This window comes from Paramormyrops kingsleyae, chromosome 4 (genome assembly GCF_048594095.1).
Source record: "Paramormyrops kingsleyae isolate MSU_618 chromosome 4, PKINGS_0.4, whole genome shotgun sequence".
Taxonomy (NCBI): domain Eukaryota; kingdom Metazoa; phylum Chordata; class Actinopteri; order Osteoglossiformes; family Mormyridae; genus Paramormyrops; species Paramormyrops kingsleyae.
Window position 1 is genome coordinate 43,854,798 of NC_132800.1, and position 136,371 is coordinate 43,991,168.

Sequence of the window (136,371 nt, forward strand, 5' to 3'; positions counted from 1 at the left end):
GGGCCATAGCAGATGTGCAGTCTGTCAGGTACAGACACTATACACTTCCTGCGGGCTGTGTGTTAGTACACTGTGATACAGTGTAACTCCGACTTTCTTCCTTAGCTAAAGGCCAGTGGGTCTCAGTGGGTCACACCTCCAGGACTGCTGAGCAGGTAAAGTGCCAAAGTTACACACAGTATTAGCTGCCATGGTGTTAATCCTTACACTAAATATTAGTAATTTATAAATATTCAGGCATCAGCTGTGTCTAACCATCGTTTATTGTGTTTCCTGTTTGAAAACCTCAAACCTGCAGCCAGTCTTGTTCTAACACAAGTGTGTCCAGCATGCAGAGCAGTAGCCCTTATCAGCAGGGCTGGTAGAGCACCCTGTGCACTAGCCCGTAGTGAAGTGAGCGATCTTTAGGCACATTTCATGTTTTGTACAACCCACAACTGTGATTTAAAAAATGTATAGCAATCAATTTTCTGACAAGTGTAACACCCCCTTTTTTAGTGTGGGAAAGTGTGAAAATTTGTGACAAATTGCCCAGCGGTATTGCAATTTGTGTATCGCTTAATGGTCAGACAGTCAATTGTCTGCGGAAGTGAGGGGGCACGATGTCCGGTACTGTGTGTGCTGCATTTACAGTCATTTTTCTGTATCTAACTGTAAAAAAAATACGGAAATATGTATACGTAATTGTATTAAATTGTGCGAAAAAGGCGACTAAATCACACCCAACTTCTAAAATTTTGTTGGGAAGACAGCTTGTTTATGTTGCTGTATATATGTGCTTGTGTGTGTGCGTGCATGTGTGTTTGTGTGTATGTATGTGTGCGTGCATATATGTGTCTGTACAGTATATGAGGGCATTTCAGACATGTTTTGGTTTGACTATGGAGCTCATTCGGTTTGAGATCATTTTTGCCCGTTTTAAAGCGCATGTAAAAGTCGAAGATCATTATGTGCTGGTTGGGGAGCCTGGAACTGTGTATCTGCGTCACGTAACTCTGGAGACAGGAACTGGTTCAGCCATTGCGGATGGGCTACATGCAGCTGTCAAGGAAATGCGTCTTGAGGACAAGATCTTGGCAGTGGGAGCCGACAGCACTGCAGTTAACACTGGCCCACGAGGTGGAGCAATCCATTTGCTGGAATGCCGACTCGACCATCCGGTGCAGTGGATTGTGTGCTGCATGCACTTGAATGAGCTTCCACTGCAACACTTGTGCAAGAAACTGATTGGTCCCACCGAAGGACCAACTCAGTGGAAAGGACCGATAGGCAAAGCCTTGACAACATGCGAGACATTGACAAAAGCCGACTTCAAGAGTATCTCTGATGGCGAGCCGCTTCCATTAATTGATCACAATGATCTCAGTCGAGACTAAGCTTATCTGTATAACATCATAACAGCAATCAGAACAGGTGTCATCAGTGATGATCTGCTTCGTGAGAAACCCAGAGCTATGTCAATGGCAAGATGGCTAACGACTGCAAGTAGAATTTGTCGGCTATACGTAGGAACAGTTCAACCTACCAGCGAGCTCCTTTTTTTGACACAGTTTATTGTACCTATGTGGTTCCAAATCAAGTGGCACCCAAAATGCACAGATGGACCGAATCACCTGTTGAAACAAATTCAGATGCAAAAACATCTCACACCAGACAACCGAAAAACAACATGGCCCGTCATTCAACGTAATTCCTATTGGGCTCACCAAGAAAATGTGCTTTTGGCTACGTTGGCAGATGAAGATAAGTCAAACAGAAAAATAGCTGTTGATATCATAATGACGATTCGCGCAGCTCCTATGTCATCTCGACGCCATATCAGGGAATTTCGACCACCACAAACTAAAGACAGTGCTGAAACGCTGCGGGACTTACTTCCTCCTTTGGATCAATGCACACTTGAACCGCCACTTACAAAAGTACTCTCTGATGAAGTGCTGAAGAAAATTGTCCAGCAGCCATATTGTGTGGACATACCATGCCATTCTCAGGGTTTAGAACATTGCATAAGAATGGTGACTGAAGCAGCGAGTGCTATTTATGGAATTGATGCGAGAGATGGCTACATAAGAGCAGTGGTCAAATCAAGGGATTTCATGCCGTCTTTTGACACAAAGACAGACTTTTCTGCACCTTTTGATTATTGAAATACAGCAAAACATACAGGAACAGACTTTCTCTGCTGTGACATTCTTTTGTTTGTCCAGGACATTCAGTTTTGCATGCTTGTCTGCAGGTTTTGTGCGTTTTAATAAAAGTTGTCAAAAATTTTTAGGTTCCCAAAGTTTGGACTCAAAAAAGGACCCCCTTTTTTGAGTCCAAACTTTGGGAACCTAAAAATTTTACAGTCGTCTGTCGTCTGTAAGTATTGCAAAGTAGAACTTAAATATCACCACAGAATGACTACAATGTAAGTGTATCTTAAAAGAAGACATTCAGGAAAATAATGTGAGGTTAGCCATAGATATGTGCCATTTAACCTCGCGGAGTAGCCTAGCCTGCCTGTCATCACGCTGACTTAAATTATTTTGCTTAATATACATTCTATGATTCCTGTTTATGTAATAATTGCTGCTAAAACTAAGGTCACCCCGTCACTTAGGGGTATCATCTTGCATAATACGGGGTTGCCAACTTTGGTCAGCTGGCTGGCGTGAGATTTTCAACATGAGTCTGCTGCAGATGCATTTACATGTATCCTATCCATGTGGGGCCCAAATGGGTTTGGCCATGGTCTCCATGGTGGACCCATGTGTGTTTGCCCAAGTGGGATCTGGGTAGAATCTAAATGGGTTAGAAATGAGGCCCATAGTTCCCTAACTCGTAGAATTTTTTGGTTTACATTCCTGAATTCGGCGTGTTTTAATGTACAAAACCTGAAATGTGCCTCATGATATGTGCGATTTTGTTTCCTGACACTACGGGCTACTGTGCATTCTGTGAATGACGTCACTCTTAACTGTTTCAGCACTGCTGAGGAAGAGCTCTGACTGATAGCAGAGGGGAAGCAGGACCAGCCGACACGATCAGGTACTGTCACTGGCAGGGCTTTCTGTGGCCTTCAGACCACTTCTTTAGGACCTGCACTGTTTTAGTTCACGTAAATCTCTTTCCACATCTTTTCTCTTCTTTTTCTGTTATCTTTCTATTATCTCAAATGTTGCCATTTGCTCAATACACAGCATTAATACTGACACAATGTATACTCAGTACCAACACACACACACAAACATACAACACAGATATATACATGTCCATCTCAGACACAGACACATACTGTAGGACAGATACAAACATACAGGTCATACACAATACACACACACACACACACACCTTTAGCGAACATCAAACAACTTAACAGTTAATATAAACGTGACCACACTTAAATTTGTCACATGGAATGTACGTGGAATTGGTTCCAGGAAAAAGACGATAAAAATTGCAAATCGGTTAAGAGATCTGCAGGCAGACATTGTCCTTCTTCAAGAGACTCATATGGCTAAAACATCTGAGCACATACATACCTTCCCACAGTACCCTCACATGTACTCAGCCTGCTACAACTCAAAACAGAGGCGTAACCCTATTGATTAATAAAAGTATAAACTTCACTCTTAACAATACTATAACAGATACAGAAGGTAGATTTATTATACTTAATTTATCTATTAAAAATATGGATTTCTGCATTGCTAGTGTTTATGGACCAAATGTTGATGACCCCTCCTCTTTTCATGCTTTCTTCACTTCACTTTCTGTTCACTCGGACTCCACACTTATAATGGGAGGAGACTTCAACTTGGTATTGAACCCAGAAATTGACAGGCTCAGCACGGCAGTGAGTCAAAGGAACTGGCAATCTGCAGATATTCTTAAACAATACATGAATGATTTTGGTCTTTGCGATGCTTGGCGTTCACATCACCCCACTTCCAGGGATCCTTACACATCCTTACTTAAAGAACAAGATTTTATTAATTATTTCAAAAATGAGTGGGCAACATATTTGGATAATAATGACTCACCAGAAGTTTCACCATGTATTCTCTGGGAAGCAGGAAAGGCAGTAATGAGAGGAAAAATAATATCTTACTGTACACATAAAAAAATAAAGAAAAAACATATGTTGCAGAATTAGAACAGAAGATTAAATCACTAGAAACAGCGTATGCTTCATCGCCGCAACCTGAGAAAACTAAAATTGGAATTTAATGAATTAAATGATAAAAAGACACAATTTCTGGCAAACAGATTGTGTTTGGAAAACTTTGAACAAGGCAATAAATCTGGGAAATTCCTTGCTACTCAGTTAAAACTCAATAAAAAAAAACAACAATCTGTTCTATTAAAGACTCGACCGGGAATGTAACTCATGATCCTGAACAAATTAATAAATCTTTTAAAGAATTTTATAAAGCTTTATACTCATTACAGAATAATCCATCTGATGATGACATCAACAATTTTCTTAGCAATATAAATCTGCCAAAACTAAATGATGAACAAATTAGGGTTCTAGACTCTACTCTATCAATATCTGAATTCAATGAAGCCATACAATTTCTACAAAATAATAAAGCTCCAGGTACAGATGGTTTCCCAGCAGAATTCTACAAAGTATTCTATCAGAATGGTTACTCAAATTCAGAACGATCACACGCTATCTTCAAACATGAACTCTGCCAACATTAGCCTGCTTCTAAAACCTGGTAAAGACCAAACACTAACATCCAGCTATCGCCCAATCTCATTGATAAATGTAGATCTTAAAATAATTTGCAAAGTTCTTGCCAAAAGATTAGAAAAAGTCACGACATTCCTTATACATCCCGACCAAACAGGTTTTATCAAGGGTAGACACGCAGCCAATAATACACGTAGATTAATAAATGTTATAGACTACTGCTCCATTAACAAATTAGAAACCACAGTTATCTCTCTAGATGCGGAGAAAGCATTTGACAGAGTCAATTGGAAATTTCTATTTGCAGTTCTACACAAATTTGGATTTGGGTCATCCTTCATAAGATGGATTAAAACACTATACTGCTCCCCAAATGCATGTGTTAGGACAAACAAATTCATTTCCCAAAGTCCATTATTCAGGCAAGGTTCAATCTTAATCAGTTTAACTTAGAAATACCTCCATGGGTGCTAGAATTTTAAAATCTTTCTAGCCCCAAATTATTGTCAAAAATGGATGACTCAATTTCCCTTCCAATCTCAAAATGGGAGAAAGATCTATCCATCGATTCAGATCAAAACTTTTGGAAAGAAATATGTTTAAACACCTTCAAAATGACTAAAAACCCGAACTTACAGCTTATACAATACAAAACTCTGCATAGAACTCATTATACAGGACAAAGGATGTTCCAAATGGGCCTTATCCAACCTTATCACCCACTGCTCAGGTGACTTTGTGGAGAACTACATGCATGCCATATAGTACTGCACCCCAGTTCAGAAGTTCTGGCAAAGCATATGTGAGGATCTATCAATTTGGTTTAATTGCTATATCCCAACCTCACCTACATTGTGCATTTTAGGTGATGCAAGTGTATTAGATATGGAAGAAAATAAAGTGTGCATGATCCTTACTGCCTTAGGCATTGCAAAGAAAACTATCTTCATGAACTGGAAATCAAAAAATAATTTATGTGTTACTCAATATAGAAATTTAATGCTAGACCACATAAGTCTGGAGAGAATGTCTGATTCCCTCCAAAAAAATCAATTGGGCAAATTGGATTCTCTCTGGTCCATTCTGGCCAATTCCATTACGTAGGGGGGGTGGTCGGCTGTGGTCTCGTCTCCTCGAGGTTCTGGCGGGTGGCGGGGTTGGGCCCTCGGGCTGTGGGTGGCTAGTGGCTTCTTGGAGCTGGGGGGGCTGTGGCTGCCATCCTGCGATGTCTGGGTGTCTGCCCTGGCTGGTGGTGGTGGGGGGGGGCTTGGGCGGGTGCTGCCTGGCGGTCATGGGGCGTGGGGTCTGGGGTGCCGGTGGTGGCGGGGGCTTGCCCTGGGATGGGTGGTTGGCCTCTTTGGTGCGGGCTTGGGTGGGGGGTCTGGGGCTCTGGTGCCCGGGGCCTGGCCGTTTCCTCGGTGGGTGCCTTCCTGCGCGGGGGTGGCCTGTGCTCCCTCTGGGGTAGTAATCTCCCCCCTGGTATCATGAATCCCAGCCCCTCTCCCCCCTCTCTCACATAACATGCCACGCACACATGTAGGATCTCGGGGTGAGAATGTGCCGTGCACGCTGCGGTGAGGGGGCCATCCACATGGCCTTACTCGCTGTGCTGAGCGGCCCTCTGCCTCCCCTTGTTTTAATTGCACTTTAGTCATCACATATCAGTATACACACAGGGCCTTGGGGGGTAGGGGCACTACTCACCTCTTCACTGCTGCCCGCCCCTCAATTTTACTTACACCATATACATTGAGGGTCTTGGCGGGGGGGGGGGGGGGTGATGGAGAGGAGAGCTGTTTGCAAGCAGTGCTCCTCCTCGCTTCCCCCATCAATTTTAAATCCATCTTAAGTCTTTCAACAGTCATACTCATCCCTTACACCACATACACTCACAATCACCAACACATGCATCCAACACTCCACCTCTCACACAGGTGCGTGGGGGAGGAGAGTGGGCGGGTCTTCCTACACCCCTGCTCCCTGCCCGCGATGGTGGGGGGGCACTAGGGTAGTCGTCCGGCTGGCGGCGCCCTGGGGTTGCGGCTGGCACTGGGGGGTGCCGTCCGTTCTCCTGCATGGCGGAGCGTGGTCCGGAGTGGATGGGATTATGTCTTTTTGTCTCTGTGTATGTGTCTGTGTCTGTTGTGTGAGTGGGTGTATGGTCTATGTGTATGGCTGAGAGGTGTGTCTGCGAGGTGTCTGTGTGGGCAGTGTGGGCCTGGGTCCGGGGCTAGCTTCCTGGGTGCGGCTGCCTCCTTGGCATGGTTGCTGGCCCTCCTCCCCGGGTGGTGGACTGGGGGGGGCTCGGGCCTCTCCGGTGCGGGTGGGGATCTCTGTGGCCCTGGCCTTGACCCGTGCGGGAGCAGTCGTCACCCTGGCAGGGTCGGCTGCCTGTTGCCTCTGGTTCTCTGGGGCTCGTGCTCTTTCGGCTGCGGGGGGCTGCGCCTGGGACCTCCCTCCTTCTCCTGCTGTGGTGGGGACCCTGCTGTCATGGGAACGTGGGGCCTTTGCTCTTCCGTGCTCTTGGGGGGCTGCGGACGCCTTGGGTCTCCTTGGCCTGTCTCCGCCGGCCTCTGGTTCTTGTGGGGTGTGGTTGCGCCCCCCCCTCGCTATCAAGTACATTCCATGAAGAAATTCACACACTTCCCCCACACAGATGAACACACACGCAAATACACCTCCACACTCCCTTCCACGCACACGCAACAGTGTCTGTCTGTATATCTGTTTTATTTTCTTTATTTCTTGTTGTGTCTTTGTATTTATCCTTTTTTGGTTGTATTTAAAATGCTGTATTTTTATTTTTTTTCTTGCCTTATGTGCTTTTTACGTTACTCCTGTCTTTCTTAGCCTCTCTGTCCCACTGTTGTCTCCCCCTTTGTTTTTTTTTTTTTTCTCTCTCTTTCCTTCCTTCTCTTTAATCTCTCTCCCTATCCCTTTTCTTCACTCATTTTCCTAATCTATCACTCCCTTCCGGGCAGCTCGGCAACTGGAATATTTTATATGTATTAAATAAAATACAGTAAATATACGAATAAAAAGATATTGACCAACATGAAGGGCCTATACAGAGTTTATAGAGCCCCTCATGGTAAAGCAAATATGTCTGACATAGCAGTGCATTCAGACCATTATTCTGCTTGCGAAAGCTGCCGGACAGGACACATTAAAAAAAAAAAAGAAAGGAAGGAAAGTGTCTCTGCTTAATCAAACTTGCTATTGTAGCAAAACAAACTCTGAATGTTTAATTATCTTTAGCTGATTTAGAAAGTAAAGCTTTTTCTTTACAGGGAAAACCTGATGAGTTCTCGGATGGAGATCAAATTACCCAAGAAGCGAGACCAAAAAAGAGGAGAAGATGCACAGGATGCTGTCTGGACAACAATTATGTGACGGGTTTGTTTATTCCTGAAATGCTGAGCACAGAACAGAAAACACTCACCATCTGTAAATTGCAGGATTTATTATTTTATTTTTGGAAATTTAACTTAATGACATTAACTAATCCAGGTTGGCAAGATTGATTACCCAGACTTGTAGATAAGCAAGTCTTTACAGGAATTAAATAAAAACCACATATTTGTCTCTACCATAGATTTGTTTTGGTTCCCGGACTGATCTGTTCAGCTCATTCAATGACCAGTGGTACAGTCTGTGAGTAAATGAGTCGTAGTTCAGTTGGTTCACAGCCAAGATCAGTGAACAAGTCATCACTGTTAATGAGAGATTCGCTTTTGCTACCCACTGGTGAGATGATGTTCATGCACCTGAAAGTATTGGTGTGGCTACTACAGTTTGGGTATAAAATATAATGCGATATACAATATGCAGTGGTGATAATTATATATCATTACATCACAAATACATTTAAATTATAGCTTAAAAGCCCTGTCACATACAGCCACCCAGCCAGTTCCTGCTCTGCCTCCCCTGAATATTAGACCCAGCTGCAACTCATTAAGGTCATCAGTTAGCAAAGTTTAAAAGCACGTGTTTCTCAGCAGAGCCTTGTGAAGTATTGAGTGTTCCACCATAAACCAGCATCCACTACCATTGCTAATTAAAATCCCTACTCCTTACCCCATCCCTGCTTTACATGTCCTGGCCTTCAATACCATATCTGCAGGGCCTTGTTATCAAGGGCAGATCTAAGGATGCCAAGAGGTGACCACGGCCAAACCCAGTAAGCAGGTGGCCACCCTACATCAAAAAAATACAAACAAAATATGAATCATTTAATTTTTTAAGCAGAACCATAGAAGATACAAATACAGCTGGTCGCTGATGGCCACCACAACAGAAATTTTCTGCAAGTGCCACTGCTTGCTGTGCAATAATATGTGCTGTTACAGTACTCTGTAAACCAATGATTTCTAACAACAAATGGCACCACAAAGAAGTGAGAGAAGAGTTTTTTTTCAAAGTAGAATGTTTACTATGTTACAGTGACAACTGTGAGGTCAACATTACGAAGGTATAGGAAGTGGTGTAAGCACTATTCCACTTCAGAACAAATTAAGCATTGAACGTGAAACACTGAAACATGACGTGGTCCTCATTAAACTGCTTTAGGCCCCCAGTGGTGGCAGAGGAGGCTGGAGAAGCATCGGAAAACCAGGAGGGCAAAGGAGAAAAGAAAAAAATGAAATTCTGGGCAAAAAAGTTTGCCTTTCTGAAAAAAATGAAAGGAAGAAAATATGAAAAACCAAAAAGTCAAGTGAGAGAGAGAGAGATGAGAACCAAGCTGTGGTGGAGGAAGAGATGTGTCACGCCCCGCTCCGTCCGCTCCCGATGTGTGCCACGCCCACCTCGTTACCTCGTGTGATTCCCTGATTGTTCTTACCTGTGATTCGTTACCCTTAGCCTGTCTCTTGTATTTAGTCCGTGTCTAAGTCAGTGTACCCCAGATCTGTCATTGTAGTGTCCGTCGATGTCCGTCTGTCGTGCAATAAACCCACGTTTACCTGACTACCTGGCTGCTCTCGCCTACTTCCCTGCTCGCCCGAGCCCGAACGTGACAAGATGGATGGACATATGAGACTGGTGGAGAAGGAGACAGAGCTAAATAAAGCATTTAATGGATGTGGAGAAGTACAGGTGTTGGGTTGAAATTGTATATATATTATCACTCATGTGTATTCTTAAGAATGTACAACTTGTTCCATGTAGTAACAGTGTAAGTGCTTAACAGTAATTTTCCACCACGTGCAACAGACGAGGCCACCTATGACACGTTCTGTTGTTCCTGTTCCCACTCCCACTTTCCCATTGCATCCTATCCCATTCCAAATGTTGTTCACACCCACAATGTAACCTGATCAGTATGTTTACCTTATAGTATAAATAAACCCTGTCGAGGGGCCACACCTTGGAAGCCATCACTGTAACTCACTGTAGAAGGTGTGGCTCCCCTTGTACAAGTAAATCAGCGCGTGTCTCATACTCTGTGGGCCAGCAGCCGGGGGGGGCTGATCACTCTCTCCGACATAAAACTTGGTCCTTCGAGCCGGATCACAAACCAGTGATCCGTGAGGATCGGGGAATCCTGAGGACATCACCGGGGCGCCGAGAGGAGCGACACCGAAGTCTGTCGACAGCCGCTCGTCTAAGACGGGTCGAGAAAGTCCTGGAACGTGAGAATTCGTGACCAGGCCGGTGGTTAGGACTGCGCTCGACGACTGGTGATGCCTGACGGACCCCGATCGTCGTGACTGACCCCAGAGGTGAGACGTTTGGTTATATTTCGCCGAAAGGAAATAGTTGAATTAGAATTTAATTGACCTGTTAATTGACAAAGGCTAGAGTTCAACCGGGTATGAATGTTTGTGTGAATGTGGAGGACTAAGTGATTTATAGAATCCTAGGCTGATTCTACCAGTCCTGTTGTTTCTTTGCCTGAGAAGAAAGACGTACTGGTGATTGGGAGATCAAGGACAGGTTCCATCCCTGAAAACTGACACCGCTGCACAGATAGTGTGCAGTAGAAGGCCGTGTTAGTGTCCTCTCCCTAATCTCGTGCCAGAGAATTTCTGCTCAGGACCCTTGTAGTAATAACAATCAACAAGTAAAAGGATGGGAAAGGGGCAAAGTAAACAGCCATCCTTAGAGGGAGATGAAAAGTTTATGGAAGGATATGTGGAAGGAGCAGGGACTATAAGTAATCAAAGGTGGAGAAGAAAGCATGGGTTTGGAGGAAGCCTCCATACGTCAGACATTCTCAAGTTACAAAGTGATTTAAAACTAGAAATGTTGCGCACTAAAAATAGCGGAAAGTTGGACAGACGGAAGAAGGAGTACAAGCTGTCAGAAAAATGGTTGGAACAAAGTAAATTAAGAGAAGCAACTAGACAGGAAAAGAAAGGTAAAAGGAAAGAAAAACTTGCAGCCGTAGCACTAGTCACTCCTGATGAGGAAAGTGCAGCAAAGACCCCACGTAGACAGAAAACACCTACCACTCCTCCGCTGTCGCAGCTGACATCGGAAGCAGCACCAAAAGACAAGCCGACAGCAGCGCCTAAAACGCTGACACCACATTCTGCTCCATTAGCGTCATTGGCACCAGAATCTCCTTTCCATCCAATGGTGACCCGAAGCAGGGATCCTTCACTGTATCCAGTGAAAGATTTAGAGTCATGCAAAACTAAATTCCACCCCAGTAGCGGACATGGGGCATCAACCCCAGAGTTCCAATGCCCCATGGTGGAAGTCACGAATCCTGATAGGGGGCAGGACGGAGCAGGTCCCGAAACAATGTTAGCGTACAGACCCTGGACAGCAGAGGATAGGTCAGCAGCTTTAAAAGGGATACCCCCTGTTGAGGAAGGTGTAGGAGAATTTTGGGAAGCGGTGTTAGAACTTCAAAGCAGCTTCCACCTAAACGGGAGAGAAATGTTCCAGTGCCTGAGGCAACTGTTTAATCACAAATGGGGCAGAGTTGCAGGAGATTTCACAGGGCAAGCGCACGACGGAACACCCCTCCTGCATGATTCATCCGCCCTGAGACACAGCCTAAGGCAGCTAGAAGAAAGAGTCAGAGAAAGATTTTCAAGGAGAGCAGATTACGGTAAAATCTCACTATGCAGACAGAAAGAAGGGGAAGAGCCAGAAGACTTCCTAGACAGATTGAGACCAGTTTTCAGAAGTAATTCAGGCATTCCCCCAGATAGTGATGAGGCCGGAGTATACCAACAACAATTAAAAAGGGCATTCCTTGCCGGCCTAAACCCTGAACTTAAACGGTATATAGATAAACATTGGGTCCATCAGAATACAGGCTCAGTGCAGCAAGCTATAGAGTACGCCCAGCACGCACAAAAAGCACAAAAACAGAAGGGAGAAGCGACCTTCGCAGCCTCTGGCGATACAATCGCAGTAGTCTATTCAGGCCCCCAGAGCAGGGGAAGTTACAGAGGCCGAGGAGGTAGAGGTCGAGGAAGAGGTGGTAGGCCAGAAAACTCGCCTCAGTATGATAACAAATGCTGGAATTGTGGAAAACCAGGTCATATAGCTAAGCAGTGTAGAACTAAACGCGTAAATAACCCAAACTCGACAGAAAATGATCAGTGACGCCAAGCTGAGAAACCGCAGGCACCACTTCTCCCACCCCCGCTAGGGCCCCCACTAGATAGGGAGGAGGAGGAGGTTGACCTTCAAGCGGTGTGCCAACTGATAGCGCTTAAACAGCCTGCAGAACTGCCTAGGCGGCGGTTTATTATAAATGGACAGACATATGATTGTTTATGTGACACGGGAGCCTGTAGAACAGTATTAACTACAACTCCTCCAAAAGCAACGTTCTCTACTTCAACAGTATATGTGAGAACGGCCGGAGGGCAATCTGAGACCCATCAATTAACTAATCCCATAACGGTAAAAGATGAAGAGACAGGGACAGAGTGTGAGGTCCAAGTTCTGGCGAGCCCATCATGCCCAGTAAACTTACTAGGAAGAGACCTTATGGTCCGGATGGGCATAAGCATTGTTGCCACGACCACAGGCATGAAAGCAATAATAGACAGGCAAGCTCTAGTGGTCCATGAATCGTCAGTTCCGCAGTATTACTGGTCTCTGGACCTAGGCCAAACACCACAAGCTCGGGAGTTGCTAAGGAAAACTAGAGTAAAGCAGGGAGTAGATAAGGTCCAATTTATGCCCGACGATGGCCTTCATGTGACCATGTGGTACAAACCCACACCTGGCCCTGACTACCGATATGATCGGCAGTTTCACGCTATGGGACCACCCCAGGTCACATTGCAGTATCTGTATGTTAATCCCACGACTGGCTACGCTGCAGCCTCAGTGTTATTGGATCCTAAACAACAAAATTTATTTAGGGAAAAGGTGCCCCATGTGTCATTATCAAAGCCACCCCAGGGTAGATGGCAAGATCTCAGGTATTTTGTGGAAGATGCCTCTCACAGATCTGCGTCTTATCAGCCAGACCCAAATTCAGATTGGAAACATGATAGAAGCACAGGGGTTTGGAGGTTCCCCCTCGGATGGAGAATTACAGTCACACCTGTGACACATTTAGATGAACCTGAATGACAAGATCTATTATCAGCCGAGGCAACGGAGGACCCAGAACTGAGCCACATCCCTGAGGGACTGTGGTCCAACTCCCCTACTGATGTAGGACTGATTAAATGGTTCCCTCCTTACAAAGTGACCCTGAGGTCAGATCACCGCCCAGTGGTACGTCAGTACCCATTAAAGCCTGAAGCTGAACAAGGCATAGCCCCAGTAGTGCAGGACATGCTGGCATCAGGGATACTGAGGGGGGCGCCAGAGTCCACGTGTAATACCCCTATTTTCCCAGTGCAAAAAGCGAATACGGGTAAATGGAGAATGGTACAGGATCTGAGACCAATCAATGACATCGTGCAACATGCAGCACCAGATGTTCCAAACCCCCATCTCCTACTCAATTCATTGACACCAGACAAAAAATATTTTTCGGTAATGGATCTGAGCAATGCGTTCTTCTCAGTACCCCTACATCCAGAGTCACAACATTTGTTTGGTTTTACCTATAGGGGACAAAAGTATACATATACCAGACTCCCACAAGGGTTCTCAGAAAGTCCACATGTGTACACCATGGCCCTCAGGTACTCAATGAGCACATGTCCCACGCCAGCCCATAGTCAAGTGTTACTATACGTGGACGACATACTGATAGCCTCAGACACAGAACAACACTGTAAAGAAGCTACACTAACAGTATTAAGGCATCTGTACGAAACCGGACATAAGGCATCAAAACAGAAATTATAATACTGCCGGACTGAAGTAGTGTATCTAGGACATAGACTTTCCCAGTATGGTCGTTCACTGCTAGAATCCAGAAAAAAGGCAATCCAGGAAGCACCCAAACCACACACGAAGCAACAAATGATGTCCTTTTTAGGACTCTGCAACTACTGCAGGGAATGGCTTCCAGATTATGCAGCCTTGGTCCAACCTTTACAATCCCTAATATACGGGAAAGACATGGCCCTAAGGGACAAATTTGAGTGGACCAGAGAAGGGGAAGCAGCATTCACAAACCTTAAACTAATGCTGCAAACTAACACCACATTGGCTCTGCCAGACTACAAACAGCCCTTCACCCTGTGTGTTGACGCGAGTCAAGGCTACATGAAAGCCGTATTGACACAGCCTTTTGGGTCTAAAGACAGACCATTGGCATTTTACTCCAAACGCTTAGATGCAGTTGCAGCAGGTTTCCCCCAATGCCTACAGGCCTGTGCAGCAGCAGCGGAAGCTATAAAACTGTCAGCAGAATTAGTGTTATGCCACCCACTCACTCTGAAAGTTCCACACTCAATTTCACTAATATTGTTACAGACACCACTCCCTTTCCTGACACATGCTAGACACCTCACTCTAGTTTCACTTTTACTTTCACAACCAAATATCACATTGCAGGGATGCGGCCCTTTAAATCCAAGTACTCTTCTTCCATCAGCTATGGATGGTGAACCACACTCATGCAAAGCCACAGTAGAGGAACAAACAAAACCAAGACATGATATCTCCCAAACGCCATTATCCAACTCAGTAACTGTATTTGTTGATGGTTCGGCGTCTAAAGACAGTACAGGGAGAAATAAGGTCGGCTATGCTATAGTTTTAACTGATAAAGTACTTGAAGCTAATGCACTTCCCCCGACATGTTCAGCCCAAGCAGCAGAATTGTATGCTGTCATCAGAGCATGTGAATTGCACAAAGACAGATCATTGACAATATACCCTGATAGCCAATATGTGTTCGGAGCGGTTCACCATCACTCCAAAGTATGGAAGAACAGGGGATTTAAAACATCGCAGGGCACCTCTCTAACACACACAAACCTGTTATTACGATTATTAGATGCTGTACAGCTACCATCTGCTATTGCAATATGTAAATGTAAAGCCCACCAAACTGACACCACCTTCACTACAGTAGGAAATAGTTTCGCAGATGCAACAGCAAAGGCAGCAGCTCAGAAACAACTGTAGGATCACACATGCACATATCACAGGGCCTAAATTCCAGGTGGCCTGAGACAAGGCCGAGCCTGGTACGAGAGGCACCAAAGGGGGGTTACACACACAAACACACACACACAGATAACCAGGGAGGCTAGCACTCCAACTTTTATTGCCCAAAGATTTAGGGACCTACAGACAAGCAGAGTGGACTTCACGGACAGGGGTCCCTCGACTTGGCACACAACCCCCTCCCCATGCACTCTGCCTTACATCTCACTCACCCAACAGACGAACACCCTAAAGGAAATTTCATTTAAGTTTGGCTTTTGTACAGTATACCCTGTATATTGATTTACTCACAACTACTAGTCTCAATATACAGATACGTTATGTTTGTATGTGTCCTTAGACAATCTTAGTGTTTTGTGTGCCACCCTTATAACCATGTTCACGGAGTATCACCTATTTCACCCCTTTGCACTTGAACACATATACATTTAAATAAATAGATAGGTATAGCTACCATTGTATATATGTTCTCATGGTATACCAGAAGAATCTGGAAAGTGAGTGTAACCAATGTGTCCTAACTTTTAGAGAGTCTGCTTTGTTAAAAACCCCCCCTTCTCTTCCAACATTCCTTTGTGGTCCTTATCTGATCTTGGTGGACCTCACCAAGTTTCTTTGTTTCTACCATGCTATGTTAAAAGAACTGAATTAAGGTGTACTTTATCCATTCTGGAGAAGATGAATTGGCATAAGCCACACCAAACAAAATATGTTGTTTCCAGATGTGCAACTTATATTGATATTACCACAAACTAACGGCCACGCCTATCTATGGATAAGATGTGCTGTTTGTAATATGAATATTTGATGTAATATCCGCACAAAGTGTAACATCTGTTGAGGTGCAACCCAAAACACCTGTATCCTATACTGATGTGAATCAGTCACATAGATACAATAATTAATTGTTTAATCAATTAATACAGAGGGTATGAGGTATGTACCTGTGAAGCTGGTATGGCATGTTTGGTGTCAAACTGATTGTTAATCACCCCTGATTCCAAATCTGGTCAGTGATTACCATAAAAATGGATGTATCAAAAGTTATAACAGCTTAATGAAAATCATCAGTAAAGGGGGAATCAGTCGGGCCATAAATCCCAAAAGGACTGATACAGACCCCCTTCCGAAAGCCCGCCAAATGGATGGCCAGCCATTGGGCCAGGATTCGAATTCCTGGTCATCCCTATTCATGAACTTTAGACGATAAAAACCTGGACCTCAGAACAAAGCAGCGCAGAGAATAACCGCCAGCCCGAAGGAGAACATCAGCCCGGGAGGAGAGAAGCCCACAGAAACCCTCCGGTGAAGGCCCAGCTGAACAGAGAACAGCACCCTAGACAAGGCTTCACCAGGAGAGAGAATCCAAAGGGGCTCCACTCCACTGCTTCAAACGCCGCGCCTTCCTGAGTGCCATCGGCTCAGCAGCTCTGCCATCAACTGCCAAGACCCCCCCCCCCCCCCCCCACTCTTCAACCAAGTAAACCAACTTCCTTTCATTCTAACAACTTAAGCTGTTCTGTTAACCTGCTATAAGACTTTAGGGTCGTGTTTCCACAAACTGTGCTTGCTTTGCAGAACAGTATTTCCCATTTCAGGTTACTCATTTAAATCCGGTCATTGCATTTTCATAATTACATTGTTTGTTTTATTCCGTTATTTCGTGTTTGTTGTTTGTGTTAGGTGTAATGTCTGTCTTATGTCAGTTGTAGTGTTAGCTAGGAATAAATGCATGTCTTTTACACAACTTTAGCCTCCGTCATTGTGTGTCTCATAATAAGTTCCTGCCTTTGTGCGATCTTGCTACACGCTCTGAACCTCAAACTCGACTGAAACATCGCGAGACTCTCTCTCATTGGCCGTGAGGGGAGCTTCACTACCAATCGTGTACATTATTACCTGGTGATGCAACTCGCTGGACGAGCCTTCTAACCCAGGTTACTAAGCGATACTGGTAATTAGTGAATCCCATTTAAGTCTCACATTAACAGACTCACAGGGATACCGCAATTGAGTTTGGAGGAGCCGACCATTCGGCATAACAATTGATTAATAATCAGTATTAAATAATAATTAATTAAACTTTAATTAATTCAAACATAATAATATTAAAATTAAATATTAAAATTTATTTGAGCTAATAATTCCTACACAACCTACATTGAAAATGACGGATCTCCTACTGATTGACGCAGATATACTAAGTAATTCTCAAAAACATGCGCCGCTCTCAGAAGTAAAGGCCTGGATCAATAGAGGAGCAATTCAGATTAATGATATCTACCACATCAATGATAAGCCCGTACTTCCAAAAAATTTATACAAAACAGCGGCATTGGTCAGCCACGGGAATTCCCATGTCTCAACAGGAGGGATGGTACATATAATACATCAACATTTCTATACTATAAATTTTTCTGATTATGCAAAAAACTTTTGTAGATCATGCCTTATCTGTTGTAAGCATAATTCACAGGGCAACCTGAGACCAAAGAGAGAGTTCCGGTAGCAGAACACCCATTTCAAATCATTCACATGGACTTTATAGAGCTGTCATGGTCACAGGGAAAAAAGTACTGTTTGGTAATAATTGATACGTTCTCAAAGTGGGTTGAAATATACCCAGTAAAACACTGTGATGCGATAACAGTGGCAAAATGTCTGGTAGGCAGTTATTTCCCTACATATGGTCGGCCGCTGCATTGCGACATATATTTCAACCCCTGTATTAGCTTAGTCATTTCATCTTGTCTGTATTAGCTTAGTCATTTCATCTTGTTTGTTTGACTCATCTGCCGGCCCCTGGAGGATGGGCTCCCCCTTTGGGTCTGGTTCCTCCCAAGGTTTCTTCCTCTTAGGGAGTTTTTCCTTGCCACCGTTGCCTTTGGCTTACTCAATGGGGGGTCCTTACGAGGCAGAAGTGTAAAGCGCATTGAGACAATGTAATGTTGTGATAATGCGCTATATAAATAAAATTGAATTGAATTGAATTGAATATTCCCCAAACCATCAGATCGGATAACGGTACCCATTTTGTAAATCAAACAATGGACCTGTGCTCTCAAGCGCTAGGGTTTAAACTAAAGAATCATTTCGCATACCATCCTCAGAGTGCAGGATTAGTGGAAAGAACCAACGGTACCATAAAAACTAGGCTAAGAAAAACAGTGGAAGAGACAGGGAGACCATGGCCGGAATGCTTATCTCTGGTAAAATTGTGGATGAGAATTATGCCAACCCCAGCAGGTCTTACGCTGTTCGAAATAGTGCATGGTAGGCCTTTTCCTCTAGCTACAGAGATGAGTGGCATAACAAAGGCGCACAGGGAAACAACACTTGCGGATTGGATGAGCAAACTGCTGCGCACTCATGAATTACAAAGACCCAGTAGTTTGCCAGTAAATTCTGCTTCTGTATTACAGGACACCCTCAAACCTGGAGTTTGGGTTCTCGTCAAGGTCCTCCTTCGGAAGGACTGGAGCTCTCCCAGGTGGGACGGCCCGTATCAAGTGCTCCTCACGACCCCGACAGCCGTGAAGATAGCGGAGCAGCCATCGTGGATACACAGAAGTCACTGTAAGCTCATTAAACCCCTACAGGAGCCAGTACAACCGACGGAGTAGCAGTGGAAGTCCACTACAAAGGCGCGGTAACCAATAGGGTGCCGACGTCTCAACCCGGTGAAGAAACCAACTGATCTGCACTCACTTTTAGAATGGCTCACTGTAAGCGGTTCCTTGTAACATGGCTTCTGGTCCTCCTGACTGTAGTCAGCGGGTTGCTTTTGTGGACGAGGTCCGCATCGGATAACACTCGCCGCGCCCCCAGGTGGCTCCCATTTGAGACCTCTTACAACTAACCACTCGCATGTTTGTGTTTTATTGAACAATACTTGTTGTACATACATTCCAGACAATGTCCATTCCCCTAACATGACTGACGCCATGAACTGTCTCAGAGATCTTCGGAAAGCCATGGCCGAGGACTTTCACCCTAGCACATCCTGGTTTGATTGGCTATTTCAAGGGGGATGGCTCGGACTATTCAAATTTGTTGTAATAATGGTTATCACATGTTTGATTTTTCTTTGTATTCTTTCCATTTGCATTATACCATGTTGTAAAGCTGTGATTAGCAGAATGGTTGTTAATTCTTTTGTTGTAGCATACACTGCCCTGAGCCAACAAGAGTTCCTCATTGATGAAGAACATGATGACACCGTTGTTTAGTGATGCCGCCCACAGAACATGTTTAGACAAGATGTGGATGGCGGATGTAAAATACACGGTTCATGATAAACAGGAGGGACTGTTGGGTTGAAATCGTATATATATTATCACTCACGTGTATTCTTAAGAATGTACAACTTGTTCCATGTAGTAACAGTGTAAGTGCTTAACAGTAATTTTCCACCACGTGCAGCAGACGAGGCCACCTATGACACGTTCTGTTGTTCCTGTTCCCACTCCCACTTTCCCATTGCATCCTATCCCATTCCAAATGTTGTTCACACCCACAATGTAACCTGATCAGTATGTTTACCTTATAGTATAAATAAACCCTGTCGAGGGGCCACACCTTGGAAGCCATCACTGTAACTCACTGTAGAAGGTGTGGCTCCCCTTGTACAAGTGAAACAGCGCGTGTCTCATACTCTGTGGGCCAGCAGCCGGGGGGGGGGGGGCTGATCACTCTCTCCGACAACAGGAGTAAGGAGAAAAAGGCAAAGGTGAAGGAGCTGGAGGCTGAGATCGAGGCAGTGCTGGACGACATAGATGAGATGGAAAAAACAATAAGAGAGACAGAGGCTCAGATCCAGGCAATTTTGGAGGACCTTTTAGGTGAAAAAGACGATGTGACCGTCTGATGTGTGACTTGAAGGCTGTAATGGCAGTGGTGGAAAAAGACCAGGAGGAGACCGAAGTCATGGTCGAGGTGATGGAGGATTAGATGAAAGCAGTGGTGGTGATGGCTAAATATGACCATAAGAATAGTTTTTTACTTATGAATAAACCAATATAAAAATGGAGAGAATGGTGTTTTATTTGAACATATTCAAAACTTGATGTCATTAATTTCTCATATGTCTAATAAGAACATAAGAACATAAGAACTATACAAACGAGAGGAGGCCATTCGGCCCATCGAGCTCGCTTGGGGAGAACTTAACTAATAGCTCAGAGTTGTTAAAATCTTATCTAGCTCTGATTTAAAGGAACCAAAGGATTCAGCTTGCACTACGTTATCAGGAAGACTATTCCATACTCTGACTACACGCTGTGTAAAGAAGTGCTTCCTTAAATCCAGCTTGAAATGTTCTCCCGCTAATTTCCACCTATGGCCACGAGTTCTTGTATTTGAACTAATGCTGAAGTAACTATTCGGTTGAACAGCATCCAAACCTGTTAGAATCTTATAGACCTGGATCATGTCCCCCCTCAGTCTCCTTTGCTTGAGGCTGAACAGATTTAGCTCAAATAACCTTTCCTCGTATGACATTCCTCTAAGACCAGGAATCATTCTTGTGGCCCTACGCTGCACCTTTTCTAAGGCCGCTATGTCCTTTTTAAGATATGGTGACCAAACCTGTACACAATATTCTAGGTGAGGTCTCACCAAGGAATTGTATAATCTTAGCATTACCTCCCTTGACTTAAACTCCACACACCTGGAGATATACCCCGAACATCCTATTGGCCTTTTTTATTGCTTCCCCGCACTGGCGAGAATGAGACATGGAAGCATCAACATACACACCAAGGTCTTTCTCATAATCAGCTACCTTTATTTCAGTAGGTCCCATAAAATACCTGTACTTTATATTTCTGCTCCCTACATGGAGTACCTTACATTTGTCTATGTTAAATTTCATCTGCCAGGTGTCAGCCCAGTCACTAATTAAATTAAGATCCCGCTGTAGCTGCTGAGCCGCTAGTTCAGTATCTGCTACACCACCCACCTTGGTGTCATCTGCAAATTTCACCAGTTTACTGTATATATTGGTGTCTATATCATTTATGTAAATTAGGAACAAAAGTGGTCCTAAAATTGAACCCTGCGGTACCCCACTATGAACGCAGGCCCAGTGTGACATTGAGCCTCTTATAACTACTCGCTGCTTCCTATCCGTTAACCAGTTATCAATCCAGGTCGCTACAGTTCCTAAAATACCTGTCGCTTTGAGTTTAAGTGAGAGCCTCTTGTGGGGAACAACATCAAAAGCCTTTTGGAAATCTAAGTAGATGACATCATAGGCCTTCTTATCATCAACTTCCTGAGTAGCTTCCTCAAAAAACTCCAACAGATTTGTTAAACAGGATCTACCTCTCCTAAATCCATGCTGGCTATCCCTCAAAATGTTATTTGAGTCCAGGTAATCTACCATTTTCTCTTTGATTATAGCCTCCATAACTTTACCAGTTATACAAGTTAGACTGATTGGCCTATAGTTTGACAAATTACTTCTATCCCCTTTTTTGAAAATGGGCGTTATGTTGGCATGCTTCCAATCAGAAGGTACCACACCTTCAGATAAGGATTTTTGAAACAGTAATGTTAAGGGTCGGCAAATAATATCCCTCATCTCTTTTAACACTATAGGTAAGATGCCATCAGGGCCCTGTGATTTATTTATTTTGAGCTTAGCTAGGCTTTGCAAAACATCAGCTTCAGTTATATATATATTAGTTATAGACGATGTTGGATTAGTAATAAGAACTGGTAAGTTACTAGTGTCCTCAACAGTGAATACCCGTGCAAAACTATCATTGAACTCATTTACTATGTCAATGTCGTTTTCAATTATAAGACCCTTACTATCCTGCAGATTAGTAATTTCAGCTTTTAGAGCTCTTTTAGAGTTAAAATACTGGAAGAAACTTTTAACGTCATCCTTAGCCTCCAATGCGATCTTCCTTTCGACATTCCTTTTAGCTCGTCTAATGTCATTTTTTAATTCAGCCTGTAGATTTAGATACTCTTGCTTTATTATGTCATCATCAGTTATTTTCCATTTCTGGAACAAAGCCCTTTTCCTCCTTACTTTATACTTTATTTCCCTATTAAACCACCTAGGTTGCAATTTCCTAGATTTATTCTTGCTGGAAACAGGTATGAAGTCCTCTTGCACTTGCAATAATGTGCTTTTAAAAAATTCCCATGCCTCTTCAACAGTTTTGTTATTTAACTCCATCCAGTTCACAGTTTCTAGTTTTAATCTCATACAATTGAAGTTAGCCTTCCTAACATTATATATTTTTGATTTGGACTTTGCTCTTCGGGCACTAAACTTAACCTCAAATTTAACCATGTTATGATCGCTACTGTCAAGTGGTTCTAAAACGTCTAATTTACCAATCCTGTCCGGTTATTAGACAAAACAAGATCAAGAATGGCATCTCCCCTGGTAGGGGTGTTAACAAACTTAGTAAAAAAAAACAATCCTGTACTAATTCCACCATCTCAAGTTCATTTTCAGAAGAGCCAGCAACAATGTCCCACTGCATCCCCGGTAGATTAAAATCACCCATAACTACCACATCATTTTTATTGCTCATAATCCTAATATCACTGTATAACAATCTGCTTTCCTCAGCAGCTACATTGGGTGCTCTGTAACAAACACTGACAATTAGGCTATTTGAGTTTGTAGCATCTAATTTTACCCATATAGCTTCCGTACTTTTACTTATATCAGTAAGCTCCCTTGCGTGCAAGTTTTCCTTTACATATACTGCAACACCACCTCCCTTCTTACCTATACGGTCTTTACGGAACAATGTGTAACCATCCATATTATATTCTTGTCCATCCTTATCACTCAACCACGTTTCAGTTATTGCTATAATATCATAAGAGTCTGATGAGATAAGAGCCTCTAAATCATGAATTTTATTCCTAATACTCCTGGCATTTAAATACAGACAACAAAGGGTAGGCCTATTAGAGTGCCTACTTATAATATGATTTTTTGGGGCTTTCCGTTTCCCCCCAGTTACATACTTAACTAACCTCCCTGCCCCCCCAGTCCCTAGTTTAAACATTCCTCAACTACTCTACAAATACGCCTTCCCAGTACACTGGTTCCCCTCCGGTTCAGATGCAACCCATCCGGCTTGAACAGGTCCCACCTGTTCCAGAAGGTCCTCCAGTGCCCCATAAACCTAAACCCCTCTTTCCTACACCATCCTTTTAGCCACGCATTTAATCTCCTTATCTCAGCTAATTTAGCCTGACTTGCGCGTGGCACGGGGAGTATTTCAGAAAATACCACCATGGACGTTCTGCTTCTAAGCTTATTGGCGACTTCTATAAATTTGTCCTGCAGAACAGCCCTCCTACCCTTGCCTATGTCGTTGGTGCCAACATGCACCACGACAACTGGATCCACCCCAGCTGGGGCCAAAAGCTTGTCCACACGATCTGGAAGGTCTCCTACCTGGGCACCAGGCAGGCAAGACACCGTACGGGACCCTCTATCACGCGTGCACACATAACTGTCTACTCCCCTAATAATCGAATCCCCCACTACCACAACCTCCCTCTTTCTGGGGGGAGGGGGCTCCTCAGTGCCCAAGGGCCCACCTGCTTCCCCAGTCCCTTCCGGCTCTAAAGCTGGAAGCACCTGAAACCTGTTAGACACAGACACCTCAGGTGATGCCGCCTCTGTAACATGTGTACGCCTTTTCCTGCGTCTACGACCTACGGTCACCCAGCTCTCTCGACCTCTCTGCTCTTCATTCTCCCTCCCCCCCGCTAGTGGCGTACACACCATCTCCCTAAACGGCGTATCAACTAGCTCATCTAACTCACTGTTGCATTGGATGAGAGCCAGTTGCTCCTCAAGGTCGCGAACCTTGACCATGAGTGAGTCCACTAGCTTACATCGCTCGCAGATGAAGTCCGACTGGACACTAACGTCCAGAAGGGCAAACATCTTGCAAACGCAACACTGAGCCGGCCCCATAATTAACTAACTCACTATGACCCCGTACTCCCAGCCCAGTAAATGTATATAGTGTATTTAACTACTGTATAAAGATTAACGGAGGTTACATGCACATTCTCTCTCAGTAAGACAAAGACAAATCCAAATTCTGAGGTAAGTGAAACCATCAGGTTTTTATAGCTCAGGAGCAGACAGGCTTCTTGGTTCTCATCTTAAGGGCTTGATTCACCTTCTGGGACTTTTGCGTAGTAAAATTCAAGTGGCACAAAATGTTAAAAGCCGACTAATAATTGTAAAAGAAGCAGGTTACAGAAGATCATTTTCAGAACAGGGAACAGGCCTTCAGATCCAAATTTCCAAAATACAGAGAAGAAAAAGAAAACAAGACTTTTCCAGCTAAGACTAATAACCAACAGCCATATACCTTCCATAAAGTAATCTTTGTCAGGGTCACCAGCAGTCTAGTCCAAGTAGCATACGCCACAAGTCAGGAATACTCCCCCTGGAGGCGATATTAGTGCATAGCAGGAAACATGCACACTAAAACACACACAAACACACGTTCCTATTAATATCTTTGTGGGGTCTATCTATGACTTTCTATGGGCGTAACCTTAATCCCAACTATAACAATATACCCAGCCCTAATTATAAGTAATCAAACCAAATGCAAGCATTTTCATTGCCTTTACAGGTTTTTAAAAAGTCACTTTCCCTTGGGGGGCAAAAATGTCCTGACAAGGTCAAATTACCAGCTATTTATCATTTTTTGGATATTGTTCCCTACAACCTAATATGTACATGATCACACAGACAATCACACACACACATACTTCCTCAAACACTATAAGAAAATTATGGATGGTACCAGTGGCGTGCACAGACATTTTGGGGGGCAAGTGCTCCAGGGGGAAAAAAGGGCACTTTTTGCATATGTGGAAAACCTTTTCTTTTTATAATAAAAAAAACGCACAGGTTAAATGCAATTTGACTTTTATTTCAAAACATTCTCTAAAAATAGACCAAAATGTATGAGAACGAATAAGACTGACTGTGGTCATTACAAGAACAGGGCAGAATGGTCGTTTTCACAGGCAATTGGGAACTGCCTATTTTTCCTTTAGCAAATTAATGTGTTAATGTTGCCAATATGTTACACCAAAAAAAATTAACATGTCTAACCAGTGCTTCTCAAAACTTTTAACATGCACCCCCAACACCGTACCCTTCAAACTACCAATAACAACGTCACTGTTCTGTCACAATCAGGTCACAACACAGTGCGTAAATGTCTGCGAGCATCGCTGAGTCAGTAACAACCAGTTAGGCTAAAGACTGCATCTTTAGACAGTTGGACGGTGTTCTAACTTTCTCACAGGAGACACCTACTAAAGACAGTCAAAGACATTAATTTCAATCTTACCAAAGTAGGACAGTAGTTGACGTTAGTTATGGAAAGGCTAATCCACAAAAACGGAGAAACGTCCATAATTCTATTATTCATAATCATGTCAAGGTTTTAGGTTTTTCTGCAGTTCCATCTCTAAAAAGTGTGATGTCTTCCCGTCACTGACTTCAGTTTGAAAACTTTGTATTTATTCACAGATTTCCGCGAGATCATCCTAAAATTTGTAACGAAAAATGGGCTCAAAAGAGCCCTCTGCCTAACGGCATGTAGCCTATAGCATAACGTGATATTTTCAATAGTGTATGCAAAAAGGTCGGAATTGATGGAGAGTGGGGTTGCCTAAATGGTTTAGGTTACATTTTAAATGTGTCGTTTTTTTGTTTATCCATATGGATGGATGGAGGGGGCAAGCTGGCAAAGTTTGTCATGTGCAGTTTCTGACAGGCTACTTCACAACAAAACAATTGCAGGTTGGTCTTAGAGGGCAAACTGAATAATTTCACTCGATTCATGGGTTACCTGACTGGTTGGGAAGGGAAAGAGCTGCCGTGTTGTCCGCCGTGGCTCCCAGTCGCTATAGTTAGCCTACTATGCCTACTCCAAGTAGTCCTATGTCATGCCGCTGCTACACGCCTCACAACAAATGAACTGCAAGCGTGTTCACGTGACACGGTGACAGTGAAAAAGCGACAGGGTTCAGGTGTCTTTGAAGAAGGGGCACAAATCAAGCCATTATTTTCACACCTTTTTAAATCGCGCAGCTTTAAAAAAAAAATAAAAATCACGTCTTTCAAAAGGGCACTTTTTTGGACTGAGGGCAAAAGGGCAAGTGCTTCAGCACCACCTCGTCTCTATCTGTGCACGCCAGTGGATGGTACTTAACCCTACTGAATGTTTTCTCTCGCCTCCCTTAATGAGTGGCTGTGGCCTGATCTGATAGCCATGTATGATTCCAGCACCAACGGATCCAGTGGAACTGGAGAGTCAACAGAATGTCAGTTCAGACGCCTCATATAAATGTCCCCAACCTGCTGTGTTCACTGCTGCTCCTGAGAGGTATGATGGTAACTACAGGATTCACCAATCTGTTCATCAACTCGCACCTCCCGCAGAAGACACCAGTGGCAAAGGGAATTGTCAGGCTGAAAAGGGGGGGCCTTCTGAGCTTGGGCAGTTTGCAGGACTCCTGTAGCAGCTGATGGGTAGCAGCAGGTTAAGTGGAAAGTAGCTTTGGCAGTTGCTGAAGCAAAAACTTGGGTGTGGGAGGAGTTTGATATTTTGGTGAACCATCAGGGGGGAGCAGGGCTCTATCCATGCTGATTGCAGCCGGGATGGAGAACTGTTGATCTCAAATAGGGATATACACTCACCTAAAGGATTATTAGGAACACCATACTAATACGGTGTTTGACCCCTTTTCGCCTTCAGATCTGCCTTAATTCTACGTGGCATTGATTCAACAAGGTGCTGAAAGCATTCTTTAGAAATGTTGGCCCATATTGATAGGATAGCATCTTGCAGTTGATGGAGATTTGTGGGATGCACATCCAGGGCACAAAGCTCCCGTTCCACCACATCCCAAAGATGCTCTATTGGGTTGAGATCTGGTGACTGTGGGGGCCATTTTAGTACAGTGAACTCATTGTCATGTTCAAGAAACCAATTTGAAATGATTCGAGCTTTGTGACATGGTGCATTATCCTGCTGGAAGTAGCCATCAGAGGATGGGTACATGGTGGTCATAAAGGGATGGACATGGTCAGAAACAATGCTCAGGTAGGCCGTGGCATTTAAACGATGCCCAATTGGCACTAAGGGGCCTAAAGTGTGCCAAGAAAACATCCCCCACACCATTACACCACCACCACCAGCCTGCACAGTGGTAACAAGGCATGATGGATCCATGTTTTCATTCTGTTTACGCCAAATTCTGACTCTACCATTTGAATGTCTCAACAGAAATCGAGACTCATCAGACCAGACAACATTTTTCCAGTCTTCAACTGTCCAATTTTGGTGAGCTCGTGCAAATTGTAGCCTCTTTTTCCTATTTGTAGTGGAGATGAGTGGTACCCGGCGGGGTCTTCTGCTGTTGTAGCCCATCCGCCTCAAGGTTGTGCATGTTGTGGCTTCACAAATGCTTTGCTGCATACCTCGGTTGTAACGAGTGGTTATTTCAGTCAAAGTTGCTCTTCTATCAGCTTGAATCAGTCGGCCCATTCTCCTCTGACCTCTAGCATCAACAAGGCATTTTTGCCCACAGGACTGCCGCAAACTGGATGTTTTTCCCTTTGCACACCATTCTTTGTAAACCCTAGAAATGGTTGTGCGTGAAAATCCCAGTAACTGAGCAGATTGTGAAATACTCAGACCAGCCCGTCTGGCACCAACAACCATGCCACGCTCAAAATTTCTTAAATCACCTTTCTTTCCCATTCTGACATTCAGTTTGGAGTTCAGGAGATTGTCTTGACCAGGACCACACCCCTAAATGCATTGAAGCAACTGCCATGTGATTGGTTGATTAGATAATTGCATTAATGAGAAATTGAACAGGTGTTCCTAATAATCTTTTAGGTGAGTGTAGTCAGGAAGTGGATGGCGTATTTTGAGGCCTTCTTGAATCCCATTTGCCTTCTTTGAAGGAGGAAAAGCTGGAAGACTTAGACTTACCCATCACGGGGGCTGAGGTCACTGTATGACGTCGACATCCAAGGGCTGTCTTTTGGTTTTTCTTTCATTGTAGGTGATGTGTGGTGGATGCACATGAAAGTACTTACATGAAAGTAATTAATTTTCCCTTGTTGAGGAGGCAGCTGCTGGGGCTGATGGACGGACAGAGTTGGGAGCTGTGGTTCCTGGATCATTTCCCTCTACGTTACTGATACACTGATGTAGCCGCACGGGCAATGACACACATGATCCCTTGTTAAATGTTAAAATAAACTCCTTTGCGGTGTCCTCCCTGGTTTTGCTGCGGTCTTGGAGCCAAGACTGTAACAAAGTGGGGGCTGATCTTGGATCCGGAAAATTGGGTTTATTTGCAATTTTATTTTATTACTGGAAACAATATGAACTAGCTTTAAGTCCACACTGTATTTACTATTACTATAGTAACTAATATATGAATGTGCAGCACTGGGCTTTGGAACCATAGTAATAGTGGTAGCTACATGATCTCAAAAACAATGCAGGGATTGTTCTCACCTGTTGCCTGTTACGTTTGCCTAGTCTTGTGTATTTAGTCCTAGTCTGAGTCAGTCTCCCTAGATTTGTCATTGATGTGCGCTGTCGTGTTTCCCCGGTCCTGTTTCCCTTCAATAAATCCCCGTTTTTGCCCCACTTTCTGGCTCCATTTCCCTGCTTCCCGGATCGCCTGCAAGCCGATCGTGACAGAATGACAAATCTCCCCCACACACTCAGCGCTACCGGGGAAGAACTCCCCATAGATGAAGAGGTCATCTGGTGGACCAACATGCTGGAGCTCCAGGAAGATCCAGTAGCCCGCCCGCTCGTGGAGAGATGTTGGGTGCTCATCAAAAAGAGGTATGACATCGGTGAGGAGCAGCTGCATAAGAAGGTGGGAGAACACCTATGGCGGCTGAGGGAGAGAGCGGCAGTCTGGATGTCCCCTCTGGGATACGCCTGTCCAGCTTGACCCGCCGGTCCAGCCTGTCCAGCCTGAACCGCCTGTCCTGCTTGCGGTCCCTGCAGCTGGCCACACGCCCGAGGTGCCTGCCGAGGCGCCCCCTGCTGGCCACGTGACGGCGGCGCCCGCTGAGGTGCCCCCTACTGGCCGCACACCCGAGGTGCCTGCTGCAGCGCCACCCAGGGTTCCTGAGCCACAACCCTGCCTGGAGAACGGGAGGAGGTTTCGCCTCCTGCAGGAGCTGTACTGGCGGGTGGTGGGAGAACCCGCCGTTAAAGACTCCCGAGAGGCAGCTCCGCTCCTGGAGCAGCTCCGGACGGAGTTCGCCACCGCCGCCCCTGATTCCCCGCTCCAGCAGCTAGCCCAGGTGGAGGAGACCCTGAGGCAGCTGCTCCGTTTGCGGCCTGCTGCCGCCGCTCTACCCACGGCACCCCCTGCTGGCCGCACGTTCGTTCTGCCCGCGGCACCGCCTGAGGCCGGCTCTTCTGTCCTGCCCGTCCAGCCCGGATCTTCTGACTCTCCCGTCCAGCCCGGCTCTCCTGTCCTCCCAGCACTGGCCCAAGTCCCCGAGGAGGTCCCGGACAGTCAGACCCCCGCTCCTTCCTCCTCTGAGGAAGAGGAGCTTGAGTGGGACCCCTCGGGGACCTCCTTCATGACTCTCTCACCCTTGCCTCAGCGAGACCGACACCCCCCTGGACCCCGCCTGTCAGTTTCCCATAAGGGATGGGGATACAGGCGTCGGGCCTGGGTCCCGCCCACCCTGCCCCCTGGCTCGCCCTCGGTCGCTTTGGCTGGGGCTCAGGGCGCGCCTGCGGCTCCTCCGGCTCTGGGTCGGCGGTCGCCTGCGGGCCCCCCTCCGTGGCCTCGTCCCCCGGCCTCGGTCCCGCCTCCGACTCCGCGTCGGTCACCTGCGGATCCCCCTGCGCCGGCGCGTCGGCGGACGGCGCCTCCGCCCGCTGTGGCAGTGCCTTCGCTGGCTGCGGCTTCCCCCTTCTCCTTTCCTTTGCCGTTGGCCCCTCCGACTCCCTTCTTGTCTCCTTTTCTGGCCGCTGCCCGTCGCCCACCTGGGCTCCCTCGGGCTCCCCTTTGTCCCCCTTCCGTTCCGGTCTGGTCTCCCCTGTTTGCTCCTCCTTTCGTCCCGCCTGTGTCTGCTCCTCGTCCCTCTGTTCCTCCTCCTGTGGGTCCTTTGTTCACCCACAGGCCCCTTCGTGTCGCCTGTGGGTATTCCCTCCGTGTCGCCCTTTTCTGTCTGCCTGTCTGCGTTCCCCGTCCTTTGTCAGGTCTTGTCGTTTTTCTGGTCCCTGTTCCTGTTCTGTGTCTCCGTCCTGTTTCCGCTGTCCCGTTGATGTTTTGTTTTTGTTTTCCAGGTTTTGGGCCCCTCGTCTCGTCCGTCGCCTCCCCTCGGGCACGCCCGGTGTGTGCGCTTTTGGGGGGGGGTTATGTCACGTTCAGCTCTGAACGATCCTCCTGTGTGCCACGCCCCCTCATTACCTCATGTCGACTTCTGATTGTTCTCACCTGTTGCCTGTTACGTTTGCCTAGTCTTGTGTATTTAGTTCTAGTCTGAGTCAGTCTCCCTAGATTTGCCATTGATGTTCGCTGTTGTGTTTCCCCGGTCCTGTTTCCCTTCAATAAATCCCCGTTTTTGCCCCACTTTCTGGCTCCATTTCCCTGCTTCCCGGATCGCCTGCAAGCCGATCGTGACAGAATGACTGAATGACTTCCGGTCGCTTTGACGCTCTCGCCGCTCGCAGTGTGAACGTAGCATAAGTCCAGATTGGTCACAAAACATCACGAAACCAAGCTCAAACGTATAACAAATAACAAGTCTCCTGCTCTATTGGTTCACCTTGGTAGCAAGGTAAAATCCACCCATCTTGCTCAATTTACTGGAGTCTGTCTCGGCTTCTAGACTCTACTTGAGATATGTATATAGATATTGATTATATGACATTGAATCACTGTTAATGTTTGGGTGTTCCATTGATTAATGCTTAACACATTGACATATTGTCATTGAATCATTGCAAATACATGCTTAACATATGATTAGTATTATTAACATGATTACTTATACATTTTCAATTGTGTAACATATTATATATTGTCTACTGCAACTATTTTATATGCCATAACTCTTTGTGCATCACTTGGGGTAGCTTCGAATCTCTTCCTGCGGGTGGTTTCTCCCCCACTTTGCTCCGCTGTCTGCCTCTCCAAGGTCCAAGCTTTCTTCAAGGTCTGCGGAACTAACTGCAGGCAGCTATCACGAAGCAAGGTCACACAGTATTCAAAACAATCTTTTCTCGCCTAAGGCCTAAGACATAACAGACAATATGCCTCCCCTCCTGGGCCTACCAATGTCCAATTTTACTTTCACAGACTCCAAAGGAGATTTCTGCAAATGCTGCATGGCGATGGTCCCTAAGGTGTTGCTACATTAATACGCGAATATGTTCGTACAGTCAAAGTTGAGTACTTGAGCAGTCGACATATGCACAAACACCAGTACCTGGGCCATTCCACCGAATGGGTGCCATTTGCTTGTTGTAACTCTTCCAAATTAAACTTATTTTTTTATCTTTTTTCAACTCTGAATCTAATAATACATATATTTAGCTATTCAAAATATGTATTGGTCAATCTCAGGCAGCTTTATTTAATCTTTTACAAGGTTTCTAAGCCGGAGATGGTTACATTTTTCTCAGTCCTGTTACCAAAACTCATGTGACATTTAAAAAGCATGTTTAAAAGCATGTCAACTAATTCCTTTGAGGTTCTCTCAAGAAAGTGTTTATTTTAAAGAAATGGTTGACTACATGTTCAAATAATTGATATTTATGACTTAAAAATCACTATATATGCATGCACGTTGTATTTTTCTAAAAGATGCAAAGCCATTTTTATCTTTTCAAGAAAACTCAAACCTGAAATTGATAAAAAAATTTTATCATGTAATTTATTAAACAAATGGATAAATGATGGACCAAACATAATTGGAAAAAAAGTGGTTTATCTTTATTTTTTTAAAGAAAAATAATCAAGTAACAGGAGTGAACACTCGGTAACAGGAATGAACACTCGGTAACAGGAATGAACACTCGGTAACAAAGACATGTGTGCTCGTGTGCGTGCATGTGTGTGTGTGTGTGTGTGTGTGAAAACAAACTTGTCTGGCCTTTTCTAAGAGATCTTCTCTAGTGTGGCCCAGAGCTCTTTTTCGATTTCCATATAGCGACCTGTGACTGGCCTCGGGGGTGGGATGATACACAAAACATCCTCAAAAAGGTACCAAAGCACGTCTTCACGTGCTGGCCAGAAAAACCTGTTGACCCCAATTTTGTGCATGCAACGGACCTCAACATGTGTTTCACTTGTATCTGTGATGATGCCAGGGTATAGATCACCCTCGTACTTCACCATACACCATTTACCAACAACTTCAGGACTTTGCCACTGAACTTCCATGGCTGTGGGAGCCGTCTGTTGATGACTGAACGTGAAATGCGTTGCATTCAAGCAGTCACAGGTCAGGTTTTGTTTTGTTGTGCACAAGCAGCTGACGTCTCTGTATGTCAGTTCTCCTTGGGCTATGGTCACTGCCTGATGCATCCTCATGGTGGATGGAATTGGTGGCACATCATTGGGCATCTCCAAAACTGCCTTCTCAACTGCTTCCTCACTGACAAAAAACAACTTGATTGTTGTTTCTGCCTTTTGCAACACAGCATACAGCTCTGCAGCATTAGGAATGTCTGTCCCTTTGCTGACCAGACTGTCAGCCCTCCTCTTCAGGGCTCCTCCCACACCATCTGGGGCACCCTTCCCATGGCTCGCCTCAAAGAATTTCCACGTCCCAGCAGTGAATCCTCTTCTGAACAGCTCAGTACAAAACATGAAAAAATTCCCTCGCTGTCTATACTGAGTGCATGGGCCATCACTGTAAAAATGTCACTGTCCCCCACAAACGGCTCTTGTTAAAGCTTAAAGCTGCAGGAATTTTAGGAACTGTGGCAGCTTGGATCAAAAACTGGCTAACTGATAGGAAGCAGCGAGTAGTTATTAGAGGCACTATGTCACAGTGGGCCTCCGTTTATAGTGGGGTACCGCAGGGTTCAATTTTAGGACCACTATTGTTCCTAATTTACATTAATGATATTGACACGAATACATACAGTAAACTGGTTAAATTTGCAGACGACACTAAGGTGGGCGGGGTAGCAGATACTAATCAAGCAGCAGAGAGGCTTCAACGGGATCTGGATTTAATTAGCGAATGGGCTGATACTTGGCAGATGAAATTTAACACAGATAAATGTAAGGTAATCCATGCAGGGAGCAGAAATATACAGTACAGATATTTTATGGGTTCCACTGAAATAAAGGTAGCTGATTACGAGAAAGATCTCGGTATGTATGTTGATGCTTCCATGTCCCACTCTCGCCAATGTGGGGAAGCAATAAAAAAGGCGAACAGAATGTTGGGTTATATCTCTAGATGTGTGGAGTTTAAGTCAAGGGAGGTGATGTTACACTTATATAATTCCTTGGTAAGACCCCACCTAGAATACTGTGTGCAGGTTTGGTCACCATACCTCAAGAAGGACATTGCTGCCTTAGAAAAGGTGCAACGAAGAGCTACGAGAATGATTCCTGGTCTTAGAGGAATGTCTTACGAGGAGAGGTTAGCGGAACTGAATCTGTTCAGCCTTGAGCAAAGGAGACTAAGGGGGGATATGATTCAGGTCTATAAGATTCTAACGGGTCTGGATGCTGTTCAGCCAAATGACTATTTCAATATTAGTCTAAATACTAGAACTCGTGGCCATAAGTGGAAATTAGCGGGAGAACATTTTAAAACAAATTTGAGGAAGCACTTCTTTACACAGCGTGTAGTCAGAGTATGGAATAGTCTTCCTGCTATTGTAGTGGAAGCTAAAACCATGGGTTCCTTTAAATCAGAGCTAGATAAGATTTTAACAACTCTGAGATATTAGCTAAGTTCTCCCCAAACGAGCTTGATGGGCCGAATGGCCTCCTCTCGTTTGTAAATTTCTTATGTTCTTATGTTCTTATGTAAATGGATGGTGGAGACCTCTGGATGTGCAATCTGCACGTAATTAAGCACTGGTGACAAGTGCTGCCAAATTGCTGGTGGGCCCTTTTGTCTTGAGGGGGACACTGTGCAGAAGGACATCGGGCGGGAGGATGTATGCACATAAAACACACCCGTGTGCAGTGTTGCCTGTTGGTGTGATGCTCCGAAGTGAACTGCCTGTATTTCTGTGCTGTACTTGCAGAGGTAATTTTCGGAAAAGTCAACATGAATTAGACATTCATGTGCTTTCAAGCCATGTCTCAGTGCCTTGTAGTGGCTAAACTGATTATTGATGTTGTAAGTGTGTCTCTTAAACCTATGCAGTTGCAGGTTCAGCAGTTCCAGCAGTTGTTCTTGTGTGGTCTGGAACTCTTTTTTGATTATGATTTTAGATGTTTTGCCATTGGGGTCATTCTTGTGTTCCTTATCCACTCTTGCCCACTGGAGATAAGTCACTTGACTCTCTGCATTGTACTGGCTAGAGACTGGGCAAGAGAGGTCCTTGCATTCAGAACATTTGCCGTACATGCACTTAATGTTTTCTGTGTCGCATGTGATGACTTTCACAAGGTCATGCAGATTGACGGTGCTGATCACTTTCAAGTGGTGTAGCTTCTGCACAATAAAACCCAGATTCTCATGCATCTTGCACATGCATGTGTCCCGGTCACTCAGAGTTGGATGAACAACCCAAAAAGGTCGAAGCAAACAGAAGAGTGAGTAAGAGATGCAGCTTTCTTCTTCAGCCAAAAACTTCATGTGCAAATTTTTCATGGTATCCAAAAGGAACCGTTTTTGCTTTTTGTTTTTCTTCCAAGTGATGGTCTGCCTCTTCCCAGTTGTGATGCGACTCACATCATCCCTTGAGTAGAAAGCTCTCACTCTGCTTAACAAACTATCTCCAACCCTGTTGTTCTGCTTCCGCTGGTAGGTGTAGTTAACTTTCCCATTTTTCTCACTTTTCCATCTTTTCTTTGAAAAGCCCAATGAATTTTGAGCCAAGCGTTGCAGCCTGTACTTTTTCAGAACTTTTCCTGTTATTATTTTTGAAATTATTTGCCTTTCCCTCTCCCCCTGTGCTGCTTTGTATTTGTTTCGGATGTCTTGTAACATAGACTCATGAAACAAAAGTGTCTTCTGAATGGCCGCACGTGGAAGCTGTCTCATCTGCCTTTTTACTTTTGTGCGTGGAGAAGCATTATTCTTTTTCATGCGCTGGACTTGTTTCTTGTACTTTTCTGTTTTTTGGGTTTGTTTCTTCAACAGAACCTGTAATTCTTGAATTTGCTTCTGAAGATTCTTTAGTTTTTTTCGTCTTCTTCTCTGCCCTTGATTATGTTGCCTAAAACACACATTGTGCATCACATTAAATAACACATTGCAGTTGTTAAAATGCACTGTTGCATTATCTCTGTGACTTGATAAGCAGAAGTTTATACTATAATGCAATCAAGTCTTTTTTGAGTCTGGTTCTGCTCGAGGTTTCTGCCTCCAAGGTTTGCAGCCCTATCCACACACACTTTATTACATTGCAACAAACACACACACATGCCCTATTGCCTCCCTTGCACATTTTCTTTGACACTTGACCCATTTCATAAACTACACCTGGAAGTGCTTGGTTGTGGATCTACAGCTTGTGCTGCTGATAGCTGGGGACTGTGTGCAGGGGTGATGAGGTGTTGTAGAGCTTCTTTCCTGTCCTTGATTCTATGGAATGTTTCCCTCCACTTTTTGTGTCGTCTGCGCTTTTCTCTCTCACTAAGTTTATTGATCCTTTTCTTCCTGCCTGATTCTAGGTCCTCCCTGTATTTTTGTCGTTCCTTCTCTAAATATCTTTCTCTCCTCTCTGGGTCGGCATCACGTCGAGCACGATAGCGTCGCTGCTTTTCTGCAGCACTTAGGGGTGGTTTGGCACCCTGTAAGTATGGTATCCACATTGTGAAACTGATCTTAAATCTCAACAAATTCAGTAAGTTCAACTGTAAAACTTAAAAGTTGAATAGTATTACACTGACTAATATTCACACTAATAAATCAATAAACTAGAGGGCTCTACTCACTCCTGTTATTGGCACTCAGTCCTGTTACTCTTTATATGAGTAACAGGACTGAAAGTAACAGGACTGAGTTTTTAGTATAAAATTAGCAAAAACATGACATATAACTACATGGTGGCTATGCTAATAGCACGAGAACACTGAGCACATTCTAGTGATCTACCAAAAATTTGTATTTTAAAAATAAACAGATAATATCCAAGAATTAATTTAGGTATCAGGACAGAACATTGAGATTGACCTCCTCAGTCATAGTTAAAATTTGATCAAATACAGAGGGAAAAAAAGGAGGGAACTTACTTTTGGTCTTCCCATGGCCTGCAGAAGATCCAACTGATGCAACTTCCTGTTGAACATGTGACTTGTGGAATGTTCCAAATTTTTCAGATGGGGTAATGTGGTAGGGTAACAGGACTGAGTGAAAATCTAGGGACACAACTAAAATGTGTATTTTAACTTAAATATTATGGTTTTCTTATGAAAAAAATATTTTCAAAGTATAGATGGGATTTGGAGTCACACAACAATGCAAAAAAAATTTAATCTCTGAAGGATTTTAATAATTATATTTCAAGGTAAAGTGTATAGTTAGAGAGTGGGGACAGGTAACAAATGCTACTTTTTCAGTGTTCTAGGTAGTTTTTATTAATGTTTTTAATTATATATCTTAATTTTGCAATTAGGTCAATGTACAAGACACTATGCTTAATAATAAAATGTATTTTACAGTTATTTTTTGTGCACATTTATACATGAAATTTCCTGGGGACGGAAATGGCACCCATTCGGTGGAATGGCCCACCTACAGTGCAACCAATAAATTATTTGTACACTGGAAAAAATGGTCCTGGCAACTCCTCCCATTGTCACATATTCATTCAACTCTACGAATGGCCAGGTGTACAAAAAATAGTTTGAAGGCGATAAATTACATAATTTGAAAACTATTCCAGAATGTTTTGAATAAAAGTTTTGTTTCTTTACATAAAACACGTAATTGTAACATTTTAGACAGATTTTAAAGTTTGTTCCTCAATATCCTCAATTTAATTTCCGTTTCAACCATTTTTCCCCCACTGTTACGATTCGGCAAGCAAGCAAGCGGGGAAGCAGGCGAGTAGAGCCAAGCGGAAGGGCAAACGGGGTTTATTCGGAGAAGACAGGGCAAACAGGCACGAACTTGCACGAGACTTGACAACATCAATGACCGATCTGGGAGATAGTGGGAGACGCGGACTAATATACACAGGACCAAAAGGAAATAGGTGAGCACAATCAGGGATTAACACGAGGTAACGAGGTGGGCGTGGCACACACGAGGATCGGACAGAGCTGGGCGTGACAGAACCCCCCCTCAAAGGCGCGCACACCGGGCGCGCCCGAGGGGAGGCGACAGACGAGACGAGGGAACAGGACCTGAAAGCAGGGTTTCCGCGGGTCTTAAAAAAGTCTTAAATCACTTTTCCGTGAATTAAGGCCTTGAAAAGGTCTTAAATCAGACCAGCAAGTCTTAAATTCATATGATCATGGCATTAATTTTTGTGAGGGATTGTTTCCTCATGTGTTTTGATTTTAAAGAGAAGCGAAAGCATAATTTCTGTGCGACATGGCTTAGATCGCTCAATATTCATTGAACGGTAGATGGCGTTATGTGCTGCTTCATCTGTCAGTAACCCAAAGAAGAACTTGACAAGCATGCGCAGATGAACCCTTTCTTCTAAAGCGCGCTATTTAGACATGTAGTGCGATTGGAAGGCCGAAGAATACGTTACCTCGGAGAAATGGGGAAATGCTTATTTCAGCCTAAATGGACAAAAGACAAAAGGTTTGCGGTTTGGTTGAAGTCTGTACCAGGGAATGTTTTTCAAGCTTACTGTTCAACATGTCGAAAGACTTTCCAGTTGAGTACGATGGGAATAAAAGCAGTCGAATCACACTTACTGTAGCCAGCACCAGACACAAACAGCAAGAAGATATCACCCAGACTTCGAATATATTACAATACTGTTCTCAAGACACAACCGCAAAAAATACAACGAGCGTGTCAGCTTCGTGTACGCATGAATCTCCCGCTGCAATGGTTTCTTCCATTAATGAATCTCCCTCTGCGACGCCTTTGTAGGGGAACCGTCCACTGGCCCAATGGCGGAATCCAATAGGACAGCCGAAGGCTTGAAATGCGTGTGGATCCTTCCGAGCGCTTCTGTAAAGTTACTTACCCGTTGTAGGTAAAGACCAAATTACATCTGACTCCATTTTAAGTAAAGATCTTTATTGGCAAGTTTAGTCATGACATGTCTGTTAGTTAGATTACTTCTGGGCTGTGCCTTCTATTGCTGAACTCCCACTAATCCCGGACGATGGGGCGCATCGGATTCGCCTCGGCCGATAAGGCGATCCGTGACTCTGCTATATAGGTTTAGATGTTGGACAACCACTACAAGGTAATACAATGCTAGCCTGGATACCCGTCATGACCCGGCGGCCCTTAACGCCCCAGAGGCTCAGCTGACCATTGCCGAATCTGAGCTAGTGAGGGCCACAGAGGTTAAGCCGATGTCTGCCGTAACTCAGCGTGTGCACGCCTCAGAGGCTGGGCCGGATTTGGTGCCGTAACTCAGCGTGTGTACGCCTCAGAGGCTGAGCCGGACTTTGTGTCGGAACTCAGCGTGTGCACGCCTCAGAGGCTGGGCCCGGCCTGCCGTAACCCAGCTTGTGCGCGCCTCAGAGGCTGAGCTGGTCTTTTACCGTAACCCAGCGTGTGCGCACCTCAGAGGCTGAGCCGGCATACACCGTAACTCAACTTGGGCAGCCGCATCGGGTCTCGTAGAACGGGGTCGATTCAGAGGCTGCAAGAGAGTGTTAGAATAACCCCAGTCTCTGAGGAACATGCAGAGGTTCAGCAAAGTCAGACAGCCAAGAAGTAATCAAAACACAGGTTATTCACAATTAATATACATTACACCAATTTAACCAAATATCGCGTTGCAATAATTTTAACATGTGGCCACAATTCCTGTATATATATATATATATATATAATATAATATAATATATAGTATATAATCCAATTAAAAGTATATAACAATTCCATATCTCAGCTGAGTGGACTCATAGTAACTGCAGAAAATATCTGATTGCAGTTGAAGATTCATACAGCACTATGTGGGAGCTCTGATTACAGAGTGACTCCCCGTGCTACTCTGGAGCTCTTCCTTAAGTATTCCAAACCAGGTGACAGGCTGTATCAAAGGTTGTGATTGATTATTTTAGGGCCTGCTCTGATCTTGTGTGTATGTCTTGGAGAACTGTTGATCTTATCAATTCTCAGACCCTCAGCCAATCAAATTGCTTTAGGAGGAATGTGACAACTCCTTTGTTCTACCAGGTGATAAGATCCTCCACTTTGGTGGGTTTAGTCTTACTTTCTATATTTCTCTTATGTGAAAACATGCCGCTTTAAGGTTGAGAGTATTGTGCCCGTCGTACTTTGACTATTCAAACGAGACCAAACATGGGTGTGTGTGTCCCTAATGTATACCTCCTGTGTAAGTGTGAGTTAGTGAATGTAGGATGCATCTGTGTCTTGACGCAGCCAGGCCTTGTCGCTGGAATTTGGCTGCAGGGTTCTGGCCGCCCAGTGGGGGTGAGGTGTCCCTTTTGATGTGGTGATCAGGTGATTTGGGTCCAGTCTTGTCGGAGCCGGTGGACCTTTGCTTCAGGACACTGGGTGGAGCATTACAGGCTTGCCAGAGCTCAGACCGACGGGGCCTGCAAGGCCTCCAGCCTTACACCTTCTTCCACACGTGAGTCTCCCGCTGCAAAAACACTCGACCGAAATGACTTAAGAGTTTTATTTGGCAGCACATCAACATTGAAGTCGAAAGTGTTATGGGCTATGCGTACAGTATGCTGCCACGACTCCTACAAATCAAATGACGATATCGAAAAGATCTTTTGTGTTATGTTTCCCGATTCAGAACTGGCAGCGACATTTTCATGTGGAAAAGACAAAACGGGTTACTTGGTGAAATTTGGAATAGCACCATTTATTAAACAGCAGTTGATTTCCGAGGTGAGCCAAGACTCTTTTGTGGTTATGTTCGACAAGAGCCTTAACAGAAGTACCAACAACAAACAAATGGATCTGCATCTTCGCTACTGGGCTGGTGATCGCGTTCAGTCTCGATATTTCGGCTCCCAGTTTCTTGGACATTGCACAGCTCAGGATTTGCTCCATAATTGTATGGTGAGTTATGTATGCGCAGTCTCTTATCCTGTCAGCGTTTATGTCTGAACTCATTTTAACAATAATTGTAACTGTTTTACAGATCATGGTCTAGAGCTGCACATTGAAAGATCTCAAACTCTATTCAAATACACATTCAGATCCAGAGAGAGCAGTTGACATGTATGAAACAGCTTAACAGTCTTTAGCTTCTTTATTCTGTTACAATCACTCAAATAATAAAAGTACTGGGATAACGGTTTATAGTTTAGGATAGAAACACTTGTCTATGGTAGTAAAAAAGATATCATTGCATAATTAGGCCAGTGGGTGGCGACAAGTGACAGGTAAAATTATTTGTCACATATTGAAAAGATTCCTTCAAAAACACTGATTCATCCAGTTATGAAACAAGTGAAGCCTCTGAGTGAATGATTCATTAAAGTGAGTCATTGAATCAGTCATCCAACAAATTTATAAATAATTTTTAATTAGACTGAAGCAATTAAAGTTTTGTCAGAACCACTTGTATTACATGTTATTTTGCGTTGTCTGTTTTCTTCTTTTGAACCATAGAAGAACTGTGATCACTATTTAAAAAAAAGAGGCTCAATTTATCCAGAATCGTGCAGCTCTGTCATGGTCTGAACATGTTAAAAGTCTTGAACCTTGAATGTCTTTTAGTACTTATGTAGTAAAGATTGACAAGCCAACATAATGATTGTTTTGAAAACTCATGAGAGCTGACTTCTCTATTCAATCCATTAATTTTTGATGGCCCACTTGTGAATAGCCTGGGGTCTATAGAACAGAAACATTTTGTGACACATCCTATATTAAGTTGGCATTCTGATTTTTTTACTTCCAGGAGTGCGTGGAGAAACTGAATTTACGAAATATGGTGTCTATATCAATGGTCGGGCCAAATGTAAATTGGAAGTTTTTAGAACTCCTTCAACAAGAACAAATGGAGCAATTTGGAGGATCACAGCTAGCTGTTGTTGGAAGTTGTGGACTCCACACTCTGCACAATGCATTCAAACATGGCTTTGCAAAATGGCAGATAGACAAACTGTTGAAGGCTTTACATTCACTGTTTAATTGTGCTCCAGCAAGAAGAGAAGATTTTTGTTGTGTGACCAAGTCTTCTACATTCCCTTTACACTTCTGTGGTCATCGTTGGCTGGAAAACTTACCAGTGGTTGAAAGAGCTGTGGAGATTTGGCCATCCATGGAGACATATGTAGATGCAGTCAAATCTAAGAAAATTCCAAACCCTGGTTCGTCATCCTTTGACACCATTGCCGCTTCACGAGAGGACCCCTTGATACTTCCAAAGCTTCATTTCTTCATGGCTATGTCAAGGACCTTTCAACCATTCTTGGAGAAGTATCAAACTGATCAGCCGGTCATGCCTTTCCTACACAAAGACTTAACTGAACTACTGAAGGTAATTTGTACTGCCTTTTGCTTTACAAATTTATTAAGACATTATCCCCTGGTTTTACAGACAAGGCTTAAGCCTAGTCCAACACTGAAATGTAAGTCTAAGCTGTTTTAACTAAAAGAAACTTGCACTGACTGATCTTAAAATATATCAGTGCCTTTGTTTTGTCCAAAGATGCACACTAGTAATGTTTTTTCCTAGGGCACTTTTATAAAAATTACTATCCTTAATGTCCTAAATGAACTATGACCAAATCCTGGCTTAGGCTAAGCCCTGTCTGTGAAACTGGGCCTTTGTAGTTATTGCAGCAAGATTTGGTAGAAATATATACAGATTATATCAATGCAATGTTTTATATGCAATGTTTTCTTGGTAATGTGTCTTTTCACAGAGTCTTCTAAGACGCTTTGTCAAAAAAGAGCTACTGGATGTCTCTGTGGTTAAACTGGCCAGATTAGATGCAACTGATGTGCAGACCTGGGTCCCTCCTAAAGATGTTGACATTGGAATAGGTGCTTCCTCTGTCCTTAAGGTACTGTATAGCTGAAGACAAAGAAACATTTAAAGGGATAGTTCAAAAATTTAAATTTTGTCATCATTTACTCACCCTCAGGTTGTTCCAAACTTATAAAAATGTCTTTGTTCTGCTGAACGCAAAGGAAGACATTTAGAAGAATGTCAGTAACAAAATAGATATCATCCCCCATTGACATTCATAGTATTTATTTTCCCTACTGTAGTAGTCAGTGGGGAATGAGATGTTTGGTTACTGACATTCTTCTAAATATCTTCCTTTGTGTTCAGCAGAGCAAAGACATTTATATAGGTTTAGAGCAACCATGAGGGTGAGTAAATGATGACAGAATTTTCGTTTTTGGGTGAACCATCCCTTTAACGTAGTGTTTACAGTTTTTTCTGATTGCTTAAACCCTAACTGTGATTCTTATAGCACAATTTCTAAAACTATTACAGTTTTTTCTGATTGCTTAAACCCTAACTGTGATTCTTATAGCACAATTTATAAAACTATTAATACTTATAGCAAAACCACTCACTGAGTTTGCAAAACTAAAAGCACAAACACTGCTTTGCACTCAGTTTGCAATTTTGTAACACACACTTTGCAAAACTGTAGGCACAACTCACTGCTTACACTCAATTACCAAATTTCCAACACACTCCTAGCAAAATTATACACATGTATGGCTATCATTAACACTATTTTGCCAACTGTCTGGCACACTTTCACATGTGAAAACTGTTTTAGAGAATTAGTTCACTTTGCAATCAGCCTAAGCACTATACAGTAAATAAGCCACAGGTAAGCTGTCTATGTGGAGTACAATGGAAGGAGCAGTAAGAGTGAGAAGAGTGAGAATCAGAGGAGGCTGAGGAGGCCGAGGGAGAGGAGTTCTTCTCTGCCTGGCGCTGGAAAGTGTACGACCGTCATCCTCATCAACAGGTAGCCCTTTTACAGGCAATGGAGGAGGCATGTGGAGATATTGACCAGGCATCATGTCAGGCCTGGATACGGCATTCAAGGAGATATTTCCCCCGGTGCCTTGGACTGGAGGATATCGCATGCGATGTGGACGAAATTTTGTGGCCGGACCCAGAAAGACGACATGATGTAGGCTGATTGTCTTTTTTTTCCTTTTTTTTTGTGAAATTACTATTTTGTGTTCTGACTTTGTCTTGGTTTTGATGAGTGTGAATAAACACCAATACTTGAAGTTTGGATCCTTGTATGTTTACATGACACTATGACAAAAGTATGACCTCAAATTGACATCTGTACACAGAGAAAGCAAAAGCCAGATGTGTTTTGTATTCATACCATCAGTGTGTAGTTGTCGCATTGTGTGCTTAGTAGATGATGGCTTGTGTGTACTGTTTGATACGAAAACACCATTTTTACGAAGGTGTGAAGAGTTCATCTAGCTGTGTTCGCTTTTGCAAGAGAACTACAATGTTTTGATAATTGGGTGAAAGGTTTTCTTATTTGTGTGTAGAGTTTTGCAAAAATAGCCAATAGTTACAAAAAATGTGCTTAAGCAATCAGAAAAAACTGTAATACTTATAGCAAAACCACTCACTGAGTTTGCAAAACTAAAAGCACAAACACTGCTTTGCACTCAGTTTGCAATTTTGTAACACACACTTTGCAAAACTGTAGGGACAACTCACTGCTTACACTCAATTACCAAATTTCCAACACACTCCTAGCAAAATTATACACATGTATGGCTATCATTAACACTATTTTGCCAACTGTCTGGCACACTTTCACATGTGAAAACTGTTTTAGAGAATTAGTTCACTTTGCAATCAGCCTAAGCACTATAAATAAGCCACAGGTAAGCTGTCTATGTGGAGTACAATGGAAGGAGCAGTAAGAGTGAGAAGAGTGAGAATCAGAGGAGGCCGAGGGAGAGGAGTTCTTCTCTGCCTGGTGCTGGAAAGTGTACGACCGTCATCCTCATCAACAGGTAGCCCTTTTACAGGCAATGGAGGAGGCATGTGGAGATATTGACCAGGCATCATGTCAGGCCTGGATACGGCATTCAAGGAGATATTTCCCCCGGTGCCTTGGACTGGAGGATATCGCATGCGATGTGGACGAAATTTTGTGGCCGGACCCAGAAAGACGACATGATGTAGGCTGATTGTCTTTTTTTTCCTTTTTTTTGAGAAATTACTATTTTGTGTTCTGACTTTGTCTTGGTTTTGATGAGTGTGAATAAACACCAATACTTGAAGTTTGGATCCTTGTATGTTTACATGACACTATGACAAAAGTATGACCTCAAATTGACATCTGTACACAGAGAAAGCAAAAGCCAGATGTGTTTTGTATTCATACCATCAGTGTGCAGTTGGCGCATTGTGTGCTTAGTAGATGATGGCTTGTGTGTACTGTTTGATACGAAAACACCATTTTTACGAAGGTGTGAAGAGTTCATCTAGCTGTGTTCGCTTTTGCAAGAGAACTACAATGTTTTGATAATTGGGTGAAAGGTTTTCTTATTTGTGTGTAGAGTTTTGCAAAAATAGCCAATAGTTACAAAAAATGTGCTTAAGCAATCAGAAAAAACTGTAAGGTCCTAAAGGCTTTGTATTATTCAACAGGCCCTTCTTCAGAGTAAAAGCAGCAGAGTAGGAGAGCTTGCTGTAATGATGTTTAGGAAGGACTGCATAACTTGCCTGTCAAACATTGTTCAGAAAGTGCAGGAAAGGAGCCCACTCAAGTATCCTTTGGTCAGATACACATCATGTTTGAACCCAAACCAAATGAACTCAAACCCAGACATGTGTCAGAAGTATATGACACATCTTGTGGAGAAGTTTCTTGAGAACAAGCAGCTGCCTGGCGGGATCTCAGCTGGTATTTAATACATATACACATTTGTAGAAAGGTTTTTATGATTATGTCAGCAAGAGTAGAGTATTTAAAAAAAACTATAATAACAATACTAATACTAAAATTATATTAATTTTGTAACTATTTGTTCCTTTATATTTCTTGGTACAGGTGATGCAATAACCCAGCAGTTTGGCAGTCTACTTTATAAAGCCAAAGACGAGTCTTTTGTCTCTTTCTGTCCCATGAACCAACGGCTTGACGAATTTTTACATGGTGTCATCTGTGGATCTTACAATGAGCTGTGGAGCTTCTGCAAAAAAGTCCTCCTTTTGTCTCATGGTCAGGCAACGGTCGAAAGGGGATTTTCTGTAAACAAGGAAGTAGAAACATGGAACATGAAGGAAGACACAGTAGTTGCACACAGGCTGATCTGTGATTATGTCAGGGTATCAGGTGGAATTTTGAATGTGCCTTTATCAAAAGAGTTACTGAATGCAGCTAAATCTGCAAGATCAAGATACAGACTCCACCTGGATGAGGAGAGAAAGAGAAAAGCCAATGAACTGCAATGTCAAAAGAGGAAGGCAGCAGAGGAAGACATTCAGCAACTGAAGAAAAAAAAGAAAACATTGGCTGATGTTTGTTCATCTCTGGAAAAGGATGCTGACCTCTATGCTGAAGAGGCAGAAAGGAAGTCCATAAGTCAGATGGCACAGCTCATTAGCAAATCAAATGCACTGCGAAGACGGTTAAAAGATAAGCAGAAGGAAAAGGAGGATTTGGAAGAAGAAATTGCAAAGAAAGTTGTTAAACTTGGCCACATTAATGCATTTGATGCAAAACATTGATTCTTTTCAGTATTGGCAGTACTGATGAATTTGAAAGAAATTCTTCAAAAGAAGTCTTCAAAAAAAAGAAAGCTAACCTTTGTTCATAGTTTATGGTCATTTCAAGAACAAGAGATTAGAATTGAAGGATTAGATGGAGGTTCTTAAGAGAAGAATCATACGCTCCTATTGTTGAGGATGTACTGGTGTACTGTTTTTACAACAATACTGTATTTCAATAAATTCTTTTCTATGTTTGTTTGAGATTGCTTGTATTTTGTTTTAGGACTTTGACAGATTTTTAGTGTGTTGTTTAAGCACTTTTTAGGAGAAACAGCAGTGTCATAGAGCAGTAGTTCTCAAAGGTGTCCTGGGGACCCCTCACCACTGTATGACACACCCAGTTTAGATCTTGTAGTCTCTACTAATGCGCTGATGAGTTGAATCAGCTGTGTTAGATGGAGACACGCAAAGTGTGGTCTGGTGTGGGGTCCTCAGGACAGGTACACAGAGAACATATTGCTGTATTGTTTTCCCTACGATATTTTTTTTTCCTTAAATTTCCTTTATTTGGTCTTAAAAAGGTCTTAAAAAAGTCTTAAATTTACTCTTAGAAAACCTGCAGAAACCCTGATAAGTGATAGGTAAGAGGTATTTTGCTGTGCAATGTGCAAGAGGCCTGAGGTATGTGCCAATGATTTGGACAGGGTGAAGCAGTACTTAGAGACATTGAGTATTGTCCTGATTTAGGAGCATTATGACCTGGGGGAAAAAGCTCCTCTTTAACCTTTCCGTTCTGGGATGTGTAAGGCTGGAGGCCTTGCAGGCCCCGTCGGTCTGAGCTCTGGCAAGCCTGTAATGCTCCACCCAGTGTCCTGAAGCAAAGGTCCACCGGCTCCGACAAGACTGGACCCAAATCCACATCAAAAGGGACACCTCACCCCCACTGGGCGGCCAGAACCCTGCAGCCAAATTCCAGCGACAAGGCCTGGCTGCGTCAAGACACAGATGCATCCTACATTCACTAACTCACACTTACACAGGAGGTATACATTAGGGACACACACACCCATGTTTGGTCTCGTTTGAATAGTCACAGTACGACGGGCACAATACTCTCAACCTTAAAGCGGCATGTTTTCACATAAGAGAAATATAGAAAGTAAGACTAAACCCACCAAAGTGGAGGATCTTATCACCTGGTAGAACAAAGGAGTTGTCACATTCCTCCTAAAGCAATTTGATTGGCTGAGGGTCTGAGAATTGATAAGAGGCGCGCACAAGCTGAGTTACGGCACAAAGTCCGGCTCAACCTCTGAGGTATGCACACGCTGGGTTACGGTAGATCGTCCCAGCCTCTGAGGCGTGCACACGCTGAGTTCCGGCACAAAGTCCGGCTCAGCCTCTGAGGTGCGCACACGCTGGGTTACGGTAATAGACCGGCCCAGCCTCTGAGGCGTACACACGCTGAGTTACGGCACCAAATCCGGCCCAGCCTCTGAGGCGTGCACACGCTGAGTTACGGCAGACTTCGGCTTAACCTCTGTGGCCCTCACTAGCTCAGATTCGGCAATGGTCAGCTGAGCCTCTGGGGCGTTAAGGGCCGCCGGGTCATGACGGGTATCCAGGCTAGCATTGTATTACCTTGTAGTGGTTGTCCAACATCTAAACCTACATAGCAGAGTCACGGATCGCCTTATCGGCCGAGGCAAATCCGATGCGCCCCATCGTCCGGGATTAGTGGGAGTTCAGCAATAGAAGGCACAGCCCAGAAGTAATCTAAATAACAGACATGTCATGACTAAACTTGCCAATAAAGATCTTTACTTAAAATGGAGTCAGATGTAATTTGGTCTTTACCTACAACGGGTAAGTAACTTTACAGAAGCGCTCGGAAGGATCCACACGCATTTCAAGCCTTCGGCTGTCCTATTGGATTCCGCCATTGGGCCAGTGGACGGTTCCCCTACAGATGCATTTCCCAAGAACATAGTGGAGCAACACTGTTGTAAAGTTGCATAGTTCGAACTACAGTTCTTGAGCTGTAGTTAGAAGCTTATATAGTCCCGGGTAAATACATCAGCGATGGTGGAAAATGCAGTCTAATAAGGGTATAGTCACCGTGTAAGTAAGAAATTTAATAATCTTTCATAACTAATAAGGAATAATTTAGCTCTACGATCACATATAATGTGAAGTTGTCTGAAAATGTAGTTTGAAACGTAATTGTTGTGTGGGTCTCTGGTCATAAGTATGGTAACTGTCGGTAGTGAGCAATAGGGACACCTTGCTGGGTGATGCGGGAAGAATCCTCTGTGTGACCCATTTGTACGTTGACGTCGAAATTCAACTCACCAGTGGCACTTGCACTCTCATCTAGCACATATTGTATGTTCTAGTCACTCTTTGGCTTCTTCTCATGTTTAGAAACATGTGTGAACAGTTTTGAGTCATTGTGTTTAAATGATGACTACTGTATGGTGGCTGTGCTGAACTTCTGCAGCCTGTGTTTTCTATTTTGCATCAAAGTTCACCACAGTGCAAAATGTGTTTTGATGAATGGGAATGTGTTTAGAGTTTTGCTCAAATCTGCAAATTGTGTTTAAAGTTTCACCAAAAGAATGATTGATTCAATAAATGAGTTTTGGCAATTGGAAGTTTTGTTCCAAGAATGAGGTTTAGTCTTTTAGCAATTCAGAAAAACTGTAACAGAAACATAAGGCAAGGTAAACTTTAACTTACCAAAGCTCCTTGGGGCGGTCAAACCAGATGTGTCCAGTTTATACAGATACTGCACAGTTAGGGGTAAAAGGCTGTTATGGGCAGGGTTAATCAATTGTACAGTTGTGCTTAAAATGGGGTATAAAATCCTTCAAATACTACAAAAGTTATGTAAGACAACTTTTGTTTTTTGTCTTGTAAACAAGTACACCTACTCTTACAGTTTTAGACTTAACAGGTTTTAAAGAATTTTGTATTATATTATATTATATTATATTATATTATATTATATTAACATGACTATAGCGAATGTCTGTCAGCCCCTTTTGACAGAAGGGCCTTTTAGCTATGTTCTAACAGACTCTGAGCCGGAAAAGTCAGATTGCTATGCCAAGAGTACAACTAATTTGAGATAATGCAAAATGTGTGTGAAGTCATTTGAAGACTGAATTGTGTTACAGTGGAAAAAAAACCACAACAGCACAAAAAAGGGCAAGTGACTCAGGCAAAGTCAGTCAGAAGGGTGTGTGAACATACTTGGCAAACTGGGTGATAAGTATAATGATGAATGCCTGCTCACCAGTAAGTTCATGCTTATTTCCTTACAGTATCTCTTGAGGAGGCCTGCCAATGGTGTGGACAGTTTCAAAATAAAGATGGTGACTGGGTGAGGAAATTAATGTAGTCATTTGATAGATGGGAAAATATGGCTACTTGTCCTATACTGTATGTTGTTAATCCCACTGTAGATACTCTGTGATGGATGCCAGAGGTGGCAACACCGTGTCTGTACTGGCATGACCAAGAGCCAATCCAAACACATAACAAATGTTAAATGGTATTGCACAGCTTGTGAAGAGAAGTGTTCGCTATAAAAACGCAGCCACACTACAGTGGTATGCAAAAGTCTGCAACTGCTTGTTAATTTAGCATTTTTTCCAACTTTTGACCTTTTATTTTTAACCCCTTCGTTGAGCCAATGCATTTATTTGACAAACAGTGTTACAGGGGACACAGTTGGCTATTAAAATCAAGTTTTTATTCTACCTTGGCTTTACTTTTCTGAGTTTGTTAAAGTTCCCATGTCAGTCGTCTTTTTGAGTAATTTGCGTAATGTACTTCTCTCGCCAAAGGTGCAAAATAAATGAGTAATACTATATAGTAGAACAGACATGCGTCAAGTTTTCTTCATGTTCGCGTAGGTGGCCTTGAAAAAGGACATTTTGTATCTCAGTGATGGCTCAGTATCTGGTGGGCCACACTTTGTTCTCCATCACCTGCCTGCACCATGTTGGCTTTGAGTGAACCAGTTTGATGAGGTGATCATGGGTGATAACATGGTTCCAGGCTGCAATGAGTGACTCAATCAACTCATGTTTTGATTTTGGATGTCTCTTGGATATCTCCAAAGCCACCTTGTGCCACAAGTTCTCAATGAGATTCAGATCGGGGGATTTGGCAAGCCACTCAATTGATCGATGTTGTTCTGACGCTTCCAGTTGATCACCTGTTTGGAGCAATGGCACGGTGCATTGTCATCTTGGAACAGGAACCAGCTTGTAAACAGCTGCTGCACTGATGGCACCATACACTTTTGCAGTACTGTGATGTACTTGGTCCCACTGACCATGCCGTCAACGATGTGCAGACGTTCGATGCCACTGGCAGCCATGCAGCCCCAGACCATGACCTTCAAAGGATGCTTCACAGTGAGGTTGAGGCACTCAGGCTTGAACTCCTCCAGGAAACCTCCTCACATAGGTGTCTGCCTGGCTACCAAACAGGCAGAAAGTGCTTTCATTGCCAAAAAGCACCTTTTCCCACATTTCACATGTCCAGCGTGAGTTCTTCTGTGTCCAGTCAATCCGGTTGCACCTTTGGACATCAGTCATCAGTGGCTTGTTGCGTGCCTTGCAACCCTGCAGACAAAACTGTTGATGAGGTGACACTGACATGGCAGCTGTCTGACCACTCACGCAGTAGCTGAGGTGAGGTCAACTTGCGATTGCTCAATGGAATGCAAATATACATCAGAGCTATTGGTCTTCAGGAGAGTGGGCAGGTCCAGGAGCTGCAGAGTGAAACAAACTTTATAATCTGTGTCAATGAGCACTGCCTTGCCTGAAATGCTTACCTGGAAATTAACTTAAATGTGTATTACATATTACAGGAGAAATACTTAAAAATTAATTAGATTGGCTGGCTGGCTCTTGAAAGTAGGAACTGTAAATGAACTGACCTTAATGAGTATAATAGTCAGGTACATTGCAATTCATTCCACTTGAAAAGTTACAACTGAGACTAGTTCAGTGTAAGTGTATAGCTCAGTAGTCTAAGTATGTGGGCTTGTAATCCAGAGGTTGCTGGTTCAAATCCAGCTTCAACTAGATAAGTGCATGTTTATGGGCCCTTGAACCATGAAAAGTAGTGAATTGCCATGTTCTCAAATTACTTTTTGTAGATTTGTGAACAACACCATTTATTAAACAAACAAATCTGCATTTGCAGAATGAAGAATTAAAAATGAAAATAAACTATTATTTAAGAAATATTCCTTGGAACAACAAATTTTCATGGATTTTCATGCTGCCAGATTACTAACAAAGTCGGCTGCAGTCACAGAGCACTTGTAAAGATTGTACATGAGAAGAACGCGAGTTTGGTGGCAGACACGCCTCGGTCTGGTCATCCACATGCATCAAAATCATGCTAGGATCACGCACTTTGACGCATTCCATTGAGCAATCACCTCACCTCAGCTACTGCGTGAGTGGTCAGACAGCTGTCATGTCAGTGTCACCTCATCAACAGTTTGTTGCCGGTTCCCGCAGTTTGGTCTGCAGAGTTGCAAGGCACGCAACAAGCCACTGATGACTGATGTCCAAAGGTGCAACCGGATTGACTGGACACAGAAGAACTCACGCTAGACATGTGAAACGGTGGGAAAAGGTGCTTTTCAGCGATGAAAGCACTTTCTGCCTGTTTGGTAGCCAGGCAGACACCTATGTGAGGAGGTTTCCTGGAGAGGAGTTCAAGCCTGAGTGCCTCAATCTCATTGTGAAGCATCCTTTGAAGGTCATGGTCTGGGGCTACATCGCTGCCAGTGGCGTCGGACGTCTGCACATCTTTGACGGAATGGTACATCACAGTACTGCAAAAGTGTATGGTGCCATCAGTGCAGTAGCTGTTTAAAGGCTGGTTCCTGTTCCAAGCTGACAATGCACCGTGCCATTGCTCCAAACAGGTGATCAACTGGAAGCATCAGAACAACATCGATCAATTGACTGGCTTGCCCAATCTCCCGATCTGAATCCGATTGAGAACTTGTGGCACAAGGTGGCTTTGGAGATATCCAAGAGACATCCAAAATCAGAACATGAGTTGACTGAGTCACTCATTGCAGCCTGGAATCATGTTATCAGCCATGATCACCTCATCAAACTGGTTCACTCAATGCCAACATGGTGCAGGCAGGTGATGAAGAACAAAGTGTGGCCCACCAGATACTGAGCCATCACTGAGACACAAAATGTCCTTTTTCAAGGCCACCTACGCGAACATGAAGAAAACTTGACGCATGTCTGTTCTACTATATAGTATTACTCATTTATTTTGCAACTTTGGCGAGAGAAGTACATTACGCAAATTACTCAAAAAGATGATTGACATGGGAACTTTAACAAACTCAGAAAAGTAAAGCCAAGCTAGAATAAAAACTTGATTTTAATAGCCAACTGTGTCCCCTGTAACACTGTTTTCAAATAAATGCATTGGCTCAACGAAGGAGTTAAAAATAAAAGGTCAAAAGTTGGAAAAAATGCTAAATTAACAAGCGGTTGCAGACTTTTGCATACCACTGTAGTGTGGCTGCGTTTTTATAGCGAACACTTCTCTTCACAAGCTGTGCAATACCGTTTAACATTTGTTATGTGTTTGAATTGGCTCTTGGTCATGCCAGTACAGACACGGTGTTGCCACCTCTGGCATCCATCACAGAGTATCTACAGTGGGATTAACAACATACCTGTACAGTATAGGACAAGTAGCCATATTTTCCCATCTATCAAATGACTACAGTAATTTTCCTCACCCAGTCACCATCTTTATTTTGAAATGTCCACACCATTGGCAGGCCTCCTCAAGAGATACTGTAAGGAAATAAGCATGAACTTACTGGTGAGCAGGCATTCATCATTATACTTATCACCCAGTTTGCCAAGCATGTTCACACACCCTTCTGACTGACTTTGCATGAGTCACTTGCCCTTTATTGTGCTGTTGTGGGTTTTTTTCACTGTAACACAATTCAGTCTTCAAATAACTTTTACACATACCGTGTGATGTTATCTGTCATTGCAACCACACATCCATTCCACTCACATTGTTTTTTGCATTATATCAAATTAGTTCTAACCCTGATTTTTCAGGCTCAGAGTCTGTGAAAACATAGCTAAAAGGCCCTTCTGTCAATGTTAATATAATATAATATAATATAATATAATATAATATAATATAATATAATATAATATAATACAAACCTGTTAAGTCTAAAACTGTAAGAGTAGGTGTACTTGTTTACAAGACAAAAAACAAAAGTTGTCTTACATAACTTTTGTAGTATTTGAAGGATTTTATACCCCATTTTAAGCACAACTGTACAATTGATTAACCCTGTGTCACAATCGTCGGGCAGGCGAGCCGGAAAGCAGGCAAACGGAGCCGTTAAGACGGACAGACGGGGTTTATTCAAGTAATAGGACTTGCAGACGAGGAACAACACATGACAATACAATGACAAGTCTGGGGAAGACTGACTCAGACGAGGACTAAATACAAAAGACAAGCTAGACATAACAGGACTCAGGTGATCACAATCAGGGCTGAACACGAGGTAATGAGGTGGGCGTGGCACACATCGGGATCGAACGGAGCGGATCGTGACACCCTGCCCATAACAGCCTTTTACCCCTAACTGTGCAGTATCTATATAAACTGGACACATCTGGTTTGACCGCCCCAAGGAGCTTTGGTAAGTTAAAGTTTACCTTGCCTTATGTTTCTGTTACAGTTTTTCTGAATTGCTAAAAGACTAAACCTCATTCTTGGAACAAAACTTCCAATTGCCAAAACTCATTTATTGAATCAATCACTCTTTTGGTGAAACTTTAAACACAATTTGCAGATTTGAGCAAAACTCTAAACACATTCCCATTCATCAAAACACATTTTGCACTGTGGTGAACTTTGATGCAAAATAGAAAACACAGGCTGCAGAAGTTCAGCACAGCCACCATACAGTAGTCATCACTTAAACACAATGACTCAAAACTGTTCACACATGTTTCTAAACATGAGAAGAAGCCAAAGAGTGACTAGAACATACAATATGTGCTAGATGAGAGTGCAAGTGCCACTGGTGAGTTGAATTTCGACGTCAACGTACAAATGGGTCACACAGAGGATTCTTCCCGCATCACCCAGCAAGGTGTCCCTATTGCTCACTACCGACAGTTACCATACTTATGACCAGAGACCCACACAACAATTACGTTTCAAACTACATTTTCACACAACTTCACATTATATGTGATCGCAGAGCTAAATTATTCCCTATTAGTTATGAAAGATTATTATATATAAGATTATTTACTTACACGGTGACTATATCCTTCTTAGAATTCATTTTCCGCCATCGCTGACGTACAGTATTTACCCGGTACTAAGCTTCTAACAACAGCTCGTGAGTTGTTCGAACTACGCAACTTAATGACAGTGTTTGCGAACGTTCGTTCGAACTATGGTCTTGGGAAACGCACCCCAGAACGGAAAGGTTAAAGAGGAGCTTTTTCCCCCAGGTCATAATGCTCCTAAATCAGGACAATACTCAATGCCTCTAGGTACTGCTTCACCCTGTCCAAATCATTGGCACATACCTCAGGCCTCTTGCACACATTGCACTTATATACCTCTTACCTATCACTTATGTATAGATTATGTACAGCTGAACATTTCATATATTTTTTATCTTATTATTTTTCTTATTTTTTCTATATTTTGTTACTCTCTTATCATGCACAGCTGCTCAGAGTGACCAGGGTTACATTCCACTACATGTTGTATGTGTACAACTGTGTACATGACGAATAAACCTTTTGAATCTTGAATCTTCAATCTTGAATTTTCGTAAAGTACAAATTCCGACCTTCCTGGCAATATATCACATGTGCTGGGGCCTCACTTCTAAGTGCCACTTCCGTGGACTTTTAATCGAACATTATGGATGGCAGCTTCCCCATGGTTACAGTGTACAGGACGAAGTGCACATTTAGAAATTCTGCCCCAGGCACGTTCATGCATTTTCGTATAGTACAAATTGCCAGCTTTCCGGCAGTATATCACATGTCCCGGGGCAGGATTTCTACGTGCCACTTCCGTGGACTTTTAGTTTAAGATTATGGATGGCAGCTTCCACATGGTTACAGTGTACAGGGCGAAGTGCACATTTAGAAATCCTGCACCGGGAACTTCCATGCATTTTCGTATAGTACAAATTGCCAGCTTTCTGGCAATATATCACATGTCCCAGGGCAGGATTTCTACGTGCCACTTCCGTGGACTTTTAGTTTAAGATTATGGATGGCAGCTTCCACATGGTTACAGTGTACAGGGCGAAGTGCACATTTAGAAATCCTGCCCTGGGAACTTCCATGCATTTCGTATAGTACAAATTGCCAGCTTTCCGGCAATATATCACATGTCCCGGGACAGGATTTCTTCGTGCCACTTCCATGTTTCAATATAACAGATGCTTTAATTGCAATATCCTTTTTCTTTTATTTATTTCGTGTATTAATTCTGATAAAATGGCTTGTAGAGTGGCAACCACGTTTCTACGTAGATATTTCACAGGAGTGCTTTCAAGCTGTACAGTATTGCTGTACTTACTATACATGTCCATCTCAGACACAGACACATAGGACAGATACAAACATACAGGTCATACACAATACACACACACACACACACACCTTTAGCGAACATCAAACAACTTAACAGTTAATATAAACATGACCACACTTAAATTTGTCACATGGAATGTACGTGGAATTGGTTCCAGGAAAAAGAGGATAAAAATTGCAAATCGGTTAAGAGATCTGCAGGCAGACATTGTCCTTCTTCAAGAGACTCATATGGCCAAAACATCTGAACACATACATACCTTCCCACAGTACCCTCACATGTACTCAGCCTGCTACAATTCAAAACAAAGAGGCGTAACCCTATTGATTAATAAAAGTATAAACTTCACTGTTAACAAGTTTAAACTAGGGACTGGGGGGGGGCAGGGAGGTTAGTTAACACTACATGTAAGTGGGGGGAAACAGAAAGCCCCAAAAAATCATATTATAAGTGGGCACTGTAATAGGCCTACCCTTTGTTGTCTGTATTTTAAAGGCCAGGAGTATTAGGAATAAAATTCATGATTTAGAGGCTTTTATCTCATCGGACTCTTATGATATTATAGCAATAACTGAAACGTGGTTGAGAGAAAAGGATGGACAAGAATATAATATGGATGGTTACACGTTGTTCCGTAAAGACCGTATTGGTAAGAAGGGAGGTGGTGTTGCAGTATATGTAAAGGAAAACTTGCAGGCAAGGGAGCTTACTGATATAAGTAAAACTACGGAAGCTATATGGGTAAAATTAGATGCTAAAAACTCAAATAGCCTAATTGTCGGTGTTTGATACAGAGCACCTAATGTAGCTGCCGAGGAAAGCAGATTGTTATACAGTGATATTAGGATTATGAGCAATAAAAATGATGTGGTAGTTATGGGTGATTTTAATCTACCGGGGATGCAGTGGGACATTGTCGCTGGCGGAAAATGAACTGGAGATGGTGGAATTAGTACAGGATTGTTTTTTTACTCAGTTTGTTAACACCCCTACCAGGGGAGATGCCATTCTTGATCTTGTTTTCTCTAATAACCAGGACAGGATTGGTAAATTAGACGTTTTAGAATCACTTGACAGTAGCGATCATAACATGGTTAAATTTGAAGTTTAGTGCCCGAAGAGCAAAGGCCAAATCAAAAATATATAATGTTAGGAAGGCTAACTTCAATTGTATGAGATTAAAACTAGAAACTGTGAACTGGATGGAGTTAAATAACAAAACTGTTGAAGAGGCATGGGAATTTTTTAAAAGCACATTATTGCAAGTGCAAGAGGACTTCATACCTGTTTCCAGCAAGAATAAATCTAGGAAATTGCAACCTAGGTGGTTTAATAGGGAAATAAAGTATAAAGTAAGGAGGAAAAGGGCTTTGTTCCAGAAATGGAAAATAACTGATGATGACAGAAAAATGACATTAGACGAGCTAAAAGGAATGTCGAAAGGAAGATTGCATTGGAGGCTAAGGATGATGTTAAAAGTTTCTTCCAGTATTTTAACTCTAAAAGAGCTCTAAAAGCTGAAATTACTAATCTGCAGGATAGTAAGGGTCTTATAATTGAAAACGACATTGATATAGTAAATGAGTTCAGTGATAGTTTTGCACGGGTATTCACTGTTGAGGACACTAGTAACTTACCAGTTCTTATTACTAATCCAGCATCGTCTATAACTAATATATACAGTATATAACTGAAGCTGATGTTTTGCAAAGCCTAGCTAAGCTCAAAATAAATAAATCACAGGGCCCTGATGGCATCCTACCTATAGTGTTAAAAGAGATGAGGGATATTATTTGCCGACCCTTAACTTTACTGTTTCAAAAACCCTTATCTGAAGGTGTGGTACCTTCTGATTGGAAGCATGCCAACATAACGCCCATTTTCAAAAAAGCGGATAGAAGTAATTTGTCAAACTATAGGCCAATCAGTCTAACTTGTATAACTGGTAAAGTTATGGAGGCTATAATAAAAGAGAAAATGGTAGATTACCTGGACTCAAATAACATTTTGAGGGATAGCCAGCATGGATTTAGGAGAGGTAGACAACAGGTTTAACAAATCTGTTGGAGTTTTTTGAGGAAGCTACTCAGGAAGTTGATGATAAGAAGGCCTATGATGTTATCTACTTAGATTTCCAAAAGGCTTTTGATGTCGTCCCCCACAAGAGGCTCTTACTTAAACTCAAAGCGACAGGTATTTTAGGAACTGTAGCGACCTGGATTGATAACTGGTTAACGGATAGGAAGCAGCGAGTAGTTATAAGAGGCTCAATGTCACAGTGGGCCTGCGTTCATAGTGGGGTACCGCAGGGTTAAATTTTAGGACCACTATTGTTCCTAATTTACATAAATGATATAGACACCAATATATACAGTAAACTGGTGAAATTTGCAGATGACACCAAGGTGGGTGGTGTAGCACAGTGGTTCTCAAACTTTCAAGCCAGCGACCCCTAATCAAAGATCGACAAGATCTAGAATCAAAGAATCAAAATAATTTTGGCTTACCTTTCAATGGGAAGGGTGTACTTGTTTTTGGCAGCAGAAAAGCTTAATTCGTGGCCTGATGGTGGATACAGCTACCCGCAGATCATCTTCGACATCAAGACGTGATCTGTATTTATTTTTTATATATGTAACAGCGGAAAAAGACTGCTCACACAAATATGTAGATCCAAATTGAAGCAGTACATCCATTGCTGCACGGGACAACTCTGTGTATTCGTCTGCTACCGCAATCCAAAATTCAGACAGTGTGGAATTGGAAAATAATGTTTTTAATGTTCGATCACTGGACAGCTCCAGCAAAGCATCTTCCATATTTGTGGGGAGATGAGTATTAGATTCAGAAAATGTTTGCCCTATCCAGTCATACAGTTCTGGTTGTGTCTCTTTTGGGAAATACTTTTTGAATTGTTCCAAAAGGCTGCGGAGATGACCAGTGATGAGTTCCTTCAGGCTTCTGAGGCTCAGTCCATTTTCCTCAGGAAACATCTCCACATTTCCTTGTTCAATCCGCTCAGCCCATCTTTCCAGCTTTTTCATAAAAGCATTGACTTTGTCATTCATTGTCAGAATGTTTGTGTTTGGCCCTTGTAATGACAGATTAAGCATGTTAAGCTTTTCGAATATGCATGCCAAATAAGCAAGTTTTGACAACCAAGCTGGATCTTTCAGGCAAGCGGCAAATTCAAATTGTGAGTCTTTCAAGAACGAGTACACTTCTTCGTGCAGTTCATAAAGACGTCCGAGTGCCTTCCCCAGTGATAACCACCGGACTTCGGTGTGAAACAGCAATGCTTCGCGCTGTGAGCCCATCTCGTTGCAAAGTGTGGCTAGTAGTCTGCTGTTTACTCGGCGAGATTTTATGTGATTTACGATTTTGATTGCACATTTCAAAACACTGTTAAGTTCGGAATCGAGTGCTTTGCTAGCAAGAGACTCGCGGTGTATGATGCAGTTTGTGAACTTCACGTGAGGAGCCACTTCTAAAACCTTTGCCTTGAGTCCCTTGTTTTTACCGACCATTGCACCAGCACCATCAGTACATACACCAACACAATTATCCCATGAAAGTCCCATCTCTTTTATTTTGGTGTCGAGTTTGGTGAAAATGTCACTGCCTGTACAAGTCCCCTCGAGTGCTAAGCAGAAGAGCATACTGTATCCTCATGCAGTTTTCCGTCAAATGTGTATTTGATGAAGGCCAGCAACTGAGCAGTATTAGACACATCCGTAGATTCGTCAACTTGCAGTGCATATTTTTTTCTATTTATCCTCTCAATCAATTGACTCTTAATGTCATTTGCAATATCATGTACACGGCGAGCGACTGTGTCGTTCGACAACGGGACAGTCATAAGTTCATTTGCTATTTTCTCACCATGCATGGCCCGACACACAGCCACAGCAGCCGGGCTTCATACTTTCATGAGCAAGCACTTCTGAACAGATTACACATTGAGGGAAATCTACGTTGTCGACAGTAGAGCAAGTAAATCCATACTTTATGAGTTCTTCCTGATATTTCCGACGTTTCCTACTTTGGTCTGACGGGGTCTTGCTCTTATGCTTGGTCGATGTACATGGTTCCGATGACTCAGGCAAACTGTCCACAATTTCCTCAACATTTTTAGATTTGCGAATAACAAATTTATCCATCTCAGCAGTTGCGGTTTTCACGTGCAGTTGTGCGCTGTGAGCCAGTCGATGCACAGTGATGTCATATCTTTGAGTCGCAATTTTTTTTTTTTTTTAAACACTCAATTTAAACACTCACACTCAATCAGTAATATCTTTGCAAATCAGAAAATATCTATTTCTAGCATTTACTTGTAATACTGAAAAGTGTGTATTATAATCACAAAAAAAGACAATTTTTTAATCCCTCGCGACCCCTTGAAATTATTCCGTGACCCCCAGAGGGGATGCGACCCCCAGTTTGAGAACCACTGGTGTAGCAGATACTGAACTAGCAGCTCAGCAGCTACAGCGGGATCTTGATTTATTTAGTGACTGGGCCAATACCTGGCAGATTAAATTTAACATAGACAAATGTAAGGTACTCCATGTAGGGAGCAGAAATATAAAGTACAGGTATTTTATGGGACCTACTGAAATAAAGGTAGCTGATTATGAGAAAGACCTTGGTGTGTATGTTGATGCTTCCATGTCTCATTCTCGCCAGTTAAACTAATTATAAAAAAGGCCAATAGGATGTTGGGGTATATCTCCAGGTGTGTGGAGTTTAAGTCAAGGGAGGTAATGCTAAGATTATACAATTCCTTGGTGAGACCTCACCTAGAATATTGTGTGCAGGTTTGGTCACCATATCTTAAAAAGGACATTGCGGCCTTAGAAAAGGTGCAGCGTAGGGCCACAAGAATGATTCCTGGTCTTAGAGGAATGTCATACGAGGAAAGGTTAGTTAAGCTAAATCTGTTCAGCCTCAAGCAAAGGAGACTGAGGGGGGACATGATCCACGTCTATAATATTCTAACAGGTTTGGATGCTGTTCAACCGAATAGTTACTTCAGCATTAGTTCAAATACAAGAACTCGTGGCCATAGGTGGAAATTAGCGGGAGAACATTTCAAACCTGGATTTAAGGAAGCACTTCTTTAAACAGTGTGTAGTCAGAGTATGGAATAGTCTTCCTGATAACATAGTGCAAGCTGAATCCTTGGGTTCCTTTAAATCAGAGCTAGATAAGATTTTAACAACTCTGAGCTATTAGTTAAGTTCTCCCCAAGCGACCTCAATGGGCCGAATGGCCTCCTCTCGTTTGTATAGTTCTTATGTTCTTATGTCAATACTATAACAGATACAGAAGGTAGATTTATAATACTTAATTTATCTATTCAAAATATGGATTTCTGCATTGCTAGTGTATATGGACCAAACGTTGATGACCCCTCCTCCTTTCATGCTTTCTTCACTTCACTTTCTGTTCACTCGGACTCCACACTTATAATAGGAGGAGACTTCAACTTAGTATTGAACCCAGAAATTGACAGGCTCAGCACGGCAGTGAGTCAAAGGAGCTGGCAGTCTGCGGATATTCTTAAACAATACATGAATGATTTTGGTCTTTGTGATGCCTGGCATTCACATCACCCCACTTCCAGGGATTACACCTTTTTCTCACCAGTACACCACTCACACTCTCGCTTAGATTACTTTCTAATTAGCAGCTCCATGATGAGGAACATAACAGAAACCCAGATACACTCCATCGTTATCAGTGATCACGCACCAGTGTCTCTCTTGCTGGCAAAGGAAAGAGTCACACCACCAAGTAGGAACTGGAGATTCAACACATCCTTACTTAAAGAACAAGATTTTATTAATTATTTCAAAAATGAGTGGGCAACATATTTGGATAACAATGACTTACCAGAAGTCTCACCATGTATTCTCTGGGAAGCAGGAAAGGCAGTAATGAGAGGAAAAATAATATCTTACTGTACACATAAAAAAAAATAAAGAAAAAACACATGTTGCAGAATTAGAACAGAAGATTAAATCACTAGAAACAGCATATGCTTCCTCGCCGCAACCTGAGAAAACTAAAATTGGAATTTAATGATTTAAATGATAAGAAGACACAATTTCTGGTAAACAGACTGCGTTTGGAAAACTTTGAACAAGGCAATAAATCTGGGAAATTCCTTGCTAATCAGTTAAAACTCAATAAAGAAAAAACAACAATCTGTTCTATTAAAGACTCGACCGGGAATGTAACTCATGATCCTGAACAAATTAATAAATCTTTTAAAGAATTTTATAAAACTTTATACTCATCACAGTATAATCCATCTGATGATGACATCAACAATTTTCTTAGCAATATAAATCTGCCAAAACTAAATGATGAACAAATTAGGGTTCTAGACTCTACTCTATCAATATCTGAATTCAATGAAGCCATACAATTTCTACCCAATAATTAAGCTCTAGGTCCAGATTGTCACATTCGGAAGGTAGGCGAGTCGAGGAAGCAGGCGAGAGCAGCCAGGAAGTCGGGTAAACGGGGTTTTATTGCTCGACAGACAGACAGATAGGGACATCTACAGACACTACAATGACGGATCTCGGCAGACTGACTGAGACAAGGACTAAATACAAAAGACAAGCTATGGGTAACAAGCCACAGGTAAGAACAATCAGGGATGAACACAAGGTAACGAGGTGGGCGTGGCACACATCAGGAGCGGACGGAGCGGGGCGTGACACAGATGGTTTCCCAGCAGAATTCTACAAAGTATTTTGGCCAACGCTAGCACCCGTTTTTATCAGAATGGTTACTCAAATCCAGAACGACCTGGTAAAGACCCAACACTAACATCCAGCTATCGCCCAATCTCATTGATAAACGTAGATCTTAAAATAATTTGCAAAGTTCTTGCCAAAAGATTAGAAAAAGTCACGCCATTCCTTATACATCCCAACCAAACAGGTTTTATCAAGGGTAGACACGCAGCCAATAATACACATAGATTAATAAATGTTATAGACTACTGCTCCATTAACAAATTAGAAACCACAGTTATCTAACTAGATGCGGAGAAAGCATTTGACAGAGTCAACTGGAAATTTCTATTTGCAGTTCTACACAAATTTGGATTTGGGTCATCCTTCATAAACTGGATTAAAACACTATACTGCTCCCCTAATGCATGTGTTAGGACAAACAAATTAATTTCCCAAAGCTTCCGTTTGCAGAGGGGCACCAGGCAAGGCTGCCCACTCTCTCCCTCACTTTTTGTTATCTTCATTGAGCCACTAGCAGCAGAAATTAGACAAAATGTAGATATTAAAGGAATTCAAACAGAAAAAACAGACCATAAGATAAACCTTTATGCAGATGACATATTACTTTTTCTTAGGAATTCACCAACCTCTCTTCTGAAGACAATATCACTTATAGATAAGTTCTCACCTATATCAGACTACTCCGTCAACTGGAGCAAATCAACAGTTTTGCCTTTGAATTGTAGTTTCCAAAACACAACTACTACTCTTTTACAGTCAGGTAACCTTAGATACTTAGGCATAAATTTTTCCACCAGGCTCTCAGATCTAGTACAGATGAATCATATTCCAGTATTAAAAAAGGTAGAAGATGATCTCATGCAATGGAAATCTCTACCTATATCACTCATTGGTAGAATTGCCACCATTAAAATGATGGTCCTGCCTAAAATCAATTACTTGTTCTCAATGATCTCTAATAAACCCTCTATGGCTTGGTTTAAATCACTAGATTCTCTTCATTTTTATGGAAGAACAAACCATCACGAATAAGCTTGAAAACTGCAAAATTTAGATTTAGAACAAGCAATCTGCAGAGAAGTAAAATTGTCTGATTTGCCTTTTTTAAGTCCTACTATGAAGCGGTATAAATGTTTTAAGAGCCTTGGTATTAACACCTCATTAATAGCCTGGTGGTATTTTTAAAAAATTACTATAGGTCTCCACTTATCCCCTGCAAACTAACACCCATTTGGAACAATCCAGATATTTGCCAAAAAAAATAACATTGAACTTTCCCCTATGGCATGATAAAGGGATTAGAAATCTTGAACATGTTATTCAAAACAGGAAATTTATTTCATTTGACGAACTAGTCTCAAAATACGGAATTAGCAACAGTAAATTTCTTGAGTACCAGCAGCTGAAGTCCATTATTCAGGCAAGGTTCAATCTTAAACAGTTTAACTTAGAAATACCTCCATGGCTGCTAGAATTTTAAAATCTTTCTGGCCCCAAATTATTGTCAAAAATCTATTAGTTATTGTCAAAAATGGATGACTCAATTTCCCTTCCAATCTCAAAATGGGAGAAAGATCTATCCACCGATTCAGATCAAAACTTTTGGAAAGAAATATGTTTAAACACCTTCAAAATGACTAAAAACCCGAAACAATACAAAACTCTGCATAGACCTCATTATACAGGACAAAGGATGTTCCAAATGGGCCTTATCCACTAAAACCTATGCACCCATTGCTCAGGTGACTTTGTGGAGAACTACATGCATGTCATATGGTACTGCACCCCAGTTCAGAAGTTCTGGCAAAGGATATGGTGAGGATATCCTCACAATTTGGTTTAATTGCTATATCCCAACCTCACCTACATTGTGCATTTTAGGTGATGCAAGTGTATTAGATATGGAAGAAAATAAAGTGCGCATGATCCTTACTGCCTTAGGCATTGCAAAGAAAACTATCTTCATGAACTGGAAATCAAAAAATAATTTATGTGTTACTCAGTATAGAAATTTAATTCTAGACCACATAAGTCTGGAGAGAATGTCTGATTCCCTCCAAAAAAATCAATTGGGCAAATTGGATTCTCTCTGGTCCATTCTGGCCAATTCCATTACGTAGGGGGGGTGGTCGGCTGTGGTCTCGTCTCCTCGGGGTTCTGGCGGGTGGCGGGGTTGGGCCCCCGGGCTGTGGGCGACTAGTGGCTTCTTGGAGCTGGGGGGGCTGTGGCTGCCGTCCTGTGATGTTTGGGTGTCTGCCCTGGCTGGTGGTGGGGGGGGGGGGGGCTTGGGCGGGTACTGCCCGGCGGTCATGGAGCATGGGGTGTCTGCCTCCCCTTGTTTTAATTGCACTTTAGTCATCACATATCAGTATACACACAGGGCCTTGGGGGTGGGGGCACTACTCAGAGGTTGGTGGATGAGGCCGCTGAGGTGATCTCACTCACCTCTTCACTGCTGCCCGCCCCTCAATTTTACTTACACCATATACATTGAGGGTCTTGGCGGGGGGGTGATGGGGAGGAGAGCTGTTTGCAAGCAGCGCTCCTCCTCGCTTCCCCCGTCAATTTTAAATCCATCTTAAGTTTCTCAACAGTCATACTCATCCCTTACACCACATACACTCACCAACACATGCATCCAACACTCCACCTCTCACACAGGTGCGTGGGGGAGGAGAGTGGGCGGGTTTTCCTACAGCCCTGCTCCCTGCCTGCGATGGTGGGGGGGCACTCGGGTAGTCGTCCGGCTGGCTGCGCCCTGGGGTTGCGGCTGGCACTGGGGGGTGCCGTCCGTTCTCCTGCATGGCGGAGCGTGGTCCGGAGTGGATGGGCTTATGTCTTTTTGTCTCTGTGTATGTGTCTGTGTCTGTTGTGTGAGTGGGTGTATGGTCTATGTGTATGGCTGAGAGGTGTGTCTGCGAGGTGTCTGTGTGGGCAGTGTGGGCCTGGGTCCGGGGCTAGCTTCCTGGGTGCGGCTGCCTCCTTGGCATGGTTGCTGGCCCTCCTCCCCGGGTGGTGGACTGGGGGGGGGCTCGGGCCTCTCCGGTGCAGGTGGGGCTCTCTGGGGCCCTGGCCTTGGCCCGTGCGGGAGCAGTCGTCGGCAGCCTGTTGCCTCTGGTTCTCTGGGGCTCGTGCCCTTTTGGCTGCGGGGGGCTGCGCCTGGGACCTCCCTTCTCCTCCTGCTGTGGTGGGGACGCGGCTGTCGTGGGAACGTGGGGCCTTGGCTCTTCCGTGCTCTTGGGGGACTGCGGACGCCTTGGGTCTCCTGGGCTTGTCTCCGCCGGCCTCTGGTTCTTGTGGGGTGTGGTTGCGCCCCCCCCCCCCCCTCGCTATCAAGTACATTGCATGAAGAAATTCACACGCACCCAACACGCGCATACGTGTTCACACACCTCCCCCACACAGATGAACACACATGCAAATACACCTCCATGCTCCCTTCCAAGCACATGCTACAATTTTGTATGTCTGTGTATCTGTTTTATTTTCTTTATTTCTGGTTGTGTCTTTGTATTTATCCTTTTTTGGTTGTATTTAAAATGTTGTTTTTTTCTTTTTTTTCTTGCCTTATGTGCTTTTTACGTAACTCCTGTCTTTCTTAGCCTCTCTGTCCCACTGTTGTCTCCGCCTTTGTTCGTGTTTTTTTTTTTCCTCTCTCTCTCTCTCTCTCTCTCTCTCTTTCCTTCTTTCTCTTTAATCTCTCTCCCTACCCCTTTTCTTCACTCATTTTCCTAATCTATCACTCCCTTCCGGACAGCTCGGCAACTGGAATATTTTACATGTATTAAATAAGATACAATAAATATACGAATAAAAAGAAATTGACCAACATGAAGGGCCTATACAGAGTTTATAGAGCCCCTCATGGTAAAGCAAATATGTCTGACACAGCAGTGCATTCAGACCATTATTCTGCTTGCGAAAGCTGCCGGACAGGACACATTAAAAAAAAAAAAAGACCACAGTGGGAAAGTGTCTCTGCTTAATCAAACTTGCTATTGTAGCAAAACAAATTCTGAATGTTTAATTAGATTGGAGTATCTTTAGCTGATTTAGAAAGTAAAGCTTTTTTTTTACAGAGAAAACCTGATGAGTTCTCGGATGGAGATCAAATTACCCAAGAAGTGAGACCAAAAAAGTGGAGAAGATGCACAGGATACTGTCTGGGCAACAATTAAGTGACGGGTTTGTTTATTCCTGAAATGCTGAGCACAGAACAGAAAACACCCACCATCCGTAAATTGCAGGATTTATTATTTAAGTTATTTTTGGAAATTTAACTTAATGACATTAACTAATCCAGTGGTACAGTCTGTGAGTAAATGAGTCGTAGTTTAGTTGGTTCACAGCCAAGATCAGTGAACAATTCATCACTGTTAATGAGAGATTCCCTTTTGCTACCCACTGGTGAGATGATGTTCATGCACCTGAAAGTATTGGTGTGGCTACTACAGTTTGGGTATAAAATATAATGCGATATACAATATGCAGTGGTGATAATTATATATCATTACATCACAAATACATTTAAATTATAGCTTAAAAGCCCTGTCACATACAGCCACCCAGCCAGTTCCTGCTCTGCCTCCCCTGAATATTAGACCCAGCTGCAACTCATTAAGGTCATCAGTTAGCAAAGTTTAAAAGCACGTGTTTCTCAGCAGAGCCTTGTGAAGTATTGAGTGTTCTACCATAAACCAGCATCCACTACCATTACTAATTATAATCCCTACTCCTTACCCCATCCCTGCTTTACATGTCCTGGCCTTCAATACCATATCTGCAGGGCCTTGTTATCAAGGGCAGATCTAAGGATGCCAAGAGGTGACCACGGCCAAACCCAGTAAGCAGGTGGCCACCTTACATCAAAAAAATACAAACAAAATATGAATCATTTAATTTTTTAAGCAGAACCATAGAAGAGACAAATATAGCTGGTCGCTGATGGCCACCACAACAGAAATTTTCTGCAAGTGCCACTGCTTGCTGTGCAATAATATGTGCTGTTACTGTGTAAACCAATAATTTCTAACAACAATTTTTTCAAAGTAGAATGTTTACTATGTTACAGTGACAACTGTGAGGTCAACATTCTGAAGGTATAGAAAGTGGTGTAAGCACTATTCCACTTCAGAACAAATTAAGCATTGAACGTGAAACACTGAAACATGACGTGGTCCTCATTAAACTGCTTGAGGCCCCCAGTGGTGGCAGAGGAAGCTGGGGAAGCATCGGAAAGCCAGGAGGGCAAAGGAGAAAAGAAAAAAATGAAATTCTGGGCAAAAAAGTTTGCCTTTCTGAAAAAAGTGAAAGGAAGAAAATATGAAAAACCAAAAAGTCAAGTGAGAGAGAGAGAGATGAGAACCAAGCTGTGGTGGAGGAAGAGATGGATGGACATATGAGACTGGTGGAGAAGGAGACAGAGCTAAATAAAGCATCAATGGACGTGGAGAAGGACAGGAATAAGGAGAAAAACGCAAAGGTGAAGGAGCTGGAAGCTGAGATCGAGGCAGTGCTGGACGACATAGATGAGATGGAAAAAACAATAAGAGACAGAGGCTCAGATCCAGGCAATTTTGGAGGACCTTTTAGGTGAAAAAGACAGTGGAGGAGATGATGTGTGACATGAAGGCTGTAATGGCAGTGGTACAAAAAGACCAGGAGGAGACCGAGGTCATGGTCGAGGTGATGGAGGATTAGCTGAAAGCAGTGGTGGTGATAGCTAAATATGACCATAAGAATAGTTTTTTACTTATGAATAAACCAATATAAAAATGGGGGAAAACAGCGGGAAAGTGTCTCTGTGTCACGCCCATGGAGGCGGGACCGGACAGGTGCACCACGTCAACCGGCAATTAACCCCTTTAAAGGCAGCGGACTCCCATTCAGTCCTTGTGAAGTATTGCGCTGATGTCAAGCCATACTGAGCACTGTATTTGTCTCTCGTTTACCTGCCTGCCCTCGCCTTACCTGTCAGCCCTGTGTGCCATCCTTACCTTTCTCTCCCTCCTCAGTCCCGTTCCCGTCCGTGACCCACCTGTCCAGCTGAACCCGGCACCTCCCGTTCGTCCCTTCCAGTGTGTTCCTGTCTCATACCTACTCGTCGGACGGACCTTCCTGGCTTTGACCCTCGCTAAAGATCATCGACTACGACTATCACCTGACGTCACTTTGCCCATCGACTCGCTACTCTGCACTGCGGTCTCCCTCCCTAAGGAGCCGGTTCTTTCCGCTCCCCAGGTGTTACTGGTTGCTGGATCTACCTGTCCATTAAAACTCCGTTATCCCCGCATTTCTGGATCTCTGTCTTTCTGTCCCGTCTTGCGTGACACTCTGCTTAATCAAACATGTTTATACAGAAAGATAAACTACAGTGAATGTTTTACATAGACTGTGGTATTTTTAACTGATTGTGAACTTAAACCTGTGATTTTTTATACATAAACTGAGGTGACCTATGTACCTATAAAGACAGAATCACTGTAAAGGAAAAACAATTTCAACAAGGGAGAAAATGTTAGTGTTTATTTTTTAAATCAGACACCAGGCATATTTGTAAAATAAAGGAAATTTCATAAGAATATGTGCATTAACTGCTTGATCTCTGGAGCTTTTCTGAGATTCAGTGCTGCTGACTAACCAGGGTAGTAAATAAGTTAAAGTGAAAATGTTGATTTGAAATGTTTTACCCACCAAACATGCACAGCGTCCTGAGAACGGGGAGAAACATGGGACTTATTGGGATGTGATCGAACACAAAGTAGCGCATAATTGTCAAGTGGAAAGAAAATGCATGCATGGTTTTCAAAATGTTTCACAAATAAAAATCTGAAAAGTGTGGTGTGGTTTTGTATTCAGACCACTGTACTCCGATATCCCTAAATAAAATCCAGTGCAATCAATTGCCTTCAGTAGTCACCTAATTAGTAGAGTCCACCTGTGTGTAATTTATTCTCAGTATAAATACAGGCCTCAGAGGTTTGTTACAGAACAATAGTGAACAAACAGCATCATGAAGACCAAGGAATATGCCATACAGATCAGGGATAATGTTGTGGAGAAGTTTATAAAACAATATCCCTAGCTTTGAACATCACATGGAGCACTGTTCAATCCATCATCCGAAAATGGAGAGAGTATAGCACAACTGCAAACCTACAGTACGAAGACATGGCCGTCCACCTAAAGTGACAGGCCGGGCAAGGAGAGCACTAATGAGAGAAGCAGCCAAGAGGCCCTTGGACACTCTGGAGGAGCTGCAGAGCTCCAAGGACCCTAAGCATACAGCCAGAGCTACAATGGAAGGGTTTAGATCAAAGCATATTCATGTGTTAGAATGGCCCAGTCAAAGTCCTACTAAATATTGACTCAGGGAGGCTGAATACAAATGCATGCCACACTTTTCAGATTTTTATTTGTAAAAACATTTTGAAAACCATGTATCATTTTCTTTCCATTTCACAATTATGCGCTACTTTGTGTTAGTCTTTCACATAAAATCACAATAAAATGCATTTAAGTTTGTGGTTGTAGCATGACAAAATGTGGAAAAGTTCAAGGGATATGAATACTTTTTCTATGGAATCATATTTGTGCCAATATTATCAAGCAAAACTTTTTTAACATCAAGCAAAAACAAGGCTTCGAAAAGAAAAAAAACTAACTGAAGCAAAAGAAATGTCATCTCAAAAGTTTGCTTGCACTGCCTGACTGCAGTTACGCTGCCAGCTTTCTTGCTTGACTTTTTGTTTACAATTTTGACACAAACTTCTCGCGTGGGCGGGTTTTTTTCAGTGATGCGTACCCATTGGCTAATAAGTTTTTGACTGACAGGTCATGGACATTTTTAATTAACAGCGGGACTGGACATTCACTACCCACTAACTAATTTTTACTGGATTCGACAACAAGATTAACAAAGTGTAAGTGTTGATGTTGTTCGTGCTGCACTATTTGTTTTTATATTCTGTCATATGTATCCTATATCTGCAAATAGTGTGCGATAACTTTTTGCCAACCGTAAATCAACTAGTACGAATCATAAAAACATTAGATTATTAATGTCTCTCGTGGAATCCCACCAACACGCCTTCCGATGTGGAAGCAGAGTATGGGGACTTGAGTGTGGACTCCCCTATCTCGGGGGCGGAGGTCGCTGAGGTGGTTAAAAAGCTCCTCTGTGGTCGAGCCCCGGGGGTGGATGAGATCCGCCCAGAGTTCCTGAAGGCTCTGGATGCTGTGGGGCTGTCTTGGTTAACATGCATCTGCAGCATCGCGTGGACATCGGGGGCAGTGCCTCTGGACTGGCAGACCGGGGTGGTGGTCCCCCTCTTCATGAAAGGGGACCAGAGGGTGTGCTCCAACTATAGGGGGATCACACTCCTCAGCCTCCCTGGTAAGGTCTATTCGGGGGTTCTGGAGAGGAGGGTCCGCCGGATTGTCGAACCGCGGATTCAGGAGGAGCAGTGTGGTTTTCGCCCCGGCCGTGGAACAGTGGACCAGCTCTATACTCTCTGCAGGGTTCTGGAGGGTTCATGGGAGTTTGCCAGTCTACATGTGTTTTGTGGACTTGGAGAAGGCATTCGACCGCGTCCCTCGGGGAGTCCTGTGGGGGGTGCTCCGGGAGTATGGGGTGCCGGGCTTCCTTTTAAGGGCTGTTCGGTCCCTGTATGACCGGTGCCAGAGTCTGGTCCGCATGAGCGGCAATAAGTTGGACTTGTTTCCGGTGAGGGTTGGACTCCGTCAGGGCTGTCCTTTGTCACCGATTCTGTTCATAACTTTTATGGACAGAATTTCTAGGCGCAGCCAGGGCGTTGAGGGTATCCGGTTTGGTGACCTCAGGATTAGGTCTCTGCTTTTTGCAGATGATGTGGTCCTGTTGGCCTCATCGGACCGTGACCTTCAGCTCTCGCTGGGACAGTTCGCAGCTGAGTGTGAAGCGGCTGGGATGAGAATCAGCACCTCCAAATCCGAGACCATGGTCCTCAGCCGGAAAAGGGTAGAATGCTCTCTCCGGGTTGGGGATGGGATCCTTCCCCAAGTGGAGGAGTTTAAGTATCTCGGGGTCTTGTTCACGAGTGGGGGGACAATGGAGCGGGAGGTCGACAGGCGGATCGGTGCGGCGTCCGCAGTGATGCGGGCGCTGCATCGGTCTGTCATGGTGAAGAAGGAGCTGAGCCAAAAGGCGAAGCTCTCGATTTACCAGTCGATCTACGTTCCTACCCTCACCGATGGTCACGAGCTGTGGGTAGTGACCGAAAGAACGAGATCGCGAGTGCAAGCGGCCGAAATGAGTTTCCTCCGCAGGGTGGCTGGGCTCTCCCTTAGAGATAGGGTGAGGAGCTTGGTCATTCGGGATGGACTCAGAGTAGAGCCGCTGCTCCTCCGCATTGAGAGGAGTCAGATGAGGTGGCTTGGGCATCTGATTAGGATGCCTCCTGGACGCCTCCCTGGTGAGGTATTCCGGGCATGTCCCACTGGGAGGAGGCCCCGGGGAAGACCCAGGACACGCTGGAGGGACTATGTCTCTCGGCTGGCCTGGGAACGCCTCGGGATTCCCCCAGAGGAGCTGGATGAAGTGGCCGGGGAGAGGGAAGTCTGGGTTTCCCTGCTGAGACTGCTGCCCCCGCGACCCGACCTCGGATAAGCGGGAGGAAATGAATGGATGGATGGTGTATGGTCGCGAAACCTCTCTTGCACTAATATCAGAAGCAGAGAAGAGGGTGTTAGCAATATTATGAACAAGTCTGCACGTCCACTTCAATGGCCTCTATAATGGAGCATATTTAGTTATACTGGCTCATTCCACCATGCTATGCTAAAAATGCTACTGGGGGATTATCGCTGCCCGAAGCCGTCAGACAACTGCAGTGGCGGAGCTAGACTTTTATTTAAGGAGTGGCCAAGGGTGAGCAAGGGTTTCTCAGAGGGGTCCATATAAATGTTTGGCAGAGACACGCGATTTATAAATACTGGAAGCATATTGAAAAATAACATTGTTTATGAAAGTAGGCAAATCAGAATTTCTAGTTAGACATTCATTGTACTTGGTACACATGATACTGCTTTCTTTGAAACTTAAACTGCCATTGAATTTTGAAGACGTTGTACACCTCTGAAAATATAAAGCTCTTCCAGACATTCATTCTTAAAAAATCAGACTAACTACCGTATATAAACACATAGTCCCGTGACAAAAGGTGACCGTACTGCCATCCCAGTCTTTAGTGGTACTGCATCTTGCGAATGCGTTACATTGATTCCTCGCACCTACGACGAATGGAATGAATGTAGAAAACGCGTAGCGGCCATGATGTGGATGCGTATGCTATCTCACTAGTTAACTAGTAAGGTCAAAAAGGTTCTAGTGTAAAGAGTCGCCATTTTGATCCTTGCTTCAAAATGACCCTAACTAGTGTACCTAGTTGGCATTTGGCCCTCACTAGTTAACGTGTAGACTGCAGCATAATGTCACTAGTGCCACATGTTACACTAATGCACACTAATGGACTACATGCAAATGAAGGGGTCAAGAGATGAATATTGATTGGTAAGTGTTCAAACTGTGTGCTGGAAATCCTTAAAATGCCCTCTCTGAATTGTAATGAGCTAAACTATTTACCAGCATTCTTTTATGGCAGAAGAGATAGAGCTGGACAGACGGAACGGGGGCGGTATCTGCAGTTCTGCAGGCGCTTAACCTGTTTGTCGTGGCTAAGAAAGAACTGAGCTGGAAAGCAAAGTTCTCAATCTATTGGTCCATCTTCGTCCTTACCCTCACCTATGGTCAGGAGCTATGGGTAATGACCGAATGAATGAGATCATGGATTCAGGCGGCCGAAATGAGGTTTCCCCGCAGCGTATCTGGGCTCTCCCTTAGGGATAGGGTGAGAAGCTCATATATCGGTGAGAGTCTCAGAGTAGAACCGCTGCTTCTCCACGTCAAAAGGAGCCAATTGAGGTGGTTTGGACATCTGGTGCAGATGCCTGCTGGGCGGCTACCTGGAGAGGTTTTCCATGCATGTCCTACAGGGAGGAGGCCCTGGGGCAGACCCAGGAAGCGCTGGAGGGATTATATCTCTCGGTTGACCTGAGAACGACTCGGCACCCCCGCCCCATAAGAGCTGGTAGAGGTGGCTGGGGAGAGGGAGGTCTGGGTATCCCTCCTGAAGTTGCTACCCCCCGTGACCCGAACCCTGGACTAGCAGATGGTAATGAATGGATGGATGGATGGATATATAACAATTACACATGGGGTTGACATAACTGTATAATTAATATTACATCCATTAACTGGTGTTGGCTATATTAGTTGATTTTAGTTGGACCATTTTGATTTTGTCAGTCCAACAGTATAGCATTTCCTTCTGATTTGAAAGTGATACTACAATTAGTTATTAAAATATCGGGCAAATTCAAAAGTGCTATTGTAATCAGCTTTAAAATCAGAATTTTTAATTAGCAGGAGGAAACATTTTTACAGTGTTTCAGTGTTTTAATTTAATATTTTATAAATTATTTTGGAAGAGGATGACCACTCCTGGGTGTCATTTTTGGGTGTAAGATTACACAAATAAAACACATTTGAATCCCACACAGAACCTACTTGGGCAAACTCATGTGGTTCCTCCATGGAAACCATGGCAAAACCCAATTTGAATCAATTATATTTCCCTTATATTTCCCTTTTACAACACAAATGGACCCACATGAAAATATTGTCTGGGTCCTATATGGATCCAGTCAGGACAGCCGAAATGGGCCTCATTTCTAACCCATTTAGATTCTACCCAGATCCCACTTGGGCAAACACACATGGGTCCACCATGCAGACCATGGCCAAACCCATTTGGGCCTCACATGGATAGGATACATGTAAATGCATCTGCAGCAGACTCATGTTGAAAATCTCACGCCAGCCAGCTGACCAAAGATGGCAACCCTGTATTATGCAAGATGATGCCCCTAAGTGACGGGGTGACCTTAATTTTAGCAGCAATTATTGTGATAAACAGGAATCATAGAATGTATATTAAGCAAAATAATTTAAGTCAGCGTGATGACAGACAGGCTAGGCTACTCCGTGAGGCTAAATGGCATACTGTATATCTATGGCTGACCTCACATTATTTTCCTGAATGTCTTCTTTTAAGATACACTTACATTGTAGTCATTCTGTGGTGATATATAAGTTCTACTTTGTAATATTTACAGAAGACTTCATTTTCATTCACTTTTAATGTGAATGAAATTATTTGGACCCTCATAGGCTATGTGCGTCTTCCTTCCGCCATATTTCCAAGTAATCAAGAAGGAAAATTTTGATCGATGCTTTTTAGTTTTGATATATTTGCTTAGATGATAAATTTGTTTTGACAAATGTGCTTAGATGTGTTTAGTACAGTATATGCTCTTCTTGTTTTATCCGGTTCATTTTGTGTTTAAATGCTAAAGAAAAAAAAAAAAAAAACATACTTAGGTGTCATTCTTGGGGCCGGGAACTAATTAGTTGGTTTTCCATTATTTCTTATGGGGAAAATTCGATCACAACTCTAACTTTTTAGGATTCGATCCGGAGTTCTGAACAGATTAAATTCGAGTTCTGAGGTACCACTGTACATTATAACACTTTTCTCTGTCTTGCTCTCCATAGCTTGAGGATCACAGCAATTCAAACACTACAAAAATGCCTCCTGTCCTCTAGCTGCAGTTAAACCTCAAAATAGATGGCAATAGTGGGAATTTAAGAAGGAGAACGGTAATAGTACGAAGATACATTTATCAGTGTCTGAGAGAGCTCTCTGTCTGATTTTAACTTCTCTTTTCACTAGTATCTGTGATAGTGAGCTCCCCCTTGTGGCCTGAAACTGTGTGTGCAGACAGTGCAGAGGTGCGGCATGTCGGAGTCCACTTCATCGCTTTTGACTTAATATAATAATGAGCCTTGTATATTTCTTATTATAATAAGAAATACATTAAATGGTCAAATGATGGACATTAAAGGGCTGGAATATGACAAAAAAATGAAGTATATTAGTTATAAAGAATATTCATTTATTTATTGTCATTTCAGAATTATTGTTATATCTGAATTTCACTCTAGCATACTGTGGTTTGAAGTAACTGGATCCTGCACCATCATATTAAAAAGGGGGGTGATGTGAAATATTATACAGTCAGTTTTGCTTTTGGGAACCTTGGTTGTGTGAACCGTGGTTATCAGACTGCGGTGACGGCATGCGGGCGAGTGGGGAAGCAGGCAAGAGAGCCGTGAATAGGACGAAAACGGGGTTTTAATCAAGGCAGACAGCACACAACAAAACCACATTAATGACAGACCTGGGGAAACAGACTTGAACTCGGACTAAAATACACAAGACAAGCCGAAATAACAGGAAACAGGTGATCACAATCGGGGCAGCACGTGTAGGTAATAAGGGGTCGTGGAACACACGAGGATAGTACAAAGCCGGGCGTGACAAAAAGGATGCGGGGATGTGTTTCCTCAGACATAGCATATGTTCAGTACAAAATGCAACCTGTAAATAGAGCTGGGCGATATGGCCTAAAAATAAAATCTCCGATTTTTTTCATAGTAAATCCGATTTTCGATTTTAATCGATTTCCCCTTCCCTACTCAAAATCAAACTACAGATGACAAATAAATGGTTCAAAACAAGTTTTAACTTTATTTTATGCACTTTAACTCTAAAGTAATATCTGACAAGCCAAAAGATGCTTGTGACATGGCAGACCATGCCATTGTAAACACTTTTAGAAACTTATAAATACTTTTAGCATGTTAATGAATCCCGAGTTTTCCACAGTATGTATGGGCACCATGTCTTTTGCAATATACACTCACCTAAAGGATTATTAGGAACACCTGTTCAATTTCTCATTAATGCAATTATCTAATCAACCAATCACATGGCAGTTGCTTCAATGCATTTAGGGGTGTGGTCCTGGTCAAGGCAATCTCCTGAATTCCAAACTGAATGTCAGAATGGGAAAGAAAGGTGATTTAAGCAATTTTGAGCGTGGCATGGTTGTTGGTGCCAGACGGGCCGGTCTGAGTATTTCACAATCTGCTCAGTTACTGGGATTTTCACGCACAACCATTTCTAGGGTTTACAAAGAATGGTGTGCAAAGGGAAAAACATCCAGTATGCGGCAGTCCTGTGGGCGAAAATGCCTTGTTGATGCTAGAGGTCAGAGGAGAATGGGCCGACTGATTCAAGCTGATAGAAGAGCAACTTTGACTGAAATAACCACTCGTTACAACCGAGGTATGCAGCAAAGCATTTGTGAAGCCACAACACGCACAACCTTGAGGCGGATGGGCTACAACAGCAGAAGACCCCACCGGGTACCACTCATCTCCACTACAAATAGGAAAAAGAAGCTACAATTTGCATGAGCTCACCAAAATTGGACAGTTGAAGACTGGAAAAATGTTGCCTGGTCTGATGAGTCTCGATTTTTGTTGAGACATTCAAATGGTAGAGTCAGAATTTGGCGTAAACAGAATGAGAACATGGATCCATCATGCCTTGTTACCACTGTGCAGGCTGCTGGTGGTGGTGTAATGGTGTGGGGGATGTTTTCTTGGCACACTTTAGGCCCCTTAGTGCCAATTGGGCATCGTTTAAATGCCACGGCCTACCTGAGCATTGTTTCTGACCATGTCCATCCCTTTATGACCACCATGTACCCATCCTCTGATGGCTACTTCCAGCAGGATAATGCACCATGTCACAAAGCTCGAATCATTTCAAATTGGTTTCTTGAACATGACAATGAGTTCACTGTACTAAAATGGCCCCCACAGTCACCAGATCTCAACCCAATAGAGCATCTTTGGGATGTGGTGGAACGGGAGCTTCGTGCCCTGGATGTGCATCCCACAAATCTCCATCAACTGCAAGATGCTATCCTATCAATATGGGCCAACATTTCTAAAAAATGCTTTCAGCACCTTACTGAATCAATGCCACGTAGAATTAAGGCAGTTCTGAAGGCGAAAGGGGGTCAAACACCGTATTAGTATGGTGTTCCTAATAATCCTTTAGGTGAGTGTACATCTCGACAGCGTTTGTTATCGCTTTCCACCGTGCCCCATTCTAATCATATGGCACACAATTCGAAAACGTGTCAAGGACGGTTGCTTGCTTAACTTTGGATGTTGTACTGGTGCTGCGGGTATTTTCATTTCGCTGGGAGCTGCACATCTCCCACTCCGCTGCGTGCCTCTGCTTTAGGTGCTGGAATAAATTTGTTGTGCTGTTTCATTTGGTTGCAACAGTTTTTAAACAGAACGATCGAGGACTTGTTTGGTCTGTGTCCGACGGCGCAAAACCGAACTATTGCATGTTGTTTGTGAATCCGCTACAGTGTTTGGGTGCGCCGCGCTAATTTACCCGTGAAGAACGGTGCGTCGCATTAGTTCCGCTTCTGGCGCTCACGTGTAAAATAAGTAATAAAATCGATTTTCATAAAAATACATCGTCCTAAGCTCTAAATTCGAATTAATCGATAAAATCGATTTATCGCCCACCTCTACCTGTAAGATATGTGGTGTCTGATACACCACAGGATCTTAATGCAGAATCACCACAAGAATTCACAGCTTAATTCAGTCTTTATTAATATCATATTTACTCTGTTTTCTGTGTCTCCAGGTTGCAGTGCTGCTCTGGTGACCCAGGCTGAGGAGGTGGTCCAGCCTGGAGGAAATGCCACTCTGCCTTGTGGGATCCCTGCAGATACTGAGATTTCTTGGTTTTCCCTGCAGTCAGGCCACATACCATCCAGACTCATGGACCTGAAATTACGTCCTAGTAAGAATCTGAGTCCTGTTATCACTGGAGACAAATATAAAGAGAGGCTGATTTCTGTTAATGACTCTGGCTCACACAGCCTGCTGCTGAAGAACATCAGTGAGGCAGATCTGCTGATCTACTGCTGCATCCAAAGTACAGGTCTAACGTTTGGAAAATGTACAAAGCTGAAATTTGCAGGTAATTTAATGGCGAGTGATTCAGATTAAGGTAACTGTGGATTATTTGTGACTTGTGATTATTTACATCAGAATTACTTATATACCAAATATTAAGATTACTGTCAAAGTTCTGGACGGCACGGGAACGGGAACGAGACATGGTGCACGAAAAGAAGGGTGGACGACCCACTGGCGGCTCCAGGAACAGAAAGGGGTTTATTAAACAAAACAGAAAACACAAAAAACACAACTAAACCAAAAAGACCACAAGGGGTCAAAAACAGAAAGGGGATTAAACAAGACTAAATAACAAAAACTGAATGCACGCAGAACACTAAAAAAAAACCATCAACCTACAACTACCATAGACATAGACAATGAACCACTAGAGAACAGAACAGAAGCAGGGACTTAAATACAGAAACCAAAACTGGTTAATAAGACTAACACAGGACAGGTGAGACTAATTAACACAGACCAGGAAAACAAGGCACAGGTGAAACTAATAAACTCAAAAGATCAAAAACAGGGAAACTAAGAATTAATCAAGGAAACAGAAGCCAACACTAGGGAATTAAACAGGTAAAGACACAAGCAGGGGCACAAGGAACAAAACCAAAACCAACTACAAAATCAGACACAAGAACTAAAGAAACTCAAATGAAACACTAGGGAGCAAAATACAAAAACAGGAGGTGGGATTCAAACATAGGACAGAAGGGTACACAGACAACCACATGCTCTACACATTGAGCCACAAGACCAGACAGGTAACAGGGGAGAACAAGGACTGACGTATGAACGGGATGACCTACACCACCTGCTGGTCAAACGGGGAAGGGGCACGGAAGGACCACAGCGGGAGGCCGACCCTGACAGATTACACTGGCGCCAATATCTAATTTTTACAGTACATATGAGAACTAAGTCACATATCTATAACGTGAACTACAGGAAATGCATGTTTATAACAGAGATCACTGCTTATCACCCTAAAAGTGATGATGTTTATACTCTGTTTACAGACCATCCTGGGGGCCAGTCCACTCCCTGCCCTCTCCAGCACACGATCCCTCAGCCTGAGACCCTGAACCCAGATTGGCTGCATTGTTTCATCCTGATTTGTTTCATCCTTCTCCTCTGCCTCATCTTCCTGACCTGCTACTTTTATAACAAAGGTCAGACATGTCTGATGTCACTGTGTTTTGTGTCTCATTCAGCCCCAGACTGGGCCATAGCAGATGTGCAGTCTGTCAGGTACAGACACTATACACTTCCTGTGGGCTGTGTGTTAATTCACTGTGATACAGTGTAACTCTGACTTTCTTCCTTAGTTAAAGGCCAGTGGGGCTCAGTGGGTCACACCTCCAGGACTGCTGAGCAGGTAAAGTGCCAAAGTTACACACAGGATCAGCTGCCTTGGTGTTAATCCTTACATTAAATATTAGTAATTTATAAATATTCAGGCATCAGCTATGTCTGACCATCGTTTATTGTGTTTCCTGTTTTAAAACCTCAAACCTGCAGCCAGTCCTTTTCTAACACAAGTGTGTCCAGCATGCAAGGTGCAGTGAGACAGTGTGAGAGCAGCAGCCCTTATCAGCAGGGCTGGTAGAGCACCCTGTGCACTCTGTGAATGACGTCACTCTTAACTGTTTCAGCACTGCTGAGGAAGAGCTCTGACTCACAGCAGAGGGGAAGCAGGACCAGCCGACACGATCAGGTACTGTCACTGACAGGGCTTTCTGTGGCCTTCAGACCACAGCGGGAAAGTGTCTCTGCTTAATCAAACTTGCTATTGTAGCAAAACAAACTCTGAATGTTTAATTAGATTGGAGTATCTTTAGCTGATTTAGAAAGTAAAGCTTTTTCTTTACATGGAAAACCTAATGAGTTCTCAGATGGAGATCAAATTACCCAAGAAGTGAGACCAAAAAAGAGGAGAAGATGCACAGGATACTGTCGGGACAACAATTAAGTGACGGGTTTGTTTATTCCTGAAATGCTGAGCACAGAACAGAAAACACCTACCATCTGTAAATTGCAGGATTTATTATTTAAGTTATTTTTGGAAATTTAACTTAATGACATTAACTAATCCAGTTTGGCAAGATTGATTACCCAGACTTGTATATAAGCAGGAATTAAATAAAAACCACATATTTGTCTCCACCATAGATTTGTGTTGGTTCCTGCACTTGTTCAGCTCATTCAATGACCAGTGGTACAGTCTGTCAGTAAATGAGTCATTGTTTAGTTGGTTCACAGCCAAGATCAGTGAACAAGTCATCACTGTTAATGAAAGATTCGCTTTTGCTAACCACTGGTGAGATGATGTTCATGCACCTGAAAGTATTGGTGTGGCTATTACAGTTTGGGTATAAAATATAATGTGATATACAATATACAGTGGTGATAATTATATATCATTACATCACAAATACATTTAAATTATATCTTAAAATCCCTGTCACGCCTGCACCAAGCCGTACAGCCACCTAGCCAGTTCCTGCTCTGCCTCCCCTGAATATTAGACCCAGCTGCAACTCATTAAGGTCATCAGTTAGCAAAGTTTAAAAGCACCTGTTTCTCAGCAGAGCCTTGTTGAAGTATTGAGTGTTCCACCATAAACCAGCATCCACTACCATTGCTAATTAAATTCCCTACTCCTTACCCCATCCCTGCTTTACATGTCCTGGCCTTCAATACCATATCTGCAGGGCCTTGCTATCAAGGGCAGATATAAGGATGCTAAGAGGTGACCACAGCCAAACCCAGTAAGCAGGTGGCTACCTTACTTCAAAAAATTGTAGTAGGTGGAGACAAGACAAGACGTTGGGTAGTTGGAAGGCATGTGGTGGGAGTAAAGAAGTTCAGTTCTACTTGAATGCCTGGTGTCTTTATTGAGAAGATACCACAAAAATACAAACAAAATATGGATCATTTAATTTTTTAAGCAGAACCATAGAAGATACAACTACAGCTGGTCGCTGATGGCCACCACAACAGAAATTTTCTGCAAGTGCCACTGCTTGCTGTGCAATAATATGTGCTGTTACTGTGTAAACCAATGATTTCTAACAACAAATGGCACCACAAAGAAGTGAGAGAAGAGTTTTTTTTCAAAGTAGAATGTTTACTATGTTACAGTGACAACTGTGAGATCAACATTCTGAAGGTATAGAAAGTGGTGTAAGCACTATTCCACTTCAGAACAAATTAAGCATCGAACGTGAAACACTGAAACATGACGTGGTCCTCATTAAACTGCTTTAGGCCCCCAGTGGTGGCAGAGGAGGCTGGGGAAGCATCGGAAAGCCAGGAGGGCAAAGGAGAAGAGAAAAAACTGAAATTCTGGACAAAAAAGTTTGCCTTTCTGAAAAAAAATGAAAGGAAGAAAATATGAAAAACCAAAAAGTCAAGTGAGAGAGAGAGAGATGAGAACCAAGCTGTGGTGGAGGAAGAGATGGATGGACATATGAGACTGGTGGAGAAGGAGACAGAGCTAAATAAAGCATCAATGGACGTGGAGAAGGACAGGAATAAGGAGAAAAATGCAAAGGTGAGGAGCTGGAGGCTGAGATCGAGGCAGTGCTGGACGACATAGATGAGATGGAAAAAGCAATAAGAGAGACAGAGGCTCAGATCCAGGCAATTTTGGAGGACCTTTTAGGTGAAAAAGACAGTGGAGGAGATGATGTGTGACATGAAGGCTGTAATGGCAGTGGTGGAAAAAGACCAGGAGGAGACCGAGGTCATGGTCGAGGTGACGGAGGATTAGCTGAAAGCAGTGGTGGTGATGGCTAAATATGACCATAAGAATAGTTTTTTACTTATGAAGAAACCAATATAAAAATGGAGAGAATGGTGTTTTATTTGAACATATTCAAAACTTGATGTCATTAATTTCTCATATGTCTAACAACGGAGCTTACATGCACATTCTCTCTCAGTAAGACAAAGACAAATCCAAATTCTGAGGTAAGTGAATCCATCAGGTTATTACAGCTCAGGAGCAGACAGACTTCTTGGTTCTCATCTTAAGGGCTTGATTCGCCTTCTGGGACTTTTGCGTAGTAAAATTCAAGTGGCACAAAATGTTAAAAGCCGACTGTAATAATTGGAAAAGAAGCAGGTTAACAGAAGATCATTTTCAAAACAGGGAACAGGCCTTCAGATCAGGTCAAGGCAAAATACAGAGAGAAAAAGAAAACAAGACTTTTCCAGCTAAGACTAATAACCAACAGCCATATACCTTCCACAAAGTAATCCTTGTCAGGGTCACCAGCAGTCTAGTCCAAGTAGCATATGCCACACGTCAGGAATACTCCCCCTGGAGGCGATATTAGTGCATAGCAGGAAACATGCACACTAAAACACAAACAAACACACGTTCCTATTAATATCTTTGTGGGGTCTATCTATGACTTTCTATGGGCGTAACCTTAATCCCAACTATAACAATATGCCCAGCCCTAATTATAATCATAAGTAATCAAACCAAATGCAAGCATTTTCATTGCCTTTACAGGTTTTTAAAAAGTCAGTTTCCCTTTCTGGGGGCCAAAAATGTCCTGACAAGGTCAAATTACCAGCTATTTATCATATTTTTTGGATATTGTTCCCTACAACCTAATATGTACATAAGAACATAAGAAATTTACAAACGAGAGGAGGCCATTCGGCCCATCAAGCTCGTTTGGGGAGAACTTAACTAATAGCTCAGAGTTGTTAAAATCTTATCTACTGTAGCTCTGATTTAAAGGAACCCATGGTTTTAGCTTCCACTACACTAGCAGGAAGACTATTCCATACTCTAACTACACGCTGTGTAAAGAAGTGCTTCCTCAAATTTGTTTTTAAATGTTCTCAAGTTCATTTACAGAAGAGCCAGAGACTGTGTCCCACTGTATCCCAGGTAAATTAAAATCACCCATCATCCGCATAAAGACTGACCAAACTTACTTAATCTGATAGACTATTCGTGCAATAAAAACCTTCAAATTACAATATTGTCTCTAGATACAGAAAAAGCATTCGATAGAGTTAACTGGAATTTTTTATTTGCAGCATTACACAAATTTGGTTTTGGAACCTCTTTCATAAACTGGTTAAAAATATTATATAGTTCCCCAACAGCATGTGTTAGGACAAATGACCAAACATCCTCCAGCTTCTGTCTCAAGAGGGGCACCAGGCAGGGATGCCCTCTCTCCCCCTCACTGTTTGCAATTTTTATTGAACCACTAGCAGCAGCAATTAGACAGGCTATAGTGATTAAAGGCATCACATGCAAGAATGTGGAACATAAGGTCAGTCTTTATGCGGATGATGTGTTACTCTTTCTCCAGCATTCACAAAACACACTCTCTCAGGTAATTACATTAATAAACTCTTTCTCAAGAGTCTCAGATTATTCAATAAACTGGTTAAAATCTACAGTTCTTCCAATTAACTGCTCCTTTCAGAACTCTTCCTCCACTCCACTGCAATCTGGGGATATTAAATATTTAGGTATTAATGTTTCACCTAGGCTGGCAGACTTAACTAAATTAAACCACATCCCACTTTTAAAGAAGGTAGAGGATGAGCTGGTTAGATGGAAGTCCCTGCCCATATCACTCATGGGAAGGGTTGCATCAATAAAAATGATGGTGTTACCAAGAATTAATTATTTATTTGCAATGATTCCAAGTAAACCATCACCTGACTGGTTTAGATCTCTGGACTCTGCCATCTCTAAATTCCTTTGGAAAGATAAACCACCGTGTATTAGCTTAAAAACGCTGCAAAGGACCAAGGACAAAGGAGGACTAGATCTGCCTAACTTTCACCACTACTTCTTAGCCTACAGGCTTCAAAACAACTCAGGGTGGCTGAAACATACCATCTTAGATGAACCTTGGCTAGACGTAGAACAGGCACTATGCTATAAAATAGAGATTTCGGATCTACCATTCATTAGCTCAAACATTAAACGACACGAATGCTTCAAAAGCATCAGTATCAGCTCTTCTCTGACAGCATGGTGGGAGTTTCTAAAAACAACTGAGTCCTCATTAATCCCATGCAAACATACTCCCATCTGGAACAACCCTGACATACTACTAAACAATAATATGATAAATTTCCCGGATTGGAGTTGTAAAGGTATTAAATACTTGGAACATATATTTGAAGAAATAGACTTTATCCCCTTTGACTTATTAGTTAAAAGACATGGGATTAACAAGAATAGATTTTTAGAATATCAACAAGTTAAATCTATAGTAAAAAGGAAATTCAAGTCTAATCAAATCAAATTACAAATACCACCAAGTGTGGCAGAATTCCTTAATCTCAAAACCCCCAAATTACTGTCTAAAATATACAGGACAATTTCGAAAATGGATGAATCAATATCCTTTCCTATTGCAAAATGGGAGGCAGATTTATCAATCAGCTGGGACCACAATTTCTGGTGTAAGACATGTTTAAAAACCTTTGAACTGATTAGAAGTTCCAATTTACAATTAATACAATACAAAATCCTGCATAGAGTGCACTATACAGGGCATCGGATGTTCAGGATGGGTTTTACGTCTTCTAACAACTGCTGACACTGTCAAGGGGATACACCTGACAATTACATCCATGCTCTTTGGTTCTGTCCACCTGCTCAGATGTTCTGGCGCAGGATTTGTGAGGACTTATCAAAGAGTCTGAAATGTACCATTCCAGCCTCTCCTTCAGTCTGCTTGTTGGGCAACCTAGATGGTGTCACTACAGAGATTAACACAACCTACATGGCTTTCACCGCTTAATGCATTGCTAAGAAGACTGTCCTCATGAACTGGAAAAATAAAAATAACTTTAATATCAACCAATATAGAGAGAGTTTGCTGGACCATATTAGTCTTGATACAGCTTCTGCCGCCACATTAGACCAGTCTCTCTGGGCTCCTTTGATCAGCTCCATCACCTAGTGGCGGTGGGGGGTCGCAGGTTTGTCCCGCTTCGGTCTTTGTTGTTGCTGTGGGGGGGAATATGGGCTTGGGGCGTCTGGGGGATCCCTGGGGGGGGGGGGTTTCTGGGGGGGTTCGGCGCTGGGGCTGTGGCTCTTGGTTGGCATCTTTCTGGCGGCTACATGCAGCGCTGCTGGGGTAGCCTGTGCCGGCGGACGTAGGTTGCCGGCCTGGCGGCCGTGCTGCTCCTGGGTGGGTCCGGAGTGGGCTTGGAGTTCTGGGGACGCTCTGCCTCCGGGCTAGGGTTCCGGTTGGGCTGGGGGGGCTTGGGTCCTGGTGGGTGTGTTGCCGGGGTGTGGGTTGGCGCGTGCACTGGGGCCCGGCCCCGGTGCGGGGACCTTCGGCACGTCGGAGGGGCTGGGGGCGTCTTTAGCTGGCGGGGAGGTTGTTACCATCTGTCCGCAGGTGGTCCCTGCCTTAGGGGTATCCACTCTGCCGGGGTGGGGGGGAATCCAATTGAGTAGGAGAATGGACCCAACCTCAACCTGGGTGTCTATTGTCTTATGTAGTCTGGGAGTTGACTGAATGGTGGGGTGGGTGTAGTTTTTCCTCTGTGGTGGGGTCTGGTTGGCTGCCCCGGGCTCTGTGGTGCCCGGTGGTGCCGCTGCTCTGGGTCCCGGACTGGATAGGCCTGGGCCGCCCCGCCCTGGGTGGATTTCGGGGAACGGGGGTGCTTATGGGGGTCAGTGGGGGAGCTGGCTCCAGAGGGGGGGTACGTTGCCCCCCCCCCCGATCCTTCCCTCCCCATCCCTAAATGCTTCCCTCCTCCCGCTCTGTCACCCCAACACACATGTAGGGCTTTGAGGTGCAGGTGCGTCGCTGGGATGCAGGGGAGGTATTCCTCCTCTGTCCCCCCGTGACCACCTGTGTCTCAGTCACACATCACAACTTAGACACTCTCATTACTTACTCTCTCATGACACATACATTTAGGGCCTTGGGGGTGGGCACACGGAATGGCGTCCAGAGGGCGGTCTGTTCATTCAGCCTTACCTCTGGTGCCAGTGCCCACTTCTCAATTTTAAGTTGCACATAGACATTGAGGGTTCTGGGGAGGGGCCGAGCTGACACCAGCTGCTGATTGGCAGAGGGTGGTTAGCACCATGCCCTTCCCCTGTTTTAAAGCACTTTAGAACAACACGCACCAACACCACATATGAGCGGGCGGAGGGAAGCATGAGGTCTTTTCACACCCCCGTTCTCTGTTCACCATCTGGGGCCGGGGGCTGGGAGGAGCTGGCCGTCCGGTCGGGGTCCGGGCTGGTGGGCTTCTCGACTGCTGTGGGGTCTGGGGTGGTCTTCTTGTCCCCACGCCAGAGGAAAAAAGGGATCCATCTCCGAGGTCTGGTGGCGGATTGCCCCTCTGGGGGTGGTGGTGCCTAGATCTCGGAGTATAGAGTATATACAGTATGGGGAGTGTGAGTGTGTGTACGGCGTTCATTTCTGTGTGTCTTCATGTTTGGCGAACGGGTGAATATTTGTTTATGTGTGCATGAGGGTGGGAACGTATGCTTGTGTATGTGTACGCCTGTTTGTCTATACGTATGTGTCAGGTTGGGTCTTAGACTCCACCTGAAATAACATCTCAGGCTCTATTGCCCCCCACCACACTCCCTGCTGGTGGATGAGGCCCCCGGCTGCCGATGCGTTGGTGGTTCTCGATGTCCGGGGCTGGATGCTCTGGTGTGTGCTGGCTCACTCTCGGCGGTTGTCTGTCGGGGCCTGGTCCTTCCGGCTCTGTCGGGCCTCGGCTGGGGGGTGGGGGGGCCCTTGGACCTCTGGGCCCGGGGTCCGGTCTGCCCTGGTGTGGCCGGCCGCCAGCGGGGCCTGCGTGCTCGTCGCCACGGCCCCCTGGGGCTCCTGTGATGTGGCTGCCGGATGGCCCCCCTCCGGAGCGCTCCTCTGCCCTTTTCTGGGTGGGGGCTGCAATTGTCCCTGCGGTGGTCCTCCTGGGGTTCCCGTGCCCTGGGGGGCCTCTGTATGTCTGGGGTCCGGGTCTCCTCCGTGTCGGCTTCATGTCCTGGGTGGGCGGGGCTGTGGCTCCCCACACACAATACTAGACATTTACATGGAGAAACCTTAGGAACACCAGCGCGCTGACACACAGGTGCTCACGGACACGTGCTCACGGACACACACTGTCTTGATCGGCTGTTGCTTTTGGGCATGTGTTGTAATGCTGGTTGTGTGTGCTGTTCAACAACATTTAACGTTTGATGGTCGTTGTGATTAGTACAGATGTATGTTGTCTTTCTCTTTTCAGCAGACATGGAAGCAGATTATCTGTTTTGTGTTTTTCTTTTCTCCCTTTTTTTTTTCTTTTCCTCTCTCTCCCTCTCTCTCTCTCTTCCCCCTTCTTCTCCTTTGTTTCCCCCCCTCCCTCTCCTTCTTTTGAGGAAGTAAATAAAAATATAAATAAATAAATAAATACAAAGTAGTCCTCCGCAGAGGGGGGGTGGAGGAGGGAATATTAAAAAAAAAGATATAGTGGGCGCTTAAGTACTACGAATGAAATTGGAAAAACTCTGGATGCAAAATAATAATGTTTTGAAGCGGGGGGGGGACCTGTTTGCAGAGTCACATGACCTTGTCTGCTGGTCCTGTGAGCTCGAGGTCTGAACACACCTTCATCTCTCATACAGGCTTTATAATGAGACCTGAGCCAATCGCTGTGCCTCTGGGCTCTTTGGTCATTGTGTACAGTGACCAGCAGGGTCTGCTAATCTGCCTGAAAGCAGCTCGTTTGAAACAGCATTACAAACTGGAACAATAAGGAGTTTAGGGCCATGGGAGCGTGAGGACAGGGGGTTCAACTCAATCTGATTTTGGTCTAGGTGACAGATATATAGTGATATATACTGACATCTTGGTTCTCAGAAGCCACCAATGATGAAATCTGCAGCATGCTATGGGGTGGCTCGGTCCTGTCATGCAGGCTGTTGGAAGACCTGGTGCAGAAGTAGTCTCCAACAGAGGATGCACGACCTGGATCTGATACGAGTCAAGAACCAGCCTATCTGTAATCACACACACACAGGCCGAGCAAGAGGCTGGAATATAACAGGACACACATGTAGCCAGAACCTCCCACAGCGTCCAAACTGTCACCAACACTGATGTAGCCAAACTCTCCAGCACATGAGCCTCTCCTCCCCCCCCACAGACATCTACCCACCCTCCATATTTCACATCCCAGCTGATGTGGAGCCTGACTGATTGGCTGAAGGTGCTGGGTGTGGATGCAGACACCATAGAGAAGGCAAGCATGCTAGAGCAGCCTGCTGGGATGCAGCCTGGGCATGAGACAGCGTGGGAAGCCTTCTGGAGGACCTGGAGCGCTACTCTCACCGTGGGCCAGCGGGCAGCAGGTGGTGCAGTGATTAGTGCACTGGGTCTACAGTCAGGAGGATAAGGTTCATGCTCAGAAGGTCAGGCCTCTATCCACTGACAGACTGTAAGTCCACTGTGGTGTCTGTAGCATTTTTTGTTTATTCTGTATGGTTGATTTTTTGCTCTCTGCTACCTAGCAGGAGAGGGCTCCTTAGACAGCACCACCTAGTGGACAGACCAATGCAATTCTGCCCTTGCTGACCCAGGATGAATGACATGTGCTTTTCTTGTATTAACTGTCTGTCTCTGCAGTTTTGAGTCATAATAATGTTTACACATTACTGTTTATGACGTCATGCCCCCCCCACTCCTGAGATAGGCATTTAACACTAACTGCAAATGAACTTTGCTTTGGATTAAAGCTAAGTAAATAAGTAAATATCCCTTCGCCTCCCGAATGTGAAACAGGAGCCCAAAGCACCTGACCAATGGGGAGAGATGAGTTTGCACACAGACTCACCAACGTTGTAAATATTGCTAAAACGTTGCTGGAATGCCCAGCATCTTTCTGCACCACTTCTGCTGATGTGTGATGTTTCTTTGTTCCTCTTTGAACATTTTTACTCACAGCATCACAATGTGTGAAAACCACATGGACACACAAAGCTTAAACTAGAAGCCCAGTATATATTATATGATAAAAGCCTCCCTGTCTATGTTTTGCTTGGATGTTTATTTCTTAAAGGTCCGAAAACAGCAGCTTCTCAAGCCAGATGCAGGGGTTGCTGACCTCAGTGGTGCATTAGAAATGCAGCTTTTCACAGAATGCGACATGGGAATCTGGGCCTGGAGCCTTAAAAAGGAGCCTGACTTCCTGTTTTCCTATGTACTGCTACAGCCTGCAGATACTGCTTTCTGCACCCACTTGGGAAAGATGTGTTGTTGGGGGGTCAGTGGGAGGTGGGCTTTAGGCTGTAACTGCTGCTGATTGGCTCTTCTGAAGAATGTAGAAGGAAGTGACTCTGAGAGACAACTAACAGGCTTCTGTGGTCCTCAAGAAGCAGATTTAAGAGCACTGCATAGAGCTCTTTTTCAATCTGGGCATAATTTTGCTCTGTCTTATTTAGGGCTTTTGATGGCCACTGGTGCTGCCGAGGGTTTAAGGCGAAAACTGCACTCACCAGGGAACAGCCCAGTTCCTTTAAACACGTCAGCAAACTCGTCCATAATGCTCTCAGGTTTTCTTGGCTGCACATTGATAACATGGACCAACTTAACCATGTTCATGTCCAGGCATGCTCTCAAGTCTAGGGGGATCCTTTGTGTCTGTCGAAGTCCAGCATCACCGAGTTCCCTTTATATCTGGAGGTCAGCCTGCAGGATCCCTTTAAATTGAACACATGCCCATCATATCCTAAGAGCTTGCTGGACGGTGAGTCTAAATTTACAGTGACATACATGGTAAAATACATTTGGTAAAATGTGTTGGTGGGAATTATATTAGCTTGTGCACCTATATCTATTTTGAATCTGAGTTTGTGTTTCTTTTGTCCCACTAGCACCTCAGCAAAAGCTTGTTCTCTTACTGTGTCTGTGCTGTTTTCTGATTGAGTCAATAAACAACTCCTCTGTCTGCTCATTCGCAACAGAGTGTACCTTTCGCTGTCTGTGTTTTGCTGGGTGTTGCATTTGGGTTTTAACTTATTGCATTTGTTGCATTGCCGTCCGCGCACTGGGCATTCTTCTGTACTGCTGTGTTCTCTCCCACAGGACTCACATTCTGTGCCCTGCTTAGCAGCATCGCTAGCATTTCTGAGTGGCCTGCTATGTTTCGGGCGCAGTAAAGCTGCACTTTGCAGGGGTTTATTCACAGTATGGACGGCCTGGCCAGCTGTACAACCCTCGCTGCTCACCCTCATTATTAACTGCTGCTGTGAGACCTCATGTGAGTGAGCGATGTCCATCACCTTTTCCAAAGTCAAGTCGGGGCCGTGGCTTAGTAGTTTCTCACCGACTTTTGGTGAGTTTGTTGCAAAAATTACTCTGTCCCTGACCATCTCATTGCTATTTTGGTAGTCACAGTATTTTAGTAAGAGCTTTAGTTCCATTACAAACTGGTCAAAGGTTTAACTTGGACCCTGCATTTTTTCATGGAACTTATAACGAGCAAAAATCGGGTTTGCTTTAGGCATTACATAGCCTTCAGATTTGTCATAATAACTTTTAAAATGTTCGCTTGTTCTTCTGCTAGTGACCATGTATTAAAAACCTTTCTCTCCAATCTATAGCATTAAATAGCTACATTTCACCTCTTCAGATTTCACATGGAGGGGACTGCTGAACATTAATTCGATGTGTTGTTGAAACTTTCGCCATGTGTCAGGGAGGTTAGAAGAGCCCCAGTCCATTCGCGGTTTAGGTACCTCCTAGTGATTCCATCCTTCCACTCCAAGTGCCAGTCCCTACCTTTTTATTATATAAGCCAAGCATAAATGACACCATGTAATGTTTCGTGTTGCCGTCACTCACAGTGTCTGGCACAAATCACTTCATCCACAGGCAGCAGCTTAAACTAATGTCTTTATTATTCTGCCATTCATATCCCATCAGCCCATTCCAATACGGCCTTTGTATGACACGTGCCTCTTGGATATTACACCGTTCATCCTGAACTTCCTGGGACAGACTCACTGTGACTGGGTACCTTTTCTCTCCCCCTGTAAATACAGGCAGTCCCCAGGTGAAGGAAGTCTGTCCTACAGACAAACGGACTGCTATAGAGAAAATATTGTGTGGCTTCAGTGGTGCATCAGCTTGAGGTACAGTATGGTACCTTATGTAGTTACTATTATTATTTCTGTATTATTACTGTATTATTATAATTATTATTATTGATGGCATTATAATACAATTTTCTGACTTACCTTCAAATTCGACTTAAAGAAATAGGGAACGGAACCAGTTTAAAACCTGGGGACAATATCATATTCCATCAGTAGTTCAAAACTTGGGTCCTGCTGACAGAAATCAGCTCCTCTCTGGGATTCATGTGAAGAACCTGTGTGTTTTATTTAGTGTAGCATTGACCAAGAGGCCTGTGGCCCCATCATCTCCATGGAAACAAGACCCACAACCGCACCCTACAGACATTCAGAGCAAAGCTGCTGAAACACCACCAACGTGTGATACACTTTCTGTCAGCCGTTATTAATGTCAGTCACAGAGAGACCTGACAGTGCACCAGAGACACTGGCCACAGTTTGGAAGCAGCTGCAGAGGGCCAGAGGTGGGGTTTCCTTATTTATAGAAGCCTGTGATTGTCTGAGTATCAGACATTTTACATCAGAGGCCGTAACAGGTGTGGATCTTACCCAAACGTGCAGATGAGCCCCACACTATGCTGTCTGTAGAATGAACAGAGCGGTAATCGGCATTTTACTCTTTCATCTCATTTAAACAGACCGGAACTTTCTCAGGCACAAACTTCCCTGTATTCACAGCCCCTCTGGACCAGCCCCACAAACACGGGTACGAGAGAGTCCACTGGACCCACAGAGATTGTGTTCAGTGAGCTTAAGTTAGCAGCTCTTGTGTTTTGCTAAACTGTCAGTGCTGTGCTGTGTTCAATCACTTCCTCTATGACCTGCTGTTTATTTCTGTATTTAGTGTGAATATCTGTGGTGAACAGAGTCCAGCATTAAAGGACCAGCAGGCAGCTCAGTGTAAAGTGATCCTGCTTTAATGTCCAGAGCAGAGCTGTAAATGTGAGACGTTTAAAAAGTCGTTTAGTTCAGACTTTTAATTGACAGGCTTCAGTAGCAGTATTTTCTACTGTCATCAGTGAACATCAGTCTGTACTGAGTATTTCCCAAAGTCTTTGCTTAATTTTTTCTTGTCTAATATTTGAAAGAAGACAATTTCCTTAAAAATTTGTTACTCCAACAAAATGCTCTTCAGGGTCATACTCATTTGTAAGTACTGATTCATTTTTCATTTCATGGTTTATTTCCAGTGTTTGTAATATTTGCCAGCTGCAGCTGTGATATTGCCTGTGATTCTGTCTTTAATCACACAAGCATTTTTATTATTATATGAGGTTACAACATGAAATGTTGTACATTCTCTGCCTCTGCTGCGATAGAGGTACTAATTTTTTAATACTGCTGCAGAATTCTCTGTATTCTGTCCAACTACTCTACATCGTACTTTGCTCTGCCACATATTAGTTTATGTTCTTCTTGAATGTTGCATTTTATGTGAAATATCTCGTAGTAGACATTGGAAAATATCAATTTCTGCTTTGCAGTATTTACAAAGAAAAAAATAGTTCACAATAAATCAATTTCCCACAAGCACGTCAATTCATGAGTGATTTAAACAACAAGGATGATTAGGAATGACTTGAAGAGCCCATGCAGAGCTCATGTAACGGCGGTAAACTTTAAACTAATGTTAAACATATACTAGAAAATCCTGAAAAGGGGCTTCATTAAAATTGTACAGCTTGCCAAGTTTTGTTTCCTATAACAATATAAACGTTTTAGTGAAATGTAAAGCCCACACTCTCAGCGAATTTTTTAACCAAAATACTGGAAGTATATTGAAAAATAACATTGTTTATGAAAGTAGGCAAATCAGAATTTCTAGTTTGAGATTCATTGTACTTGGCAGACATGATAGTGCTTTCTTTGAAACTTAAACTGCCATTGAATTTTGAAGACATTGTACACCTCTGAAAATATAACGCTCTTCTGGACATTCATTCTTAAAAAATCAGACTAACTACCATATATAAACACATAGTCCCGTGACAAAAGGTGACCGTACTGCCACCCCAGTCTTTAGTGATACTGCATCTTGCGAATGCGTCACATTGATTCCTCGCACCTACGACGAATGGAATGAATGTAAAAAATGCGTAGCGGGCATGATGTGGATGCGTATGTTACCTAGTTGACATTTGGCCCTCACTAGTTAACGTGTAGACTGCAGCATAATGTCACTAGTGCCACATGTTACACTAATGCACACTAATGGACTACATGCAAATGAAGGGGTCAAGAGATGAATATTGATTGGTCAGTGTTCAAACTGTGTGCTGGAAATCCTTAAAATGCCCACTCTGAATTGTAATGAGCTAAACTATTTACCAGCATTCTTTTATGGCAGAAGAGAGTTATATCCACAACTTGCCATGGCAAATGTTATGTTTGATTAAATGTTTATTCATTTTCCATTATAAAATAACTTCACTGTATAGATGCAATGAAGATAGGTCTAAGTGAGAAAGAGAGCAATTTCTCTGTCTGCAGATGGGATCATTGTCGTCGTTTTCACTGCTTATTAGCTATATTTTGTTGCTAACACAGGCTGCTGACACACTAATTGACATCTCCGCCATCCGAGATCAGTAAGGTTTCTTGAATTATAGCAGCATAACATGAAGCAGGCAAAGCTGATAGTATGCAGATACAATACAAACACAGTCATTGTAAGTTATAGCAAGAATCGCCTTCAACATACAGGTGCTCAATTAAGTTGTCTTTCTAATATAGTTCTTTATGTATAACAATTCCATGTCCCACAAGCCGGTTTTGTCAGCCAGGTATTGGTCCGCCAGGGCCTCCCTTGGCTGTCACTCGAATTTACCCTGGTTCTCAGCCGGAAACAGGTGGATTACCCTCTTCAGGTCAGGAAGGAGGCCCTGCCTCAAGTGGAGGAGTTTAAGTATCTTGGGGTCTCATTCACGAGTGAGGGTAGATGAGATTGAGAGCTGGACAGACAGATCGGAGCGGTATCTGCAGTTCTGCAGGCGCTTAACCGGTTTGTCGTGGCTAAGAAAGAACTGAGCTGGAAAGCAAAGTTCTCAATCTATTGGTCCATCTTCATCCTTACCCTCACCTATGGTCATGAGCTATGGGTAATGACTGAATGAATGAGATCATGGATAAAGGCGGCCGAAATGAGGTCTCCCCGCAGCGTATCTGGGCTCTCCCTTAGGGATAGGGTGAGAAGCTCATATATCGATGTGAGAGTAGAACCGCTGCTTCTCCACGTCGAAAGGAGCCAATTGAGGTGGTTTGGACATCTGGTGCGGATGCCTGCTGGGCGGCTACCTGGAGAGGTTTTCCATGCATGTCCTACAGGGAGGAGGCCCCAGGGCAGACCCAGGAAGCGCTGGAGGGATTATATCTCTCGGTTGACCTGAGAACGACTCAGCATCCCCGCCCCATAAGAGCTGGTAGAGGTGGCTGGGGAGAGGGAGGTCTGGGTATCCCTCCTGAAGTTGCTACCCCCCGTGACCCGAACCCTGGACTAGCGGATGGTAATGGATGGATGGATGGATGGATGGATATATAACAATTACACATGGGGTTGACATAACTGTATAATTAATATTACATCCATTAGCTGGTGTTGGTTATATTAGTTGATTTTAGTTGGGCCATTTTGATTTTGTCAGTCCAGCATTTCCTTCTGATTTGAAAGTGATACTACAATTAGTTATTAAAATATCGGGCAAACTCAAAAGTGCTATTGTAATCAGATTTAAAATCAGAATTTTTAATTAGCAGGGGGAAACATTTTTACAGTGTTTCAGTGTTTTAATTTAATATTTTATAAATTATTTTGGAAGAGGATGACCACTCCTGGGTGTCATTTTTGGGTGTAAGATTACACAAATAAAACACATTTGAATCCCACACAGAACCTACTTGGGCAAACTCATGTGGTTCCTCTATGGAATCCATGGCAAAACCCAATTTGAATCAATGATATTTCCCTTATATTTCCCTTTTACAACACAAATGGACCCACATGAAAATATTGTCTGGGTCCTATATGGATCCAGTCAGGATAGCCGAAATGGGCCTCATTTCTAACCCATTTAGATTCTATCTGCAGCAGACTCATGTTGAAAATCTCACGCCAGCCAGCTGACCAAAGTTGGCAACCCTGTATTATGCAAGATGATGCTACTAAGTCACAGAGTGACCTTAATTTTAGCAGCAATTATTGTGATAAACAGGAATCATAGAATGTATATTAAGCAAAATAATTTAAGTCAGCGTGATGACAGACAGGCTAGGCTACTCCGCGAGGCTAAATGGCATATATCTATGGCTGACCTCACATTATTTTCCTGAATGTCTTCTTTTAAGATACACTTACATTGTAGTCATTCTGTGGTGATATTTAAGTTCTACTTTGTAATATTTACAGACGTCTTCATTTTCATTCACTTTTAATGTGAATTAATTTTTTGGACCCTCATAGGCTATGTGCGTCTTCCTTCCGCCATATTTCCAAGTAATCGAGAAGGAAAATTTTGATTGATGCTTTTTAGTAATCGAGTTTAATAGAGTATTCGTGAAAGCTCTCGTTTATTTTACTCTTAAAAAATATTAATTTACCCAAAATAGGTGTGTGCAAAAACGTTGCTGTAATTATTTTCAGCAAATCCTACAGGTTATTTTTTTCAGTGTTGTATTATAACAATAACATTCTGCAAAGCAGACTTTAGTAGATGAACTGTAATATTAACAAACTATTGGCAACTCTGCTGCCAGTATTTTACTGTAAATTTACATGACAATTATTCGGATTTTCAGCAGACATCCAATTTTTCTGTTTTGTCTGTTCACAGTATTTTTAAAACCAACCAATATCAGATTTCACTGTGAACTGGTCATGGTCCTGAACTGACCCACATGTGCAAAGAAACAATAATAATAACTGTTTATTCACCATTGGTGCAAGTACATTAGAACACTTCTCTCTGGCTTCCTCATCTTGCTCTCCATAGCTTGAGGGTCACATCACAGGGTCAGCACTCCTGCAGCTGGGGGTTTGGGCTTTGCCTTGGACCCTTGAGCACCAACAGCAGATATGAGCCATAAATCAGGAGCACTGTACAGTACCTTACTGACATGGTCTGATAAGCAATGCTTTGATTTTCCTTGGATTTACCCACAATTGTTCAAATTCATTTTGATTCAAACACTACAAAAATGCCTCCTGTCCTCTAGCTGCAGTTAAACCTCAAAATAGATGGCAATAGTGGGAATTTAAGAAGGAGAATGGTAATAGGAAGAAGATACATTTATCAGTGTCTGAGAGAGCTCTCTGTCTGATTTTAACTTCTCTTTTCATTAGTATCTGTGATAGTGAGCTCTCCCTTGTGGACTGAAGCTGTGTGTGCAGACAGTGCAGAGGTGCGGCATGTCGGAGTTCAGGCTGCTCCTGTCGGCTAAGGAAACCACCTGATTGCTTTTGACTCTTAATATAATAATTAGTCTTGTATATTTCTTACTATAATAAGAAATACACTAAATTGTCAAATGATGGACATTAGAGGGTTGGAATATGACAAAAAATGAAGTATATTAGTTATAAATAATATTAATTTATTAATTGTCATTTCAGAATTATTGTTATATCTGAATTTCACTCTAGCATATTGTGGTTTGAAGTAACTGGATCCTGCACCATCATATTAAAAAGGGCAGTGATGTGACGTATTATACAGTGAGTTTTGCTTTTTGGAACCTTGGTTGTGTGAACCGTGGTTATCAGGCTGCTGGCAAAAGGATGCAGGGATGTGTTTCCTCAGTCAGCATGAGTTCAGTACAAAATGTAACCTGTAAGACATGTGTCATGATCCGCTCCGTCCGCTCCCGATGTGTGCCACGCCCCCACATCATCCACGTGTGCTTTCCCGATCGTGCCCAGCTGTTCCTTGTTATTTTGGTTTGTCTTCTGTATTTAGTCCGCGTCTGAGTACGTTACCCCAGATCCGTCATTGTATTGTCCGTGGATGTCCGTGCCTGTCTGTCTTTCGTGCAATAAACCCCTTTACCGGACTTCCTGGCTTCGCTCGCCTGCTTCCCGGCTCGCCTATTGCCTGAACGTGACAGAATGACGGATCTCCGAAATAAGCTCAGCGCGACCGGGGAGGTCCTCCCTATGGAAGACGAGGTGATCGCCTGGACGAACCAGCTTGATCACCACCCGGATTCTGAAGCCCGCCGGCTGGTAGAAGGATGCTGGGAACTCCTCGACAGGAGGTTCCACACCGGCGAGGAACAGCTGCTCGAGCAGGTGGACGAACACCTGCGGCAGCTGAGGGCGCGAGCGGCGGTCTGGCTACCACACCTGGGGTATGCCGCCCGGGAACCGCCCCCCGACTCGCTACCAGCCACCTTCCCAGTCACAAAAAGGGCTGGGAATAAAACGCGCACACCTGAGCTTCACGCGGCTACGGCCGCTCAGCTTCCCCGCTGTGGGGAGCTGCCCTGGGTCCCAGAAGGCTCCGCTCTCCCCCACGCCAAGAAGAGACGCCGTGGAAAAGGGAGGAAAGCCCCTCCGACGACGCTCTTCTTGGGAGCGTGCTCCCTTCTCCCCGTCTTGGAGGACGCCTTTGTTACCGGTGAGCCCCACGACGAGGAGACCCTGCCTCCTTTGGAGGCTGGGGAAGACCGGCCAGAACGCTGTTCCGGAAGAGGGATCAGCGCTATAAGAGACGCAAGTCCCCTCCGGGTCCCGAGAGCCCTTAAAGGGACGGCGCCTACGCGCTCAGCACCCCTCCTACCTGCTCCGGACCTGTCCGATCCGGACCTGCATGTTCCGGATCTACCCGCGGCTGCGCTGCCTGCTGCCGCCGCCGATCTGCCCGCGGCTGCGCTGCCTGCTGCCGCCGCCGATCTGCCCGCGGCTGCGCTGCCTGCTGCTGCCGCCGCCGATCTGCCCGCGGCTGCGCTGCCTGCTGCTGCCGCCGCCGATCTGCCCGCGGCTGCGCTGCCTGCTGCTGCCGCCGCCGATCTGCCCGCGGCTGCGCTGTCTGCTGCTGCCGCCGCCGCTCTGCCCGCGGCACCGCCTGCTGCTGCCGCCGCCGCTCTGCCCGCGGCACCGCCTGCTGCTGATGCCGCCGCTCTGCCCGCGGTCCCGCCTGACCCGCCTGACCCGCCTGCTCTGCCTGCAGCTGCCACCACTCTGGCTGCAGCACCCGCCGCGGTGCCCCCTGCCGGCCGCACGACGGAGGTGCACACCGATGCGCCCCCTGCTGGCCGCGTGATGGCGGCACCCGCCGCGACGGCGCCCCCTGCTGGCCCCGTGATGGCGGCGCCCATCCTGCCGGCTCTTGACCTGCCTGTCTCGCCCGTCCTGCCGGCTCTTGAACTGCCTGTCTCGCCCGTCCTGCCGGCTCTTGAACTGCCTGTCTCGCCCGTCCTGCCGGCTCTTGAACTGCCTGTCTCGCCCGTCCTGCCGGCTCTTGAACTGCCTGTCTCGCCCGTCCTGCCGGCTCTTGAACTGCCTGTCTCGCCCGTCCTGCCGGCTCTTGAACTGCCTGTCTCGCCCGTCCTGCCGGCTCCTGAACTGCCTGTCTCGCCCGTCCTGCCGGCACCTGAACTGCCTGTATCACCGGCTCCTGTCCTGCCTGTCTCGCCGGTCCTGCCGGCGCCTGACCCTCCTGAGGTTGCCACGGTTGCGCCCCCTGCTGCCCGCGTGCTGGCGGCGCTTGCTGAGGCGCCCCCTGCGGGCCGCAGGCCTGAGGTGCCTGCTCTACCTGCGGCACCTCCTGCTGGCCGCACGCCCAAGCCCGTCTCGCCTGACCTGCCCGTCTCGCCTGTCCAGCCGGCCCAGCCCTGCTCGCCTGTCCAGCCGTTCCTGTCCTGCCCGTGGCCCCGCCTGAGGCCGCCGTTCCTGTCCTGCCCGTGGCCCCGCCTGAGGCCGCCGTTCCTGTCCTGCCCGTGGCCCCGCCTGAGGCCGCCGTTCCTGTCCTGCCCGCGGCCCCGCCTGAGGCCGCCGCTCTGGCTGTCCTGCCCGCGGCTCTGACTGCCCCGCCTGCGGCCACGCCCGCGGCTCTGACTGCCCCGCCTGCGGCCACGCCCGCGGCTCTGACTGCCCCGCCTGCGGCCACGCCCGCGGCTCTGACTGCCCCGCCTGTTGCCTCTTTAGAGGCCTTGACTCCCTCACCCTTACCCCGGCAAAGCCGACGCCCCCCAGGACCCCGCCTTTCGGTGTCCCGTAAGGGACGGGGACACAGGCGTCGGGCCCGGGTCCCGCCCGCCCTGCCCCCTGGCTCGCCCGTTCGGCCCCTGGCTGTGGCTCGGTGGCTGCCTGCGGGTCCTCCGGCTCGGGGTCGGCGGTCGCCTCCGGGTCCCCCCCTGGTTCCTCGGTGCCGGTCCTCGGTCCCGCCTTCGGCTCCGTGTCGGCCGCCTCCGGGCCCCCCTGCTCCGGCTTGGCCTCGGACGGCGCCTTCGCCGGCTCCGGCTGCGCCTCCGCCTGCCGCGGCTTCCCCCTCCTGCCTGCCTGCACTGGTGTTCCCTCCTGCTCCCTCCATGTCCCCTCCGTCACTCCCTCGTCCCGTTCCCTTGGTCCCTGGGTGCTCCCCTCTGGCTCCCTCCTTCCTCTCGCCTGCGGCCCCTCCGGCTGCTGCCCGTCGCCCGCCTGGGTTCCCTTGGGCTCCCCTGCTTCCTCCTCCCTTTCCCTCTTTCCCGCCTGCTTCTGCTCCTCGTCCCTCTGTGCCTCCTCCGTTCCCTTCTGGTCCCTTTGTTCGTCCTGCCTTTGCTCGTCCCTCTGTGCCTCCCGTGTTCACTCCCGGCCCTTTTGTTCCTCCGTTTTCTGTCCCCTCTCTGTCTCCTTTCTCGGTCTGCCTGTCAGCGTTTCCTGTTCTTTGTCAGGTCCTGTCTTTCTGTTGGTCCTTGTTCCTGTTCTGTGTCTCTGTCCTGTTTCCGGTGTCTCGTTGATGTTTTGCTTTTGTTTTCCAGGTCCTGTTCCCCGGTCTCATCCCGTCCGTCGCCTCCTCTCGGGCGCGCCCGGTGTGCGCGCCTTTGGGGGGGGGTTCTGTCATGATCCGCTCCGTCCGCTCCCGATGTGTGCCACGCCCCCTCATCATCCACGTGTGCTTTCCCGATCGTGCCCAGCTGTTCCTTTTTATTTTGGTTTGTCTTCTGTATTTAGTCCGCGTCTGAGTACGTTACCCCAGATCCGTCATTGTATTGTCCGTGGATGTCCGTGCCTGTCTGTCTTTCGTGCAATAAACCCCTTTACCGGACTTCCTGGCTTCGCTCGCCTGCTTCCCGGCTCGCCTATTGCCTGAACGTGACAACATGGTGTCTGATACACCACAGTATCTTAATGCAGAATCATCATCACAGCACTTCATAGCTTAATTCAGCCTTTATTAATATCATATTTACTCTGTTTCTGTGTCTCCAGGTTGCAGTGTTGATCTGGTGACCCAGGCAGCGGTGATAGAGGTCCAGCCTGGAGGAGAAGCCACTCTGCCATGTGGGATCCCTATTACGACAGATGTTTCTTGGATTTCCCTGCAGTCAGACCCCATACCAGTCGTGGACCTGAAAGTTGGAGCTGGAAAAAATATATACCTTGTTAATATTGGACAGAACTATACAGGGAGGCTGTTTCATGTTAGTGGCTCTAACACACAGAGTCTGCAGCTGATAAACATCACTGAAGCAGATATGCTGATCTACTGCTGCTTCAAAAGTATAGATGCAAAGCTTGTAAACTGTACAAAGCTGAAATTCAAAGGTAATTTAATGGCGAGTGATTTAGATTAAGGTGACTGTGGATTGTGTGTGACTTTAATACATCAGAATTACTTATACAACAAATATTAAGATTACATTGATGGCAATATGGAATTTATATATGTATGCATAATATATTGTTTCGCAAAATAATGGTTTTGATGTGAACTACAGGTAATGCATGTTTATAACAGAGATCACTGCTTATCACCCTAACAGTGATGATGTTTATACTCTGTTTACAGACCATCCTGGAGGCCAGTCCACTCCCCACCCTCTCCAGCGCACGACCCTGAACCCAGATCACCTGCATTGTTTTATCCTGATTTGTTTCATCCTTCTGCTCTGTCTCATCTTCCTGGTCTGCTATGTTTATAACAAAGGTCAGACATGTCTGATGTCACTGTGTTTTGTGTTCCCTGTCTGTTTGGTCTTTTTGCGTCTCATTCAGCCCCAGACTGGGCCATAGCAGATGTGCAGTCTGTCAGGTACAGACACTATACACTTCCTGTGGGCTGTGTGTTAATACACTGTGATACAGTGTAACTCTGACTTTCTTCCTTAGCTAAAGGCCAGTGGGTCTCAGTACCTCACACCTCCAGGACTGCTGAGCAGGTAAAGTGCCAAAGTTACACACAGGATCAGCTGCCTTGGTGTTAATCCTTACACTAAATATTAGTCATTTATAAATATTCAGGCATCAGCTGTGTCTAACCATCGTTTATTGTGTTTCCTGTTTTAAAACCTCAAACCTGCAGCCAGTCTTTTTCTAACACAAGTGTGTCCAGCATGCAAGGTGCAGTGAGACAGTGTGAGAGCAGCAGCCCTTATCAGCAGGGCTGGTAGAGCACCCTGTGCACTAGCCCGCAGTGAAGTGAGCGATCTTTAGGCACATTTCATGTTTTGTACAACCCACAACTGTAATTAAAAAAATGTATAGCAATCAATTTTCTGACAAGTGTAACACCCCCTTTTTTAGTGTGGGAAAGTGTGAAAATTAGTGACAAATTGCCCAGCGGCAGGGGCGATTTTAGCCCATTTTTGGGCTAAAAATGAATAAAAGCACCCCCAAAGATTTCTAACTTTTTTTTGACAGTTCATGCTGTTTATGTGAGACAGTATTAAAATATGAAAAATCATTCAGATGTAATATTTTAATAACTAGTATAGATACCCCCCCCCCCCAGCCCCGAAAAATGGTTCGTTCCAGCTTCACTCTCCGCTACTCTGACTGGCTCCAGCAATGGTGGCTGAGACGCATTGGAGCGGTGGTGTGAGTACTTGGCTTAAAACAGGACATGTTAGCTGCATTTAACCTTCAGTAACTCTTTCTTTATATAGTTAGGTACACAGCAAATTTGCCAGTGTTAAATTAACACTGCATGGTGTCTATATGTGACCACACCATTCAGTGTTACCTTTAACACTTTTCAGTGTGCAGTGAGTGTTGTTTTTAAAGTGTTAATATTTATTAACTCTTATAGTGTTCAATTTACAACCTAGAGTGTTGTCAAAGAGTCTCTACCTCTACATATGTGCCCCATTTTAATATGCGAACAAGACATCATGAGGATCAGAAGAGCCATCCCAGATTTACCCACCATCATGAGAAAGACTCTGACCAAACAGGACCTTACAGCTTTCTCTTGTTTTGTATTAAAGTTTTTCTGGTTTGACTCTGACAAATCTTGAAGATTAAAGAGCTGGGCGCATGTTGTTGTTGTATCAGAGAAAAAACTCTTGGAGATGTACCGGATGTGTCTCCAGATTGGTGTATATATTAATAGTGTGGTAATATGTTTGATTGCCAGTCCTACCTTTGGATGATTAATATATGTGGAAAGGTGTTAGGACAGTCGGGATACCCTTTTCTGTGCAGCTCCTGGTACCACCCACTCCCCTGTAGACCAATGGTGCTGGATGCATATTTGCATAGCATAACACAGTACTGTTTTTGACTTGATAGATATTTTTTAATCCACCGCAATTGTGATGAATAAGGCAAGAGAACTAAAACCACCGAAATGGCTCTTGCGTTTCAGCCAAGGACCAGGTGGGGTGGTTTAGCCTCTATAGCATTGGCTAAATGCATTGAGGAAAATGCTATGGAAAACCAATCATTTTGTTTCGTTCATAAGTCTGCTTCTTCCTGGAAGATTATTTGGATCTTCTGTATCTTTACAATTGTGATTTCTTCAGAGATGCACACATCAATTAATATACAATAGGCAACTTAAAAATGCAGATAATGAAATGTGGTAAAGACTAATATCAATACCATACCAGCCTCGATCGTGGTGGGTTTCTAAAAATTAAGCTTAATGAAAATCTTAATATTAAATGAGCAAAGTGATTTGATTGTGGTCTAAAAACCAATGAGGCCACCGCCCATTATATCTGCTTCAGCAGAAATACACTCTTTCAGCCCTTCTAAATAATTATGTGCTGCAATCTAACAGAGTCTAGCTTCAAAATCTGTGTTTGGTGCCATACATTTCACGCACTTTCATACCACAGAGGATTTTCAGCACAGTTTTTTGATAACAATGAGCTGAACTGAAATACAACTCGCATAAAAAGAAAAAAGGCTATATTGGTCTAAGTCTTTCTTATTATGGTGGGTTAGTAAAACACAGCAGCTGAATGTCAAATGAGTTCAAATGAGTGCACATTAAAATAGGGCAGATATGGGCCACCCATTTTTTACTTGTGTGCCACCCATATGGGCTGGCAATTTGGGAAGAGGTGGAGACACGTTGTCCTAACACTCTAGGTTGTAAATTGAACACTATAAGAGTTAATAAATATTAACACTGTAAAAACAACACTCACTACACACTGAAAAGTGTTAAAGGTAACACTGAATGGTGTGGTCACATATAGACACTATGCAGTGTTAATTTAACACTGGCACATTTGCTGTGTAGTAGGAGTCAGACCATGTCTCCTATTAGTATTAGCTGAAAAACATTACCCCAGGGCTCTCAAGTGTCACGCATTGAGAGTGACAGTCACTCTTTTCATTCTTTTGTCACGCACTCCCGCCACACATTGTATTTCTCACGCGGAAAAATAATTTGTAGGCTAATATGCCGCAGAGCCCAATTTTTCCCCAGACCGCGGCACAGTAGCGCCTCACTATAAAACAAACGTGTCTCCGCTGGAGTCTAATGGTGCGTTCGTTTTTCTCTCGGAACTCGGAAATTCTGAGCTGAGTAACATTATGATACATTCGATTATTTCTCTCCAAGTCGGAACTCGGATGAAACATATGGAAGATTATAAGCACAAAAATTCAAATGGCAATTCATTTTGCAATTGGCAATTCAATATTAAATCAGAGCATGCATTTGTCATTTCAATATTTAATCTGAGCATGTAATTTGAAAATATATCTTGCAATCGGCAATTCAATATGCAAAGTGCTTATGCAATCCTTAATTCATTTCAAAATATTTTGAATAATAAATAGAATAACAATTCACTGAATTGCATTTCGTATTGCCATGGGTTTTTTGCCAATTTATTCAAATGGCAATTCATTTTGCAATTGGCAATTCAATATTCAATCAGAGCATGCATTTGTCATTTCAATTAATATTTAATCTGAACGTGTAATTTTTAAATACATTTTGCAATCGGCAATTCAATGTGCAAAGTGCTTATGCAATCCTTAATTAATTTCAAAATATTTTGAATAATAAATAGAATAACAAGGCACTGAATTGCATTGCGTATTGCCATGGGTTTTTTGCCACTTTATTCAAATGCAATGGCGTCCCCGGCAATTGCATTGCATGTTGGGGAAGAAAACTCAATTTGCAATTCCCAACTGTCAGACCGCTCATCAAGGCGGACCTTCATTAACGACGTCACTTCCTTGTTTAGGGCCTCACCAGCATTCAATGGACTTGTTTGTTTAGAGAGTAATAGCGACAGAAGAGCCTGTAGCAAGTATTTGTGCCTTAGCAGATGACATGGAAAACAATCGGGTATCAGCATATAGCAGTGCGGGTACCGCTTAATTCTCATTACGTATATGATGATGCGTATACGATCCCGTATTTGCTCTTGCAACATCCCGGCACACGCCTCCACTTTACCCCGACCTGCAGAACTGTCCTAAACGTGGAAATGAGTTGCGTTGTGAACCTGTGGTCGATTACTTTTCCTCAATAAGTTGAAATTGAATTTGCGAACTGAATTCAGATTAAACTAATAAACTCAGATTGAGTTTTTTTAATGCGACAACTGCATATTCAAGTATACACAATTCATATTCAGTTTCAAGTAGCACAAATATCAGCCCATAGAGGTAGCCCTCAATGGCCACCACAGGTATCTCGATGGCGGGTCTCCCCACTCTTAGATTAGTTTGCATCCTTCCCGTGTCAAGTCCAGTTAAGATGGAAAGTTCCTCTACCCTCTGTGAGAGCAAAAGCAACCTATCAAACACATCTATTGCTGATACCCGATTGTTTTCCATGTCATCTGCTAAGGCACAAATACTTGCTACAGGCTCTTCTGTCGCTATTACTCTCTGAACGAACAAGTCCCTAAACAAGGAAGTGACGTCGTTAATGAAGGTCCGCCTTGATGAGCGGTCTGACAGTTGGGAATTGCAAATTGAGTTTTCTTCCCCAACATGCAATGCAATTGCCGGGGACGCCATTGCATTTGAATAAAGTGGCAAAAAACCCATGGCAATACGCAATGCAATTCAGTGCCTTGTTATTCTATTTATTATTCAAAATATTTTGAAATTAATTAAGGATTGCATAAGCACTTTGCACATTGAATTGCCGATTGCAAAATGTATTTAAAAATTACACGTTCAGATTAAATATTAATTGAAATGACAAATGCATGCTCTGATTGAATATTGAATTGCCAATTGCAAAATGAATTGCCATTTGAATAAATTGGCAAAAAACCCATGGCAATACGAAATGCAATTCAGTGAATTGTTATTCTATTTATTATTCTAAATATTTTGAAATGAATTAAGGATTGCATAAGCACTTTGCATATTGAATTGCCGATTGCAAGATATATTTTCAAATTACATGCTCAGATTAAATATTGAAATGACAAATGCATGCTCTGATTGAATATTGAATTGCCAATAGCAAAATGAATTGCCATTTGAATTTTTGTGCTTATAATCTTCCATAGAAACACGCCTCTTTTATGACGTTGAAGTCGGACAAGATTTGCCCCAAGAGCCTGTCACTTACCAGCCAATCAAAAAAAAAGAAAGGGTCTACACAATAGCCAATCAGAAAATAGTACTCTTGTATCTGGGTAGAATACAACACAACAACCAATGAAGAGGCATCCTGTGGAATGTCACTCTTGCCTGTCTTCAAAACTTGACAGCCCTGTTACCCTCACAGGTAAACTGCAGTGTTGAAAACACGTTTTCTGACGATGTTTGCTACCCTACAATCCGCCCTACAATCAGCAACATTTTGACCGTCCTGTTGCTCCCATTGAAATTTATGTAGCCTAAATCTAAAAACTTAAATTGCCAACCGTTTTACCAGTCCTCTTTGAAATGGAACGAGAGAAGCTGGTTATTTTTTCATGTTCCGAATATTAAACCTAAGGTAGCTAACTGACTGGATGCCCATTAACTTTATAACTTCTGGTGTGTGTGTGTGTGTGTGTGTGTGTGTGTGTGTGTGTGTGTATTTTGCACAGAAAGACGGCCAGGTTCATAATGGATATAAGGAAGTTTTTTCAAAAAAAGGACGGGCATTCAGGTAAAAGTAGAAGATCATGATCTGTCAATCAAGAATAATAGTCATATATTTTATTAAATGTACACGTGGTTTGGTTATTTGCCTTTTGATTGAAAGTACACTGAGAGGCAGGGAAAGTCTCATTGTGACGAGTAAAGTGTATCTTGCCTTGCTGGGCAGCTCTCTGGGTGCTCAGCACCCCCAAAGCTCTGAACCTAGAATCGCCCCTGCCCAGCGGTATTGCAATTTGTGCATCGCTTAATGGTCAGACAGTCAATTGTCTGCAGAAGTGGGGGGGCACGATGTCCGGTACTGTGTGTGCTGCATTTACAGCCATTTTTCTGTATCTAACTGTAAAAAAAATACGGAAATATGTATACGTAATTGTATTAAATTGTGCGAAAAAGGCGACTAAATCATACCCAACTTCTAAAATTTTGTTGGGAAGACAGCTTGTTTATGTTGCTGTATATATGTGTTTGTGTGTGTGCGTGCATGTGTGTTTGTGTGTATGTATGTGTGCATGCATATCTGTGTCTGTATATAAGGGCATTTCGGACATGTTTTCGTTTGACTATGGAGCTCTTTCGGTTTGAGATCATTTTTGCCCGTTTTAAAATGCATGTAAAAGTCGAAGATCATTATGTGCTGGTTGGGGAGCCTGTAACTGTGTATCTGCATCACATAACTCTGGAGACAGGAACTGGTTCAGCCATTGCGGATGGGCTACATGCAGCCGTCAAGGAAATGCGTCTTGAGGACAAGATCTTGGCAGTGGGAGCCGACTGCACTGCAGTTAACACTGGCCCACAAGGTGGAGCTATGCATTTGCTGGAATGCCGACTCGACCGTCCGGTGCAGTGGATTGTGTGCTGCATGCACTTGAATGAGCTTCCACTGCGACACTTGTGCAAGAAACTGATTGGTCCCACCGAAGGACCAACTCAGTGGAAAGGACCGATAGGCAAAGCCTTGACAACATGCGAGACATTGACAAAAGCCGACTTCAAGAGTATCTCTGATGGTGAGCCGCTTCCATTAATTGCTCACAATGATCTCAGTCGAGATTAAGATTATCTGTATAACATCATAACAGCAATCAGAACAGGCGTCATCAGTGATGATCTGCTTCGTGAGAAACCCGGAGCTATGTCAATGGCAAGATGGCTAACGACTGCAAGTAGAATTTGTCGGCTACTTATATGTAGGAACGGTTCAACCTACCAGCAAGCTCCTTTTTTTGACACAGTTTATTGTCAACAACTACGGACCTATGTGGTTCCAAATCAAGTGGCACCCAAAATGCACAGATGGTCCGAATCACCTGTTGAAACAAATTCAGATGCAAAAACATCTCACACCAGACAACCGAAAAACAACATGGCCCGTCATTCAACATAATTCCTATTGGGCTCACCAAGAAAATGTGCTTTTGGCTGCGTTGGCAGATGAAGATAAGTCAAACAGAAAAATAGCTGTTGATATCATAATGACGATTCGCGCAGCTCCTATGTCATCTCGACACCATATCTGGGAATTTCGACCACCACAAATTAAAGACAGTGCTGGAACGCTGCGGGACTTACTTCCTCCTTTGGATCAATGCACACTTGAACCGCCACTTACAAAAGTACTCTCTGATGAAGAGCTGAAGAAAATTGTCCAGCAGCCATATTGTGTGGACATACCATGCCATTCTCAGGGTGTAGAACATTGCATAAGAATGGTGACTGAAGCGGCGAGTGCTATTTATGGAATTGATGCGAGAAATGGCTACATAAGAGCAGTGGTCAAATCAAGGGATTTCATGCCGTCTTTTGACACAAAGAAAGATTTTGTGCACCTTTTGATTATTGAAATACAGCAAAACATACATACAGGAACAGACTTTCTCTGCTGTGACATTCTTTTGTTTGTCCTGGACATTCAGTTTTGCATGCTTGTCTGCAGGTTTTGTGCGTTTTAATAAAAGTTGTCAAAAATTTTTAGGTTCCTGTAAGGAATCCACTTGCAGAGTCTCCGCAGTTTCAGCAAAATGGTGGTTTATTGAACAGTAAAAATAATATAATGTAATACAGCGTAGACATACACCGGGTACTGAAAGGCAGCTCAAATACAAATTAAGGGCAGTTCTTCACCCCCCTTTATACCCCAAAAGACCCTCCCCAAAAAGGTGCTGTGTGTAGGTGTTGTGAGTGAATTTACATATGAAGAGTGACCCCCCTGGCCTGTGAGGAGCCTGGGGCAGGGATGGGGCAGGATAGGGTGGAGACTTTTATGATCATTGTAATTTAGTTATCTTCCTTATCACCCTAGTGGTGCCGACCAGAACCCCCATTCTCTCCCTGACTTCCCCTTTGATCATTCCCCCATGATCATTAATAGCTAACACTGTCTCCATTCAAATGATCAACCAAGAACATTGGGGCATCTTTACTGCTTTTCCTTACATAATCCCCCCTTAAACCTTGAGCCTTAGTGCAAGAGCAGTGAAAGGTTTACCCAGAGCACAGTACCAGCATCACACTGATCAGTGGTCAACACACAAGGGTCGGATAGGGGAGGTCGTAGCGGTGTGGTTGTCCGTCTCCATAACCTACACCCTACTTTGTGTCATGCACACTTTCCTCTCCACATATCCAAGGTCCCTTTTCCGCTGTTCCCTTAGGAATCTGAGATAGACCATCAAGGCCACACCCAGCAGCAGTACCACGACACATGCAGTGATATCTGCTTTGAACTGTACATCCCAGTACATGTCCTGGTAGTTCTCCTTCAGCGTCGACATTCCACTGATATAGTTACTGACCTGCTCTGTCAGTTCCTTCTCACGCTCATGCATTTTAAGCAGCTGAACCGTCAGTTGCTGCTCAACCTCTTGCAGGTCTTGAATCCTGTTTGTTTCAGGCAAAGGCTCAGGCTGGAGGAATTCTGCATAAGGGTCGTTTAAGTAAAGGTCAATCCTATTCTTGGTATAGTACAATTTTCTGCCTTCAATGTTCATTGGGTAGATCACCTGAATGCAGAAAGCATTGCTCGGTGCTCTGTACTGTAAATTGGTTGTGGTTAAACTATTGTTAATTGCATTAATGCAATAGGTGTTGTTACCAATGAACCTGATGTCCACATACTGTGGCTTCACCACTTCTGTGGAGATCACACAGTGTACATCACTCCTGTTCATCCACCCACAACCTAGATTTGGATTTAACCTATCACCTGAGCACATTATTATATTCCTACCAATATTGCAACCCTCTAAACTTTCTATTGCTAACATTGCTATTCCATCCTGTACTGTCATCCCATGCTCCCGTGTTACATAGATTACTTATGTCAAATTATTATTTTTTACACAAAGATCTCTACAAACTATGTATACCTCCCAAATCCCCAAGAATACTCTCCCTCTGAATCACAATTCCCAACAAAATCAGCTTATAGCATCAATCAATTATGTGTGTAAGTTCTTCAGATCCTATTGCACAATAATATGGCTGTATGTGGTGGTAACAGGGATTATACAAATATCTAGAATATACCACATTCTAAGACAAACATTTACTTTTGATCGATTCTCAACCCAAGCTTACAGTCACACTTGTAGTTTCCCATATGTGTTAATGCAAATTTGGTTGACATGTGAGGTGGTTTTCTTCCTCGCATGAGGTCTGCAGAGTCCTTGCATTGTCCCGAGGAAGTTATCCCACTTATGGCACCGATGTGGCTGGTTACATCGTTGTTCCTGCGCTGGACATATGCTTTTCCTTTGCTGTGTACGATGCATCTGCCCCCCTTGATCATTTCTTCTGTTGTGCCGTAGTTTTCAGTGAGACTTGGAGTATGTAACCTGAAAGACATCAAGTGCAGCATTCATTCTTATGTCAGGTTAACATCTTACATTCTGAATCGGTCTGTATTGGTCACCATGGAACCACTTCATTACTGGTCCATTCCTCTCTTTGATTCTAAGCTTAAGATTGCCCTCCCCACAGGTGTCCACGGTTTCATGTAGCCCTGTCCAATTTGCATCCCAAAGCCCTTTCTGGAGGCAATTTTTGACCAATACTTGTTTCCCTTTTGTAAATTTGGCAATGTTGTGTTTTACAACATCATCCCATTGTCTTTTGTTCCCCTGGTAGGTATTTCCTATGGTATGATTTTCAGACAGAAAATCATCTTCTAGAATTCTCTGGACATTTTTTGAGAACATGTCATGTTCTGCCCAATCTTGGATGAGTTGTGAAGTGCTTTGCTGTGCTTCAGTGACTGCAGGGCCCGTGTCTGCTAGCCACTTGTCACAGTAGCCCCTAAGTGTAATTTCAACACTGGGTCTAGCAAATTCATCTGATTTCACATCATCCAATTTTTTAACAGAGGCCAGGTACCCCTGTGACTTCAAATAAGCATTCCCCTTGCATTTGACACATGAATAAGTCTGAATAGCACGCTTATGTGCTACCACTTCTTTGATTTCATGTAATAATTTGTTCATATCTTCATAAGTCATTGCTGGTACAGATGGGGTTGGTTCCTTCTTCCATCTAGATTCCCCATCTCTCTGTACCCTTGGCCTGTGTCCTGCTGCACCTCCACCCTTTGACCAACAATCCTTCTTAAAATGACCTATCTTACCACAATTGTGACAAGCATCTTTCCTAGCAGATTTAAGCCTACCTTCCTTAGTGGCTACTGCTGAAACCTTTTTCACCTTTCTTAAGGAACTTCGGCTTGTCTCGTTCCAGCTACTGAGGAGATTGCAGATGTAGGCAAAGGTCAAACTACCTTCTTTTTGTTTCAAATTCAACATTAGTCTTGCAGCATCATTTATTATTGGATCATACTGCTGCATGACCAATGCTAGGAATGCTGGGTCATTCCTCTGTTGGTTTGGAATTCCAGAATTCCCAGTGTAACACTTAAATAAGCGATTCATATAGGCCACAGGATTTTCCCCTCTCTCTGGCTTAGTCTCCAGAATTCTCCCCCAGTTTGGCTGTGGACTGCCAATCATGGCCAATAATGCTGCCTCTCTCTGCTGTGCATTTGCCCATTCACCATTAACAGCCATCTTGAAATTGTCAGGGAGCAATTCTACTAGGTCTGCAGGTATGGTTAACTGAACTATTCGACAGCAATCTTGGTCATCTAGACCATTTGCTCTGGCTTGTCTCTGCAACTCAGCTAAGTAGGAATGAGGATCAGACACGCCATCCCATTTACCCACATTAGCACAAAAATCTCCCAGTTCAGACACAGCCAGTGGAATATGCTCACAAACCTCCTCATATTCATACTGTGCAGTGGCAGGCTGCCCGTCAACCTCGGCAGCTGCCCTTCTGCGTGTCCTGCGCTCTCTCACACGAACTGGTGCAACTTTAACTGGGCTCACATTAGCTCCCTCATCTGAAGTCTTACTATCACTGTCAGAATCTTCCAGCAGACTAATGCCCAAAGCTGTAACATGTCCCTTAACCTGTTCTAATTTGCTCTTTAGAACAGTATCCTCATCCCCAGCACGCTTTTTATGCACTTCTGGGTTTCTAATGCTTCTGGACCAAAGTGCCTCATAAGCATTCTGACACTTCTCCAGTTCCTTTTGCAGGAATGCATTAGCTTTCTTAGCTGCTTCCAGGCCCTGCCTATGAGAAGCTACCAGTTGCCTCAGTTCAATGCTGTTTTCTGCAGCTAGCCGACGCTCTGCTCGACTAGCAGAGTTCTCCTGTTTGAGACTCTCTATTCTGTTCCTCAATTCACCGATTGTACTCCTATGCTGAGTACACTCAGACTGCGAACTTGCCAGTCTGCACTTAATTTCTTGCTGTCCTTCCAGCAAGGCCTGTAACACGTTAGCATGTTTCTGCTTTTTCTTGGAACATTTTATGTTCCTTTCCCTGCATGCCTCCTCTAGCCACTCTAGGGGGTCTAGCTTATCTATGAGAGATCCATATGATCCCTCCTTGCAATGCTTTGCAACATATTCGATGGCCCACTCCATCATTGTAGGTTCTGAGTATAAATTTAAACTCTCACAGTATAAACTTACACAATTTACCTACAGTGGTGGTTTATCTCAAGGACACAGGGTTACAATGTGGGGAACCCTGCTGGTGCTTTCTTACCAAAGCCCAGTTCCTCTACAAACACACCTCCTGTTTACCCTTTATTACTAATAAACAGGTCAAACCAGGAGAATTCTCATGCCTAAGTCTTGAATTACTCCCTATTTCCTATATTACTTTACTGTTTGTCTCAGCGGACGTCTGATATCGCAAACCAGTTATACTCACAAGCGTGATTCTTTCTGGGTCCTTCGGTTCGCAGAAGAAGGTGGCACGTCTGGAATGAAGCTTTCTGGTTAGTCTTCTCTCTTAGGTGAAGAAATCTTCTCTCTTCTTGAGGAAAATATCAGCCAAAAAAAGGTTCCCAGATGATTCTTCCAGTTGTTAGCCCCTTCTCCTGGCTGGCTCGCCAATAAGATGTAAGGAATCCACTTGCAGAGTCTCCGCAGTTTCAGCAAAATGGTGGTTTATTGAACAGTAAAAATAATATAATGTAATACAGCGTAGACATACACCGGGTACTGAAAGGCAGCTCAAATACAAATTAAGGGCAGTTCTTCACCCCCCTTTATACCCCAAAAGACCCTCCCCAACAAGGTGCTGTGTGTAGGTGTTGTGAGTGAATTTACATATGAAGAGTGACCCCCCTGGCCTGTGAGGAGCCTTGGGCAGGGATGGGGCAGGATAGGGTGGAGACTTTTATGATCATTGTAATTTAGTTATCTTCCTTATCACCCTAGTGGTGCCGACCAGAACCCCCATTCTCTCCCTGACTTCCCCTTTGATCATTCCCCCATGATCATTAATAGCTAACACTGTCTCCATTCAAATGATCAACCAAGAACATTGGGGCATCTTTACTGCTTTTCCTTACAGTTCCCAAAGTTTGGTCTCAAAAAAGGGGGTGTTCCCTAACTCGTAGAATTTTTTGGTTTACATTCCTGAATTCGGCGTGTTTTAATGTACAAAACCTGAAATGTGCCTCATGATATGTGCGATTTTGTTTCCTGACACTACGGGCTACTGTGCACTCTGTGAATGGCGTCACTTTTAACTGTTTCAGCACTGCTGAGGAAGAGCTCTGACTGACAGCAGAGGGGAAGCAGGACCAGCCGACACGATCAGGTACTGTCACTGACAGGGCTTTCTGTGGCCTTCAGACCACTTCTTTGGGACCTGCACTGTTTTAGTTCACGTAAATCTCTTTCCACATCTTTTCTCTTCTTTTTCTGTTATCTTTCTATTATCTCAAATGTTGCCATTTGCTCAATACACAGCATTAATACTGACACAATGTATACTCAGTACCAACACACACACACAAACATACAACACAGATATATACATGTCCATCTCAGACACAGACACATACTGTAGGACAGATACAAACATACAGGTCATACACAATACACACACACACACACACACACACACCTTTAGCGAACATCAAACAACTTAACAGTTAATATAAACATGACCACACTTAAATTTGTCACATGGAATGTACGTGGAATTGGTTCCAGGAAAAAGAGGATAAAAATTGCAAATCGGTTAAGAGATCTGCAGGCAGACATTGTCCTTCTTCAAGAGACTCATATGGCTAAAACATCTGAGCACATACATACCTTCCCACAGTACCCTCACATGTACTCAGCCTGCTACAACTCAAAACAGAGGCGTAACCCTATTGATTAATAAAAGTATAAACTTCACTGTTAACAATACTATAACAGATACAGAAGGTAGATTTATAATACTTAATTTATCTATTCAAAATATGGATTTCTGCATTGCTAGTGTTTATGGACCAAATGCTGATGACCCCTCCTCTTTTCATGCTTTCTTCACTTCACTTTCTGTTCACTCGGACTCCACACTTATAATGGGAGGAGACTTCAACTTGGTATTGAACCCAGAAATTGACAGGCTCAGCACGGCAGTGAGTCAAAGGAACTTAACAGAAGATTAAATCACTAGAAACAGCGTATGCTTCATCGCCGCAACCTGAGAAAACTAAAATTGGAATTTAACTAAATGATGAACAAATTAGGGTTCTAGACTCTACTCTATCAATATCTGAATTCAATGAAGCCATACAATTTCTACAAAATAATAAAGCTCCAGGTACAGATGGTTTCCCAGCAGAATTCTACAAAGTATTCTATCAGAATGATTACTCAAATTCAGGACGATCACACGCTATCTTCAAACATGAACTCTGCCAACATTAGCCTGCTTCTAAAACCTGGTAAAGACCAAACACTAACATCCAGCTATCGCCCAATCTCATTGATAAATGTAGATCTTAAAATAATTTGCAAAGTTCTTGCCAAAAGATTAGAAAAAGTCACGACATTCCTTATACATCCCGACCAAACAGGTTTTATCAAGGGTAGACACGCAGCCAATAATACACGTAGATTAATAAATGTTATAGACTATTGCTCCATTAACAAATTAGAAACCACAGTTATCTCTCTAGATGCGGAGAAAGCATTTGACAGCGTCAATTGGAAATTTCTATTTGCAGTTCTACACAAATTTGGATTTGGGTCATCCTTCATAAGCTGGATTAAAACACTATACTGCTCCCCAAATGCATGTGTTAGGACAAACAAATTCATTTCCCAAAGTCCATGATTCAGGCAAGGTTCAATCTTAATCAGTTTAACTTAGAAATACCTCCATGGCTGCTAGAATTTGAAAATCTTTCTAGCCCCAAATTATTGTCAAAAATGGATGACTCAATTTCCCTTCCAATCTCAAAATGGGAGAAAGATCTATCCATCGATTCAGATCAAAACTTTTGGAAAGAAATATGTTTAAACACCTTCAAAATGACTAAAAACCCGAACTTCCAGCTTATACAATACAAAACTCTGCATAGAACTCATTATACAGGACAAAGGATGTTCCAAATGGGCCTTATCCAACCTATGCACCCACTGCTCAGGTGACTTTGTGGAGAACTACATGCATGCCATATGGTACTGCACCCCAGTTCAGAAGTTCTGGCAAAGGATATGTGAGGATCTATCAATTTGGTTTAATTGCTATATCCCAACCTCACCTACATTGTGCATTTTAGGTGATGCAAGTGTATTAGATATGGAAGAAAATAAAGTGCGCATGATCCTTACTGCCTTAGGCATTGCAAAGAAAACTATCTTCATGAACTGGAAATCAAAAAATAATTTATGTGTTACTCAGTATAGAAATTTAATTGTAGACCACATAAGTCTGGAGAGAATGTCTGATTCCCTCCAAAAAAATCAATTGGGCAAATTGGATTCTCTCTGGTCCATTCTGACCAATTCCATTACGTAGGGGGGGTGGTCGGCTGTGGTCTCGTCTCCTCGAGGTTCTGGCGGGTGGCGGGGTTGGGCCCTCGGGCTGTGGGCGGCTAGCGGCTTTTTGGAGCTGGGGGGGCTGTGGCTGCCGTCCTGTGATGTCTGGGTGTCTGCCCTGGCTGGTGGTGGTGGGGGGGGCTTGGGCGGGTACTGCCTGGTGGTCATGGGGCGTGGGGTCTGGGGTGCCGGTGGTGGAGGGGGCTGGCCCTGGGATGGGTGGTTGGCCTCTTTGGTGCGGGCTTGGGTGGGGGGGTCTGGGGCTCTGGTGCCCGGGGCCTGGCCGTTTCCTCGGTGGGTGCCTTCCTGCGCGGGGGTGGCCTGTGCTCCCTCCGGGGTAGTAATCTCCCCCCTGGTATCATGAATCCCAGCCCCTCTCCTCCCTCACTCACATAACATGCCACGCACACATGTAGGATCTCGGGGTGAGAATGTGCCGCGCACGCTGCGGCGAGGGGGCCATCCACATGGCCTTACTCGCTGTGCTGAGTGGCCCTCTGCCTCCCCTTGTTTTAATTGCACTTTAGTCATCACATATCAGTATACACACAGGGCCTTGGGGGGTAGGGGCACTACTCACCTCTTCACTGCTGCCCGCCCCTCAATTTTACTTACACCATATGCATTGAGGGTCTTGGCGGGGGGAGGGTGATGGGGAGGAGAGCTGTTTGCAAGCAGTGCTCCTCCTCGCTTCCCCCGTCAAGTTTAAATCCATCTTAAGTCTCTCAACAGTCATACTCATCCCTTACACCACATACACTCACAATCACCAACACATGCATCCAACACTCCACCTCTCACACAGGTGCGTGTGGGAGGAGAGTGGGCAGGTCTTCCTACACCCCTGCTCCCTGCCCGCGATGGTGGGGGGGCACTCGGGTAGTCATCTGGCTGGCGGCACCCTGGGGTTGCGGCTGGCGCTGGGGGGTGGCGTCCGTTCCCCCGCATGGCGGAAGGCGGTCCGGAGTGGATGGGATTATGTCTTTTTGTCTCTGTGTATGTGTCTGTGTCTGTTGTGTGAGTGGGTGTATGGTCTATGTGTATGGCTGAGAGGTGTGTCTGCGAGGTGTCTGTGTGGGCAGTGTGGGCCTGGGTCCGGGGCTAGCTGCTCCTTCCTGCCTCCTTGGCATGGTTGCTGTCCCTCCTCCCCGGGTGATGGCCTGGGGGGGGGGCTCGGGCCTCTCTGGTGCGGGTGGGGCTCTCTTGGGCCCTGGCCTTGACCCGTGCGTGAGCGGCCGTCCCCCTCGCGGGGTCGGCTGCCTGTTGCCTCTGGTTCTCTGGGGCTCGTGCCCTTTTGGCTGCGGGGGGCTGCGCCTGGGACCTCCCTCCTCCTCCTGCTGGGGTGGGGATACAGCTGTCGTGGGAACGTGGCGCCTTGGCTCTTCCGTGCTCGTGGGGGGCTGCGGACGCCTTGGGTCTCCTGGGCTTGTCTCCGCCGGCCTCTGGTTCTTGTGGGGTGGGGTTGCGCCCCCCCCCCCCTCGCTATCAAGTACATTCCATGAAGAAATTCACACGCACCCAACACGCGCATACGTGTTCACACACCTCCCCCACACAGAAGAACACACATGCAAATACACCTCCATGCTCCCTTCCAAGCACACACACAACAATTTTCTATGTCTGTATATCTGTTTTATTTTCTTTATTTTTGGTTGTGTCTTTGTATTTATCCTTTTTTGGTTGTATTTAAAATGTTGTTTTTTTCTTTTTTTTCTTGCCTTATGTGCTTTTTACGTTACTCCTGTCTTTCTTAGCCTCTCTGTCCCACTGTTGTCTCCCCCTTTGTTTGTTTTTTTTTTCTCTCTCTCTTTCCTTCCTTCTCTTTAATCTCTCTCTTTAATTTCTCTCTCCCTACCCCTTTTCTTCACTCATTTTCCTAATCTATCACTCCCTTCCGGGCAGCTCGGCAACTGGAATATTTTACATGTATTAAATAAAATACAGTAAACATACGAATAAAAAGATATTGACCAACATGAAGGGCCTATACAGAGTTTATAGAGCCCCTCATGGTAAAGCAAATATGTCTGTCACAGCAGTGCATTCAGACCATTATTCTGCTTGCAAAAGCTGCCGGACAGGACACATTAAAAAAAAAAAAGAAAGGAAGGAAAGTGTCTCTGCTTAATCAAACTTGTTATTGTAGGAAAAGAAACTCTGAATGTTTAATTATCTTTAGCTGATTTAGAAAGTAAAGCTTTTTCTTTACAGGGAAAACCTGATGAGTTCTCGGATGGAGATCAAATTACCCAAGAAGTGAGACCAAAAAAGAGGAGAAGATGCACAGGATACTGTCTGGACAACAATTAAGTGACGGGTTTGTTTATTCCTGAAATGCTGAGCACAGAACAGAAAACACCTACCATCTGTAAATTGCAGGATTTATAATTTAAGTTATTTTTGGAAATTTAACTTAATGACATTAACTAATCCAGTTTGGCAAGATTTATCACCCAGACTTGTATATAAGCAGGAATTAAATAAAAAACACATATTTGTCTCCATCATAGATTTGTGTTGGTTCCTGCACTGATTTGTTCAGCTCATTCAATGACCCGTGGTACAGTCTGTCAGTAAATGAGTCGTAGTTTAGTTGGTTCACAGCCAAGATCAGTGAACAAGTCATCACTGTTAATGAGAGATTCGCTTTTGCTACCCACTGGTGAGATGATGTTCATGCACCTGAAAGTATTGGTGTGGCTACTACAGTTTGGGTATAAAATATAATGTGATATACAATATGCAGTGGTGATAATTATATATCACTACATCACAAATACATTTAAATTATAGCTTAAAAGCCCTGTCACGCCTGCACCAAGCCATACAGCCACCTAGCCAGTTCCTGCTCTGCCTCCCCTGAATATTAGACCCAGCTGAAACTAATTATGGTCATCAGTTAGCAAAGTTTAAAAGCACCTGTTTCTCAGCAGAGCCTTGTGAAGTATTGAGTGTTCTACCATAAACCAGCATCCACTACCATTGCTAATTAAAATCCCTACTCCTTACCCCATCCCTGCTTTACATGTCCTGGCCTTCAATACCATATCTGCAGGGCCTTGTTATCAAGGGCAGATCTAAGGATGCCTAGAGGTGACCACGGCCAAACCCAGTAAGCAGGTGGCCACCTTACATCAAAAAAATACAAACAAAATATGAATCATTTAATTTTTTAAGCAGAACCATAGAAGAGACAAATACAGCTGGTCGCTGATGGCCACCACAACAGAAATTTTCTGCAAGTGCCACTGCTTGCTGTGCAATAATATGTGCTGTTACTGTGTAAACCAATGATTTCTAACAACAAATGGCACCACAAAGAAGTGAGAGAAGAGGTTTTTTTCAAAGTAGAATGTTTACTATGTTACAGTGACAGCTGTGAGGTCAACAATTTGAAGGTATAGAAAGTGGAGTAAGCACTATTCCACTTCAGAACAAATTAAGCATTGAACGTGAAACACTGAAACATGACGTGGTCTCCATTAAACTGCTTTAGGCCCCCAGTGGTGGCAAAGGAGGCTGGGGAAGCATCGGAAAGCCAGGAGGGCAAAGGAGAAGAGAAAAAACTGAAATTCTGGACAAAAAAGTTTGCCTTTCTGAAAAAAATGAAAGGAAGAAAATATGAAAAACCAAAAAGTCAAGTGAGAGAGAGAGAGATGAGAACCAAGCTGTGGTGGAGGAAGAGATGGATGGACATATGAGACTGGTGGAGAAGGAGACAGAGCTAAATAAAGCATTAATGGACGTGGAGAAGGACAGCAGTAAGGAGAAAAATGCAAAGGTGAGGAGCTGGAGGCTGAGATCGAGGCAGTGCTGGACGACATAGATGAGATGGAAAAAGCAATAAGAGAGACAGAGGCTCAGATCCAGGCAATTTTGGAGGACCTTTTACGTGAAAAAGATAGTAGAGGAGATGATATGTGACTTGAAGGCTGTAATGGCAGTGGTGGAAAAAGACCAGGAGGAGACCGAGGTCATGGTCGAGGTGATGGAGGATTAGCTGAAAGCAGTGGTGGTGATGGCTAAATATGACCATAATAAAAGTTTTTTACTTATGAATAAACCAATATAAAAATGGAGAGAATGGTGTTTTATTTGAACATATTCAAAACTTGATGTCATTAATTTCTCATATGTCTAATAACGGAGGTTACATGCACATTCTCTCTCAGTAAGACAAAGACAAATCCAAATTCTGAGGTAAGTGAAATCATCAGGTTTTTACAGCTCAGGAGCAGACAGGCTTCTTGGTTCTCATCTTAAGGGCTTGATTCACCTTCTGGGACTTTTGCGTAGTAAAATTCAAGTGGCACAAAATGTTAAAAGCTGACTGTACTGTAATAATTGTAAAAGAAGCAGGTTAACAGAAGATCATTTTCAGAACAGGGAACAGGCCTTCAGATCAGGTCAAGGCAAAATACAGTGAAGAAAAAGAAAACAAGACTTTTCCAGCTAAGACTAATAACCAACAGCCATGTACCTTCCACAAAATAATCCTTGTCTGGGTCACCAGCAGTCTAGTCCAAGTAGCATACGCCACAAGTCAGGAATACTCCCCCTGGAGGCGATATTAGTGCATAGCAGGAAACATGCACACGTTCGTATTAATATCTTTGTGGGGTCTATCTATGACTTTCTATGGGCGTAACCTTAATCCCAACTATAACAATATACCCAGCCCTAATTATAATCATACGTAATCAAACCAAATGCAATCATTTTCATTGCCTTTACAGGTTTTTAAAAAGTCAGTTTCCCTTTCTGGGGGCTAAAAATGTCCTGACAAGGTCAAATTACCAGCTACTTATCATATTTTTTTGGATATTGTTCCCTACAACCTAATATGTACATGATCACACAGACAATCACACACACGCATACTTCCTCAAACACTATAAGAAAATTATGGATGGTACTTAACCCTACTGAATGTCTCGCCTCCCTTAATGAGTGGCTGTGGCCTGATCTGATAGCCATGTATGATTCCAGCACCTACGGATCCAGTGGAACTGGAGAGTCAACAGAATGTCAGTTCAGACGCCTCATATAAATGTCAATTTCCTAGTCAGCAGCTCATTTTCCTAGTCAGCAGCTCACTGCTGAGTGACATTTCAGACACTGAGATACACCCTATAGCTGTCAGCGATCATGCTCCTGTATCTTTAACCCTAATAAATAAGAAGGCCATTCCACCAATTAGAAACTGGAGATTTAATACTGTACATCTTTGCTTAAAGATGGAGATTTTACTATTTCAAAAAAGAGTGGGCTTTATATTTAGACTATAATGACCTGCCTGGAACATCAGCATCTACTCTGGGAAGCAGGCAAAGCTGTGATGAGAGGTGAAATAATCTCATTCTCATCAAATAAAAACAAAAGAGAAAACAAGTGTATTCAGGAATTAGAAGAAACCATCAAATCCTTAGAAGAAGCCTATGTATCATCCCCGGAACAGGAAATACTGAACAAAATACGTAAAGCAAAATTAGAATTAAATGAAATTATTAATAAAAGAACTCAATTCTTAGCACAAAGACTTTGATGGCAAAATTATGAACATGGTAACAAATCAGGTAAATTTCTAGCAAACCAGTTAAAAATAAATAAAGAGAAAACAACTATATGTGCTGTTAAAGACTTAACCGGGGATACAGTATATCACCCTGATAGAATAAACAACACTTTCATGAACTTTTACAAATCTTTATACTCACCACAGATAATCCCATCTAAAGACGAAATTGACCAGTTTCTTGATAGTATAACCCTTCCGAAATGATCAGATAATCAAACGATGGCACTGGATTCTCCGCTGACACCAAGTGAACTCCAGGAAGCTTTGAACAGTATGCCGAATAATAAGGCTCCAGGCCCAGATGGATTTCCAGTAGAATTCTATAAAGAATTCTGGACAATTATGTCACCAACGTTCTACAGAATGTTGTAGGAAACCAAGGAAAATGGTAGACTACCACCAAATATGAATTCTGCCAACATTAGTCTCTTGTTAAAACCAGGCAAAGACCCTAATATTGCCTACCAGCTATCGTCCAATATCCCTTATTAATGTTGACCTTAAAATAATCTGCAAAGTTCTCTCATAAAAGGGAGGCACTCATCAACAAACACACGTAGATTACTTAATCTGATAGACTATTCGTGCAATAAAAACCTTCAAATTACAATATTGTCTCGATGCAGAAAAAGCATTCGATAGAGTTAACTGGAATTTTTTATTTGCAGCTTTACACAAATTTGGTTTTGGAACCTCTTTCATAAACTGGTAAAAAATATTATATAGTTCCCCAACAGCATGTGTTAGGACAAATGACCAAACATCCTCCAGCTTCTGTCTCAAGAGGGGCACCAGGCAGGGATGCCCTCTCTCCCCCTCACTGTTTTCAATTTTTATTGAACCACTAGCAGCAGCAATTAGATAGGCTATAGTGATTAAAGGCATTAAATGCAAGAATGTGGAACATAAGGTCAGTCTTCATGCGGATGATGTGTTACTTTTTCTCCAGCACTCACAAACCACACTCTCTCAGGTAATTACATTAATAAACTCTTTCTCAAGAGTCTCAGATTCTTCAATAAACTGGTTAAAATCTACAGTTCTTCCAATTAACTGCTCCTTTCAGAACTCTTCCTCCACTCCACTGCAATCTGGGGATATTAAATATTTAGGTATTAATGTTTCACCTAGGCTGGCAGATTTAACTAAATTAAACCACATCCCACTTTTAAAGAAGGTAGAGGATGAGCTGGTTAGATGGAAGTCCCTGCCCATATCACTCATGGCAAGGGTTGCATCAATAAAAATGATGGTGTTACCAAGAATTAATTATTTATTTGCAATGATTCCAAGTAAACCATGACCTGACTGGTTTAGATCTCTGGACTCCGCCATCTCTAAATTCCTTTGGAAAGATAAACCACCGTGTATTAGCTTAAAAACGCTGCAAAGGACCAAGGATAGAGGAGGACTAGATCTGCCTAACTTTCACCGCTACTTCTTAGCCTACAGGCTTCAAAACAACTCAGGGTGGCTAAAACATACCCTCTTAGATGAACCTTGGCTAGACGTAGAACAGGCACTATGCAATAACATAGAGATTTCGGATCTACCATTCATTAGCTCAAACATTAAACGACACGAATGCTTCAAAAGCATCAGTATCAGCTCTTCTCTGACAGCATGGTGGGAGTTTCTAAAAACGATTGAGTCTTCATTAATCCCATGCAAACGTACTCCCATCTGGAACAACCCTGACATACTACTAAACAATAATATGATAAATTTCCCGGATTGGAGTTGTAAAGGTATTAAATACTTGGAACATATATTCGAAGAAATAGACTTTATCCCCTTTGACTTATTAGTTAAAAGACATGGGATTAACAAGAATAGATTTTTAGAATATCAACAAGTTAAATCTATAGTAAAAAGGAAATTCAAGTCTAATCAAATCAAATTACAAATACCACCAAGTGTGGCACAATTCCTTAATCTCAGAACCCCCAAATTACTGTCTAAAATATACAGGACAATTTCGAAAAATGGATGAATCAATATCCCTTCCTATTGCAAAATGGGAGGCAGATTTATCAATCAGCTGGGACCACAATTTCTGGTGTAAGACATGTTTAAAAACCTTTGAACTGATTAGAAGTTCCAATTTACAATTAATACAATACAAAATCCTGCATAGAGTGCACTATACAGGGCATCGGATGTTCAGGATGGGTTTTATGTCTTCTAACAACTGCTCACACTGTCAACTGGATGGGCCTGGACCCCCCGCCCTGGGTGGATTCCGGGGAACGGGGGTACTTATGGGGGTCAGTGGGGGAGCTGGCTCCAGAGGGGGGGTACTTTGCCCCCCCCGATCCTTCCCTCCCCATCCCTAAGTGCTTCCCTCCTCCCGCTCCGTCACCCCAACACACATGTAGGGCTTTGAGGTGCAGGTGCGTCGCTGGGATGCAGGGGAGGTATTCCTCCTCTGTCCCCCCGTGACCACCTGTGTCTCAATCATACACCACAACTTAGACACTCTCATTACTTACTCTCTCATGACACATACATTTAGGGCCTTGGGGGTGGGCACACGGAATGGCATCCAGAGGGCGGTCTGTTCATTCAGCCTTACCTCTGGTGCCAGTGCCCACTTCTCAATTTTAAGTTGCACATAGACATTGAGGGTTCTGGGGAGGGGCCGAGCTGACACCAGCTGCTGATTGGCAGAGGGTGGTTAGCACCATGCCCTTCCCCTGTTTTAAAGCACTTTAGAACAACACGCACCAACACCACATATGAGAGGGCGGAGGGAAGCATGGGGTCTTTTCACACCCCCGTTCTCTGTTCACCATCTGGGACCGGGGGCTGGGAGGAGCTGGCCGTCCGGTCGGGGTCTGGGCTGGTGGGCTTCTCGGCCGCTGCGGGGTCCGGGGAGGTCTTCTTGTCCCCACGCCAGAGGAAAAAAGGGGTCCATCTTCGGGGTCTGGTGGCGGATTGCCCCTCTCGGGGTGGTGGTGCCTGGATCTCGGAGTATAGAGTATATATGGGGAGCGTGAGTGTGTGTACGGCGTTCATTTCTGTGTGTCTTCATGTTGGGCGAATGGGTGAATATTTGTTTATGTGTGCATATAGTCTGTTTGTCTATACGCATGTGTCAGGTTGGGTCTTACACTCCACCTGAAATAACATCTCAGGCTCTATTGCCCCCCCGCCACACTCCCTGCTGGTGGAAGAGGCCCCCGGCTGCCGATGCGTTGGTGGTTCTCTGGCCCTTCCGGCTCTGTCGGGTCCCGGCTGGGGGGTGGGGGGGCCCTTGGACCTCTGGGCCCGGGGTCCGGTCTGCCCTGGTGTGGCCGGCCGCCAGCGGGGCCTGCGTGCTCACCGCCACGGCCCCCTGGGGCTCCTGCGATGTGGCTGCCGGATGGCCCCCCTCCGGAGCGCTCCTCTGCCCTTTTCTGGGTGGGGGCTGCAATTGTCCCTGCGATGGTCCTCCTGGGGTTCCCGTGCCCTGGGGGACCTCAGGATGTCTGGGGCCCGGGTCTCCTCCGTGTCGGCTTCATGTCCTGGGTGGGCGGGGCTGTGGCTCCCCACACACACTACTAGACATTTACATGGAGAAACCTTAGGAACACCAGCGCGCTGACACACACAGGTGTGCACACAGGTGCTCACGGACACGTGGTCACGGAGACACACTGTCTTGATCGGCTGTTGCTTCTGGGCATGTGTTGTAATGCTGGTTGTGTGTGCTGTTCAACAACATTTAACGTTTGATGGTCGTTGTGATTAGTACAGATGTTGTATGTTGTCTTTCTCTTTTCAGCAGACATGGAAGCAGATTATCTGTTTTGTTTTTTTCTTTTCTCCCTTTTTTTTTCTTTTCTTTTCCTCTCTCTCCCTCTCTCTCTCTCTTCCCCCCGTCTTCTCCTTTTGAGGAAGTAAATAAAAATATAAAATAAATAAATAAATACAAAGTAGTCCTCCGCAGAGGGGGGGTGGAGGAGGGAATATAAAAAAAAAAAAAAAAAAAAAAGATATAGTGGGTGCTTAAGTACTACAAATGAAATTGGAAAAACTCTGGATGCAAAATAATAATGTTTTGAAGCGGGGGGGGGGGGGGGGGGAACCTGTTTGCAGAGTCACATGACCTTGTCTGCTGGTCCTGTGAGCTCGAGGTCTGAACACACCTTGATCTCTCTTACAGGCTTTATAATGAGACCTGAGCCAATCGCTGTGCCTCTGGGCTCTTTGGTCACTGTGTACAGCGACCAGCAGGGTCTGCTAATCTGCCTGAAAGCAGCTCATTTGAAACAGCATTACAAACTGGAACAATAAGGAGTTTAGGACCATGGGAGCGTGAGAACAGGGGGTTCAGCTCAATCTGCTTTTAGTCCAGGTGACAGATATATACTGATATATACTGACATCTTGGTTCTCCACCCTGAGAATCGTGGGTAAAGTGTGAAGTTGTAATGTCTGCAAATGTATCTTGATCAAACTTCATAGCATTCAAACATTGCTTTTTATTAAGATTGTTCCCTATACAGAAGCCACCAATGATGAAATCTGCAGCATGCTATGGGGTGGCTCGGTCCTGTCATGCAGGCTGTTGGAAGACCTGGTGCAGAAGTAGTCTCCAACAGAGGGTGCACGACCTGGATCTGATACGAGTCAAGAACCAGCCTCTCTGTAATCACACACACAGGCAGAGCAAGAGGCTGGAATATAACAGGACACACATGCAGCCAGAACCTTCCACAGCGTCCAAACTGACACCAACACTGATGTAACCAAACCCTCCAGCACATGAGCCTCTCCTCCCCCCCACAGACATCTACCCACCCTCCATATTTCACATCCCAGTTGATGTGGAGTCTGACAAGTAGCTGACTGATTGACTGAAGGTGCTGGGTGTGGATGCAGACACCATAGAGAAGGCAAGTATGCTAGAGCGGCCTGCTGGGATGCAGCCTGGGCGTGAGGCAGCGTGGGAAGCCTTCTGGAGAACCAGGAGCGCTACTCTCACCGTGGGCCAGCGGGCAGCAGATGGTGCAGTGATTAGTGCACTGGATCTACAGTCCGGAAAATAAGGTTCATATTCAGAAGGTCAGGCCTCTATTCACTGACAGACTGTAAGTCCACTGTGGTGTCTGTAGCATTTTTTGTTTATTCTGTATGGTTGATTTTTTGCTCTCTGCTACCTAGCGGGAGAGGGCTCCTTAGACAGCACCACCTAGTGGACAGACCAATGCAATTCTGCCCTTGGTGACCCAGGATGAATGACATGTGCCTTCCTTGTATTAACTGTTTGTCTCTGCAGTTTCGAGTCATAATAATGTTTACACATTACTGTTTATGATGTCATGCCCCCCCCCCCTCCTGAGATAGGCACTTAACACTAACTGCAAATGAACTTTGCTTTGGATTAAAGCTAAGTAAATAAGTAAATATCCCTTCGTCTCCTGAATGTGAAACAGGAGCCCAAAGCACCTGACCAATGGGGAGAGATGAGTTTGCACACAGACTCACCAACGTTGTAAATATTGCTAAAACGTTGCTGGAATGCCCAGCATCTTTCTGCACCACTTCCGCTGATGTGTGATGTTTCTTTGTTCCTCTTTGAACATTTTTACTCACAGCATCACAATGTGTGAAAACCACATGGACACACAAAGCTTAAACTAGAAGCCCAGTATATATTATATGATAAAAGCCTCCCTGTCTATGTTTTGCTTGGATGTTTATTTCTTAAAGGTCCGAAAACAGCAGCTTCTCAAGCCAGATGCAGGGGTTGCTGACCTCAGTGGTGCATTAGAAATGCAGCTTTTCACAGAATGCGACATGGGAATCTGGGCCTGGAGCCTTAAAAAGGAGCCTGACTTCCTGTTTTCCTATGTACTGCTACAGCCTGCAGATACTGCTTTCTGCACCCTCTTGGTCAGGATGTGTTGTTGGGGGGTCAGTGGGAGGTGGGCTTTAGGCTGTAACTGCTGCTGATTGGCTCTTCTGAAGAATGTAGAAGGAAGTGACTCTGAGAGACAACTAACAGGCTTCTGTGGTCCTCAAGAGGCAGATTTAAGAGCACTGCATAGAGCTCTTTCTCAATCTGGGCATAATTTTGCTCTGTCTTATTTAGGGCTTTTGATGGCCACTGGTGCTGCCGAGATTTTAAGGCGAAAACTGCACTCACCAGGGAACAGCCCAGTTCCTTTAAACACGTCAGCAAACTCGTCCATAATGCTCTCAGGTTTTCTTGGCTGCACATTGATAACATGGACCAACTTAACCATGTTCATGTCCAGGCATGCTCTCAAGTCTAGGGGGATCCTTTGTGTAGACTGTCGAAGTCCAGCATCACCGTGCTCCCTTTGTATCTGCAGGTCAGCCTGCAGGATCCCTTTACATTGAGCACATGCCCATCATATTCTAAGAGCTTGCTGGACGGTGAGTCTAAATTTACAGTGACATACATGGTAAAATACATTTGGTAAAATGTGTTGGCGGGAATTATATTAGCTTGTGCACCTATATCTATTTTGAATCTGAGTTTGTGTTTCTTTTGTCCCACTAGCACCTCAGCAAAAGCTTGTTCTCTTACTGTGTCTGTGCTGTTTTCTGATTGAGTCAATAAACAACTCCTCTGTCTGCTCATTCGCAACAGAGTGTACCTTTCACTGTCTGTGTTTTGCTGGGTGTTGCATTTGGGTTTTAACTTCTTGCATTTGTTGCATTGCCGTCCGCGCACTGGGCATCCTTCTGTACTGCTGTGTTCTCTCCCACAGGATCACATTCTGTGCCCTGCTTAGCTACATCGCTAGCATTTCTGAGTGGCCTGCTATGTTTCTGGCGCAGTAAAGCTGCACTTTGCAGGCGTTTATTCACAGTATGGACGGCCTGGCCAGCTGTACAACCCCCGCTGCTCACCATCATTATTAACTGCTGCTGTGAGACCTCATGTGAGTGAGCGATGTCCATCACCTTTTCCAAAGTCAAGTCGGGGCCGTGGCTTAGTAGTTTCTCACCGACTTTTGGTGAGTTTGTTGCAAAAAATACTCTGTCCCTGACCATCTCATTGCTATTTGGGTAGTCACAGTATTTTAGTAAGAGCTTTAGTTCCATTACAAACTGGTCAAAGGTTTAACTTGGACCTTGCATTTTTTCATGGAACTTATAACGAGCAAAAATCGGGTTTGCTTTAGGCATTACATAGCCTTCAGATTTGTCATAATAACTTTTAAAATGTTCGCTTGTTCTTCTGCTAGTGACCATGTATTAAAAACCTTTCTCTCCAATCTATAGCATTAAATAGCTACATTTCACCTCTTCAGATTTCACATGGAGGGGACTGCTGAACATTAATTCGATGTGTTGTTGAAACTTTCGCCATGTGTCAGGGAGGTTAGAAGAGCCCCAGTCCATTCGCGGTTTAGGTACCTCCTAGTGATTCCATCCTTCCACTCCAAGTGCCAGTACCTACCTTTTTTTTATAAGCCAAGCATAACTGACACCATGTAATGTTTCGTGTTGTCGTCACTCACAGTGTCTGGCACAAATCACTTCATCCACAGGCAGCAGCTTAAACTAATGTCTTTATTATTCTGCCATTCATATCCCATCAGCCCATTCCAATACGCCCTTTGTACAGATCCAGCCGCTTAAAATTTCCCCAGTTTCCATGACAGGTCCTTGACAGGACCTTGACTGGCTCTTGGCTGGTCCTTGACTGTAATGAGATCCCCCACGATGATGTAATGAAAAAGGGGGCCGGCATGATCCACCCCTCAACTCTCTGTGTGTAAAGTACTTGCAATGATTTATCCATCCACCAGGGAGAGCAGTGATCTGAAGTGACTTACCTGAAATCAGGTAAGATACCTGAATCAGGTATTGTAACTCCACTGCAAAAAATGAAAATCTAAGCAAGTACAATTTTCCTATATTTAAACAAAATTCCAATTTTATTAATAAACTCACTACACTGCAATAAATGGCCTGTGAAATTTAGAAATAGTTTCTGTTGTGAGGCAAAGATGGCCTAAAACTGTCAAAATGTGTTTTTAGTCAGTTTATTGATGAAATTAGAATTTTATTTTACTTCCCTCTTTGGAGATGAGGCGGTCCCAAGATATGTCCAATACAATAATTACAGGTCTAAACAAAGTATTAAGACTGATATTGTCAAGCAATGAGAGGTATATGAAAATTAAACAGAATTTGAAGCCCATTAAGCTTGTTTGGCACAAGATGAAAGATTTCATCCGCAAGGAGGCCAAGCCAGGTACAAAGCAGCAGCATGTCCAAGAGTTATTTTGGGAGAAGAGAGTGACCCAAGATGTGTGTGACAGACTAATTACAGGTCTAAACAAAGTAATAAGGTTGACTGTGGAGAATAAAGGTGGACAGAGTGGAAAATGGAAAAAAAACATATGGATCTGTACTGTGCTGGAATAAAACAGACACACTCCTTAGTGTGTTCTTTCTTTCTGTCTGGTTAACAGCCGGATTACAGAAGTAGCCATCCACGGGGGGAGGTTCTCACAATGATGTGTGAATGTGTCATTAACTTCTCTGCTTGGCCACAATGAAACAATGAGACAGATGTTTGAAGGGGTCAAGGTGAGGTTATTTTTTTAACCTAAGGAACACTGCTTTCAGATCATAAGAACTATACAAACGAGAGGAGGCCATTCGGCCCATCGAGCTCGCTTAGGGAGAACTTAACTAATAGCTCAGAGTTGTTAAAATCTTATCTAGCTCTGATTTAAAGGAACTCAAGGATTCAGCTTGCACTATGTTATCAGGAAGACTATTCCATATTCTGACTATCAAGCCAGTCGGTTAAATAAACACTACTAAACAGTCATTACACACTACAGGAAAAACAATTTAAAACACTACCAGTCAAAACTGTTGTTGGCATGTAAATTAGAAACCAGAAGACTATAGTGGGAAAAAAGTATGATCGTCTACCAAAAACATTTATAAATTGTATAGTCATGACTGACATGCTGAGGCTGGGTTTGAACCAGTGACCTGGGGAACACAAGCACACAGGCTTAGCCCACTGAGCCACACAGGGACCCTGAAAGTGCAAATGTTTTTTGCATGAAAGTTTACCATAGCAAGTACCCTGAGCAAGGTACTGCCCACAAGCACAAGAAAAGTGGTGGGGCTGGGGGTGGGGGGTCAACTGAATGTGTGAAAGTCATTAACATCTCTTTTGACTGGTAGTATGTGTGTGTGTGTGTGTGTGGGTTTGCATAGATCACATTTGAGGACCAAATTGCCCCCAAAGTGTAGTAAAACCTGAAATTTTCCTACTTTTGGGGACATTTTTTGAGGTCCCTATTTGGATAAACACTTTTAAAGCCTCTGATCACAAATTTTTCTGAACACATACAAATCGAATTTCAATGAAAAAGTTGGCCAAAATTTCACATCTGTTCACGACTATATGCTCGGGTGGTGAACAAAAGCACTGGCAAAGTCTTGCATTTCTGAAAAGTTTCAATACGCAGAAAAAGGCTAGTCACATTAGAGCGCTATTTCGTGAAGTCTGGTCCACCATCTAAACCTCTAAACACACCAGAAGCCCCTGAAATAGAAGAAATCACAAGACAGAAAACACTTTAACATCTCTCCATCACAGAGCCGGACTTGTCATCAAAACTGTAAGCTCCTCTAAACCCAGCTTATTGTACCTTGATACCTTGTACGTTGCTTTGGATAAGTCTGCTAAATGCTTTAAATGCAAATATAAATATTGTACAGTGTAAAGCCATGTAGCAGAAATGACTTGGGGTCAGTAATCCAGGAGACATGGAGGTGTACAGTAAATATCCATTGTCTTCCCAACATCAGTCACTGAATGGCATTAAAAAAGCACTGGAGAGTTCAAAGCATACAATTCTCATAGTCTAACAGCACCACCAACATTCAGATGTAAATGAGCTTGAGATGTAAATGCACGCTGGCCGACCAGATCACCCCCCCGGAAAGAAAATATCCCTATTCCCTTTTATTGTCCTTGGTGATTTTAACAGAGTGAATCTACATCAGGAACTTCCTAAATACAGACAGCATATCGACTGCCCCACCAGGGACAACATCACACTGGACCTCTGTTACACCATTTTAAAAGATGCCTATCGCTCTGTCCCCCGGGCAGCTTTAGGACATTCTGATCACTGTATGGTCCATCTTATTCCAATTTACAGGCAACGGCTTAAACGTGCCAAGCCTGTAGTCAAAACTGTGAAGAAGTAGACCAATGCAGCAAAGCAGAAACTGCAGGACTGTTTTGACTGCACTAATTGGACTGTCTTTGAAGCTGCATCTGATAATCTGGATGAGCTGACAGACACTGTGACATCATACATCAATTTTTGTGAAGATGTGTGTGTCCCGACCAAGACCTTCTGCACATACAACAACAATAAACCATGGTTCACTCCCAAACTGCAACATCTTCACCAGGCCAAGGAGGATGCCTACAGAAGTGGTGACAGGGCCCTGTACAGGCAGGCCAGGAACACGCTGACCAAGGAGATCAAAGTGGCAAAAAGAAGCTACTCTGAGAAGCTGAAAGAACGGTTCTCAGCCAATGACCCTGCATCAGTGTGGAGAGGCCTGCGTGACATCACCAGCTACAGACGACCCCTACACCCCGCTGAAGCAAACAAATGGTGCGTTCGTTTTTCTCTCGGAACTCGGAAATTCCGAGTTGAGTGACATCACGTCCGACAATCTCCCGTTCGAGCTACCCACATCGCGGAACAAACATGGCTGCCTCCATGAACACGTTGCTGTGTGTTGTTGCTTTATATTTTAGCAGATTTGGAGTTTTCCAAATGAAGAAATTTAGATTTTTCCGAGAGACAAACAAGAAACACGAACTAGTCAAACCACATTAAAAGCTTTATAAAATATTTTAGTACATTCATAGCGATATTCTTTTTTCGAACAGTAAATAAACTACAAACAAACCAAGTCGCCATGTTGAAATTACGTCACAAGGGCAACTCGGGCAACAAAATCTTATCCGACTTCAACGTCATAAAAGGGGCGTGTTTCCGACGGGAAGTGATGTTTTTCGTGATGTATCGTGACGTTTTCATCCGAGTTCCGACTTGGAGAGAAATAATCGAACGCACCAAAAGACCTGGCAGACCAGCTGAACAACTTCTACTGCAGGTTTGAGATAAACAGATTCACACCCCCCATCCACCCCACTCCAGAGACAATAACCCCCATCACACCTCTCACCCCCCTATCCTCCCCCCTGGAACTCAGAATACACAAAGCGGAAGTGAGCTGGCTGTTCCAGAAACAGAAAACCAAGAAGGCCCCGGGACCAGACGGTGTATCCCCCTCCTGCCTCAAAACCTGTGCTGATCAGCTGGCTCCCATCTTCACCCGCATCTTCAATAGATTCCTGGAGCTGTGTGTAGTTCCCTCCTGCTTCAAACGCTCCGCCATTATCACGGTCCCCAAAAAACCCACCATTACAGGACTGAATGACTACAGACCTGTCGCCTTGACGTCTGTGGTCATGAAATCCTTTGAACGCCTGGTTTTAGCCCATCTAAAGGACATTACAGGACACCAGGAACTTATGCCAGGATCCTGTTTGTGGACTTTAGTTCGGCTAAACGAGCATAGATTTTAACGAGCAGTTAAAATCATTTCAGATCCGTCACATCCTGGACACAATCTTCTCCAGCTACCCCCCTCTGGCAGGCGCTACAGATCTGTTTACAAAAACTGTTTACACTCTACCTCGCACCTTAAAATTGCACAGTGTTACTCACCTGTGTATATTTATAATATTTATAATTTTTCACATTAGTATTGTATTTGTATTGTATTGTACTGTATTTGTACAGTATTTCTTGTATAGTGTATTTTGTTTTTATAGTGTCACTTATTGTAGAGCTGGGTGATATGGCCTAAAAATAAAATCTCAGATTTTTTCACAAAAAATCTGATTTCCGATTTTAATCGATTTTCCCCTCCCCTACTCAAAATCAAACTACTTTATTTAGCTTTTTTTTACTTTAGACCACACCTTAAGGGGCAGCGTGTGGCTCAGTGGGCTAAGCCATGTGCTTGTAATCAGAAGGTCACTGGTTCAAGCCCAACCTCAGCACGTCTGCAGGTCCTTGGGCAAGGCCCCAACAGGTGGCTTTCACAGACAACTTATTCTTCAAAGATCAAGTTGAGGGAGGCATAAACACAATTTCCCCACAGGGATCAATAAAGTGTCAGTTATTATTGTAAACACTTTTAGAAAGGTTTCTCTATAGCTTATTTTAAAACTGGCAACAACACAATACACCCTCAAACTTATAAATAAAAGTAATAAGTAATATTGTAATAATAATAGAAAAAAAACACATAATTTTATCATGTCAGCTTAGTATTAAGTAAATACTTTATGCCATTGGGTTTGACATAGTGCAAAAGAAAGCTTTTGAAAAATTACCAGTGTTAAGAAAAATGAGGCAAGTCCTTCGGGTCTAAAACTTTTAGCAGGTTAATGAATCCCAGCTTTTCCACAGTATGTATGGGCACCATGTCTTTTGCACTATTATACATCGCGACAGCGTTTGCTATCGCCTTCCATCGTGCCCCATTCTTATCATATGGCACACAGTTTGAAAATTTGTCGGGGACTGTTGCTTGCTTAACTTTGTTTGTCGTGCTGGTGCTGCGGCTATTTTCATTTCGCTGGGAGCGGCACTTCTCCCACTCTGCTGCGTGCCTCTGCTTTACGTGCTGGAATAAATTAGTCGCGCTGCTTCCTTTGGTTGCAACAGTTTTTAAAGTCTTTGCAACGAGGACGTGTTTGGTCTGTGTCAGACGGTGCAAAACCGAACCAATTCCATATTACAGAAGTAGCAACACCTTTCTTTGGGCACAAGTGCCAGCTTTTCCCCTGTCATTGCCATGTTGTTAGTGAATCTGCTACAGTGTTAATTTACCCGTGAGGAATGGTGCATCGCATTAGTTCCGCATTTGGCGCTTGTGTGTAAAAAAAGTAATAAAATCGATTTCATGAAAACACATCGTCCTGAACTGTAAATTCGAATTAATCAATTAAATCGATTTATCGCCCAGCTCTAACTTATTGTTTGTGTACGAGAGAGTATCAAACTGCGGGAAACTAATTCCTTGTGTGCCCCAGCACACTTGGCGAATAAAAGCTGATTCTGATTCTGATTCTGATTGCTGCAGCAGGTGAGGATCATGAACTCCCAATGACCTACAAATTCTTTAATCAATCAACAGTTACAGTATCAACAATCAATAGCTGGACAGTTGATACAGGGACAATGATCACAACACACGTCAGAACAGCCTTCCCAAAGCCAACAAACTGAACCCTATTGAAAATTTGTGGACTATGCTTAAAATAAAGCACTTTAAAACAAATCAGTATACTGTAGGACCAAAGTGCTGTACAAAGGATAAATAAGAATAAGACAATAAACAAACCAATAAAGCATATTAAAATAAAATAAGTAAATAAAATAAATTAAAACAAAAATGAGCTTTTTTAAGTCATAGCAAAGACCATTCAATCATTTAACCCTGTAAAAAGAAAAGTAAAGTTTTTGTAAAGACAGCGCCATCTAATGGTATCACCCTGCAAGTGAATGAATGGGCGGGTTTATAGTCAAATATAGGCCCACCCCTAGAAGAAGGGGGGCTCTACCTTTCGGATGGTAATTGGAAGGAACTTGGCTGGGATTTGGCTGCCAGCCAGACTGGAGGGGAAATTTTAAGTGGCTGGATCTGTATGACACGTGCCTCTTGGATATTACACCGTTCATCCTGAACTTCCTGGGACAGACTCACTGTGACTGGGTACCTTTTCTCTCCCCCTGTAAATACAGGCAGTCCCCAGGTGAAGGAAGTCTGTCCTACAGACAAACGGACTGCTATAGAGAAAACATTGTGTGGCTTCAGTGGTGCATCAGCTTGAGAAACAGTATGGTACCGTATGTAGTTACTATTATTATTTCTGTATTATTACTGTATTATTATAATTATTATTATTGATGGCATTATAATACAATTTTCT

The 136,371-nt window shown here is 43.8% G+C and overlaps 1 protein-coding gene and 4 long non-coding RNA genes across 6 annotated transcripts; 4 read left to right on the forward strand and 1 right to left on the reverse strand.

Moving 5' to 3' along the window:
• Nucleotides 1–2,965: 2,965 nt before the first annotated feature.
• LOC140588875 (uncharacterized) lies at nucleotides 2,966–68,919 on the forward strand. Its single transcript, XR_011990106.1, has 3 exons — nucleotides 2,966–3,030; nucleotides 66,797–66,902; nucleotides 68,732–68,919. It is a non-coding gene; the product is annotated as an uncharacterized lncRNA (long non-coding RNA).
• Nucleotides 40,991–46,527, forward strand: LOC111850969 (uncharacterized). The gene is made up of 4 exons (XM_023825390.2): nucleotides 40,991–42,075; nucleotides 42,464–42,604; nucleotides 45,202–45,457; nucleotides 45,605–46,527. The coding sequence occupies exons 1-4, from the start codon at nucleotides 41,524–41,526 to the stop codon at nucleotides 46,282–46,284; spliced, it is 1,629 nt and encodes a 542-aa protein (XP_023681158.2). The 5' UTR covers nucleotides 40,991–41,523; the 3' UTR covers nucleotides 46,285–46,527.
• A 22,152-nt stretch (nucleotides 68,920–91,071) lies between the features above and the next one.
• LOC140589063 (uncharacterized) lies at nucleotides 91,072–92,814 on the forward strand. The gene is made up of 3 exons (XR_011990256.1): nucleotides 91,072–91,470; nucleotides 91,781–91,870; nucleotides 92,127–92,814. It is a non-coding gene; the product is annotated as an uncharacterized lncRNA (long non-coding RNA).
• A 9,059-nt stretch (nucleotides 92,815–101,873) lies between these two features.
• On the forward strand, nucleotides 101,874–119,273 carry LOC140588874 (uncharacterized). 2 transcript variants are annotated; one of them, XR_011990104.1, is made up of 4 exons: nucleotides 101,874–101,991; nucleotides 102,174–102,223; nucleotides 114,478–114,539; nucleotides 118,976–119,273. It is a non-coding gene; the product is annotated as an uncharacterized lncRNA (long non-coding RNA). The 2 variants fall into 2 exon arrangements; XR_011990105.1 differs by lacking the exon at nucleotides 102,174–102,223.
• Nucleotides 110,714–113,920, reverse strand: LOC140588873 (uncharacterized). Its single transcript, XR_011990103.1, has 2 exons — nucleotides 113,643–113,920; nucleotides 110,714–111,202 (listed from the first exon to the last, which is right to left on the reverse strand). It is a non-coding gene; the product is annotated as an uncharacterized lncRNA (long non-coding RNA).
• Nucleotides 119,274–136,371: the final 17,098 nt, after the last annotated feature.

Excerpts from the sequence above, each read along its gene's own strand:
- LOC111850969 (XM_023825390.2), top strand. The coding sequence starts at position 41,524 with ATGGTGTCTATATCAATGGTCGGGCCAAATGTAAATTGGAAGTTTTTA. Across the intron at positions 42,605-45,201 it reads GTGCTTCCTCTGTCCTTAAG|GCCCTTCTTCAGAGTAAAAG; the intron begins GTACTGTATAGC and ends ATTATTCAACAG. Across the intron at positions 45,458-45,604 it reads GCCTGGCGGGATCTCAGCTG|GTGATGCAATAACCCAGCAG; the intron begins GTATTTAATACA and ends TTCTTGGTACAG.